The sequence below is a fragment of the Manis javanica genome, chromosome X (assembly GCF_040802235.1).
Source record: "Manis javanica isolate MJ-LG chromosome X, MJ_LKY, whole genome shotgun sequence".
Classification (NCBI taxonomy): Eukaryota; Metazoa; Chordata; class Mammalia; order Pholidota; family Manidae; genus Manis; species Manis javanica.
In genome coordinates this window covers 10,306,631-10,450,809 of record NC_133174.1, presented here as the reverse complement: position 1 = coordinate 10,450,809, position 144,179 = coordinate 10,306,631, and the positions used below count along the sequence as shown (strand labels likewise).

The following is a 144,179-nucleotide window of genomic DNA, read 5'->3' as shown; positions in this document are numbered from 1 at the left end:
AGGAAGCCATTGGTAACAAAATTACAATTAAACATGGCCACTGGTAGCAAAAGAAAAGTCATGGTCCATTACATGTCTTACTTTTTTTTGCATTTTTTTTGCTATTATTAATGTACAACAACATGAGCAATATTATGGTTACTAGACTCCCCCTATTATCAAGTCCCCACCACATACCCCAATACAGTCACTGTCCATCAGTGTAGTAAGATGCTACAGAATCACTACTTGTCTTCTCTCTGTATATAGTGCTTTCCCCGTATTCCCCTCCACTACATTATGTATGCTAATCGTAATACCCCTTTTTCCCCCTTATCCCTCCCTTCCCACCCAACTCAGATGCTTACTTTTGAAGCTTTTGTTTGGATGTGATTCATGTAATATCCACCCATATATTATTGGCCAATGCAACCACTATGACCTGTCTGAAGTTCACTGGAGTGGGGATGTATAATTCTGCCTACAAGGAAGGACACTGAATGGAGGAAAACCAGATATAGTCAACCACAGCTAGGGTTTCTCCTTAGTGTATATAACACTTTATGATGAATTGTAGTCATTCTGCTTCATAGATTCGGCACCCCCTCTCCCTGGCCAGTGAAAATACTGGCTATGAGAATCTAGCAATAATTGAAAAGCCACATTCCAGAAAAAAGAAAACCAAAATATACCACTTTAATCACCCATTCAACAGATATTTATTGATTTCCTTCTATATTCTAGACACTTTGTTAATTCTAAGAAATTTGTTTAATTACAGGAAGAGTCAGATAGATATCATATAGAATACAGTGTGAATAAGTGCTCTGTTAGTGGAATGCACAGGTGGAGAAGGGGACTCTAATTCGGACTACATGAATCAAGGAAATATTCCCAATTGATACATGAATCAGGGAAATATTCCCAACTGAGGTGACATCTAAATGGGTTTTTGAAGGATAAGTAAAGATTACATAGGGAAAAAAGGAGGAAAACAACAAGCAATACTTAATGGTAAGGCAGTAAAAGCTTTTTAATGTTAATTATTTCTCAATAAAACTGGAAGAAAGAAACCTTTTTCACTGTGATTGGAAAAAAAGACCAATATACCAAGACCAGTATGCTAGCTATCACCATTTCTACTCAACATTGTACAGTGCAATAAGGCAAAATAAGAAATAAAAGGTAGGAGGTCTTGAAAGGGAGAAACGAAACTGTTTTATAGATGGTACAACATTTATAAATGATACGATTATGTGTATAGAGAATCCAAAAGAATACACAAAGAAGTTATTAGAGAATTTAGCAGTATTTCTATATAAAAATTAACATATAAAAGATGTCAAATTTCTATGTATCAGAAACAACTCTTAGAGAATAAAATATTTTTTAAACAATGCCATTTATGATAAGATAAAAAAAAGTATGTGGGAATAAGTTTCACCAGAGATGTTTAACTCCATAGGAAAAAATACACGAAAACTTTATAGAGACATTAAAGAAGACTTAAATGGATAGATACATCTTGTTTAAGTATTGGAAGATTCAACATTATAATGTCATTTCTTCTCAAAAATGATATCGAGATTCAATATAATCCCCATAAAAGTCCCAACTATTTCTTTTTTTTCTGAGAACTTGCCAAAATAATTATAAATTTATGTGAAAATCTAGAAGATCAAGAATGGCCAAGCACTCTTGAAGGAGATCAAAGTGGGATAAAGTTTTCCTACCTAGCCAGTGGTTATTGGTGCCAGACACAACCATGAACACAAGTGAGGTGATCTATGCCCATGGGACATGGCACTAGTAAGGCCGTCAGTGGTCACAGTGCGAGTACTTCATTGGTTTGGACATAAAAAAGAAGGTTGAGAAGTAAAGGAGTGATTTCAAGGTGGAGACAAGGAACACACTTTTAAGAAGTATAGCTCTTAAAGGAAGGAAAGACATTGGGGAGGATGGATTGAAGTTTTTGTTTATTGTAGGAGGGGGTCATTTAAACACATATTCTTAATAAAAAAGCAATTGTGTAGAGGAAACCGTTGTTGGGAACAGAGAAAGAGGCAAATATTGGCAATATAAGTATTAATTATGTATATAATTAAGAAATTGATCATAGGATGCTTATTAATTAATGGTTCCCAGTTGGTAGGTGCTCAGGCACATTAAAATCACCCAGAGAACTTCAAAATGCAGCCCCAGGCCCAGAAATTGTGAATTTCAAGTAGGGCCCAGAAAATCATTTTCTTTTGAAGGTGTCCCCTGCTGTGATCACTGCTCACAGCGAAGTTTGGGAGTCGCTGCAGAGTATGAGATGTGAGAGTTCTACCCCATTCACATGGGTATGTTTATGTGTGTGTGTGTGGCAGCAAGACTATAAAACCGTGTTATTGTAACTTTCTTCCAGAGAGAGAGAGAAACAAAAACATAAAGTGAAGGAAACATCATTCTCTGGGGATTTTTGGCAGGATTTTAAAAACATTTCTCTGTTAGAAACAAGGATGATATGATGCTGCACATAGTATCTTGGAAGCCAATATTACATTTGATTTATGTTTAGAAACAATTTGAATGGATAGAATATTTTGCTCAATTCTCACTTGGGGCTAATGTATACATTCTTTTTCTCACATAAAGACAGTTTTAAACTCTTGCTCTGTGTTGAGTAAAAATAACCTAAGCTTGGATTTATTTCAAAACAACAGGCATATTTCTGTGCCTTGGTACAATAGTTTGACTTTGCTGGGTTCATTAAAAAATCAAGTGAGATAATGGATATGATTATGATTTGAAATGTGAGAAATGCTATACAAACGTTAGGTTTTGGTTGCAATCCCTCTGCCTCTCCCAGTCCTTCCTCTTTACCCTAACTCTCTACACAACCTTGCTGTTCACCAGGGGTCTTCTTGACTCTCAGTCAGATCATATATCCTCCTTCCCTATCTTGATGTTTTTCTTTTGATCAGCTCTATACCTGGACTCTATGTCCAATATTGCACTTCATAATCTTGTTGTTGTAAGTTATTTGTGTATATGGAGGCTTCCTCTATTAGATTTTGAGCTCTTTGAGGCAAGTGATGATTTTTTAATTCATATTTGAATATCTAGTGCTGGAGTTTCATTTCCCATGTGTTGGCATAAATTCTGAACAGACCTACTCTCCTGTGGATAACAGCTATAAATTCTGGACAGACTACAAAAAACAACTACATGAAAGCTCCAGAGAATAAACTAACATAGGCAGCTTTTGCAGGGGAGTTTCAAATTTGGAGCAACAACTGTTGTGTTGCAAGCTCATGGTTTTTGTAGCTTTGGCCCAATGGCCAGCTGTGATCACAGAGTGGTGCTGTCTTTACCTGTTTTCCTTCTGGCCTAAGAAACCAAAGGACAGAACTCAGGGAAGCCATGGCCAATGGAAAGTGCAGGGAGGCCAAGAAAGGAGAGAGCCAGAGCAGGTAAACCTCAAATTCTACCTTTAAACCCTGCTTGCATTCTGACTCCATCCGTTACAAGCAAGGTGAAGACTCAAAGAAGCTTGCAGTTGAGGCTAAAGACACGGAACTGAGGTAGGAGCTGCTACCTGCCACAGGCAGAACAGAATCTTTGATTAAATGCCTGCTCAAATAAATCGTCCATGCTCTCTGGAGGAATTTAAAGGAATTCAGTCTCTACAACACAATTTTCAATTACAATCCAATGTCACTAGCGTACAAAATACCAGGACAACATGACCATTTATTAAGTGGAAAAGCAAGCAATATATCTAGTCTTATGATGACTGAGATGTTGAAATTATCAGATTGGAACTTTAATGCAGCTTTATAATCAACCCCAACAAGGTAAAGAAAAATGTAATCACAATAAATGAAAGCCTAGGAAATCTTAAGAGATATAGAAATGTCCTTTCAGTTCTTCATTGTATTTGTTAGGTATTCTCTACAGTTAGCCACCTATCCTAGCCTATGCTTCCTTGTCTTCCTACTAACTGCCTTGTACTTCTAATTATATTCCACAAAATGTATACATTTAACTCCCTAGTAGTAGAGTAATACCTTACAATGTATGACTGATCTTTCTTTCAGACCTACCTCCATTGAACGACTAGTTCACGCATGATGAAATGTCACGAGATGGTCTGGCTGTCAGGGAATCACTTAGCCAAATAGGCTTTGGGCTCTGCCCAGTCACCCTTATTCAATCTGGTTTGGACATTCTTGTCATAAAGTATATCATTTTTATGTAAACAAACTCCTGAAAAAGGATATGTTTCTCCTATACACTTATGCTAGTTATGCCCCAGATTGTAATATATTGGGAAATTAATTCATTTAATATCAGCTAATGTGAATGGTCTACTTAAAACCATTAAACACCCCCAAGCATTTTTTTTTTACTGTTCTTGCAATTTAGGAAACAAGTATAACTATTTATAAATGGTACTCCATCTCACTGACGATTTTTATGTTGATGTAAAATGAAGGTTGGTCAGGTGGCTTTATAACTTGGGTAGAAGTGGAGGCAGGAGCTGTTGGAATTCTTTCTATGACTGCAATCATGGCCAGCCTCAGGATGAAGTTGAATGGACCAAAAGAAGGACATTCAATCTCTACTGATATCATGGGGCCATGCACCTGACTCTGGACTGTGCAGTCATATGAGTCAATAAATTCACTTTGCTGTTTGAACCTGTTTGAGTTCACTTTTCTATTACAGTTTCAAGTAACCCAACTGATATAAAAAGGCTTGAGTTGTGGGTTAGTTATGAACTTTTTTCCATTGCACTTACACAGCGATATATCTTGCTTGTGTATGTGCCGCAAATGTCATAAAAATAATTTAATACTGGAATTTTAAAATCTCATTACATTTTGAAAACAGTGTTTCTTGGAACATGTTTTTTTTTTTTTGCAATTTCTTGTCACCATCTATCAATGAATTGCAATTAATGCAAAACCAGAATTTCTCTCTATCATTATTCAGTGACACACAATTTCTTTCAACATTGCTGAATTATTCTCTTGATTTCAGGTCTCTACATATACTGCACCTTCTGCTTATAAATCTCTTCCCCCAACTTTTTACCTAGCTAAGAGATAATGATTCTGCTTAAGAGATGTATGCTGCTATAGGTTATATTCTCCCAAAATGCTCTGCCTTCTCCTTTCATAACTCTAATATTTTCCAGGAATAGGAATTTCTTCATATATTTCTTCCCCATTATGCTCCATGAGACAGTTTCCAAATGCCACATTGTATTATTGTTTCCAATTCTTTAGTAACTCATGGTAATGGAATTATACTTCTATGCCTTTGGCCTTGGGACTTTGCAGTAGCTCTCACTGGAGTAGATGGAGGATATATCCCTGCCTCCTGAACATGAGTTTGGCCATGTAATTTGATTTGAGCAATGAAATGGTGGTCAGAAATGACAGTGTACTAGTTCTGAACTGAAGCATTAAGAACATAGTATATCTGTTTGGATCCAACCAGGAAACAGAAACCACATAGTAATTTAGATAGGGAGAGTTTAACATAACGATTTATTAAACTGTGATAGGCATAGACACAGACATAAAGGGAACTCTAAAGGATACCCTAAGGATGAGAGCGTAGTCAGGAAGGGACAAGCATGGAGAGGGCTGCTTCCCAAGGAAGGGTGTAGGTCTCATTGGAGAGAGTATGGCTGCTGCCCGTTGGACTGTGGAGAAGTTTGCTGGGTTGCCATGGCCAGAGCTGGTCCAGCATCACCTGGTATCAGGAAACAACTCCAGGGTACAGGTGACTTGAGGCAGGAGGATGAGTAGGAGCTCAGAGGGAGTCAGGGCATCTGGAGCCCACTCAATGGCAAGATGACACACAGCCTGCAAGACATGGTATGTGTGTTGAGAAGGCTGTAAGAAACGGCCTCAGGGGACAAGCAAGCCAAGGCTCATGGGTGGTTATGCAGAGAGAGCTAGGGCACCACTGCCAGCATGAGGCCTAGAGGGCGCCAGTGTCCACATTAACAGGATCATGCACTGTAGGTCACTGGGCCTGGAGCAGGCTGTGAGGTCACCGAGTGACAGTGCCTTCTCAGCACGTAGCTGGTGATATTCTTACATGCATGAACCATGCCACAGAAGCAAGGAAAAGCAAAGCTCCGCATCCTGGAACCAGGAAAAGAAGCCCACCTCCCCCTGAAATGCCCTTCCACTGCCAAAGCTTACTGTACATGACAAATTATTAAAGAGTCCAGTCTACTATTGCAGAGCAAGTACTGAAGAGAGAAGTCGGAGTTCAGAGGCAATAAACTGGTAACTGGCAAGCATTGCAAGTTTCCACCTTTTGAGCTGCTACCCTCCAAGAGAACAGCGTGGCCCAGTCATTGCTTCTTCAGAACTGAGTCCCACAATGTGGAGGAGACATGAGGCCTATGTGGGTTTGGCCTACTCCAGCTGAGGTCATTGAAATAGTGGTGAACTTATAAATCCATGAGTATTAAGTGAATGCTAATTGTCCGACTTTTGAGATTATGTATATATCTTATATAGAAAAAAACCTGACGAATACATCCTGTTGTCCACCACATCCTGTGCTAGGGACTATATTTCAAGAGGAGCTCAATATCTATTTTTCAGTGAATTGTTATGCAAACTTTGGAGCCATTTTCTGGTTGCTCTGAATGTTTAGCCCAGATGTCTAATGAGCTAGAGATTGAGTCACCATTTCGGGTACCCAGTAGAAGGGGATCATGAAGAATCTTACTGGATTTCTACTCTGTTCTTTAGAAGGAAAAAAAAACCCAACCCTTAATGGAAAACCTAAACCCAGGAATTACTTTTTTAGCTTTTTGATTTATGTAGGTTATTCAGTGTGGAGCCTTTATACACTGCAGCTGGGCCATTAGGTCTGGCTTCATCTAAATTGGTACTTTTTTGATGTGGCTTTAGGGGAACAACGTAGAAACTAATCAGAAGAAGATTGCCTTGAATGCGAGCTGGCTATTTCTCAAAGGGTGAATTTATGGGTGAAGAGAGAAAACAGATAATCAAAACATAGCCTTTACTTGTAGGGCTGCAACTATCAAAAGTTAATTTTATGTTTCAATCTCTTTCTCCTGTATAGGGTCACAGAACACATCACACCCTCCTCTGTAACTGACTAATGGTGAAGAACTCTGTCCTTTCTGGCATTAATTATTATGTTGACACTACCACAAAGAACCATCCACAGGCACTAACACATTCTTCAGTCAATTGAAATTATTTTACAAATATTAGTTTATATTTACATTATTTCATACATATTTATTATTTCATAAATACTTTATCAATATGTTTAATATAAAAACATGCCTCCCTCATATGGATACCTGGTAGAAATTTTGGCATGGTATTGCAAACATGTTGGTTTGGCCACAACCGCTGGCCATTGCTATCACTGTACTGAAGAGTGTGGCTGTGCTTCTCATGGTCCGCATAGTCTGGTCCGTAATCTGCCACGGGAGCTGCGTTTGAAGAGCTCGTTGGCACCTCTGTGTCTGCCCTGAAACCCCACGCTCAAAATGAGTTTCTCTGTATCTGTTGTCGCCTTGGACCTTGTGCTGCTCCAGCGGCTCCTGCATCACCACTCTGCCCCCAGGGGTTGAGTTAGTCTTTCATTGGGGGTTTGGTTTTTTGTAGTAAACACGCTGTTAACTCTCCCTCTATCAGTGGTGTAGTTATTTATTTTCCTTTTGAGGAAGCTCATTAAAAAATGCTTTCAGCAATAAAATTGTACATTATGCTCATATTATTTTAGGTCCATAACCTCTTTTTTTAGATTTTTAAGGTTTCCCCTTTCTTTAGTACTCATCTAAAGAATCTAAAATTGGTTTCCATTTATTCATTTACTCTTTTTCTGAACTGGGGTAACTTTTCATAGGTGTCTCTGAACAAAGTTTTCAATGAGTAGAAATGATACAGTCTCTTCTAAATGAAGGCTACAAACGTAGATAGAACTTTAGAAATGATTTTCTCCAACTTTCCTTTTGCAGTTGAGTTTTAGAGAGGTGAAGTGACCTGTGCCAGGCTGCCTGACTAAGCAGTGGCCAATTCGCCACCAGGACTTGATGACCCTTTCTTCTCTCCCAGTTCTCCTTCCACTGTATCATGCCATCCAGTCCGAAAATGGGAGAGCAGGAAGGGGTGTTGGAGATCACTCTATCTAACTATATTATATTAAAGACAAGAAACCAACACAAGGAAAATTAGACATTTGGACTTCCAATGGAACACCGCAGAGGGCCTGCTTGTTCTTTTAAATTTCAAAGTGAGAAGTACTTGAGCAAATCTCCAGTCCAACAGACTGTCCTGGGTCAGACAACTCACTGAGGGCACGTGTAGCTTATAACCTCGTGGTCATTAGGAAGCTGAGCCATCCTCACGAGTAGGCAGGAGGAGGAAGCATGCTAGGAAATCTCTTCCAAAAGAAAATGTCACTTCAGACATATCCTTATTGGGAGATTAATTCCTCTGGGTACTGAAGGCTTCATTCTCTCTTTCAGAATTCCCTACTAAAATGCACATAATCCTAAATAATCATTTTGAGTCATTTCAGATGTTATTAGCTAATACTTCAGGGGTTTTCCCTGAGAGGAGGACTCCCTTGATGTGCTTTTGTAATAAAGGAGAAAAGAGATCTGCAATGAGATGCTTCTCTTCAAATCAAGCTCCCAAAATGACAGTTGGGACTGAGTTGGATTTAAAACCTGGCTGCTGTACAGAGGCGGCAGTTCTTAACAAACATAACCACACTGAATAGTTTTATCTAAATTATGCAAAATGTGGGTAAGATCCTTACATTTCTTCCTCGGTCTCATTTTGCAACTGCTAATGATCCCACATAGAGGGAAGGGGAAACATTGGAGCTGAAGTTTAAGTGAAATGATCTAAACACATTCTTGGTTTTATCTTCAATCTACATATTTCATCAATTCTAAGATGCATTTCTCCCTCCCCATTTTAATATTTCTGAAGTCAAGATGCTTGTAATGCTTGGTGGTGTCTTCCAATTATTGGCAGCTGGACGGTCATTGCCATGGGGTTATTGCATGAATGAACACCAGCTTGATCATTGTGTTTAAGTTGTTGTTATCTCAATTGACTTCAGTACACTGTTATTACCACACAGGTTACATTTAACCAGCGTTTAAAATATCTTCCACGATTTGGTATTGAAACATTAAGATCTGTGAATACAAACTGTCAGAGAGAGCATCAGGATGTAAATTTGATATTAGTGAAACAGATAGCTGTCACTGAAGGAATGATGACAATTTCACATTTTCAATGAGATGACCAAGTACTTCATGGAATCTAGGAAAGGAGGATAATCACAGGTAGATGAAACTTGATTACTTTTCTTATTCACATTTATGTGAAAATCTTGGCCTATATCTCACTAAGCAAGCCTGTACCAACATCAGCATCTGCAGAATGGGTGCTGGCAGCTTGGAAGAAAATCTTGAGAATAGTGGAGCACCATCTTAAGAATTGCAGTATTATCAAAGCTCTCAATGACACAGAGGACAAGATCATATGTATCCTATGGCATAACACAGATATAAAAACAGAACATGGACATGGGAATGAATTCAAAAGAGTTGGACAACGAATTTGAAAAATCCCTAAGAAGGATCAGTTTATTTCATTCATATTTCCCTTTTGATATAGGCATAATAGTGAAGCATCATTAAAATCTACTTTCAAAATCTGTCTAAAAATCTCTTTCAAAAATTATACAATAAAATTTCTAAGTAACTAGGAAGTTTTATGTCATAATTTAATTTGAACCATTTTTTCATTTCTTAGTGGTACATAAATAATGGTGCATTTTATAATTGATAACCTCTTAGATTCAGTGGCAAATCCTGGAAAAATCCAGGTCCTCTGTCAAATAGTTGGCATTATGACAGTGTTGGGGAAGAAAACTTTTCCTCTACCCTTCAAGGTTCTTCTACCTAGTCTAAGAATCAAACTGACATGGGGCATTAACAAGAGAAAAAAGCAAAGTTTAATTGCATGCCCATGGAGGCCCAGTAATGAAATTGAGACTCTAAGATAAAGACCAAGGCAGGCAGTTCTTATACATTTTAGACAAGGAGACAGAAATCTATGAGGAATTGACGGGACAAAGAAAACTTATATTCGGGAGCTTCAATTCTAAACAGCATTTGGGCTGTGTATTAAAAAAAAAGTGACAAGATTTGTTTCTGCAGCCTTCTTTTCTCTGAATTCCCTGTCTCTGGAGATAAGGATGTCTCTCTGCCTTCTGGTATAGGGACGGACCTTTCAATGGGAGATGGATTTCCTGGTGTTGTTGGGGACAGAGGAGGGTCAGAGCATTCCTCTTGCACCAGCTTTTTCTCAAATAGCTTTCATTCAAAGTAATCAATAGGCCAAAGTGGCACATTTTGGGGCAGCTTGCCCTGGCCTCTAAAATAACTATATCTATCAGAGAAGGATACTATTCCTCAGGTTTATTTTCAAGTTGCTTTGACATTTACCACTCAAAACTGATCACTTTTTACTTGGTATCTGAATTTCTGCTGAAAAATGATCAGAGGCATGAACTTGAATCATTTTGATTTGCTGTTTGGGTAATCACCTATGGTAACTTTTAATCATACCTGTGAAGACTCTACAGGAGTCCAAATATGGTAACAAAGTTAACCTTTTAATTAGTTTGGTTGTTATTCAGCAGCAGGTAACATTTGGGTCCTTTTGCATTACATCCTAGAGGTGCTAATGTGGCACCTATGTGATCATAAGTTGGGAAAATAATGTGCAGAGTTATAGCACATAGATGACCATACAGTTAAGACTTTTCACCATATTGACTATAGAGAAAATGGAAATTTTCGACCAGGATCCTCACCTGGCTTGAATATCACTCGTTGTATATGTAGAGGAACCTGCTTTGCATATCTATGGGCAGCAGAATGTTTACTGGAGACAGAACCACAGGTCAGTCATGGGAGTACTGTCCTAGGGGAGGGGTGAAGAGGAAACACACCAGCACCTGGATGTAATTGGTTCAGCATCTGCCAGTCACCATAGAGATCCACCCACAGAGTTCCTCCAGGTACGAGGGGCAGGAGAGCCGAGAAAGCGGTGGAGTGGAAGGGCAGGTGGGTGGAGAGAGGAAGCAGGAGAGAGAAGCCCTTGGAGCCCCAGTGCTAGGAGGGGAAAAGACAGCCTCATGCTGGGGAGCACAGGGAGCCGTGCCACAGCCAAAAGAGACTGCTGTCTGTGACCGCTGTGAGGGTGAACATGGCAGGAGCCCCTTCTAATCCCCAGCTTGCCCTTGTCTTTATTCCGTCTCATCGAATTCATAGTGAAATTTTCCACAGTGGGGAACCCCCTCCTTCCGGAGCAACAATGGCCTTTCTCCAGTGATACTACCATTCAGACACTTTCTTTTCTTTCTTCATTTTTCCAGACTGATGACCCTTTAAAAACTGAAACAATAAATAACCCGAAGTAAATTTTCAGCATTATAATTTCATACAAAAAATGCACTCATTATTTATTTGACACTTTAGTTTCTATAGTGAGAAACTGTCACTGAGAACAGATTTGAATTAAATCTTCATTTTATAATATTTTACTTACGAATTGCATATTTTTACTTTCAAATTGTTGTTTACTTTAAAAGTTGTCATTCAGTTGATATATCACTTCCATCTGTGAAATTGTGTTTGGGTATCTTGGATTGGGATGGAAGGCATTATGATTCTCATTAAAATTAACAGAAGTAAAAAAAATTTAATGGCTTTCACTTAGCAATGAGGATTTTCAGGAAATGAATAAATGAGGGAATGGATATACTTAAGACTCCTGTATTTAAGGAAGAAATAACTTTGTGAATGAGTATATGATCCAAGGAGGATGTTTCTAGGTTCTTACAAGTTTTGAAACTTCTTGAGATTCCATCAAGACAATCATGAAAGACCAGTTACCCAGGCTTGCTTGCAGCACCTAATACCAGTCTAGTCCATTTCTATAGGTTCAAGTGTAGAAAGAAGAGTCTGGCAAGTTCATTGGGATGCTTCTCTTTTTTTGAAAATTTTGTTATCATTAATCTACAATTACATGAAGAACATTATGTTTACTAGGCTCCCCACTTCACCAAGTCCCCCCTACAACCCCCATTACAGTCACTGTCCATCAGCGTAGTAAGATGCTGTAGAATCACTACTTGTCTTCGCTGTGTTGCACAGCCCTCCCCTTTCTCCCACACCCACATTATGCATGCTAATCGTAATGCCCCCTTTCTTTTTCCCCGCCCTTATCCCTCCCTTCCCAACCATCCTCCACAGTCCCTTTCCCTTTGGTAACTGTTAGTCCATTCTTGGGTTCTGTGATTCTGCTCCTGTTTTGTTCCTTCAGTTTTTCTTTGTTCTTATACTCCACATATGAGTGAAATCATTTGGTACTTGTCTTTCTCCGCCTGGCTTATTTCACTGAGCATAATACCCTCTAGCTCCATCCATGTTGTTGCAACTGGTAGGATTTGTTTCCTTCTTATGGCTGAATAATATTCCATTGTGTGTATGTACCACCTCTTCTTTACCCATTCATCTACTGATGGACACTTAGATTGCTTCCAATTCTTGGCTATTGCTGCAATAAACATAGGGGTGCATCTATCTTTTTCAAACTGGGCTGCTACATTCTTCGGGTGGAATTTCTGGGTCAAATGGTATTTCTATTTTGAGCTTTCTGAGGAACCTCCATACTGTTTTCCACAATGGTTGAACTAATTTACATTCCCACCAGCAGTGTAGGAGGGTTCCCCTTTCTCCACAACCTTGCCAACATTTGTTGTTGTTTGTCTTTTGGATGGTGGCAATCCTTACTGGTGTGAGGTGATATCTCATTGTGGTTTTAATTTGCATTTCTCTGATGACTAGCGGTGTGGAGCATCTTTTCATATATCTGTTGGCCATCTGAATTTCTTCTTTGGAGAACTGTCTGTTCAGCTCCTCTGACCATTTTTTAATTGGATTATTTGCTTTTTGTTTGTTGAGGTGCATGAGCTCTTTATATATTTTGGATGTCAACCCTTTATCAGATTTGTCATTTATGAATATGTTCTCCCATACTGTAGGGTACCTTTTTGTTCTATTGATGGTGTCCTTTGCTATACAAAAGCTTTTCAGCTTGATATAGTTCCATTTATTCATTTTTGCTTTTGTTTCCCTTGCCTGGGGAGATATGTTCATGAAGATGTCACTCATGTTTATGTCCAAGAGATTTTTGCCTATGTTTTTTTCTAAGAGTTTTATAGTTTCATGACTTACATTCAGGTCTTTGATCCATTTCGAATTTACTTTTGTGTGTAGGGTTAGACAGTGATCCAGTTTCATTCTCTTACATGTAGCTGTCCAGTTTTGTTGAAGAGACTGTCATTTCCCAATGTATGTCCATGGCTCCTTTATCGTATATTAATTGATCATATATGTTTGAGTTAATGTCTGGAGTCTCTATTCTGTTCCACTGGTCTATGGGGCTGTTCTTGTGCCAGTACCAAATTGTCTTGATTACTGTGGCTTTGTAGTAGAGCTTGAAGTTGGGGAGCAAGATCCATTGGGATGCTTTTGTAGTCCATTTATTTTCTCTTTTGCCACATTTACACCTAAATTGGTGGTTTGTCTTCTCATCTTTATATCCCCACTGCCTATCTCAAGATATTGCATAAAGTCCAAACTAGATTAATATTCACAGACTTAATTTTTAAGAAATCCAAGTTTTCCTTAAGTTTTAAATTATTTGTTTAGAGTAGTAACTTCACATTTTCCTGGAGAAGATGACTCTGCCTGCACTTGACATCAGGATATAAAATCTTCACTTTGACAAGTCATATTCCTATTGAAGGGGTTCAGAATTTGCCACCCCAAAATATGCCTCCTTATGTGAAAAGTATTTTGAGCTGTTTATTTTTAAGAAACAGCAGACACAGAAGAAGCTTTGAAAACAGTAAAAGTTAAGCTTTTGTAAGACACAGTCACAGATATAAGGGAAAATTCCATGTGTAAGTGTGTCTCTATGGATAAAATTGCAGTATTTCCAGAATCTCTCACCTGGCCTTAGTGCATCTCTGTATCAATAGGTGTTTCCAAGGGGTGGAGAGAAGTCGTCCATTTCCATACCAATAGGTGATTACAAGGGGGTGTGAGGAGAGGTGGATGGGGCCCCTTTTTTTTGCACCTGGGTTGAGAGAGACACGGTAGAGCAGAAGTGGAGAACTGCTTGTAAGCAATAAATAGGTATCTATACTTTATTTCTCCCATTGACAGATTTCACCTTCAAAGGTAATTTGCCCTGGGCTGGGAACATATCTTCCCCACTGGAATTACAGTGATACCATAAAAGAGTAATATCAACACATTTGAAATAAGAGAGCAAAGAGCTAAGAGCTATTTTTTTCTTGATGAGTTTTATTAATGTGAAGTTTTGAAACATTTTTAGGATGTCAGTTTGCTTTTTCTTTGGCCCCAAGAACTCTAGTTCAGTGGTTCTTAAGTAGGGGTGGTTTTGACCTTCAGGGGACACTTGCCAATGTGTGAAGGCATTTTTGGTTGTGTTAACAGTGAGGGTGAGGAGAGGGGTATTACTGGCATCTAGTGGGCAGAGGCCAGCGATGCTGCTGACATCCCACGTGCACAGGATGCCAACCACCACACCCCACCCACCAGAAAGAATGATGTGGCCTCACATGTCAATAGTGACAAGGTTGATCAGTCCTGTCTAGATGATGCTATAAGGGCCTGGCCGAGTTTTCATTAATAGCTGATTTAGTTAAGTATTTGAAATATGCATTGGGTTTCATAAATATTGATGCATTTAATCTTCATTACATCCCTATGAAGTGGGTATAATTATTATCATTTTATAGATGAGGACATTTAGGCATGGAGGTTTCAAATAATTTACCCTAGATCAAAGTTAGTAAAAGGGCAGTTGACAGCGGATTCCAAACTCAAATGACCAAGCTTTATGGAAGTTTTGACAGATGGCTAGGTTCATCTTACACAGTATGATCCAGAATTTCATCTAGAAAGACAAAAACTAATGTTCTGTGAAATTTTAATGAGATAGTTTATTTTTATTTTTGACTTTTTTATTAAGATATTAATATACACTCTTATGAAGGTTTCACATGAAAAAACAATGTGATTACTACATTTACCCATATTATCAAGTCCCCCCCACCCCAATGTAGTCACTGTCCATCAGTGTACTAAGATGCCACAGATTCACTATGTGCCTTCTCTGTGCTACACTCTTTTCCCCGTGACCCCCCACACCATGTGTACTAAACATAATACCCCTCAGTCCCCTTCTCCCTCCCTCCCTCCCCTCCCTCCCACACCCATCTCCTTTGGTAACCACTAGTTCCTTCTTGGAGTCTGTGAGTCTGCTGCCATTTCGTTCCTTCAGTTTTGCTTCATTGTTATGCTTCACAAATGAGGGAAATCATTTGGCACTTGGCTTTCTCCACCTGGCTTATTTCACTGAGCATAATATCCTCCAGCTCCATCCATGTTGTTGCAAACGGTAGGATTTGTTTCTTTCTTATGGCTAAATAAAAATAATATTCCATTGTGTATATGTACCACCTCTTCTTTATCCATTCATCTACTGATGGACACTTAGGTTGCTTCCGTATCATAGCTATTGTAAAAAGTGCTGTGATAAACATAAGGGTGCATATGTGTTTTTGTATTGGGGATCTTGTTTTCTTTGGGTAAATTCCCAGGAGTGAATTTCCTGGGTCAAATGGTATTTCTATTTTGAATTTTTTTTTTTGGGTGGTCCAAGTTGCTATTATTTATTATATTTAAATCAAACTCACTTAATTTGACTTATTTTTTCTAATTTTTTATTTTTGAGAGGGCATCTCTCATATTTATTGATCAAATGGTTGTTAACAACAATAAAATTCTGTATAGGGGACTCAATGCACAATCATTAATCAACCCCAAGCCTAATTCTCAACAGTCTCCAAACTTCTGAAGCATAACGAACAAGTTCTTACATGGTGAACAAATTCTTACATAGCGAATAAGTTCTTACATGGAGAACAGTGCAAGGGCAGTCATCACAGAAACTTTCGGTTTTGATCATGAATCATGAACTATAAACAATCAGGTCAAATATGAATATTCGTTTGATTTTTATACTTGATTTATATGTGAATCCCACATTTCTCCATTCTTATTCTTATTCTTATTCTTATTATTATGTTTAATAAAATGCTGAAGTGGTAGGTAGATGCAAGATAAAGGTAGAAAACATAGTTTAGTGCTATAAGAGGGCAAATGTAGATGATCAGATGTGTGCCTATGGACTAAGTATTAATCCAAGCTAGACAAGGGCAACAAAACATCCACGATGTAGAAGATTTCTCTCAAAACAGGGGGGGGGGTGAGGTTCTAAGCCTCACCTCTGTTGATCCCCAATGTCTCACCTGATGGCCCCCCTGCGACTGTGCCTGTCTTAGGTTGTTCCTCCCTTGAGGAATCTTACCCGTCTCTGGCTAACCAGTCATCTTCTGGGGCCATACAGGGAAATGTAAAGTTGGTAAGTGAGAGAGAAGCAATATTGTTTGAAAAGGTTAGCTTTTTACTTCTTTTCAGATTTATGCCCTGTGGCTTTTATGCCCAGCATTTGTCTTGAGGTATCTTTACCACTTGGAAGAATTATGATACTCGGTAATTTCGATATGAGGCATGAATTCTACTAAAGGGTTATAATTAGGAAGGAAGAAGAAAAGCTATAGAAGTAGCAGACAGAAGAAAACATGGGAAGATTGATTATTTCTTTGACAAATCTTCTTGTAGAGTAACATAAGCATGTATAGGTTTTAAACTACTAATTAAATTGTGCACACACATTAACATAATATGAATACAGCTACATAACCAAAGCAGACCTACAATTACCAGCCATCTCCAGTGAAACCGAGAAAACCAATTAGGCACCCTAGGCATTTGTGAAAACTTATCAGTGATATGATGGATATTGTCTAAATGAATTTGAATAGTTTGAGAAAAATCAGACAAATTAAAACAACCCATTCCTGGGAACTGTTCACATCCCATATGTTCTTTTAACAGTAGATAGTCCATAGTTGCAAGATTTTGGAGCGCTGCAACGTGCACTTCTCCTAATTCTTGGTTGAGTTCCAACAGTATAGATCCAGTCAAATTTGTTGTTTTACTGTATGCACAGGCTGGCTTAGATATCTCCTTCTTCATTCCAATGTCAAGTCCAGGAACCGGTGGGATGACTGCAGCTACAACTGCAACAGCGCCAGGATCTTTGTTGAAGTTTTTTGATGTTCATCTTCTGGAATGACTCTTCCAGAGGATGTTGATGTTGGAAGTTCTTCTTCATATTGTATCTTTATTCATTTTCTGTGTAGCCAAATTAGGCTTCGATCCTCTGTATAAACACAAACAAACCCTTTGCCCACCCTTTGATATGCCCTTTATATCATCATGAAGAACTTATTGGAGATCACCACACAGGAACTGCTTTTTTTTTCAAAAAAGAAAGGAATATTATTAGAAAAATGTACTTCCATAGCTGATATTCTGACACCCTTTAAATGATCAAAATTAAGGATATTTAAAGCATGCATTAATCATTGATTTACAGTTAGTTTTATCCTATCAGGGAGTAATCCCCCTTTTCTCTTTTTTTTTTCGTTATCCTTAATCTACAATTACATGAAGAATATTATGTTTACTAGGCTCTCCCCTATACCAGGTCCCCCCCACAAACCCCATTACAGTCACTGTCCATCAGCATAGCAAAATGTTGTAGAATTACTACTTGTCTTCTCTGTGTTGCACAGCCCTCCCCTTTCTCCCTCCCCCCCATTATGCATGCGAATCATAATACCCCCTTTTTTTCCCCCCCTTATCCTTCCCTACCCACCCATCCTCCCCAGTCCCATTCCCTTTGGTACCTGTTAGTCCATTCTTAGGTTCTGTGATTCTGCTGCTGTTTTCTTCCTTCAGTTTTTCCTTTGTTCTTATACTCCACAGATAAGTGAAATCATTTGGTATTTCTTTTTCTCTGCTTGGCTTATTTCACTGAGCATAATCCCCTCTAGCACCATCCATGTTGTTGCAACTGGTAGGATTTCTTTTCTTCTTATGGCTGAATAATATTCCATTGTGTATATGTACCACATCTTCTTTATCCATTCATCTACTGATGGGCACTTAGGTTGCTTCCAATTCTTGGCTCTTGTAAATAGTGCTGCGATAAACATAGGGGTGCATCTGTCTTTTTCAAACTTGAGTGCTGCGTTATTAGGGTAAATTCCTAGGAGTGGAATTCCTGGGTCAAATGGTAAGTCTATTTTGAGCATTCTGAGGAACCTCCATACTGCTTTCCACAATGGTTGAACTAGTTTACATTCCCACCAGCAGTGTAGGAGGGTTCCCCTTTCTCCACAACCTTTCCAACATTTGTTGTTGTTTGTCCTTTGGATGGTAGCCATCCTTACTGGTGTGAGGTGATACCTCATTGTGGTTTTAATTTGCATTTCTCTGATAATTAGTGATGTGGAGCATCTTTTCATGTGTCTGTTGGCCGTCTATATTTCTTTTTTGGAGAACTGTCTGTTCAGTTCCTCTGCCCGTTTTTTAATTGGATTATTTGTTTTTTGTTTGTTGAGGTGGGTGAGCTCTTTATATGTTTTGGATGTCAAGCCTTTACCGGATCTGTCATTTACAAATATATTCTTCCATACTGTAGGGTTCCTTTTTGTTCTATTGATGGTGTCTTTTGCTATACAGAAGCTTTTCAGCTTGACATATTCCCACTTGTTCATTTTTGCTGTTGTTTTCCTTGCCCGGGGAGATATGTTCAAGAAGAGGTCACTCATGTTTATGTCTAAGAGGTTTTTGCCTATGTTTTTTTCTAAGAGTTTTATGGTTTCATGACTTACATTCAGGTCTTTGATCCGTTTTGAATTTACTTATGTGTATAGGGTTAGACAAATGGTCCAGTTTCATTCTCCTACATGTGGCTGTACAGTTTTGCCAGCACCATCTGTTGAAGAGACTGTCATTTCTCCATTGTATGTCCATGGCTCCTTTATCAAATATTAATTGACCATATATGTTTGGGTTAATGTCTGGGGTCTCTAATCTGTTCCACTGGTCTGTGGCTCTGTTCTTGTGCCAGTACCAAATTGTCTTGATTACTATGGCTTTGTAGTAGAGCTTGAAGTTGGGGAGTGAGATCCCCCCTACTTTATTCTTCTTTCTCAGGATTGCTTTGGCTATTTGGGGTCTTTGGTGTTTCCATATGAATTTTTGAATTATTTGTTCCAGTTCATTGAAGAATGTTGCTGGTAATTTGATAGGGATTGCCTCAAATCTGTATATTGCTTTGGGCAGGATGGCCATTTTGATGATATTATTTCTTCCTAGCCAAGAGCATGAGATGAGTTTCCATTTGTTAGTGTCCCCTTTAATTTCTCTTAAGAGTGACTTGTAGTTTTCAGGGTATAGGTCTTTCACTTCTTTGGTTAGGTTTATTCCTAGGTATTTTATTCTTTTTGGTACAATTGTGAATGGAATTGTTTTTGTGATTTCTCTTTCTATTGGTTCATTGTTAGTGTATAGGAAAGCCACAGATTTCTGTGTGTTAATTTTGTATCCTGCAACTTTGCTGTATTCTGATATCAGTTCTAGTAGTTTTGGAGTGGAGTCTTTAGGGTTTTTTATGTACAATATCATGTCATCTGCAAATAGTGACAGTTTAACTTCTTTTTTACCAATCTGGATTCCTTGTTTTTCTTTGTGTTGTCTGATTGCCGTGGCTAGTACCTCCAGTACTATGTTAAATAACAGTGGGGAGAGTGGGCATCCCTGTCTTGTTCCCAATCTCAGAGGAAAAGCTTTCAGCTTCTCACTGTTCAGTATAATGTTGGCTGTGGGTTTATCATATATGGCCTTTATTGTGTTGAGGTACTTGCCCTCTATACCCATTTTGATGAGAGTTTTTATCATGAATGGATGTTGAATTTTATTGAATGCTTTTTCAGCATCTATGGAGATGATCATGTGGTTTTTGTCCTTCTTTTTGTTGATGTGGTGGATGATGTTGATGGATTTTCAAGTGTTGTACCATCTTTGCATCCCTGGGATGAATCCCACTTGGTCATGGTGTATGATCCTTTTGATGTATTTTTGAATTTGGTTTGCTAATATTTTGTTGAGTATATTTGCATGTACGTTCATCAGGGATATTGGTCTTTAATTTTCTTTTTTGGTGGGGTCTTTGCCTGGTTTTGGTATTAGGGTGATGTTGGCTTCATAGAATGAGTTTGGGAGTATTCCCTCTTCTTCTATTTTTGGGAAAACTTTAAGGAGAATGGGTATTACGTCTTCTCTGTGTGTCTGATAAAATTCTGAGGTAAATCCATCTCGCCCGGGGGTTTTGTTCTTGGGTAGTTTTTTGATTACTGTTTCAATTTCTTTGCTTGTAATTGGTTTGTTTAACTTTTGTGTTTCTTCCTTGGTCAATCTTGGAAGGATGTATTTTTCTAGGAAGTTGTCCATTTCTTCTAGGTTTTCCAGCTTGTTAGCATATAGGCTTTCATAGTAGTCTTTAATAATTCTTTGTATTTCTATGGGGTCTGTCATGATTTTTCCTTTCTCGTTTCTGATTCTGTGAATCAGAGCATAATCCCCTCTTTTTGATTCTCTTTTTCTCTTAATAAGTTTTGCTAGAGGCTTATCTATTTTGTTTATTTTCTCAAAGACCCAGCTCTTGGTTTCATTGATTTTTTCTATTGTTTTATTCTTCTCAATTTTGTTTATTTCTTCTCTGATCTTTATTATGTCCCTCCTTCTGCTGACTTTAGGCCTCATTTATTCTTCTTTTTCCAGTTTCGATAATGGTGATGTTAGACTATTCATTTGCGATTGTTCTTCCTTCTTCAAGTGTGCCTGGATCGCTATATACTTTCCTCTTAAGACTGCTTTCGCTGCATCCCACAGAAGTTGGGGCTTTGTGTTGTTGTTGTCATTTGTTTCCATATATTCCTTGATCTCTATTTTAATTTGTTCGTTGATTCATTGATTATTTAGGAGCATGTTGTTAAGCCTCCATATGTTTGTGAGCCTTTTTGTTTTCTTTGTAGAATTTATTTCTAGTTTTATACCTTTGTGGTCTGAAAAGTTGGTTGGTAGAATTTCAATATTTTGGAATTTACTGAGGCTCTTTTTGTGACCTAGTATGTGGTCTATTCTGGAGAATGTTCCATGTGCACTTGAGAAGAATGTATATCCTTTTGCTTTTGGATGTAGAGTTCTATAGATGTCTATTAGGTCCATCTGTTCTACTGTGTTTTTCAGTGCCTCTGTGTCCTTACTTATTTTCTGCCTGGTGGATCTGTCCTTTGGGGTGAGTGGTGTGTTGAATTCTCCTAAAATGACTGCATTGCAGTCTATTTCCCCCTTTAGTTCTGTTAGTATTTGTTTCACATATGCCGGTGTTCGTATGTTGGGTGCATATATATTTAGAATGGTTATATCCTCTTGTTGGACTGAGCCCTTTATCATTATGTAATGTCCTTCTTTATCTCTTGTTACTTTCTTTGTTTTGAAGTCTATTTTGTCTGATATTAGTACTGCGACCCCTGCTTTCTTCTCTCTGTTGTTTGCCTGAAATATGTTTTTCCATCCCTTGACTTTTAGTCTGTGCATGTCTTTGGGTTTGAGGTGAGTTTCTTGTAAGCAACATATAGACGGGTTTTTCCTTTTTTATCCATTCTATTACTCTGTGTCTTTTGATTGGTGCATTAAGTCCATTTATATTTAGGGTGACTATCGAAAGATATGTACTTATTGCCATTGCAGGCTTTAAATTCGTGGTTACCAAAGGTTCATGGTTAGCCTCTTTATTATCTTACTGCCTAACTTAGCTTGCTTATTGAGCTGTTATATACACTGTCTGGAGATTCTTTTCTTCTCTCCCTTCTTATTACTCCTCCTCCATTCTTCATATGTTGGGTGTTTTGTTCTGTGCTCTTTTTAGGAGTGCTCCCATCTAGAGCAGTCTCTGTAAGATTCCCTGTAGAGGTGGTTTGTGGGAGGCAAATTCCCTCAGCTTATTTTTGTCTGGGAATTGTTTAATCCCTCCATCATATTTAAATGATAATTGTGCTGGATATAGTATCCTTTGTTCAAGGCCCTTCTGTTTCATTGCATTAAATATATCATGCCATTCTCTTCTGGCCTGTAATGTTTCTGTTGAGAAGTCTGATGATAGCCTAATAGGGTTTCCTTTATAGGTGACCTTTTTCTCTCTAGCTGGCTTTAAAACTCTTTCCTTGTCCTTGAACTTTGCCATTTTAATTATTATGTGTCTTGGTGTTGTCCTCCTTGGGTCCTTTCTGTTGGGATTTCTGTGTATTTCTGAGGTCTGTTCAATTATTTCCTCCCCCAGTTTGGGGAAGTTTTTAGCAATTATTTCTTCAAAGGCACTTTCTATCCCTTTTTCTCTCTCTTCTCCTTGTGGTACCCCTATAATACAGATATTGTTTCTTTTTGATTGGTCACACAGTTCTCTTAATATTCTTTCATTCCTGGAGATCCTTTTATCTCTCTCTATGTCAGCTTCTATGCGTTCCTGTTCTCTGGTTTCTATTCCCTCAATGGCCTCTTGCATCTTATCCATTCTGCTTATAAATCCTTCCAGAGTTTGTTTCAGTTCTGTAATCTCCTTCCTGGCATCTGTGATCTCCCTCCAGACTTTATCCCTTAACTCTTGCATATTTCTCTGATCTCTGTCAGCATGTTTATGATTTTTATTTTGAATTCTTTTTCAGGAAGACTCGTTAGGTCTGTCTCCTTCTCTGGTGTTGTCTCTGTGATCTTGGTTTGCCTGTAATTTTGCCTTTTCATGGTGATAGAAATAGTTTGCAGAGCTGGCATGAGTGACGGCTGGAAGAACTTCCCTTCTTTTTGGTTTGTGGCCTTCCTCTCCTGGGAGAACAGCGACCTCTAGTGGCTTGTGCTGGGCAGCTGTGCACAGACAGGGCTTCTGATTCCTGCCCAGCTGCTATGGAGTTTATCTCCGCTGTTGCTGTGGGCATGGCCTGTCTCGAGCTGCTGCTCCAATATGGTGGAGCCGCGTTGGAAGGGGAGTGGCCAGGAGGCTATTTATCTCAGTGAGGGGCCTCTGTGCTCCCTGCTGCCCAGGGGGTTAGAGTGCCCAGAGATCCCCAGATTCCCTGCCTCTGGACTGAGTGTCCCACCCTGTCCCTTTAAGACTTCCAAAAAGCACTCACCAAAACAAAACAAAACAAAACAAAACAAATCCAAAAAATTAAATAAATAATTAAAAACAAAATAAAAAAGCTGCTCACTTTTCTTTGTCCTCAGGCGCCGGCCTCAGGGATCTGCTCACCGGTCTTGCTGCCCTGTTTCCCTAGTATTGGGGCCCCTATCCCTTTAAGACTTCCAAAAAGCACTTGCCAAAAAAAAAAAAAAAAAAAGAAACCACTCGCTTTTCTTTGTTCTCTGGCACCGGCCTCAGGGACCCGCTCACCGGTCTTGCTGCCCTGTTTCTCTAGTATCCAGGACCCCATGCATGCACTGTGTCTGTGCTCTGGTCCGGATGGCTGGGGCTGGGTGTTTAGCAGTCCTGGGCTCCCTCTCCCTCCCACTCAGACCTCTCTCCTACCGCCGGGAGCTGGGGGTAGGGGTGCTCGTGTCCCGCCGGGTTGGGGCTTGTATCTTACCCCCTTCGTGAGGTGCTGGGTTCTCGCAGGTGTGGATGTGGTCTAGATGTTGTCCTGTGTCCTCTGGTCTCTATTCTAGTAAGAGTTGTCTTTGTTATATTTTCATAAATAGATGTGGTTTTGGGAGGAGATTTCCACTGCTCTACTCACGCTGCCATCTTGGCTCCACCTCTCTATTTTGAGTTTTTTGAGGAGCCTCTGTATTGCTTTCCACAATGGTTGAACTAGCTTACATTCCCACCAGCAGTGTAGAAGGGTTCCCCTTTCTCCGCATCCTCGCCAGCATTTGTTGTTCTTAGTCTTTTCAATGCTGACCATCCTTACTGGTGTGAGGTGATATCTCATTGTGGTTTAAATTTGCATTTCCCTGATGATTAGTGATGTGGAGCATCTTTTCATGTGTCCTTTGGCCATGTGAATTTCTTCTTTGCAGAACTGTCTCTTCATATCCTCTGCCCATTTGTTAATCGGGTTATTTGATTTTTGTTTGTTGAGGTACGTGAGCTCTTTATATATTTTGGATGTTAACCCCTTGGATATGGCACTTACTAATATATTCTCCCATACCATAGGATGCCTTTTTGTTCTGTTGGTGGTGTCCTTTGTTAATGGGATAGTCTAGATTTCAGGAAAGCAACAGCAATCCAAGGAACCAGTGGTTATTTTGGTCCCATTTTACAGGTTTAGTGGGAAGAACCAGTAGCTCCTTGATGTCAGGGAATTTATCTTATTCACTGTTTGATCTCCTGGATCTTGAACATTGCCTGATATATAGCAGATGTGTAATAAATATTTGTTGAATAACTGAGGGAATAAATGAATGAGTACATGGATGAATCAAGAATGATACCATTATTCTCCCTGAGCAATTTTTTATTCCCTTAATTTCTACTGTGGTGTTGCTAGCCATCAAAGTCTTCAAAAGTGGAATCCAGGTCTTAGTTTTCCATAACTCTTTCTACTGCTCTCTTTCCCCATACACATACACACATGTTTTCAAGCACTGACAAAGAGCACAGATAATTCATTCCATTGGAGGGAAAAATCAACCAAGAGTGTTTGTTTTCACTGTGAACACACCACGAGCAATGCTGTTGCTGTACATTTATTGATGAAATGTTGAAGGGGCAGCTGCAGATAACCTGAGTTTGTGCTTCCAGATCACAGAAATATGCAATCACTTTAGAGACACCAACTCTATTTTGTTTCTGTTTGTTTTAATCTTGCACCTGAACTCTACTTGCTCCAATGTCACTGTAATATGGTTTTCTTGCCAAGGTGAGCAGTGAAAATCACTTGACGTTGGGATCAAAGATTAATCACAGGCATAGCTTTCACTGGGGGAAGGCAAGCATGGCTACTGTCCGCTCTGCAGGCATCTGCTACAGAGCAAAAGGCACTGATTGGGACATTGGGAGAGTACTATCTATTGCTACCTAAAAAATTATCCCTAAACTAGGCAGTTTAATAAAAATGAATTACCTCATAATTTCTGTGTGCCAGGAAAATGGACATGGTTTAGTTGGGTCTTCTGGTTCAGAATCTCTCACAGGGTCAAAAACAAAGTACTGGCTGAGGTGATAGTCATCTCAATGCTTGATGGCTTCTGAATTTGCTCACATGGTTATTTGTAGGAATTTGTTTTTCATGGATTGTTGAACGGAGGGCCTCAGTTCTTCCGTGGTTGTTGCCCAGAGGCAGCCCTGTTTCTTGCCATGTGGGCTTCTCCATAAGGAAGCTTACAACATGGCAACTGGCTTCATCAAGGTGAGCAAGCAAGATATTGGAAGTCACAGTCCTTTGCAACCTAATCACCGAAGTGCCATTGTATCACTTTTGTCATGTTCTGTTCATTAGGAGTAAGTCACTTGATCCAGCCCGCATTCAAGAAGAAGAGATCACACAAGGGCATGACTACCAGGAGGTGAGAATAACTGGGGGCCATTTTAGAAGCTGCCATCAAAGAAGACTTAGATTTCAGTGAAGTGACAATAATTAGCAGTGTGACTCTGGCTACATTATTTTGCCATTTGGCCCTCAGTTTTCTTATATGCAAAATGGTGGGGGTGGGGGGTATTGGTGTTCATGAGATAACACCACTCAGTATTATCAGTCTTATTAATTTGGTTTTTTTTTTCCTACAAAATCCTCCACCTTTGGACATTTTGGCAACAAATGTTTAGCCCAGCTGTTTAAAGTCAGCAGCCTATGAAGTCCATTTTTCTCTCTTGCTGAGAGGTTGCCTTGCTTTTGTGCATTACTTCAGCTGTAAGGGGGCTCACTTAGCATGTCATGACAGAGTCACCAGAACTGAGACCTCCTGTGCACAGCTCGCTATTATTTGGAAAGCCTAGCATATGAATGTGATTGCCATGGGAGACAATTCACTCTTCGATTTTTATGCCCCAGCCAATCATTCCAATACTGTGTTCTCCAGCTAGGCAGCCCAAGAGAAGGAGTGCTACAAGTCAGCTGTCAGAAGTCAAAGGAGAACATATTGCTCAAATAGAGGAAGATTTGTTCCTAGCCAATGACTAGTTAATCACTAGACCTTGTGGTTTATTGCACAAATACCTGGGCTTATCAATTATGTATCGAAAATGGTTTGCCTAGTATTAGATTTATTCCAAAGGAAGGATTTCTATGGTAAATGTGAGAGAACACTGTAATATGAGCAGAATTGTCTGCCTTAGTGACAAGGAAAATTTACTTTTAAAAAAAAGCTATTTTTAAATTTCATTATGCATGTGAAATTTATCTTGCCTTTAGCTTCTTCTCTATGGAAAAATGAAACTTATTCACAGTCTCATGTTGATACTATAGTTGAGTTTCGAAATATGAGTATTACTGTAATTTATAAGTCATAATCCTCTTGTTGGCATTTTAATCCCTCCAAAAGATTTCTTATTATGCCAATAAGATTTTGTTACTGCCTCTTTCCCTCTACCATCCCACTGCCAAATCAGTGTGTTTCTTTTGCATTAGTATTAATGTAATGTAAGGAAAAATGTAGGCAATGATATGCAAAAGAAATTAGAAAAGTTTTGAAGATTGTTTTTGCTCCTATTTGTACCTAAAACTAAAGTATTTTTTAAATTGTGGAACACTGATTATAAAAGGAAAACATACTGGCTCAGGCCAGACTACGGAAACACATACACCCACCCCACCCTCCCTACACACAGGTAAAACATAGTTTCTGGCCAGGATGCTTGAGTACATTGCTACTTGATCATGGGTTTTGCATCTCAATATTGTTGTTACAGCTCATAAGTATGGTTTATAAAGAAATTTCCCCCAAATTTATATTGGTGAAACCAAGTAACCAGAAAAATATCAGTCAATTTGGGGCGAGGGGTTATAATTTAATATTGGAACATTATGGCATTTAAGAGCTTCTAATCCTTCCAAATGAGGTCATGACATATCAGAGCTAATAGGCCATCTTGAAAAGATCCCAAGAACCAGATATCTGGACAATGGTTTACCAAGTAGATAGCATCCTTTAGGATATTTTCTATCTCAACTTAAGAAACAAATAATTGTTGTTTTGAGGGGAATAATACAACCATTCTAAGAGTTATATATTTTTGAGTCTTAATTCTTTACTACTTGTCTTTTAGTTCTCAAATATGTCTTTTGTAATTTTTCCAGTTTTTAAAATATCAAAGTATAGCATACATTCAATAAAGTGCACTAACCGTAAGAGGACAACTTGATGAATTTTATGACCCAGGTCAAGGTAATAGAACATTTCCAGCACCATGGATGGCTGCATTATGCCCCTTCCCGGTCAATATCCTCTCCCCAGACAGAGCCAGTCTTCTGACAGCGATCAGTAGCAATGAGCTTTGTCTGTGCATGATATTCATATAAAGGGAATTATACAGTGTGATACTGGAGTTCATTTTCTTTTTACTGTTGTGAAACGTTCTATTATGTGAATATACCACAATTTATTCATTTTTTTCCTATCGAGAGGCAATTGAATTGTTTCCAGTTTGGACTATTGTGAACAAGGTTACTATGAACAAGTTTGCACATGCCTTTGGAAGACATACGCATTTTTCTTGGTTCTATACTTAGGAGTTGAATTGCTGGCTCATACAGTAGATGCATGTTTAGCTTAAGTAGATGCTGTCAATGTTTGAATGTGGCTTTACCAATTTATGCTCCCACCGATAATGTATATAAAAGTTCAACTGTTCCATGGGCTTGGCACTACTTAGTATTATCAATCTTATTAATTATGGCCATGTGTATAGCAATATGTCATTGTGGTTTAACTTTGCTTTTTCCTGAGGATTAAAGAAATCCTGCACCTTTTCATGTGTTAATGGACCATTTGAATATTCTCTTTGTAAAATGCCTCTTCAAATCTTTTGCCCATTTCTAAATTTGGTCCTTCGTCTTTTTTGTATTGACTTGTGGTGTTCTTTGTAAACTCAGGGTAATTTTTTGTATATAGAAAATATTTCATCTCTCTGTGGCTTGCCTTTTCATTCTCTTAAATGTATCTTTTGGTAAAGAGAAGTTCTTAATCTTACTGAAGTTCAATTTATCAATCTTTTCTTTTATGGTTAGTGTTTTTTGCACTATTTAAAAAAATGTGTACCTTTTCTAGTTTCACTCACAAAATATAAGAATTAAAAAATATAAAAATGTAAGCAAAAAATATATAAGAACTTAATCCAGCATTCTTTTTCAATGTGGACAATCAGAAAATTTTAAGGTGCTATAAAACCCACTAAAATGGTGAAAATTTTAAAGATATAAAATGTCTTTGAACATAACATAACAACAGCATAAAACACTGGTGAGGACGTGGAGCAACTGGAAGCCTCATTACCGGTAGGAATGTAACATAGTGCAATCACTTTGGAAATCCACTTGCCAGTTTCTCATGAAGTTAAACATTCACCCTCCTCATGACCCCAAATTTCTATTTCTAGGTATTTACATAAGAGAAATGAAAACAAATGTCTGCAAAAAGCCCCATAGAAGAAAAATGTTTATGACAACTTTATTTATAACAGCTCCAATGTAGAAGTAACTGAAATACCCATCAACAGGCTGGAGAAGCAGATTGTGGTAAATTCCTACGACAGAATGCTACTTGGCATTAAAAGATGATAATAAACTACTGATACAAACAATAATATGAACGAGTCTCACAAACATTGTGATAAGGGAAAGATAACAGACACAAAGAGCACATACTGCATTGCAGCATTTCATGTATATAAAGTTGTAGAAGTTGAAAGTTAATATAGGGTAGTAGAAATCAGGACACACTGACAATTTGCAGTTCTAGCAAATATTTTTTCATGCAGGGAAGACACCACAGAGTACACGAACAGTGAGGGAAGAGAATTGTGCTGCCTGAAACCCAAACACAAATCCTACTGTCAGGCAGCTTCAGTTTCTACGTGAGTATATCAAGATGGCAACTATTAGTGCCCCAGAACACATAAACTGCACTTGTTTGTGTCAGATATTTTTGTCTCCTGCACAGAAGGGTATTTGGAAGCTTATGGTTCATAGGAAAGCAGTCAGTGTGGCTACTGGGGAGATAAAGTTATGGAGAAAAAGCGACAGTCAATCAAGAGGATAAAAGGACTGGAGAGGGGACAGAGCTTAAGACAAAAGGAAGTAGGGGGATGCCCTCTACTATCCAAGAGAGGGGCAAGTTATAAAGACTTCAAAGCCAGCATCCAGACTTGGCTAGCTGTCCTAAGCTGTCTTCTGTATTCTTTCTCACCAATCATCTACAATCAGTGCTACAACGCAGATGTATCTGTGCTTCCCTCATTGATCATTGTCACTGTGTGCCACTGTGTGTCACTGTGCCATTTGAACTGTTGCATTTCAGGTTTCAACTTACACCCATGCTTACTTCTCATTCCTTCCTCTACTTTAATTAGACCACAGGACTTGACACATAATCTTATGGTCTGTCCTGGGTACAGCTACAAATGGAATCATTTCCATGTTATGAGGAAATGGAAAACTAAAGAAAGGAAAATGTGACATCCGTGTTTTCCACTGCAATGTGGAAATATCTTCTGGAAGGCCTACAGCCCATGCTTGGCATCTTTGAGATATTTTGTCTTTCCCGAGGAGGTCTACATGCAAGAGAGGTAGGCGTGCAGACTTATTCACCTGAGAGGTGAAATGCAGAAATATCAGCATCAGGATAAGGAGACTGAGAAAGAATAAGGCACCCCTAGTGGCCAGAAGTTGGCCTGGAACTATCAGCTAATCCTTGATGTTGTTGGGAACCGGCCTGGTGCTCACAGATGGCCCTGTTGCTTTCTGTTGAATATTAGCCATCTCACAGAACACCAACATCAGACAAGCCCGCTCTGAGACCACAACAGAACAAGAAAAAAATAAGACCACCCTGTAATCATGTCTGAACACAGACAAAAACATGAACATTATGCAAACCACAAAAATGACCCAACATCAAAGCAAATAACCCAATTAACAAATGGGCAGAGGATATGAAGAGACACTTCTCCAAAGAAGAAATTCAGATGGCCAACAGACAAGTGAAAAGATGCTCCACATCACTAGTCATCAGGGAAATGCAAATTAAAACCACAATGAGATATCACCTCACACCAGTTAGGATGGCCACCATCCAAAAGACTAAGAACAACAAATGCTGGTGAGGATGCGGAGAAAGGGGAACCCTCCTACACTGCTGGTGGGAATGTAAGCTGGTTCAACCATTGTGGAAAGCAATACAGAGGTTCCTCAAAAAACTAAAAATAGAAATACCATTTGACCCTGGAATCCCACTCCTTGGAATTTACCGAAAGAATACAACCTCTCAGATTCAAAAAGACAGATGCACCCCTATGTTTATTGCAGCACTTTTTACAATAGCCAAGATATGGAAGCAACCTAAGTGTCCATCAGTAGATGAATGGATAAAGAAGATGTGGTACATATACACAGTGGAATACTATCTGGCAGTAAGAAAGAAACAGATTCTACCATTTGCAACAATATGGATGGAGCTGGAGGACATTATGGTCAGTGAAATGAGCCAGGCAGAGAAAGACAAATGCCAAATGATTTCCCTCATTTGTGGAGTATAACAATGAAGCAAAACTGAAGGAACAAAATAGCAGCAGACTCAGAGACTCCAAGAAGGGACTAGCGGTTACCAAAGAGGAGGGATGTGGGAGGGCGGATGGGGAGGGAGGGAGAAGGGGACTGAGGGGTATTATGTTTAGTACACATGGTGTGGGGGGATCACGGGGAGAACAGTGTAGCACAGAGAAGGCACATAGTGAATCTGTGGCATCTTGCTACACTGATGGACAGTGACTGCATTGGGGTGGGGACTTGATAATATGGGTAAATGCAGTAACCACATTGTTTTTCTTGTGAAACCTTCATAAGAGTGTATATCAATCATACCTTAATAAAAATAAGTAAAAAAAAGAAGATGACCCAACATCCCCTTATCTTAGCTTATCTATGTGACTGCTGATGCTTCATCCGTTGGAGCGTTAGCCTCATGGTAGTCATCTCTCCTTCAGATAAGATTTATTAAGACACCCAATAATAGAATTATCCCCATTTCCTGAGAGCATCTAATCCAGAATAAAGTCCTATTTCCTGAACTTTTCCCCAGATCGCCTGCTACAAGTCCAAATTCTGTAAGTCCTTTCTAACACCCCGTTAGTGTCCCATTGTGTACATTCACTTCCTTGTAATAAGTCAATAAAGGCAACTTTGTTTGACTCTAGGTGTGTTCCTGGTAGTCTTTAGCTGGAGTATTAGCAGAAGTATAAAGAAATTGAGTGGAATTGCTAAGAACACACGAATACCAAGAAAAATCACACCTTGTGTATAATCAGCAATAGGTCAGAAAAATCAGTTATGTGCCACATAATGAGACTTCTTGCATCTCAATCGTTTTTAATCTGATCTCCTTGCTACTAGAAGCAGAAACAAACAAATTAAAGTTGTTTACCTCCAGAGACCTTATGTAGACTATGTGTCTCTGAAGAGAAAGATGCCCAGGGGAGAAGTGTGAGGTGCCAATCTTTACTGTATCCGATACCACAGATATTCTGGTTAGAAGCTAAGGCTCACAGAAGCTGGAGAAGGACAAGCAGACCACCCCTGGGGTGATTGCCATAACAGGAAAAAGCGTAAGAGAAAAGCTGAGGGACAACTGAGTCCCGGGACCCCTCTCCAGCGTTACATCCAGAGAAAATGCTTCCAGTGCCTGGACCCTCACCCAGCCCAACAATACAAATCCCAGTTTCCTACAGAGACTTCCGATGAACAGCTACATTCCCAAGGCTCTGGGTAGTTTTGCTAAGACATTATCCTTTAGATAGGGTATTTACACTTAAAGCCACTATGTGGTCATTAAAAATCAGGTCCTGGGCTCAGAAATACCTGATTTAAAATCCTTGTTCCATCACAAGTTGATCTTGGGAAAATTCCTCAAAATTTCATGATTTAGTTTCTTCATCAGAGTAATGGAGATGATAACAACTGTACCTACTTCCTAGGGCTTTGTGGATTTAAAGGGCTTGTATAGTGCTTGGCACACACTAAGCTTTTAATAAATGGTAGTCATTGTTTATTTTATTAGTCTACATTTAGAAATGATGTTACCTATTCCTAATATCAGAATTTTGTTTTGGGAGTGTTTTGCATAGATGTCATATATACTGAGGCAGTTACCTATACACATACACACTCAAATACTTATGTGTCCACATCCATCTATCCCTAAACACTTGCGTACATGGGTTTTTTCCTAGATACAGGTACTCAGAGGGGTCGATTCTATCCCATCTAAATTATCAAAGGGCCCAGGTTAGTTCAGGAATGAATATAAACCTGCACAGCGCCAAAAGTGACTTTGTAAATTTCCGAATCATAGTGATGATCTATTTTACCTGGATTTTCCCAAGCCGTTTCCCTAAGCTTACGTAGTTCCTTAAAGAATTGGGCAGCCCCTCTTATCATTTTACATCTTCCCAGTCGTTCTTACACCAGCAGTAATCATGTCTATCAATACCACTCCTCCACACAGTGCTCCGGCCATAGGGGCACCAAAGAGCCATAATGAATAATTATTTAACTACTGTTAATTAGTGCCTCTTACAATGGAGACTGCTTTAAAGCAATCCCAATAGACCGTAACTCCAAAGTCCAAACAGTGATCATGCTTTTCATTAAAAATAGCTTAGCATGACAGTTGATTAATTTACTGAGCTTTTTCAAAGGGAAGGCTCAGAACCTAACACAAAGGGAAGTGTGATGGAGGAGGGCAGGGCAGAAAAGGCAGGGCCTTAACCAATTATGGTTAGAATAGCTTGCATTTGGGCATCTGACAAAGCTTTATGACCGTGTGAATGATTCGGAGGGCCCTTCCTGGGCCTTGGAAGGAGCCCTTGCAAGTGTGGGGCCCAGGGGCTCAAGCTTCTTTAGTGATACTGCCTCGCCTCCCAACCCCCAGGCGCTGAGGGGGTTGTAGGAGTAGCTGCCCCTGGTTAATCTAAAGGAATGGCTCTGACTGGTACAGTTGGGGGAACAAGATTAGGATTCCTTCCCAGATATTGGGCATGGTCTGCTTCTGTCTTAATAGCACTGAATTCCCAAGGCCAGTATGATGCCTTTCACAGAAGAGGTGCTCAGTGAACCTGTGCTACATAAAGAAGGAAACTATGAATTCCTCTCCCAGGTGACAGGGATGGTGAACTCCAATGACTTGTTGCATGAGGAATAAATGACACTGGAAATGTGCACAGCACTAACATTTACAAAGGCCTTTCTAGTATACGAGAGCTTGGCAAACCATAGCTTGGGCTGGCAGGTTAAATTTAGTCTGCTACTTGTTTTTGTAAATAGTTTCCTTGGAACACAGCCATGCTCATTGTTTACTTATTGTCTAGACTGTTTTCCTGCTGCAACAGCAGAGGTGAGTGGTTACAAGAGACGACATGGTCCATACATGGCCTAAGACATCTAGTATCTGGCCATTTGTAGGAAAAGTTTGTTGACTCCTGACATCTATTACCATATTTTGACTTTGAGTTTCATTTCATTCCTGTAAGTCAGGCACTACTATTTCCACTCGACAGATGAAAAAAACTGAGACTCAGAGAGGTTAAATGTCGGCCTGGTTGCTTGTCTAGCAAGTGAGAGCTGAAGCTGAAGCTGAAGGTGGGCGCTGGGACTGATCTGGGTGCACACAAGTGAGGGCGGCTAAGCTACGTGTACAGGAGCCCATGTCACAAAGCTTTCCACGTGGAAAGCTTTTCTCAGAAGAGCTCAGTAAATGAAGCAAATGCCTCAACGTCTCCACTGAGGCTTTGGGCAAGTGTTGTAGGAGCCCCATGCACCGTCAGGCCTTACTGCTTAGCTAGTCGAGTTACCTTCCACCTGCTGCTGTCTGCGTGGCTTTAAGTGGATGGCTACTCTGTGCCTTCAAAGCACAGGCTGGAATTTCCAGGCAGAAGCACCTGCCTGGAGCAACCAATGGCTGGCGAGAGTCAGTGTTAAGTGCCCCAGCTCCCGTGCTGCTTTGGTTAAATAACCAGAGGCGTGGGTTTTACCCTATTTCCCAGAGTTCCCTGGAGGAGTAACCTCTAGTTGCCCATGCTGGAAGCAGGCTTGAAAATGCCTGCTTTATTGGCGGCCTCTCCCCTTGCACATTTCCCCACTCTCCTACCGGTGTCATCTGCACCTCCCCAATAAACTAACTGCTCTCCTTTCCTTCTCTCAGACTGCTTCTGGGGAAACCCAGTGAAAGGCAGGTTTGGATAAATGGAAGCATTCTTGAGAAAAGCAAATATTTGGCCTCATGCTGATAGCTGCCCACGCTGTTTCAGCGGAGAAGATCCGTCATCCAGATGGGGTTAAGCTCTTGTGGCTCCTTCTATTAACCCGGCTACCGCCTTGCTGATGACGGCTCACTTTCCCTGCAGTCACTGGCCCTGGAGTAACCCCACCTGCAAGGGGGGGAGGGACGGCGCATCCGCCAAGATGCGGGCCATTTCCACTGAGGTGGAAAACAGTGCAGTATCATCCATCAGTGCCTCACACATGCTCTCAGCCCGAGGGCACTTAGTGTTAGGATGAAAACTAATATAAGGCTCGGGATGAATGGGTTATTGAAGAGGCGATCGAGTCAGCCTGGCAGTAAGAAGTGGCCAGAGGCCGTGGGAGAGCTCCTGGGCCTTGCGGGAAACCAGCTAGTGGGGAGCGGCCTTCTGCTGGGGCTCAGAGGGGTCATTTCACTGAGAGGAAGATTAGTCATTTTTACTACTTCCTCTCTTCTAGTTCTCCCCGCAACGCACTCAGCAAACAGGGTGCGTCCACGTGTGAGATGACTGTGGCCATGGCTTTTTGTTTTTTAAAGCAAGTAAAGTGAATCCCTTCAACATATGCACAATATTTTTCGCAAGCCTTCCCCCTTGGCGTCTGCCTCCGGCTTTCCCACGCGGACTGTATTCCACTCTTCCTCTTGCCTTTGGCTCGCTCCCCCCCCGCCCCCCCATCTCTCTGCCTTTGTCTGCTGCTCTCTCTACTCCCTTCCTGTCCTCCCACCCTAGCTCTTCTCCCTCGGTTTCTTGCTGCTTTTCTCTCTTACCCTCTCTAGATTACCCACTCGCAGGGCGCCCCCCCACCCCGCCTCCCCGCACATCCCCAGTTCCTATGCTCTGATCCTTTTCTTTTGCTCCTTGGGACATTTTCTCCTGTGCTGACATTCTTTAAAGAACGTTCCATTATTGAGTCCTTGATATATCGCCCAAAGAAAAGCGGTTATGGTTACAATCTGTCTATGTCATTGGCGGCCAAATAACCCAACATAAAATCAGTTAGAGATTCATTTTCAAGTAAGATTCCCTCTTGGGCTTTAAAAGCTTAACTCCTAAAGTTCCCCAGCTGGATAGACTGTCTGCTTCTCTGTCTTTGTTGAATCCCTGCTGTACATGGTAAACATTACACAGGCAGAGAGGTAGCCCAAAGGTCAGCCACCTTTTAGAAATAGGTGCCAAGTGCCATCTCCTCCTCTGTGTGCCTAGAGAGCCAGGAGAAAAAGTAGGAAAGGGCAAAGGGCAGCTGTAAAGATCTGCTGGTCACTGCCGCCGGGCACTGTGGTTTCTTGGCTGTGCTTCATAGGTGGGCCCTGAGGGGTGAGAGGACACAGGCAGCGCACGCAGCAGGACGGAGCCGAGATGTCCACAGGCCGGATCTGAGTTACCCTGACATCATCACAAGACCAAGACCGGAACCTCCAAATAACTCCTGCTGCCTCCGTACCATCAGCCCAAAGGCAGAAGTACTAAAAACCTCTGGGAAGCAGCCAGAGGAGAGAGGGAGAATTCCCTGTCCAAGTCTCAAAATGGTTTTGGCAATTAAAATTCCAAAGAAAACGAATAAAGCATATGCTAAGACAGGCAGCTGACAAAATCAGTAATCAAAACACGAATTCACTCAGGATGAATTTGAAATAATAGAACAGCTTATAAAAAACTTGCTCATAAGTATGCCTAAGATGATAGGTTAAACACATTTCATAAAGTGAACAGGAAATCAGAAAACAAAACAGACTTAAAAGAATACGAATAGGTAGATACTAAAGGAACCAAATGGAAAACAGAATGAAAAATATAATTACTTAAATTAAAGATAGGATAGGATAGACATTCAATAGACAAAATAAAATGAAATCTAGGCACATTGGAGTTGAGCATTTGTGAACTGGAAAACAGTCTTGAATAATTCATCCGGAATATAGCACATAGATACTGATACCAAATATAAAAGAACAATTTTAATGGAGAAAGATTGAGAACACATAGGCATACTGCAAGTGCCATGAGAAAAAAAGGGGGAAGTTGAAGAATCAGTATTTAAGGAAATAGTAATGAAAATTTTCCATACTTTAAGAAAACCTTGAGTCTGCAGAACAAAGTTCACTTTCAGACTGAGCAGGATAAATACAATTATACCCACCTTTAGGCACTTTGTAGTGTAAATGCAGAACAGCAGGGATAAAGAGAAAATATCTTAAAAGCTACCAAATAGAAAAGACAGTTATAACAGAGCAATTAGAAGGAGACTAGACTTCTCATTAACAATACTTGCAAGAATACAATGGAGTAATATATTCAAGCTAGACATTTCTGTGCATGTAAGTTCTTATTCAAGAGTGAGGGAAAAGAGAAACATTTTCAGATTTACAAAGGCTAAATTTATGATTCACAGACTCTTACTGAAAGACATATTAAAGTATATACTTTGACAAGAAGAGAATGCTTAAGATGTGTGAAACCACAATGAACAAACAAATTGATCAGATTTGTCAGGAAGTTTAATTAATGACTTCTACTTTGGTGACATATCTAAGAAACCATTATCTAATCCAAGGTCATAAAGATTTACTGCTATGTTTTTTTCTTATGCATTTCATACGTACACCTTTTATATTTTGGTCTCAGGTCCACTTTGAATTAATTTTTATTTACAGTATAAGTTAGGGATCCAAATTCATTCTTTTGCGTGTGGATATCCAGTTGACCCAGCATCATTTGTTGAATTGACTGTAAATGTAATGGTTAATTTCTCACATCTGTATATTGATTTATGTTTATCTATATGCAAGTATCACACCGTCTAGATTACTATAACTTTGTGGTAAGTTTTGAAATCAGGAAATGTGAATCCTCCAACTTTGTTCTTCCTTAAGATTGTTTTCGGCTGTTCTGGGTCCGATGCATTTCCATATGGATTTTCTTCAACAGAGGCAACTAGGAATTTCACAGGAGTGTGTTGGATCAATCTGGGGAGTGTTTTCATCTTAATGACATTAAGTCTTCCAATTCATGAACATGGTCTGTCTTTCCGTTTATTTAGGTCTTCTTTAAATTCTTTCAATGATGATTTGTAGTTTTCGGTGTGTAAGTCTTATATGTCTTTTGTTAAATTTATTCCTAAGTATTTTGTTCTTTTTGATGCTATTGGAAATGAAGTTTTTTCTTAATTTCATTTTTGGATTGTTCATTGCTAGCATATAGAAATACAGTTGACTTTTGTATATTGATCTTTGTATTCCGCAACCTTGCTGAACTCATTTCTTAGTTCTAATATTTTTTTGTGTGTGGATTCCTTAGGATTTTCTATGTACAGTATCATGTCATTGGCTAAGATCATTTTACTTCTCCCTTTCCAATTTGGATGCCTTTTATTTATGTTCCTTACTTAATTGCCCTGGCTAGGACCTCCAGCACAAAGCTGACTAGAAGTGCAAGAGCAGACATCCTTACACTGTTCCTGATCTTAAGGAGAAACTGTTCAGTTTTTCACCATTAAGTATGATTTAACTTTCATTGTTTTTGTAAAGGTCCTACATTAGCTTGAGGAAATTCTCTTTTATTCCTACTTTGTTGAGTGTTTTAATTTTAAAAGTGTTGGATTTTGTCAAATGCTTTATCTACATCTATTGAGATGATCATGTAGTTGCTGTCCTTCATTCTATTTATATAATTTATCAAATTGATTTTTACATGATAAACTAAACTTCCATTCCTCAGATAGATCACATTTGGTCACGGTATATCATTCTTTTTATACGGTGCTGATTTACTTTGTTAGCATTTTGTTGAGATTTTTGCATCTATGCTCATTTGGAATATTGGACTGCGGTTTTCTTTTTCTTTTATTCTTACGTCTTTGTCTGATTTTGGTATCAAGGCCTCATAGAATGAATTGTGAAGTGTTCCCTCTTCTATGTTTTAGAACAGTTGGTAAAGGAATGACATTAATTTTTCTTTAAATGTTTGATAATATTCATCAGTGAAGTGTCATCAGACATTTGAGCCTGAGCTTTCCTTTGTAATAAGTTTATGATTAAGATTTCAATTTATTTATTTATTAGAAGACTACTAAGATTTTCTGTTGCTTCTGGAGTCAGTTTTGGTAATTTCTGTCTATCTAGAATTTATCCATTTTATTTAAGCTATTTAATATTGTTATAAAATTCCGTTATGATTCTTTTTATTTCTGTAAAGTTGGTAATGAAGTCCTCTCTTTTCATTTCTGATTTTAGTTACTGGAGTGTTCTTTTTTTTTTTGGCCAATATAGCTAAAGATTTGTCGTTTTTGTCGATCTTTTCAAATAGTCAACATTTACTTTTGTCAATTTTCCTTATTGTTTTCCTATTCTGTGTTTCATTTATTGCTGCTCCGATCTTCATTATTTCCTTCCTTCTGCTTGCTTTGGGTTTAGTTTGCTCTTCTGTGGGTTTCTTAAGATGGAAGATTAAGTTATTAATTTGGGATCTTTCTTCTCTCCTACCCTCTGAGGGTTGTGTTAGGTATATCTCATTACTTTTGTTATGTTGTATTTTCATCTATTTTCTAATTTTCATTATGATTTTACTTTGACTTGTTGGTTATTTGGGAGTGTGTTGTTTAATTGCCACATATTTGTGAATTTAGTAAATTTCCTTCTGTTACTGATTCTAATTTCCTTCCATGGTGGTTGGAGAATATACTTTGCATGGCTTCAATTCTTTTAAATTTATTGAGATGTGATTTTTGCGGCCCAACATGTGGTCTACCCTAGAAAATGTTCCATGTGCACTTGCTGTGAATATGATATGTATTCTGCTCTTGTTGAGTGGAGTGTTCTACAGATATGTGTTAGGTCTAGTTGGTTTATAGTGTTGTTCAAGCCTTTTACGGAGGAGTGCATTTTCAGAGGTCCTTATGCCACCACTCTGGAAGTGATTTTCCACTACAGTTAATTTAATAGAAAATTAGCTTTAGGCTGATGCTCTTAAATAAAAAGTAAGAATTTTCTTTAGGTTGACAGCATCAGTATTAATAAAATAGCTTTCTTAGCTTGTACTTGTCAGTTCAGTAAGCACCTGCCTGGTGAGGCTGTAACCTTGTCTTTGGCTGCTTCTGTTAAGTGGTGTCATTTTAAGATACAAGTGAAAAGGTTTTTCTCGAGCAATCTCTCAAACTATACTGCTTTGAAGAAGCCAGAATATTCCCTGGCAGTATCTCATTCCAAAGACTAAGACTGAATCTTTGAGAAAATCGGATGATAAGAAAGTAATAGGAACACATAAGAGGTTGAATTTAATTGAGATTTTGCCCCCCAGAGGACATTTGGAAATGTCTGGAGACATTTTTCATTGTTTTCATTGGAGGACACTCCTGGTACCTAGTTGGTAGGGGCCAGAGATGCTGTGCAACTTCCTACAGTGGACAGGACCGGCCCCACAATAAAGATCTGGTCCAGCATGTCAACAGTGCCAAGGTTGAGAAACCTTGCTCTTATCTGTTGAGATCCAAATGGAGAAAATATTTACATTTTATTACTATAAACAACATGCATATTTTAAGTGCCTGGATTTTGTTTCATTGAGAAAAGGAACTTAGAAGCACAAGATGGAAGTACATTTTTTAAGTTAATAGGTGGCAAACTTGTAATTTAGGGTATATTACTGAAATCACCATAAGAGATTCATGTAAGATAAATAGCATTAATGGAAACAGGTCTTTGATAGGAAGTAATTATTTCACACAGAGATTAATCATAGAGAGGTGGCATTTCCTTAAGGACTGATAGGAATTAGAAAACTGATCAGATACTTTTTCTTTTCAGAGTAGTAAATACTTAGAATACCTTCATTAAACAAATTGTTTTAGGTTTCATAGACTTTGTAAAAGCATTTAGGTTTTTAACTTTTTTCTTTGTCTAATAGGTGGCTCTCATCCTCTAGAATCCATTGGTATACATGTCCCATGAGGCCAAGGCTTTTTGGTTTGGTTTGGTTTTACTTTGAGGGTTTTGTTTTCTAATGTCTCCCCATCATCTAAAATAGAAGGCAACCAGCTTTATCTATAAAGGGCCAGCTATTAAATATTTTCACCCTTGCTGTGCATACGGTTCATGCCACAACTGCTCAAGTAGGGTCTTCAGTATATCTTGTAATTCATTGTTGTTTATTTATATGAAAGCTTTTTTTTCCTGTATATTGATTTTATAATCAGAAAAGTACTAAAATTCTCTATCATTTAAAACAGTTTTTTAGTTCATTCTATTCAGTTTTCTATCAAAAACATCTTTTATTCATGAATAATAATGGTACCTTCCCCTTTCTAATTTTTATGTCTTTGACTTATTTCTCTAGTCTAACTATTTTCGCTAAAAATTCCAAAAAAAATTAAATTATAATGATAATAAAAACTATCTTTTTCTTGTCCTGCTTTCAATGGAAATGCTTCTAACATTGTCCCATAAATCATAACACTGACTTTTTGGTTATATTCTATCATGCTAAGGAAATAATCAATTCCTATTTTATTAATAGTTCATTTAAAAATCATGAATAGATATTGAATTTATCAAATGCCTTCTCTGATTCTGTAGAAGGTATTATATGTCCCTTTCTTCTGACTTGTTAAACTTTCAACCTCCAGCTTACTTAGTGTTCCAAACGTGTTTTTACAGCCCCACATTTATCAGGTAGAATCAAATGTCATGGTGTGGAAGGAATTAGCTTCCAGCCCCTACCGTTGCCCGGTTCTGAGCACAGCTTCAGCTGCCAGCAGGATGCGGTACTCCACAGATCACATCTTCTTGGAGACAATTCCCTGAGAAAGACTCCCTGTGTCATTTTATCTTTTTTTATCATCCTCTGGAATTCTATTCTCTAACATCCACATTGTAAGGCTACTGCCGGCCTCTCATTCTGTTATCCACTAATTTCATGATGGGAAAGCAAGGTGTTGTGATGCTTTTGTATTGTGTTTCTGTAATTCCTTTCCTTGTACGCTTCCAGGCTGGGGTTGGCCACAAGGAAGTTGCATGAGATTTGTAAGTTCAGAAGTTAAGCAGCAGTTCTATTCAGCAGCTCCATTACAGCTCTGCTGTGAGCGCCAGGCAGGTTGTCACGGATCGGCTGGCTCACCTTGTCAGCAGGGGGCAGTGCCTGGACACAGCTAATCCAGCTCCTGACAGGCTCCATCCTTAAAGGTCAGGGACAAGTGCGTGTGCATGGCCATGGAAAAGCCAGCTTCAGTGGAAGGTCCCCCATGGCATTGAGGCTGGAGGTGGTGGGAGACAGATGCAGATTGGAGCCTGTCTTTGTTCCACCTATGCCCAGCTCACCTCCAATTGCTGGGCTGGCTGAACCATAGTGACTTCTGCCTCAAAACAAAATGTAGAGCAAACAGCCTTATCTGAATTGCTCCACCCCCGCCCCCCACAATAAACCCTATGATAAACCCCCTACTGTGTATCATGCTTCGTGTTTCTGCTTCCCTGTTGAACCCTGATTGATTCAGATTTTCTCCTAGGAATTATTCACCCTTTCTCATTAATGACTTCAGGAAGCCTGCTGGTACAATATTATTTTGTACAGAATCACTAAAAATGTGCATTTTGTGCCATTATTTAAACATCAATATTAAAATATGATTGAATCATTTGGAGAAATCTCTCCTTGTTTCTCAAATGTTAGTGAACTATTTTTTTTTCTGAGGGAAAGTGATCTCCTGAATGGAAGTTACTGAAATGGTGGTGGTGTATATTGATTCAGTAACTCTAATAATCAGATTTCTGTAAGTTACTACATGGCTCTCCTGGGAGAACCTTAGTCAGAGTCCCTCTTGTGGGAGTTTAAATTGTCCTGAATTGCCCTGATTTGTCCTAAAACTCAATATACAATTATTGATTTTTCTGTTCTTGTGGGAAACAAATCGTACTGGAAATTGGGACATTTTACTCTTGAATTTTACTAAGTCGCACTGTGTGCATATCTCCAAAGGCAGCTTATATGTACTGCAATGAATGAAACATGTACTGCTTAAATATTCCTGTAAAAGGTTTTTTAGCCCAGAGATAGTGTCAGCTTGCAGTAATGATGTCATTTTTACATTAGAGAAGGTCCTAACACTCAGACCTTCCTCTCACGAGGCAGTAGAATTGTATTTGTTGGTAATGAAGCCCATATTTTCTGCCACTTATACTCTGAGATATTCATCCTTTACAGGCAAAACCCTCTGGGTTCATCAGTTCCCAGCATGTCTCAATCTGAGCACTATACATATTAGGGGCCAGATAATTCTTTGTCATAGGGGACTGCTGAGTAGCGTCCCAGGCCTGTACCTACTAGATCCCCGTAGCACCCCCAGCCTGAGTTGTGACTTTCAACTGTCCCCAGACATTGACAAGTGTGCCCTGGGGGGCAAAATTACCCCTGGTTGATAACCACGGAGCATTTCTATTCAGATACACTTGGACAGGGGTTGGGGGGAGAATAAATCTCCCAAGTGCGGGGCTTAAGCCATGGCAGGCACAGTCTGAATACTGCTTAATGTTGTCTGGGGAAGAAGACAACGAGGCGGCAGGGATTCTGTGGAGGGCCCTATGCCACTTCAGTGCTGTGATCTTCACTCCTCCCCTGTGAGATGGGCCAGGATGGAGCAGGATGCCATCTTTTCGTGAGTACTGACTCACTCTATTTCTCTGTCTCACATTAGCCAGGGGAAAGAATGAGTGTGGGCCTGAGGGCTGCTAATTATATTCATTGACTACATGATAGGTATGAAGATAGAAAAGTAATCAGTTGCAAAGTAATTATGCAAAAAAATATTGCCTCTGGACTTTGGTTTCCAGTAATAGGACAACAAAGTTTCCAGATTGGTCCTCCTGCTGAAAACAGTTTTCAATACCAGATTTAAAAATTATTAAAAGAGCTGATAGCTGGCAAGAAAGAGAAGACCACGTGGTAAGAGACTGAATACAGATGGAAACCCAGAGGGGTAAGTAGTACACTGAAGCAGTCTTTGACACTGAGAGTGCTGCCAAACTGATGTGAACTTGAACGTCAATGTCACACCGTTTCTTCAGGAGAAGAAACCAAGGGCCTGCTTAAGAAGAAGTGTCTAACAGAAGGCCCCAGCCACACCACTGGGAGCCCAGCCTCAAGGGACTGACATGAGAATTGCTCTCTGAATCTTTGCACTGAGAGGAAAGAGATGCCCTCAGGAAGATGTAATCACAAGCTGCCTATTTAAAGCCTAGCAGCCCGAATTCATATTTCCTGGATGTTCAACAAAACCTGAAGCCAATAATCTATTGGTTTTATACAGGTTTGGTAAGTGCCCACAGCTGGCAGATAGAAGCAAAAGCCAATTCTACTGTACTAGGAACTTCATTCTAAACCTCCAAGGATGCCAACAAATAAAGTGTTTAAGGAATACAACAAAAAAGAAAAAGAAAATCATGAAAAAATGCAAGAATGTATGGTACCATGAGCGAGAATCAGAAGAAAAAATAAGAACAAGGAGAAACAGACTTACAAAGATTTCACATATTAGTCACAGAATGTAAAATAGCTAGTGATAACCATACTTAAGGAAATTACGGCTGATGTGAAAACTACATGCAGGGGACAAGAAATTGTGAAAAATGGCCACACAGACTTGAAATAGAGCTTTTAGAACTTAAAAATAAATAACTCAAAAGTGGAGTTTAATAGAAATTAGACCCAGTCATAGAAAAAACTAATGAACTTGAAGATTTATCTGAATAAATAAGCCAGAATGCATCAAAGAAAGACAAACACAAGGAAAATGTAAAACAGAGGTCAGGAGACATGGAGAATAGCATGAGAAGACTAATATGCATCTAATTAGAATTATGGATGGCAAAGAGAGAACAAACGGGCACAGGTAATATTTGAGCATGCACTATAATAAAATATAATCACAGGACATAATTTAAACTTCATTCTACATGAATCATAGCTCATGTTCACAGAACATGTTCATTCCAGAAGTTAAATACAAAATGTTAAATAAAAAATGTCAACTTTAATCTAAGGACACAGATTTTGCTTTTAATTAAAGTATATCAGTGATATACAATCTTATGCTGGTTTCAAATACACAGCACAGTGGTTCAACACTTACCCACACTATCAAGTCCTCACCCCCTCCAGTGTGGTCACCATCCATCAAAGTAGCAAGATGTTATAGAGTCATTAACTGTATTCTCTATGCTGTACTGCCATTCTCATGACCTACCACTATTGTGATTGTTAATGATTGTGGCTCTTAATCCCCTTCTCCCTCCTGCCCTACACTCCCAAACCCTCCCCTTTGGTAACCACTAGTCCCTTCTCTGTGTCTATGAGTCTACTGCTATATTGTAAGGAACACGAGATTTTTTTAGTATTTAGAAATCAATTATTAACAGGAAAACATTAAAATATCAGGTTAACTCAGTAGAAGCATTTGAAAAAAACCCAGCATCACTTATAATGTAAAAAATTACTCCCCTATTTTTTAAAAAAACATAAGAGTATGAGGGAACTAACCTGATAAGAGTACCTATTAGGTTAAAGCATATGAAATTGCTCTTCTTTTTTAAGTAAAAAATGGTCAAATGTCATTAATTTTTATATCTTTCAACCTTACACAAAAAGCTACAGTAAGCATCATAGTCAATGGAGATATCCTGAACACATTTCCTCTGAATTCAGATACAAGGTGAAGGGCTCACCCACCACTTTCATTCAACATTGTGCTGATGTCCTCCTCAGCATAGTAGGGCAAGAAAAAGAAACATGCTGGGTGAAGCCAAGATGGCGGCATGAGTAGAGCAGCGGAAATCTCCTCCCAAAACCACATATATTTTTGAAAATACAACAAAGACAACTCTTCCAAAAAGAGAGACCTGAAGACACAGGACAACATCCAGACCACATCCACACCTGCGAGAACCCAGCGCCTTGTGAAGGGGGTAAGATACAAGCCCCAGCCCGGTGGGACCAGAGTGCCCCGCACCCCAGCTCTGGGCGGGAGGAAAGGAGTCGGAGAGGGGAGGGAGAGAGAGCCCAGGACTGCTAAATAGCCAGTTCTAGCCATCCACACCGGATTGCAGACACAGTGCATGTATGGGGTCCTGGATACTAGGGAAACAGGACAGTAAGACCTGTGAGTGGGTCCCTGCAGCTGGCGCCCCAGGGACAAAGAAAAGTGAGTGCTTTTTGGAAGTCTTAAAAGGACAGGGACCCCACAGCTGGACAGAAGCACCCTGGGACACTTAGTCCAACAGCAGGGAACTCTGGGCACCCTAAAGCCCTGGATAGCAGGGCAGCTCGGAGGCCCTCTCACAGAGATAAACAGCCTCTTGGCTGTACCCCTCCAACACGGCTCCACCATATCAGAGCAGCAGCCCGAGGCAGGCCACGCCCACAGCGACAGTGGAGATGAACTCCATAGCAGCAGGGCAAGAATCAGAAGCCCAGTCTGTGCACAGCTGACCAGCACAAGCCACTAGAGGTTGCTGTTCTCCCAGGAGAGCAAGGCCACAAACCAATAAGAAGGGAAGTTCTTCCAGCCGTCACTCATGCCAGCTCTGCAAACTATCTCTTTCGCCATGAAAAGGCAAAATTTGAGGCAGACAAAGATTACAGAGACAACACCAGAGAAGGAGACAGACCTAATGAGTCTTCCTGAAAAAGAATTCAAAATAAAAATCATAAACATGCTGACAGAGATGCAGAGAAATATGCAAGAGCTAAGGGATAAAGTCTGGAGGGAGATCACAGATGTCAGGAAGGAGATTACAGAACTGAAACAAACTCTGGAAGGATTTATAAGCAGAATGGATAAGATGCAAGAGGCCATTGAGGAAATAGAAACCAGAGAACAGGAACGCATAGAAGCTGACATAGAGAGAGATAAAAGGATCTCCAGGAATGAAAGAATATTAAGAGAACTGTGTGACCAATCCAAAAGGAACAATGTCTGCATTATAGGGGTACCAGAAGAAGAAGAGAGAGAAAAAGGGATAGAAAGTGTCTTTGAAGAAATAATTGCTGAAAACTTCCCCAAATTGGGGGTGGAAATAATAGAACAGACCACAGAAATACACGGAACTCCAACAGAAAGGACCCAAGGAGGACAACACCAAGACACATAATAATTAAAATGGCAAAGAAAAAGGATAAGGAAAGAGTTTTAAAGCCAGCTAGAGAGAAAAAGGTCACCTATAAAGGAAAACCCATCAGGCTATCATCAGACTTCTCAACAGAAAACTTACAGGCCAGAAGAGAATGGCATGATATATTTAATGCAATGAAACAGAAGGGCCTTGAACCAAGGATACTATATCCAGCATGATTATCATTTAAATACGATGGAGGGATTAAACAATTCCCAGACAAACAAAAGCTGAGGGAATTTGCCTCCCACAAACCACCTCTACAGGGTACTTTAGAGGGATTGTTCTAGACGGGAGCACTCCTAAGACTAAACAGATGTCAGCAGAGAAAATAAAATCACAGCAAAGAAAGCAGACCAATGAAATACTAACTAAAGGCAAAAAATAAAATCAACTACCCACTAAAAGCAGTTAAAGGAAACACAAAAGAGCACAGAATAAAACAACAAACATATAAAGAATGGAGGAGGAGGAATAAGAAGGGAGAGAAGAAAAGAATCTCCAGACAGTGTATACAACAGCTCAATAGGCAAGCTATGTTAGGCAGTAAGATACTAAAGAAGCTAACCTTGAACCTTTGGTAACCACGAATCCAAAGCCTGCAATGGTAATAAATACATATCTTTCAATAGTCACCCTAAATGTGAATGGACTGAATGCACCAATCAAAAGACACAGAGTAATAGAATAGATAAAAAAAGCAAGACCCATCCATATGCTGCTTACAAGAAACTCACCTCAAACCCAAAGACATGCACAGACTAAAAGTCAAGGGATGGAAAAACATATTTCAGGCAAACAACGGAGAGAAGAAGGCAGGTATTGCAGTACTAGTATCAGACAAAATAGACTTCAAAACAAAGAAAGTAACAAGAGATAAAGAAGGACATTACATAATGATAAAGGGCTCAGTCCAACAAGAGGATATAACCATTCTAAACATATATGCACCCAACACAGGAGCACCGGCATATGTGAAACAAATACTAATAAAGCTAAAGGGGGAAATAGAATGCAATGCATTCATTTTAGGTGACTTACTCACCCCGAAGGATAGATCCACTGGACAGAAAATAAGTTAGGACACGGAGGCACTGAACAACACACTAGAACAGATGGAACTAATAGACATCTATAGAACTCTACATCCAAAAGCAACAGGATATACATTCTTCTCAAGTGCACATGGAACATTCTCCAGAATAGACCACATACTAGGTCACAAAAAGAGCCTCAGTAAATTCCAAAATATTGAAATTCTACCAACCAACTTTTCAGACCACAAAGGTATAAAACTAGAAATAAATTCTACAAAGAAAACAAAAAGGCTCACTAACACATGGAGGCTTAACAACATGCTCCTAAATAATCAATGGATCAATAAACAAATTAAAATAGAGATCGAGGAATATATGGAAACAAATGACAACAACAACACAAAGCCCCAACTTCTGTGGGATGCAGTGAAAGCAGTCTCAAGAGGAAAGTATATAGCGATTCAGGCACACTTAAAGAAGGAAGAACAATCCGAAATGAATAGTCTAACATCACAATTATCGAAACTGGAAAAAGAAGAACAAATGAGGCCTAAGTCAGCAGAAGGAGGGACATAATAAAGATCAGAGAAGAAATAAACAAAATTGAGAAGAATAAAACAATAGCAAAAATCAATGAAACCAAGAGCTGGTTCTTTGAGAAAATAAACAAAATAGATAAGCCTCTGGCCAAACATATTAAAAGAAAAAGAGAATCAACACACATCAACAGAATCAGAAATGAGAATGGAAAAATCATGACAGACTCCACAGAAATACAAAGAATTATTAAAGACTACTATGAAAACCTATATTCTCACAAGCTGGAAAACCTAGAAGAAATGGACAACTTCCTAGAAAAATACATCCTTCCAAGATTGACCAAGGAAGAAACACAAAACTTAAACAAACCAATTACAACCAAAGAAATTGAAACAGTAATCAAAAAACTACCCAAGAACAAAACCCCCGGGTGAGACGGATTTACCTCGGAATTTTATCCAACATACAGAGAAGACATAATACCCATTCTCCTTAAAATTTTCCAAAAAATAGAAGAGGAGGGAATACTCCCAAACTCATTCTATGAAGCCAACATCTCCCTAATACCAAAACCAGGCAAAGACCCCACCAAAAAAGAAAAATACAGACCAATATCCCTAATGAATATAGATGCAAAAATACTCAATAAAATATTAGCAAACCGAATTCAAAAATATATCAAAAGGATCATACACCATGACCAAGTGGGATTCATCCCAGGGATGCAAGGATGGTACAACATTTGAAAATCCATCACCATCATCCAGCACATCAACAAAAAGAAAGACAAAAACCACATGATCATCTCCATAGATGCTGAAAAAGCATTTGACAAAATTCAACATCCATTCATGATAAAAACTCTCAACAAAATGGGTATAGAGGGCAAGTACCTCAACATAACAAAGGCCGTATATGATAAACCCACAGCCAACATCATACTGAACAGCGAGAAGCTGAAAGCTTTTCCTCTGAGATCGGGAACAAGACAGGGATGCCCACTCTCCTCACTGTTATTCAACAAAGTACTGGAGGTCCTAGCCATGGCAATCAGACAAAACAAAGAAACACAACCAATCCAGATTGGTAAAGAAGAAGTTAAACTGTCATTATTTGCAGATGACATGATATTGTACATAAAGACACCACTCCAAAACTACTAGAACTGATATCGGAATACAGCAAAGTTGCAGGATACAAAATTAACACACAGAAATCTGTGGCTTTCCTATACACTAACAATGAGCCAATAGAGAGAGAAATCAGGAAAACAATTCCATTCACAATTGCATCAAAAAGAATAAAACACCTAGAAATAAACCTAACCAAAGAAGTGAAAGACCTAACCCTGAAAACTACAAGACACTCTTAACAGAAATTAAAGGGGACACTAACAAATGGAAACTCATCCCATGCTCTTGGCTAGGAAGAATTAATATAGTCAAAATGGCCATCCTTCCCAAAGCAATATACAGATTTGTTCAATCCCTATCAAATTAGCAGCAACATTCTTCAATGAACTCGAACAAATAGTTCAAAAATTCATACAGAAACACCAAAGACCCCGAATAGGCAAAGCAATCCTGAGAAAGAAGAATAAAGTAGGGGGGATCTCACTCCCCAACTTCAAGCTCTTCTACAAAACCATTGTAATCAAGACAATTTGGTACTGGCACAAGAACAGAGCCACAGACCAGTGGAACAGACTAGAGAATCCAGACATTAACCCAAACATATATGGTCAATTAATATTTGATAAAGGAGCCATGGACATACAATGGAGAAATGACAGTCTCTTCAACAGATGGTGCTGGCAAAACTGCACAGCTACATGTAAGAGAATGAAACTGGACCATTGTCTAACCCCATACACAAAAGTAAATTCGAAATGGATCAAAGACCTGAATGTAAGTCATGAAACCATAAAATTCTTAGAAAAAAACATAGGTAAAAATCTCATGGACATAAACATGAGTGACCTCTTCTTGAACATATCTCCCCGGGCAAGGAAAACAAAAGTAAAAATGAACAAGTGGGACTATATTCAGCTGAAAAACTTCTGTACAGCAAAAGACACCATCAATAGAACAAAAAGGTACCCTACAGTATGGGAGAATATATTTGTAAATGACAGATCTGATAAAGGCTTGACATCCAAAATATATAAAGAGCTCACCCACCTCAACAAACAAAAAACAAATAATCCAATTAAAAATGGTTAGAGGAACTGAACAGACAGTTCTCCAGAGAAGAAATTCAGATGGCCAACAGACATATGAAAAGTTGCTCCACATCGCTAGTCATCAGACAAATGCAAATTAAAACCACAATGAGATATCCACTCACACCAGTAAGGACTGTCACCATCCAAAAGACAGACAATAACAAATGTTGGCGAGGTTATGGAGAAAGGGTAAACCTCGTACACTGCTGGTGGGAATATTAATTAGTTCACCATTGTGGAAAGCAGTATAGAGGTTCCTCAAAAAGCTCAAAATAGACTTACCATTTGGCCCAGGAATTCCACTCCTAGGAATTTACGCTAAGAATGCAGCACTCCAGTTTGAAAAAGACAGATGCACCCCCTATGTTTATTGCAGCACTATTTACAATAGCCAAGAATTGGAAGCAACCTAAGTGTCCATCAGTAGATGAATGGATAAAGAAGATGTGGTACATATACACAATGGAATATTATTCAGCCATAAGAAGAAAACAAATCCTACCATTTGCAACAACATGGATGGAGGTAGAGGGTATTATGCTCAGTGAAATAAGCCAAGCAGAGAAAGACAAATACCAAATGATTTCACTCATCTGTGGAGTATAAGAACAAAGGAAAAACTGAAGGAACAAAACAGTAGCAGAATCACAGAACCCAAGAATGGACTAACAGGTACCAAAGGGAAAGGGACTGGGGAGGATGGGTGGGTAGGGAGTGATAAGGGGGGAAGAAGAAAGGGGGTATTATGATTAGCATGCATAATGTGGGGGTGGGAGAAAGGGGAGGGCTGTGCAACACAGAGAAGACAAGTAGTGATTCTACAACATTTTGCTATGCTGATGGACAGTGACTTTAAGGGGTTTGTGGGGGGGACTTGGTGTAGGGGAGAGCCTAGTAAACATAATATTCTTCATGTAATTGTAGATTAATGATAACAAAAAAGTGAGAAAGTAAAGTGGGATTACTCCCTGATAGGATAAAACTAACTGCAAATCAATGATTAATGCATGCTTTACATATCCTTAATTTTGATCTTTTAAAGGGTGTCAGATGATCAGCTATGGAAGTACATTTTTCTGATAATATTCCTTTCTCTTAAGAAAAAAAGCTGTTCCTGTGTGGTGATCTCCAATAGGTTCTTCACAATGGTATAAAGGTTATATCAAAGTGTGGGCAAAAGATTTTTTTGTGTTTATAGAGAGGATCAGAGCCTAATTTGACTACCCAGAAAAAGAATTAAGATACGATATGAAGAAGAACTTCCGACATCAACATCCTCTGGAAGAGTCATTCCAGAAGATGATCATCAAAAAACTTCAACAAAGATCCTGGCGCAGCTGCAGTTGTAGCTGCATTCATCCCACCGGTTCCTGGACTTGCCATTGGAATGAAGAAGGAGATATCTAAGCTGGCCTGTGCATACAGTAAAACAACAAATTTGACTGGATCTATACTGTTGGAACTCAACCAAGAATTAGGAGAAGTGCAAGTTGCAGTGCTCCAAAATCATGTGACTATAGACTATCTACTGTTAAAAGAAGATATGGGATGTGAACAGTTCCCAGGATTGTGTTGTTTTAGTTTGTCTGATTTTTCTCAAACTATTCAAATTCAGTTAGACAATATCCATCATATCATTGAAAAGTTTTCACAAATGCCTAGGGTACCTAACTGGTTTTCTTGGTTTCACTGGATATGGCTGGTAATTGTAGGTCTGCTTTTGTTATGTAGCTGTATTCCTATTCTGTAAATGTGTGTACGAAATTTAATTAGTAGTTTATTAAAACCTATACATGCTTATGTTACTCTACAAGAAGATATGTTAAAGAAATAATCAATCTTCCCATGTTTTCTTCCGTCTGCTACTTCTGTAGCTTTTCTTCTTTCTTCCTAATTACAACCCTTTAGTAGAATTCGTGCCTCATATCGAAAATTACCGAGTATCATAATTCTTCCAAGTGGTAAAGATACCGCAAGACAAATGCTGGGCATAAAAGCCACAGGGCATAAATCTGCAAAGAAGTAAAAAGCTAACCTTTTCAAACAATATTGCTTCTCTCTCACTTACCAACTTTACATTTCCCTGTATGGCCCCGGAAGATGACTGGTTAGCCAGAAATGGGTAAGATTCCTCAAGGGAGGAACAACCTAAGACAGGCACAGTCGCAGGGGGGCCACCAGGTGAGAAATTGGGGATCAACAGAGGTGAGGCTTAGAACCTCACCCCCTTGTTTTGAGAGAAATCTTCTGCATCCGTGGATGTTTTGTTGCCCTTGTCCAGCTTGGATTAATACTTAGTCTATAGGCACACACCTGATCATCTACATTTGCCCTCCTACAGCACTAAATTATGTTTTCTACCTTTATCTTGTATCTACCTACCATTTCAGCATTTTATTAAAAAAATAATGATAATAATAATGGAGAAATGTGGGATTCACATATAAATCAAGTACAAAAATCAAACGAATATTCATATTTGACCTGATTGTTTATAGGTCATAATGCGTGATCAAAACCGAAAGTTTCTGTGATGACTGCCCTTGCACTGTTCACCATGTAAGAACTTATTCACTATGTAAGAACTTGTTCACCACGTAAAAACTTGTTCATTATGCTTCAGAAGATTGGAGACTGTTGAGAATTAGGCTTGGGGTTGATTAATGATTGAGCATTGATTCCCCTATACAGAATTTTATTGTTGTTAACAACCATTTGATCAATAAATATGAGAGATGCCCTCTCATAAAAAAAAAGAAACATAAAGAAGAGTTGAAAGGAAGGAAGCAAAAGATCACTATTCACAAGGGATGTGATTATGTTTATAGAAAAGCTTAAACCATGTACATATAAATGAAAATCAATAAGAGAGTTTAATAAGATTTCTCAATTATATATATTGTTATTTTATGTACATAATATATATAACATATATAAACATATATGTACTTTTCCTTTTATCAATTAAAAACATTGGGAGGGAATGCAATTCTTATGTATAATAGCATCAAAAATATAAAATCAAAATCAAATTAAATCAACAAACAATATGGAGGAAATTATAAAACTTCAGTGAAAATTATTTAAGAAGACTTAAATCATTAGAGATATACCACATTCATGGATTGGAAGACTTAGTATTGTCAGGGTATGTAGTCTTCTCAAGTTAATTTATAGTTTAATTCATAGCAATCAGAACTTCACCAATTTTGGAAATTGACAAGGTGATTCTAAAATTCACATGGAAGGATATAAAAGTCCAAAAAGAGAAAAGAAACTTTTGAAGAAGAGTGAGATGGAGGGATTTACCCTCCCAGATAGGTTAACTCTATACTGATTAAGATAAAGTAGTGTCAGTTCAGGGATAGACAAATAAACCAATGAAACGACACAGAGCCATGAAACACACTCATGTATGGACGCTTAGTACAAGACAGGAGGCATGGTGGATCACTGGGGAGATGATGAATTTTTCAGTAACTGGCACTGACTTTGGATAAAAGAGAAATGTTGTATATTTCTCACAACTTTTACCCAATGATTCATGCCAGTTAAATTAAGGAAAGTATGTGAAAGGCAAAATAACAAAGCCTTAGAAGATAATATTTTATCATCTCAAAGTAGGGTCAAGATTTCTTACACAAGAAATAAAAACAACAAAACTTTAATGAAGGCATTGATAAATTTGAGAGAAATCCTTAAAATTGAAGACTTCTTTAAAACTCACCATAGAAATGATGAAAAAACAAGACAGATAGTGTAAGATATTTATCAAACATATGAACTGTATGTGGATTACATCCAGAATACATAAAGAACTAATTTAAAAATCAATAATGAAACAACCTAACAGAAAAATAAGTGCAGACTCAAAATAAAGATCTCATGAAAGAGGAGATCCAAATGGCCAAGGAACATATGGAAAAGCCACCAACCTCATTAGTAACTGGAAATGCAAACTAAAACCACAATGAGACATCACTACTTATCAAATAGACAGATACTAAAAAGTGGAAAAGTACCAAATGGTGGTGAAAGATATAGATCAACATATTAGTGCCACCACTTTGGTAAGAACTATCACCTAGTGAAGTTGAACATGTGCATGACCTGCAACCCAGTAATTCCCCTACTAGATATGAAACTTAGAAGACCTCTCACACAAGTGAACCAGGCTATATATACAAAAATTTCATTGCAGTATTAAACAGCTCAAATATTAAGCAAAGTAAAGTGGATAAATACAATGTGGCCTGTTTATACATTGCAATATGTAGTGTAAGCTCTGAGAGCTGGCTTTTCTTTTTGTAATGCATGTGCGTGAAGCTTTGATTGCCATGTCTCTACTTCGAAGAGCACTATCTCAGATAAACATATCCCCAGCCACAGGACTAGATATGAAAAGCTAGGCTGCCCCCACCCCCAGGCTTTTTTGTTTAGAAATCTTGGTTGATTTAGATAACTGACCATTTGGACCGCAGGGTATTTTTTTCTCTTCCCATGCTTTAAATTCCTGCTCCTATGCTTTAAATTCACCAATAAAGAGTGAGCCCTCGAAGCCCTAGGCCTCCACCCTTGACCCAGGCCTGAGCATGCTCTGCTCTCCCCCAGGTCCTCCCAGCAACCTCGCTGAGTGGCCCAGGTGTGTGCTGTGTAATTTCCAGATCCTGTAAGTAGCAGTTTCCTGATGGTTATTGCTGAAGGGCATCTTGTAATCATAATAAGAAGCACAAGGGCCACTCCAGCATTGCTTATTTATAGGCAGAGGTGGGCACAAAACAGAATGCTACACAGGAATGAGGGCAAACAAACTGGAACCGCATGCTGTGCCATGGGTGCAGACATAACAGAGAGCAAAGGAAACAAGTCACAGATGATTACCTCGTTGTAGTTCCATTTATGTAAACTTCAAAAGCAGATAAAATCGGACAAAGGATTAGATTAAGAACACATTCAAAGTTGGGAGAAAAGTAAGAAAGCAGGTGACAAAAAATTCAGAATAGTGCTTACCCCTGGGCGGTTACAACAAATTACTGTACACTGGGTCGCTTAAATAATAAACCTTGTTCCCTTTCTTTTTTCTTCACAGGTATGGAGGCTGGGAGGTTCAAAATCAAGGTGTCAGCAGATTTGGCTCTTGGTGACAGCCCTTTTGGTGACTTGTTGACAGCTGTCTTTTTGTTCTCACAAGGTGGAGAGAGGGGGTTAGCTCTTCTGTTCTTATTAAGGATGCTAATCACATCATGAGGGTTCCCCTCATGACATAATTACCTCCCCAAAGGCCCCACCTCCAAATACCATTAGGGCTTCAACATATGAATTTATGGGAGACACAATCATTCAGTCCATAGCAGGCAGGAAGGTGCACCCACTGGGGTGTTACTGAGGTATTGGCAATGCTCTGTTGAGGTGTGAATGGAAGTGCTCCCAGGGCAGGAGGAGGGTGGTGATGTAGGAGAGGAGCTTGGGAAGTAGGGAGTTGACATGCAGGACAAAAAAGTCCCTAAGAGTCTGTTAGGGACTTTTGCAAGAGCTTTAGCAAAACGAAGTGCCTATCTTATCTAGGGCAGTGATACTGGCTGGGCAGATTCAAGGGGGAGGGTCAAAATGATAACAACTTGGGTATGACTTGGGTACCAAGCCATCGGTATGGTCTCTGTTACCCACTCCTGGAGGCTCCTGCCTGAGGGCTCTCTTCTTTAGTTTCTGCTTCCCAGAGAAAGATGGGGTCTGGAGAAGAGGCTGGGCTGCAGGGAGGTGCCCAAGCCCACAGCTCTTTACCCCTGGATGAGAAAGTAATTTTCAGTGTATGAATACAGACTTGGGAAGATGGATTATTAAACCTGGGATGTTTTGGAGGGACCTTTATAGTTGTTGGGGGCTAGCTAGATATAGGTGATTGTAACTCCAGGGGGAAAATAAGTTTGCAGCCCAGGACAAATTATCTTTGAAGCCGAAATCAGTTAAAAGGAGAAATAAAGTATAGAAAACCATCTGCTGCTTATGCTCAGTGGGCCACTTCTGTTTGCTCATGTCTCTCATGACCCAGCTGAAACCCCACCAAACCTCTCTGGCTGGGTGCATGCTTGCTCTCCACCCACTTTGTAATCACCTACTGATATAGAGTTGGACTACTTCTCTTCATCCCTTGGAAACACCTATTGATATGGAAATGCCAGGCAAGAGATTCTGGAAATACTGCAGTTTTATCCACAGCTGACCCCTCCAGAAATTTGGCCTACAATCTACTTGCTCCCCATCTTCCACAATGGGCCCTATGCAAGAAAACGAGCACTGCAACCAGACTCATGGCATACGGTAAAAACAGCAATGAAATCATGATAATCCTCAAGCTGGCAGATTCAGCTAGTTTCAAAGTCCTATGCAGATTAAGTCCATAGCTCACCCATTCCACAGGCACCAGGAGCTGAAAGGGTAGGGAGTTCAGAGCAATCATCACGTGGCATCTGAGCCAGGGAGCAGATCCAAGCTACAGGGACTGTAGAAGAAAATAACCTTAAGGGCAATAAGATACATGTTTTAATGACACCAGGAAAGGCAAATCTTGTCCATAAGATAGGATGCATGCAAGAGAGTGGTCCTGTGACAGGACAGTGTCAGGAATGGGATCTCGTCCTGGTCTAGTATACCAGACCTTCATCCTTCTCCCTGTGGGAGTTACAGATGATGGGTCAATATATAGGGCTACGGGAGTACATGCACTGGCCATCAAGATAAAACAAAACTTCCCCATAAGATGCTCTTACCTCCCAGACGTTTTGGATACACTCCCGTGATCTTTGGGGGCCATTCTGCTATTACTCCAGGAACACACAGGAGGCCAGCTTTCAGGCCTTTTCCCCAAGGTGCCAGAAGGGCCAGCCTTCCCTGGTCCATGTGTCAGACTGTCCAGGGTGATATCCACTCAACAGAGTCTCCAGGATTTAATGCAGTTGTGGCTAGCAACAGGATGTTGCTCTGCTGGCCATATCCTGGCTTCAATAACTCCTCTTTGGTTTGCACATACAGCTGTACAGGAGAGGCAGCAATGTGTGTTAGCATGTCTGCAAAGCTCAAGGCTTCTTTTTGGGGCTTCTCATTCAAATGCCGCAGCACTGTCCATAAGAAAACTGACCAGCCCCATAGACTATTGGTGTCTGACTTCAGTCCAGATTTCAACAAAGCATTGTACCTCTCTATCATGCCTGCCCCTGTTGGGTTATATGATATATGAAACTTCTACTTTATTCCTAATTGCTGCACCCATTTTCGTAATGCCTGTCCAGTAATGTGGGTGCCTTAATTGCTCTCAGTCACCTGCAGCTGGCCATAGGCTGCAAAGAGATACTCTAGGCCCCTTTTGGTTGGTTGTTGATCTGCACAAAGTACAGGAAAACCAACCAACAGGCCAGTAGCTGTGTCCACACAAGTCATGGCATACCAATATCCTTCTGATATGGGAAAAAGCCCAATACAGTCTATCTGCCACCTGACAAGGGGTATCAGCCCATTTGCTATTGTCCCATGTTGCTGTGGGACTCAGTGTAAGTCCCTCTTAGAGCACACAAGGCACTCCTTCCAGGCTCTGCCGACTTCTTCAAAGGTCAACAGCAAGTCCCACCAATGGGCTATGGCCCACATTGTCTTTTGCTCTGGATGCAACAAACGCTGATGTAGCCATTGGCCTACATCAGAAGCAGGCTTTCCTTCTAGCCAGCACACCTGGGCCAGTATGTCTGCTTCATCATTCCCTGGCGATGCCAAAGGCAAATGGCCAGTCACATGATATACGGTAACTGTCTTAGTCTGACCAGAGGGCATAGGTCTTGCCACAACTCATGCCCCCAAAGGGGCTAGTGACCAACTATCCAGTTGGCATGGTACCATGTCAGTAGCCACAGGGTCAAGCTCCTATAGATTGCCCAGATGTCAGTGTAGACAACTATAGGGGAGGGCTCCTGGCTGATCACGAGCCATACTACCCACAACTCAGCCCATTGGCTGCTCTTCCCCTCTCCATCCTCCTTCCATATTGTCTCAGTCTTAGGATGGAAAGCCACAGCCCTCCACTTTAGGGGCTGCCCACGACTAGAGCCGTCTGTGTACCAAGCATCTTCAGGTATAGGGGCTTTTCCCTCCTGATAAGGAGTCTCGGCGACTAAGGGCTGAAAAGCAAGTTCTTCCTGCTCTCCACTGGTATGGGTCACTGGCTCCGATAAGTGTTGGAGTTCTCCATTTAAGGGGCCAGTAGAGAGGGCACTATGCTGCTGTAAATATGTACCCCATTTGGCCAGTGTAGGCGTCTGTGTCATGCCACTCCATGGCCTTTGGGTCCAGTCTTGCACCCACCCCTTGATGGGATAGGTGGTTATTACCTTGGTCAGAGCTGTCCCAGTGCTGGACTTCTTAGCCAGCAAGACATGGTATACAGCAGCCAGTTGCTTCTCTAACAAGGTGTACCAAACCTCTGCTCCTTTCCATAGTTGTGACCAGAATCCAATAGATTGGCATGTCCATTCAAGCTGCTGCCAAAGACCCCATCCATAACCATCTTAGGTTACTTGAACGTCTAGCTCACAGGGCCTTGATGAGTTCATTACTTGACTGCCCACTTAGCAGCAGTAAAAGCAGCTGCACATGTCTCATCCCAGTCCCACCTGATGCCCTTTCATACCAACCGGTATAAGGGCTTCAGAACTTGTGCCAAGTGTGGGATAAACACTCTTCAGTAGCACAAAAGACCCAAAAACTCTTGTAAGACTGCCACAGTGGTAGGGGTGGGGAAAGCCTAGACCTTGTCTATGACTGCTTCTGGGATAACTTTTGTTTTATCCGACCAGACAACCCCCAAGAACTTTATAGACAAACCAGGTCCCTGAACCTTGGTGCTATTCACAGCCCATCCTTTCTCCTGTAGATGTTGCAGCAGTCTAGGAACTGCCCCTTCTAAATCTGCAAGAGAATGAGACGTGAGCATAATATCATCAATGTAGTGATACAACTGCAGTGTTTGCAGTTTCTTCCATGTGGGCAAGTCCTGGGCTACAAGCCCATGACAGATGGTGGGACTGTGGAGGTATCCCTGTGGAAGGACAGTGAATGTCCACTGCCGGCCTTCCCACATGAAGGCAAACTGTTCCTGACTTTCCTGTGCTATGCCAATAGCAAAGAAAGCATTAGCAAGGTCCACAACATAATGATACATCCCTAGTTCATGACTGAGGGTGTCTGTAAGGGCTGCTATTGAGGGGACAGCAGTATGCTAAGGGGGTGGGACTTTATTCAATTCCCTGTAATCCATGGTCATACTCCAGGAGCTGTCTTGCTTTCTCACTGGGCATACTGGGAAATTAAAAGGACTATGAGTGGGCTTTATGATGACCACATTCTCCAACTCCTGTAGAGTTTCTCCAATTTCCTTGTGTCCCCCAGACAATTTATACTGCTTAGTATTTGTTACCTGCAGAGGTACAGGCAGAACTACTGGTGGGTGCTTAGCATGTCCCCTCAGAACTGCCTTTACCGCTCATACCCTCAGTCTGAACTCACCTGCAGTGGTCTGTAACCACAGACCCTGCAGGATATATTCATGGATGGGAGAAATATACACAGTGTACTCCTTTGGGGGTAAACACCCTATCCCCAATGGGATTTGGGCTTTCTTCACTCTAATTGACTTACCCCCATTGCCATCTATCACAACAGGAGTCCCAGGAAAATGCTCAGTATTGCCATAAATCAGAGAACTTTTACCTCCTGTGTCTACCATTGTGGGGACACATTGTACATTAATGGGGAACCAACGAATTGCTAATTCTACATTTGGCCTGGTCCTTCCACATCCCTCAAGGTGGGACCTTTGACATCCACTTCAGTCAATCGTCCTCCTTTGGGTGTGAGGGCCCAGGTGGAGCCTGAGTGCTGTCCTCCAGGAAGTCTTGCAGGGACACAGGTAGGACATGGGGCTTTGCCTCTGGCTTTCGTGTCCTGGACCTCAGTGGCTGGAACTGCTGCTCTGGCTTTAATTGGTGCCACAGTTCTAACAAGATCCCACTGGGCTTCCCATCAAGTTTTTCTTTCACTACCCTGCCTTTATCAAATAAACCACATCTGGGTCCTCAAGACCTGCACAGGGCCCTTTGCGCCTCTCCTTTCAGTCACAGCCCTACTTCCTTCTGTGCTCTTATTGTTTCAATTTCCCCCAAATCTGCTAAAGTATAAGTAGCCTCACTTATGGGTTGCCCTATATGGGGGGCAAGAGTAGTCACTAGGGACTCAAAGAGAGATGGGGTAGCTCTATGGAGGACCAGATTTCTCATTCCTATGGTCCATATTATATTCCTATGGCCCTGGGGGTCCATATTATAGATGATATTTTTCATGCCCAGCTCCTGTAACACCTGCTGGAGCTCTGCATATGTTTTCCAGCTAGTGTGTAAGCATGGTAAATCACCCTGATCAGGCCAAACTGCCCTGATGGCAGTGGTCAGCCAATCCAGAAGTGCATGCTTCCTTGAGGTTTGATGGGCACTTTGCAACCGCTGCTGGAGGGAAGGGTGAGTCGTCAGGGAAGCCAGGCTACCCATTTCAGAACCCGACATAACAATGTTTTCCACTTGCATATCCCAAAGACGCAAAAGCTATGTAGGCAGAGGTTCCTATGGCTTCTGCCAAAACCAGATGCTCATGTCCACAAGCTCATCCTGGGTATAGGGGCAGAGCATGGAGTGCTCCACAGCCTGGGTTAGGGGTTGTTCCTCCCCCTGAGGAGCCTACAGTTGTTGCGGTTTCATTTTCTAAATTACAACAGGGTAGGCCTTTAATACAGAAGAGGCTGGTGCCTCGGGTGGTGGCCTTGGCAACAGGTCAGACCTTAGCCCCACCCCTCATCCTCCCCTGACATGTTCTCTACTATCGCCAGGGCTGAAGGCACTGCTCTTTCCTCCCGCTTTCCCATGGCCTCCTGCAATGTGGATTCTCCTGCTGCCTCCTCCCTAGCTGCTAATGTGTCTTCAAGGAGCATGACCTGTCTTCTCAATAACTTTCTCTTTTTTAAGGACAACCCATAGTTCATAACCCAGCTCCTCCAAGCAATGCTGCAGTGTGTCTCTCTCCTGCCAAAGTGTCTCTCTCCTCGGTAACATTTTCCACTATAAACATCCCACAATCCTGGCTGCTACACGGTCACTCAGGGCCTCTAAGCAGTCTTCTATCTCACAGAGGGTTAATTCTACAGCTTCCAGTGTCACCACCCTTCCCCAATTCTGAGGAAAGCTCACCTGTCTAGGAGGTGCTTTACCCTAGACCAATTCCCCACTAGGGGCTTCCCAATTGGAAGCCCCACAGATAGGGGACTCCTGGGTGAAGCCACACCCTCCACGACTGCAGCTACTGGGGCCTCCCCACCATCCACAGGGGGGTTCCAGGTATCTCCCCACCATCTCTAGGGGCATCCCACCCAAGGGTCACACCCATGAAGACAGATTTTGAATTAAGAGATCCTGCCGACTACTGCCAGACGTAACTCTGGGGGGAAAATAAGTTTGCAGCCCGGGGCAAATTACCTTTGAAGCCGAAATCAGAGGGAGAAATAAAGTTTATGAAACCCATTCATTGTCTATGAGCAGTCGTTCACTTTTGCTTGCCCATGTGTCTTGTGTCCCAGCTGTAAAAAGGACCCCACCAAACCTCTCCAGCTTGATCTACACCCACTTTGTAATCACCTATTGATATGGAGATGGACTACTTCTCTCCACCCCTTGGAAACACCTATTCATACTGAAGATGCAATAAGGCCAGCTGAGAGATTTTGGAAATATTATAGTTTTACCCACAGTGATCCAGATGGAACCAGAAATGATAGTGAGGTTTTGAATTTAGACAATGGGGGATTTTGACAGCCATTAGAAGGCACAGGGAACACAAAATGAGGTGAAGGATATTGAGAGAGTGAGTTTGGTTTGGAATATAAATGACCATTTAATGTCAAAGTGTGACTGGCCTTTATCATTGGGCACCCACATAATTTGAAGTGACCCCTTTTCTATGTTCTCCTCAAATGGGCAGCAATATGGAAATGTCAAGACCGCATGAGAGTGAGAGACCAGGAAGGGCTTGCTGCCCTTTTGTTCCCTTCACAATATTCAGATAGGATGCATCTGGTTTTAGCCACTGGTTTGTGAGATGTTTCCCTTTTTTATTTGTCCAAGCCAAACTGCACCCTCCTACTTTAAAGGAACAGCAAAGAAGGTTTTGCTGCGGTCAGGATTCTGCTTTTGAGGGCAAGTACACTGGACCTTTTAACAACCTCATCTGGCTTTGATAAGATTGGAATGACACCATCTAATCAGAAGCCCAATACCTTCTTTAAGGTGGATTTAATGGGCAGAAAGCTCTCAGTTCTTTGAAAGAAACATTAAGCAACAAGCAAATACAATTTCTGTTTTGGACCAAGGTTTCTTATGGGAACCTGGGAAGCATGACATATCCCGTTAGCTGCTATCAGGTAAAATTAGTCTTTCTGGTCATGGCATGACTCGAGTACAACAGATGACAGCCCCTGTTGGCTGACCTCATTTGGACACCACAAGGGAGCAATGTTAGATGACTCTAGGCTGATAAGGATGAGCAGTCCTATAAGGCTGATGTCCTAAACTCATATACTCCTAGTCCTTTGAAAGCAGGGATAGGTTAAGATACATCAAGAAAGGGATTCCAAGGTTTCCAGAAGGGATTCCAAGAGATTCCACAACCCGGAAGGTTTGGGGAAACGTGTAGACACCACCAGATGGCCCAGTGAAACTATCAAGCCCAATATGGATTTGTTCACAGTAGATGATGGCCTCTCAGTGGGCACAAATATCAGATGTGTAGGATTCACTCAGAGATATGTTAAAATTCTGATGTAGTAGGTCTGGGGAAGGGCACAGAGTGCATTTTTAACCAGTTACCAGGTGATGGCAACACTGTTGGTCCACAGACCATATGTGAAGTAACACTATCTTGCAAAACTCCCAGGAATGGACACGCCAACATAGACTGTTCTAGCAAACAGCACACTGGTGACTCCGAGCCAGTCCCATCTCCCTAAGAGGCACTGAGGAGCACTGGGCTGTCATGGAAGGTGGGAAGGGACACTGGAAAACACACAAGAGGGATGTCAAAGTTGTCCAGTGATTTGGAGCAAAGTGTTCATCTCCCTGATCTCAGCTCTGGGAAGGGAAGTATGCTTTCAGGAATGCATTTTTATAATACAGAACACAGTTCAGTCCATATTCTAGGCACAGGACTCTTGCTTTGTGTTGTTTTCTTGACAAGATGTTATCCCATCTCTCTTGTATCAGATGCCATTGTTTATCAGTGTTGAGCCCAGCGAACAGGAAGGCTGTCTGCCTCATGTGTGTTACAAGATTGCCCTGTGTAGATTCACCTTCCCTCTAGCAGAGGGCCTGCTGGGCCTCTCCTCATCCACATCAGCTTCAAGCCAACTAGTTCTCACTTTCCCAAAGTCTGATGACCATGTGGAAACACAAATCATGACACTTTTCTTTAACTTTCTCATTTGGCAGATGTGGGGCTATGTCTGGGTATTCTCAGGGGCATCTTCCAACTCCAATAATCCATGACTCTAAGAGAATATGAAATTGTCCATATTATAATCTATGCATGAATAAAGCTTTCTTTTCTGACATGGCAGGCAGCATGCTCACAAAGAGATAGTTCAGTTTCCAATAGGAAAGCTCACCTAGGATTTGACTGGTATTCTAGCAATTAACAGGGTCCAACCTTAAATGTCAATCTGGAATTTTATACTCTGGGTGTCTTAAAGATTTTAGTCTGCCCACCTTCCCATCTAATCCAGGAAAGCTAGAGATACAGGATCTACTTCAGGCCCAATTATGAATCATTACTTTTAACTACTAAAAATGACACTTTATGAGAGCATTTCCAGATTAACCATGGGCTGTACATGTCACACACCATAGGGGTGGGATACATGGCAGGGGAAGGTGTGAGCTCTCTGGGAAGCAGAAAGCCTTCTCCCGAGATGACTCCAAGGTGGTGGTTAATGGACTCCCCTTGGCATGGCTGGCAGTGTGCCCCTCAAGGAACTGGTTGACTGCATCTGATGGGTATACCCAGATACCTCTTCTCACCTAGCGTGCAGGGAGTTTGGACAGCCCCCATTTGCAACCAATTGTTGTGCCATTTCTTTACTGCTGTCCTGATCTCTGATGGCTAGGATTATCCCAGAAAGCAGAGGTTCTCAATCTTTGGTATTCATTCAATTTGGAATAACTGTCCCAGTTCTAAATATATAATGGTCTTTGTTTCTGCGATGCCACATTTAGGATTTTTTCCTACAGCAACACTTGCTGAGCCATGAAATTATATATGTTATTCATTGCAACACGGTTCATAATAGTAAAATACTGGAAACAGTTTAAATGTCCATCAGTGGGGGACTGGGTAAATAAATTTGGAGGTACCATGCAGGTGTAAGAAAGAACAAGGAAGAACTCTGTATAATAATATGGAAAGATCTTCAGCGTAATGGTTTGTAGTGAAGCATACAAGGGCCAAAACAATGCATATAATCTGCCAACATTTCTGCAAAACAGTGGTGGTGTGCGGGAAAACACATATTTGTATTTATTATCTATATACATAAGAAATGTCCAGTAGTACACATGTACAAGAAACTAATAACAATGGTCACCCATTGGAGTGGGGTGGGGATGAATGTTGAGAACTCTGAGGACAGGGGACAGTGGAAGCCTAGTGACTTTTCACTGAATACATTCCATGCTTTTGATTTTGAGCCATGAGAATGGCTTACTTATTCAAAAGTTAAATACATAGTTTAAAGGTTTAATAAAACAAAACCCTCACGTTCTAAGGAATCACCTGGGGTGCTTGCTTTATTAAAATGCAGATTTTTAGGCCACACCTCCAATGTTTAAAGTCAATAGGGAATTGGGGGATGCGCACTGTGCAACAAGCAGCCTGAGTGATTCTGATGTAGATGGTTCTGGAGCCAAGGAAGTGTGGGGCATATGGCCACAGACAACATTCATGCATAAGCCACATTTTTATTGAACTTTGAATACATGCATCTGTCCATTTCCTAAATTATGTTTTATTATATTAAGAAATAAAACACATTTCTTATCTTTTATAACTTAAATATTCACCTTACTCCACTGGATTTGACTTAATGTCATACAGATCAGGTACAATGTAGTAGAAGCGTTGGAAACACTTCTTGAAAAATGAGTACAATCAAAGAGTATATTTCGTGGATAGAATTTTGCATGGTCACACAGTTACATTTGCACATTTAAAAGGATCTGAATCATTCATGTTAATATTGTGAATTTCTTATAAATAATTCATTACTCTAAAGAGTCTAGGCAAAGCTAAGCCATGACATTATTTATACTACGTACCACAGCTGGAACTTGTTCTGAGTTATTTAACACAGAGTACTTTTTTAATGCAATAAATATTTACAGTTAATAGCAACAAGTACAATTATAATTTACAAATTATGAGTCTCATATTTAAAAAACAGAAAGTGACATTAGGGAAGTTTGTGCCATGTATTTTTACAACTCACTGAACTGACTGTTTCAATTAATTTTATTACCCAAAACCCTGCCGACTTGGATGCAAAAAGGTCATGTTTGAATCACTTAGGTCAGATTACAGGAAAAAAAAATTCTTTTTTAAAATCAGTTTTGCTTTATGTTGTACATTATTAATATCAATATATCAATATGAATAGCTAATACTGAAGCAGAGCGATGAAAAAATTTGGATTCCCAGGAGGCCCAAATAATATAAACTACCTTGAACACTGATATCCTGAGTTATACCAAAATTTTCAAGCTTATCTGGGAATTAATGAGGTGCTGAATGTGTGAGATTTTACTGTCTATTAAAATGATCCTTTTAAAAGACCATAAAATTATGTGAGTCCTTCCATGTCATTATGGCTCTGGGAATGAGTTTTAAATTTGGGGAAGAAAAGAAAAAAAAATGTGATCTTCTAGAAAGCAAGCTCAGAGTAGGCTGAGAGATTGTGTCTGGGTTAATAACAGGGCACTCCGAGCTAGGCACTCAGGTACCTAAGCCTGTCCCTGAGCTCGTGACTAGGTGCCTTAGTGCAGGAGAGAATGTTCTCTTAGTGGCCGTTCCATCCACTCTCATATCTTTCTACTTTTCTGGGGGGAAAGTAGGGAAGTAGGTGGTTCCACCTTTTCCTGACACCTTTTCTCCAACTAATCCTGATTCAAAGAAAGATGCCTGGACTGACTCTTCTCATTTGGGTCTTCCCTATTTACGTGGCCCTTCATCAAGGTTTTCTGCTCATGGGTTAATCACAGAAATGAGTGGGAAGCCTTCCAAGGCCTTGCTGTTGCAACTGAATTGTGTCTCTGCAGGTAAAGGAGCTACAGGGCTTTCTTGCCCCCCTGCTTCGTGCTGCATTTCAGCCACTGCCTGCAGTAAGTCCTCAGCTTAAGTGCTTAGAAACATTTTCAATGTGCTTTGTGCATATTCTTTGGCTCTATCACTAGCTCTGGCCTTTGGACAAAATCTGGAGTAGGGAACAGGAATGTCTATTAGTGCTGTAAGTTAATTTCTCACATGGGCTGGACTTGGGAAGCAGTGCTGAGCAGTGGAATGGCCATGGGCCTAAGAGAGATCCAGGTCCACATACTCTGCCATTCAACTGTGCTGGGATCGTAATGTCATCTCTCTGAGCCTCAGCTTCAGCACCTGAATACTTTTCAAGGTGCCTGGGAGGATGGCGACAAATGTGCTTAGCACTGCATTTGGCACATCATCAGTACCTACTGAAGCTAAGCCACTTCCTTTCCAGCACGTCCAGAGCCACAGAAGTCCATTCAGCTTTCAGACAAACACCATGTGTTTTGTGGCTTGTGGTTTTGCTCCCAAAGAGCCCACCCTTCTTAGCTCAGTGTTCCACTCCACTGTGACGGGCAGTGCCATCCCGCTAACACGCTTCTCTGGGGCAAGCAACAGCGACACCATTCACTCCAGTGGGTCAAGTCAAACAGACTCACTTTGAGGGGGGCAACAGCCTGTCCTATAAACTGGGGAAGCATTGATCGGCACTGTTCTTCAATATCACAGAACGAGCCATGAGAATGAATGAAATCAGATTATGCTGAACCATATGAAATCACTTTTTTTGTAGGTCAGCTATGGCCCAATATCCATAGCGTCATGTTTCAGCCCCATAGTTCCATAGGCCTTTTAACCTAATAGAAGGTGGTCACTAGTAAATGTCATTTACAAATTTCCATTGGAAAGGATGGCAAGCAGCTCTCTGGCCAGCAGGGAAAGCCTGGATTCAATGAGACAATGAGTATAACGGTGCTTTATAGACCATGAGCACTATGTAAATGCAGGGTACTTTTTGAAATAATCGTGAGCACGTAATATTTTAATCCAGGGGCTCTTAAACTTTTAAAAAATTTAGAAATAGTCCATTGAAAGCATTGCAGTTTCACAGGAGAAAAGTCTGTTCTCAGTGTGCAATCTGTTGATTGCTCGGGATATATTCAGCTGGATGTAATGCTCAGCTCCCACCTATAAAAGGGTCTCTTTGAAGGCCAAAGTTAGGGTAAGAGAGCACTTGATTTTCCAGTTGTGTTTGTGTTGGGTGTTGTCGGGGAGGCCACTGTCGAGGTGGGCGCTGAGAGGAATGACCATCTGGATAGGAACAGAGTAGAGCTTGGCAGGAATTGGTTTCATTGAACAGCTCGCATGAAGCCTGGTCCCAGGAGAGTAAATAATTCCTTTGTTTTCAACCGTTAATCCAGTTTATGAAACTCTGGCCCCAAATTAGACAAATGTGCAAATGTGCTCCTTTCCTCCCAGCAGCCAGCGTTAATTTTGAGCCACTTGGTGGGGGAGTAGGGCAGCCAGAGGAGCAGGTTCAGCCACCCATACTTACCGGGAATCGTCACATCACCAGCAGAGGATGGTCCTCTGTGCAGGCCGGCCCCTAACAGCTGCTGTGCCTTCCCTGCCCGCAGCCACGGTGCAGGGCTGGGGGGAAGACGACCTTGTTTATTGCTTAATCTGTCACTGCTGAGCGGCCTGCCTCAGGGAGGCTCAATTTAAGGTAGATTGAAAGGTAGTGTCTGTCAATTGAATAAACACAGATGGTTTTCCACAGCAAAAATTGATTTTTTTTTTCCTTGCCAAAGACGTAAGTGCTAAACGTGATTATCTTTGGAAGCCAGGCGTGAAATGTCTTAGCTCCGGCTCCTGCCACAGTCTGCCCTAACAGAGAGGTGATACCACATGGGGGCCTGGGTCTCCCTGCTGTGATTTCAGGTCCTTAAGGGGGAATAAAAGTTTTACTTCCCTAGACAAGGGCCAAGCTTAGTCCATCCCAATAAGAAGGTTTGAGCCAATCCTTGATTCACAGAATAGTTTCTAACCCTTTCATTTAAGAGTCTCAAAGAGGTGGTAAGATTGGCCTAAGGACACATAGCTAGACCTAGACTCCAATCTCCTGGCTGTTTTTCCAGGTGCTGGGAGGTGACCAGACCCAGTCTATGCCATGATGTTAACCTTAGGGAGACACTGAGTCCTACCCCCAAAATGTCTTTGGAAGCACATGGGTGAGAGATGCTTGAAAAAGTCATGCTGGGTACCCAGAATGCTGTATGCCCTGGAGCCTACCTAGGTATGGAGTCACTTATACCCAAGGGTTTTGAAGAAAGCCAAGGGTAAAATTGTGGAGCAGTAAGTAGTTGAGGATAACAGAAGCATGGGGTTGAAGAAGGGTGAGAGGGGCGAGGAGCCTTTGTAAATGAGGAGGTGGAGCAATCTGTTTTCTTACGTCTCTTTCAGCTTCAATTTCAAAACAAAACAAGCCAATGGACATCATTCACACACTTATTCCAAGGAGCTCCAGAGGGGATAGAAAGTTCCACGTCCTTCCGTTCCACTAATGTGAACACGAGTGTGGAACGGTGGCTGAAGGACTTCCCAAGAGGAACTGTTCAAAGGTAGCAGAAGTGGGGCAACTGCGAGCAGATGGGCTGCAAACATGCTGGAGAGACAGAGCTGCAAACAGTGCTGAGACGTGAGCAGTTTAGCAATAGAAGGACCTTGGTGCCTCTTCTCATTCTAGCGATGAAAAAAAGGAGTCTAGAGAAGGGATGTTGATAGCCAGGGTCACATGGCTAGAGATGGACTCAGGATGTCGGGCTGGAAACCCTGGTTCTTTCAGTTGCTTCTCAGCCTGTCCGGTATAATTACAGACCACCAGGAAAGCAGCGGTGTACAGTGCGGGAGTGCATGTAGCAGACAGAAGTGAAGAGGTTTCATTCCAGCTCACACAACTACAAACACAGATCTTTACAACTGCCTTGGTCTTAACTCCTAGAGCTCTGCCAACAGTGAATACCTCCTCATATCAAGAGACAAAAATCTTTTTCTGTGTGCATGTGGAAAAGAGAGCTGACTATTCTTTCTCACCTGGACAGAATCAAAACTAAAATTGCCATAGGATGTAAGGGACATACATTAGAGCACATTACCAGGATTGGGATTTATCTGAAAACGGGTGAACAGGTTTGCAGTCTCTCAGAGCTGGTCTGTCCTTGAGTCAAGAAAAACTTGATGCAGGATTTCTAAAGTAAGATAGTCAAATCCTTTCACTCACTTAGAAAAAGAAAAAGATTTCCGTCCAGTATTTTTCTGCACATGGGCTGTTTCAGAAGTACTCCTCTGAAGTAGAATCAGTATATGTGTAGCTGTTTTACAATCAGTTCTTAAAGCTAAGCTCCCTGCAATTTATACATATTCAAACAGAAATGCATGTTACTGAAGTCTTATTCATTTCCTCCCACAGACTTGAGGTGAAGCTAGTGATAAATGTAAATATGTTGCTATTTCCACCGAGGTGGGATCCCTTTTTTCTCCCATGAAATTACTGCTTCAGTGTATCAGACAAGGACCAGCCTGATCTAAGCAAATACATCTGGGTGAAAACTTGTACACCAAAAATAAATACTATGCTTTATGCCCTTATAAATGTTTGCTGGATTGATGACATGATCAATTTTCTGCTAAAAGGATTCTCTTCCATAGGAGAGCTGTGCCACAGACAGTTAAAACTGGATGACGGCAAAAAGGACCTCCATCGAGTGAGAATTCAGTGTGAGATATCACCCCATTGCTGCACAAGGGTCTTTCTATGTGTCTGTGGGTTTGGTCGTGTTTTTGCCTTAAAGTGATGGGTCAAGTGTTTCTCCAATATCTTCAGTAAAGTTTTTCAAAAACAAGCAACACTCAGGGATTTGTTTTAAACTGGCCTCCCATGTTATCCATTTGGGACCGTCCTGCATACACAGGGTTGACTTTTCGGGTTACCTGTGTAAAAAACAGTTCCTTGGTTTGGGGTTATAAATATTTCTGAAAAATGACTCAAATGGTATTTCTTAAGCACTAGCCACTGCTTAAATAACAACAAGATGAAGTCTTTCACAAAGTAGATGTTCAAGTTATAACTTCTTTGCTATATAAATCTGATTGTCCATATAGTTTCTATGACTTAATTGGCCACATCTCTGTATTAGGACTTGATGCTTAAAATAATAATTTATTTGTTCCCTTTTCTAAAAAAGGGAAAGTTTCCCATACATCAGAAGAAACACTCACAAGTTGAAATGGAAAATATAAGCCTCGAAGGGCCCTTCAGACACACTAGGGATCCATCTGGGTCTCTGCCCACCATGTCTACACTCCTCTCAAGCCTTCCAAATGGTCTTTGGAGGGTACAGAGGCAACAGCAGATGTGACGGTTCCTTACTAGCCACAAGGCAAAACCAGGGGCCTCTAGGGGGGCAGGGTCAAGGGTCAGCCTAGACATATCCCTCATGACAAACATTTCCATTGATGAGGCTGAAGGTGGCCACAGAGGGGCTGGTAGTCTTGAAGGAGGTCATGCAGGTGGTACTTCTCCCAGTGCCGTGAGACCGGGTCATCAGGCCGGGCCGGCAGCAGAGCAGCTGAGTGTGGAACTGTTTCCTGAAAGTCTTGCTCAGCAGGTAGAGGGCAAAAGGGTTCACACAGGAGTTGGTGAAGGCCAGGAGGCGGGCACAGATGCTGGTGATGAAGTGGAGCATGGAGGTGTCCACCTTGGAGTAGTGGTAGGAGCGGTACAGGTAGATGACGTGGTTGGGGAGCCAGCAGAAGGCGAAGAGGCCCACGAACACCAGCACTGTCTTGGCAAGGCGCTTCCGGGATTCGATCTGAGGAGAGAGTCACAGACAGACAGAGGCACCAGGAGCAGTGTGGGAGCAATGCAGAGACAAAGATGTGGACAGGGAAAAAGGGAAAAAGAATTGGGGAAACAGCTGAGCTCAGCCAGTCACAGAAAAGGGCTCAGTAGGAGATCGAGGACAAGAAAGAACCAGGTAAAATGGGAGAAAATCCACAGAAACAGACAGGAAAAGGGAAAAACAGCCAGAAACAGAGCGACGGAAGAGCCAGGAGGCAGACATCCCCGAGGCAGAGCACAGGAAGGGGGGCTGAGAACAGATCTTTAAACAAAGTTGATTACATGCTTGAATGGCCTGCACAATGAAATTCTAATAAGTGCCCTCTTTTTCCTCAGGAGGGCATTGGTGCAGTTTATCAGCCATACGACTTCATGTCTTTCCTCATTCACGGTTAATGATTTCTTATTCCCTCTGATGCTCAGAAAAGCAGCCAGCTCTGTTCTTCCTCACTGGCAAACCGAGAGAGCCCTGATACTGTTCTTTCTATTCTCAGGTTGTTTCTGTTCTATACTATACAGGAAGGTTCTCAGGGGAAGTGGCTGAGCATCTATCTCCTTTCGCTCCCAACTCCCTCTGCTACTGCAAGGGGAAACACCCTTCTCATTACAGAATTTGGGCTACAAAGGAGGTTCATAGTGAGAGATCTCTCCAGAGGGGAGAGAGTTTCACTGAGAACTGCCTCTCTCCTCCCATAATTGAGGCCAAAAAACCCCCAAAACTTTAAAGGGTGAAGTCATTAACTATGTCAGCCATACATTTAAGTGGATAGGGAGTCTGTCTGCCTTTCCATATGCTCTCCCCTCTAGCCCTCCAACAGGCCTTGCAATATAGGGGTTATTACCCTGCATCATGGATAAGAGAACTGAGGCTCAGACAGGATAGGTGAGTAAGTCATGAAGACTTGATTTGAACCCAAATCAATGTAAGCATATCTTAATCAAATACTTTGTCTTCAACCAGCTTCACTTTCCTGCTCTTTGCTTTGTCCCCTTGGCTAGGAAGGTGATCCTCTTCCTAGCCAAGCAATGTGATTGGAATTTAAAGAAGTCATATCACAACAAGCCTCAACATTTTATTTTTTAAACAACAGAACACTTTTCCAGATATTTCTCAGATAAAGATCCTATCCTCTAAATCTTCCAGGTTCTCAATACCTCCCTAGCTTAGGTCTTTAATAAGAGAACAAGATGATAAAGAAAGCCCAATTTCCTGGTTTTCTGTGGCGAAGAGTTTCCATTGAGCATCTGGCCTCAGATCACCTCTAATAGCAGAATCAGTAAATACTGTACTTCTCTGTACAGTCCAAAAGACATGCAAAGATCAGATCCCCGAAGAGGAAATGAATCAATCCCGAGCACTCACCTGCTTCTTGACGTGTGTATTCCCTTCCACAGGAAGATTGTAAGCACTCTGGATCAAATTTTTGGCAATGAAGTAGTAGTAGACAGAGATGATTGACAGTGGGATGATGTAGAAGACGAGGAAGGAAGCCATGGAGTGGATTTTGGGGTGCAGCTCATTCGAGTGGGGATATGGAGCACAGCTAATGAAGGTCTGGTTGGTACTTTCCTCATGGAAGGGATGCAGATCAGAAAACACAGCCTCTGGAATGGCCAGAAGCATGGAGATGACCCAGATCAATGCGGCTTTGAGGCAGATCTTCAACAGGGTGTGAGAAGCCTGTATATCCATCGGCCGGACAATGGCTTTGTACCTGCGGCAGGAAAGGGGGAACATTCTGCATAAGTTGCCACAAATTATTATGGCTTCCAGGGCCTGGCCAAGGGTGGAGCAAGCAAGGCACCTGGGGTGCAATATTTAAGGAGGTGCTCACTGTCATGTTCATGCAGGTGCCAACTCTGAATTCTCCTTAAGTGTTGCACCCGAGCACCTGGCTCATCTTATCCTAGTCCCAGTCCCGAAGGCTACTCCCCTTTCTCTAGCAGTACCATCTTGCCCACATTTTTCTTTATTTTAAGAATAGTTCAGGGTTAAGAGGGGAAGATGGTGGCATGAGGAGGGCAGTGGAAATCTCCTCCCAAAACCATATATATTTTTTAAAATACAACAAATAAAACTACGCTTAACAGAGAGACCAGAGGATACAGTACAACAGCTAGGCTACATCCACACCTGCGAGAACTCAGCATCTCACAAAGGGGGTAAGATACAAGCCATGGACCAGCAGGACCTGAGCATTCCCCCCACCACAGCTCCCCAGCAGGAGGAGAGGAGTCAGAGCGGGGAGGGAGTGGAAGCCCAGGACTACTGAATAACCAGCCCTAGTAATCCACAGTGGGAGTGCAGACACACATTGCATGGTGTGCTGGATATTAGGGCAACAGAAAAGTAAAATCTGCAAGTGGGTCCCCGCAGCTGGCTCCCGCAGGACAAAAGAAAAGCGAGTGCTTTTTGAAAGTCTTAAAGGGCCAGAGGCTTCACAGCTGGACAGAACAGTCCCAGCATAAGCAGCTAAGCAGCGGGGAATCCCGGGGAACTTCAGGCCCCCTAACCCCCTGGGTGGCAACACACTTTTGAAGCCCCTCACGGCAATAAACAGCCTGCCATTCATTCCCCCTAGTGCGCAGCCCTGGAAGACCAGCCTGGGAGTGGCCATGCCCACAGCAGCTGTCCAGAGCCTATTCCCAGTGTGCAGCCACCTGCACCAGATCCAAAAGCCACTGCCGGTGCGCAGCTGCCTGGCGCAGGCAGAGGAAGCCGGGGCAAGGCGTGGAGGGGCACTATTCTCACAGGAGAGCACACCTGGTGAACCTGCATCTCCCCGCAGGGCTCTGGACTTCCCTGCCTGCCATGGCACAGGAAAATAACCCAGAGCCTGCTCCCAGTGTGCCGGTAACCAGCACAGGCAATGGAGAAGGGCAAGGTGACCAGCAAGCAGGAAAGGACTTTGTTCTCCCAGCTAACAGACATGCTACCTGCCTACGACTACCTCTATTGCCATGAAAAGGCAGGAGAATTTGGTCCAGTCCAGAATCACCCAGACAACCCCTGACAGAGGACCGGGGGAGATAAATTTAACCAACCTTCCTGAAAAAGAATTGAAAATAAAAGGTCATTACCATGCTGATGGACATGCAGAGAAATATGCAAGAGCTGAAGGATCAAGTTGGGAGGGAGAATACAGAAATAAAACAATCTCTGGAAGGACTTAAGAGCAGACTGGATGAGGTGCAAGAGGCCATTAATGGAATAGAAATCAGAAAACAGGAACACAGAGAAGCTGAGGCACAGAGAGATAAAAGGATCTCCAGGAATGAAAGAATATTAAAAGAACTGTGTGACCAATCCAAATGCAACAATATTCGCATTATAGGGGTACCAGAAGAAGAAGAGAGAGAAAAGGGGATAGAAAGGGTCTTTGAAGAAATAAGTGCTGAAAACTACCCCAAACTGGGGGAGGAAATAGTCTCTCAGACCATGGAGGCCCACAGATCTCCCAACACAAGGGACCCAAGGAGGACAACAGCAAGACATACAATAATTAAAATGACAAAAATCAAAGACAAAGACAGAGTATTAAAGGCACCAGAGAGAGAAAAAAGGTCACCTACAAAGGAAAACCCATCAGGATATCATCAGATTTCTCAACAGAAACCTTACAGGCCAGAAGAGAATGGCATGACGTATTTAATGTAATGAAACAGAAGGGCCTTGAACCAAGAATACTGTATCCAGCATGATTATCATTTAAATATGAAGGACAGATTAAACAATTCCCAGACAAGCAAAAGTTGAGGGAATTTCTCTCACACAAACCACCTCTACAGGATATTTTAAAGGGACTGGTCAAGATGGAAGCACTCGTAAGGCTAAATAGATGTCACCAGAGAAAATAAAATCACAGCAAAGAAAGCTTTCAATAATCACCCTAAATGTAAATGGACTGAATGCATCAATCAAAAGACACAGAGTAATAGAATGGATAAAAATGCAAGACCTATATGCTGCTTACAAGAGACTCACCTCAAACCCAAAGACACACACAGACTAAAAGTCAAGGGATGGAAAAAGATATTTCATGCAAACAACAGGGAGAAAAAAGCAGGTGTTGCAGTACTTGTATCAGTCAAAATAGACTTTAAAACAAAGAAAATACCAAGAGATAAAGAAGGACATTATATAGTGATAAAGGGGTCAGTCCAACAAGAGGATACAACCATTATAAATATATATGCACCCAATACAGGAGCACCAACAAATGTGAAACAAATACTAACAGAATTAAAGGAGGAAATAGAATGCAATGCATTCATTTTAGGAGACTTCAACACACCTCTCACCCCAAAGGACAGATCCACCAAACAGAAAATAAGTAAGGACACAGAGGCACTGAACAACACACTAGGACAGGTGGACTTAACAGACATCTACAGAATTCTAAACCCAAAAGCAGCAGGATGCACATTCTTCTCAAGTGCACATGGAACATTTTCCAGAATAGACCACATACTAGGCCACAAAAAGAGCCTCAGTAAATTCAAAAAGAGTGAAATTCTACCAACCAACTTCTCAGACCACAAAGGTATAAAACTAGAAATGAATTGTACAAAGAAAACAAAAAGGCTCACAAACACATGGAGGCTTAACAACATGCTCCTAAATAATCAATGGATCAATGACCAAATCAAAATAGAGATCAAGCAAAATATCGAGACAGATGACAACAACAGCACAAAGCCCCAACTTCTGTGGGATGTAGCAAAGGCAGTTCTAAGAGGAAAGTATATAGCAATCCAGGTCTATTTAAAGAAGGAAGAACAATCCCAAATGAATAGACTAAAGTCACAATTATTGAAACTGGAAAAAGAACAAATGAGGTCCAAAGTCAGCAGAAGGAGGGACATAATAAAAATCAGAGAAGAAATAAATAAAATTGAGAAGAATAAAACAGTAGAAAAAAATTCAATGAAACCAAGAGCTGGTGGCTCTTTGAGTAAATAAACAAAATAGATAAGCCCCTAGCCAGACTTATCAAGAGAAAAGAGAATCTACACACATCAACAGAATCAAAAATGAGAAAGGAAGAATCACTACTGATCCCACAGAAATACAAAGAATTATTAGAGAATACTATGAAAATCTATACACTAAAAGCTGGAAAACCTAGAAGAAATGGACAACTTTCTGGAAAAATACAACCTTCCAAGACTGACCAAGAAGAAACAGAAAATCTACACAGATCAATTATCAGCAACGATATTGAATCGGTAATCAAAAAACTACCCAAAAACAAAACCCCTGGGCCAGATGGATTTACCTCGGAATTTTATCAGACATATAGAGAAGACATAATACCCATTCTCCTTAAAGTTTTCCAAAAAATAGAAGAGGAAGGAATACTTCCAAACTCATTCTATGAAGCCAGCATCACTCTAATACCAAAACCATGCAAAGACCCCACCAAAAAAGAAAATTACAGACCAATATCCCTGATGAACATAGACGCAAAAATCGTCAACAAAATATTAGTAAACTGAATTAAAAAACACATCAAGAAGATCATACACCATGATCAGGTGGGATTCATCTCAAGGATGCAAGGATGGTACAACATTCGAAAATCCATCAACATCATCCACCACATCAACAAAAAGAAGGACAAAAACCACATGATCATCTTCATAGATGCTGAAAAAGCATTTGACAAAATTCAACATCCATTCATGATAAAAATTCTCAACAAAATGGGTATAGAGGGCAAGTACCTCAACATAATAAAGGCCATATATGACAAACCCACAGCCAACATCATACTTAACAGTGAGAAGCTGAAAGCCTTTCCTCTAAGATTGGGAACAAGACAGGGATGCCCAGTCTCCCCACTGTTATTTAACATAGTACTGGAGGTCCTAGCCATGGCAATCAGACAAAACAAAGAAATAAAAGGCATCCAGATTGGTAAAGAAGAAGTCAAACTGTCACTATTTGCAGATGACATAATATTGTACATAAAAAACCCTAAAGACTCCACTCCAAAAGTACTAGAACAAATATCTGATTTCAGCAAAGTTTCAGGATACAAAATTAACACACAGAAATCTGTTGCTTTCCTATATACTAACAATGAACTAGCAGAAAGAGAAATCGGAAAAACAATTCCATTCACAATTGCATCAAAAAGAATACAATATCTAGGAAAAAACTTAACCAAGGAAGTGAAAGACCTATAGTCTGAAAACTATAAGACACTCTTGAGAGAAATTAAAGAGGACACTAACAAATGGAAATTCATCCTATGATCTTGGCTAGGAAGAATTAATGTTGTCAAAATGGCCATCCTGCCTAAAGCAATCTACAGATTAAATGCAATCCCTATCAAAATACCAACAGCATTCTTCAACAAAAACTGGAACAAATAGTTTTAAAATTCATATGGAACCACCAAAGACCCCGAATAGCCAAAGCAATCCTGAGAAGGAAGAATAAAGCTGGGGGGATCTCATTTCCCAACTTCAAACTCTACTACAAAGCCACAATAATCAAGACAATTTGGTACTGGCACAAGAACAGACCCACAGACCATTGGAACAGGATAGAGAGTCCAGATATTAACCCAAACATATATGGTCAATTAATATACAATAAAGAAGTCATGTGCATACAATGGGGAAAATGACAGCCTCTTCAACAGGTGGTGTTGGCAAAACTGGATAGCTACATGTAAGAGAATGAAACTGGATCACTGTTTAACCCCATACACAAAAGTATATTCAAAATGGATCAAAGTCCTGAACGTAAGCCATGAAACCATTAAACTCTTAGAAAAAAACATAGGCAAAAATCTCTTGGACATAAGCATGAACAACTTCTTCATGAACATATCTCTCCAGGCAAGGGAAATAAAAGCAAAAATGAACAAGTGGGACTATATCAAGCTGAAAAGCTTCTGTACAGCAAAGAACACCACCAATAGAACAAAAAGGCATCCTGCAATATGGGAGAATATATTCATAAATGACAGAACCAATAAAGGGTTGACATCCAAAATATATAAAGAGCTCATGCACCTCAACAAACAAAAAGCAAATAATCTAATAAAGAAATGGTCAGAGGAGCTGTACAGACACTTCTCCAAAGAAGAAATTCAGATGGCCAACAGACACATGAAAAGGTGCTCCACATCACTAGTCATCAGAGAAATGCAAATTAAAACCACAATGAGATATCACTGCACACCAGTTAGGATGGCCAATATCCAAAAGACAAACAACAACAAATGTTGGCGAGGATGTGGAGAAAGGGGAACCCTCCTACACTGCTGGTAGGAATGTAAATTAGTTCAACCATTGTGGAAAGCAGTATGGATATTCATCAAAAAGCTCAAAATAGACATACCATTTGACCCAGGAATTCCACTCCTAGGAATTTACCCTAAGAATGCAGCAGCCCAGTTTGAAAAAGACATATGCACCCCTATGTTTATCGCAGTACTATTTACAATAGCCAAGAAATGGAAGCAACCTAAGCGTCCATCAGTAGATGAATGGATAAAGAAGATGTGGTACATATACACAATGGATTATTACTCAGCCATAAGAAGAAAACAAATCCTACCATTTGCAACAACATGGATGGAGGTAGAGGGGATTATGCTCAGTGAAATAAGCCAGGCGGAGAAAGATGAGTATCAAATGATTTCACTCATCTGTGGAGTATAAGAACAAAGAAAAAACTGAAGGAGCAAAACAGCAGGAGACTCACAGATCTCCAGAAAGGACTAACAGTTACCAAAGGGAAAGGAACTGGGGAGGATGGGTGGGAAGGGAGGGATAAAGGTGGGGAAAAAAGAAAGGGGGCATTATGATTAGCATGTATAATGAGGGGGGCACGGGGAGGGCTGTACAACACATGACAAGTAGTGACTCTACAGCATCTTACTACGCTGATGCACAGAGACTTTAAGGGGGTATGTGGGGGGGGGACGTGCTGATGGGGGGAATCTTGTAAACATAATGTTCCTCATGTAATTGTAGATTAATGACATCAAAATAAAAAAATTTAAAAAAAAGAATAGTTCAGGAAAGTTGAAGCTTCTTTCATTTTGCATCTTAAATCATAGAAATTAATAATAAAGCATGATTAAAGGACACAGGGAGAAGCACTGAGGCTTTTTTGGGAAAACCTTCATTTTGAGTATTCAGATGCAGGTTAGAGAACCTTAAGCCACTGAGTATTTACATATGCCTCTTTTTCCCCCCCAAAAGGGATTGAGAAGGAATAGTCTCCTGAACAAGTTATAGATAAGATCACCCCTGTGATGATCCAGTTCATCTCTCCCCTGCCCTCCTACTCTCTTTCAGCCCCATCCTCTCTTGCCATATTTAGGTGCTTCCTGGTTTTTCTGCTGTATGTGCCCCTGTCTTGGGTCAAGTGCTCTGGGAAGCAGACACTGAGATGAAGTCAGGAGGACAAAAAGTTTATTGGGGAGCAATACCTTGGAAGGCAAAAGAGGAGGAAGCAGGACTGCATAGAGGGAATGTTAGACTCTGATGCCAAGCCAACAAGGTCTATACCAGTGAAGGTGACCAACCATTCTAGTTTGCTTGGGAATATCTCAGTTTTTGTACTGACAGAAAACTGACTTCCTGGGAAATCGCTCAGCAAACCAGGACAGCTGGTCACCCAACACCAGCCCAATGGGAAGCTTGGAAGCAAAGAGTGCCTAGTGGAGGAGTCCTATCTTGGGTGGAAATGGCCAGTCCCTTGTATCACCACATTGCTTAGTTACTGACTGGGACCACCCAAAAAGAGTGTGAACTCAGTTACTATCTGGTTCAGTGTGCAGTAACTGCCCAAGGAGAGCATGACCATAGCTTGAAAGCTGAGGTGGACTCAAAGGAGCTGACAGCTGTCCCTGCAGCTAGCCACAGTCCCTGAAGCTAGACAGTGAGGCTTTTCTTCAAGAGAGGGCCAAATAGAGCATCTCCATGCCTGCCACAATTCTCCATCCGATGCCTAGCACTGTGAGCCCACACCTGTTTTTTGTACACTTGACTGGAATCCACCAGCGGATGAGTCCCTGGTGGGCAAAGTGTGTCTTTTTCCATCTTGGTAACTGCCAGCACTGTGATCTGCTCACATTCCACAAACACTTGTTTAATTGAACATGAGGTGCGATACTGTGGAAGTCGATTATGACTTGGTTCCAACTAAATATGAGGGTGTTCATTGCTGAAAACGCTGTTTTAAAACTGAGTTCTACCTATGATACTCTCTCTCATGGACTTTAGTGATGGGCGACGGCACATGTCTGCTTGTTTATTAAACCTCTGTTGACTTACTCTTGGCTGTACCTTGACTCCTCACCCGCTTTCTGCCTTCCTCCAAGAAGGGAGAGTGAGTTATTAAGTGGTGAGTTTAGCAAAAAGAACCTGGCATGTGCGTTGGGCTGTCTAACTGTCCCTGACTATGGGAAGGGCACATCTAATATAGTAGATCTGAGTGTCTGCAAGTTCATTATTGCTGTGGACCTAAGTCACATTCTCCAGACAGCTTTATCAGACATAGAAGCAATTATTTTTATCATCATCTGTCTGATTTCTTTAGCTTAGCTGCCTGTTCTCAGCTCAGCTAGGGAAGAGAGGGCTATTACTTATTGGACATTCCCAGCATGCCAAAGGAACACTATAGTCCTGCTTCAGTTTATCTGGGTTTGCTTTTCCACCCATAATTTTGTATTAGTTCATTTTAAACAATTGTAAAAAAAATATAAATATCAAAGGAAGATTAATTTTCTTCTGGCACTTTCTCTAGTCACTAGTCATTTCAAACCTTTTTATTCCTAGTTTAGAATGTAGGCAAGGAATTGATATCTTTAAGTGAATGTGAACATCTTCAGTCAAAGATGTGTATGACTAAAGATATCTCACATAATTGATTCAAGATGAAGTGGTAATTCTGACTTCTATCTGCATGTTCTGGCAGAGGACTATCGTAAGTACCATTAACTCTCCCAGTGAAGGTGATTCATTCATGCATGAGGCAGAAATCAGAGTGAATGGATTTCCTCCTCTCCTGGGATTCTTGTATTCCTAAGTGCAAAATGCCATGGGAACTATTGTGCAGCTGTTTCAAATTCATTACTTTTAAAACATAAAAGAGTATAAAAATTTTCTTTTACGGTTTTACCAGAAAAAAAAACCTTTGAATCAAAATCTAAATAAGTCTCTAGATCTATGTACCAGTTTTCAGGAGATGTGGGGATAGAAGAACCTGCTAAATGATGCCATGAAGATACAATCAGTCAAATCCCAAACTGGAAAATTCTATGAGAATAAAGGCCCCGTAAAACAAATCTATGGCATAGAAAAGCAGGCAAAATGGTTACAGACCAACTGAGATGTGCAAGACGTATCAATCAAGTGCAGCGTGTAGACCCCTTTGGATTTTGTGTCAAACCAAGCAACCATAAAAAGATATTTTTGAGACCGTTGAGGAAAATCAAACATAGATTTAGTACTGGTGATATCAAGGAATTATTTTCTAACGTATTGGGTATAATAATGGTATTGCAGTACTGTGCTTTTAAAAGGACTTTATTTATTACAAACACACCCTAAAATACTTATCATGAAGTAAAAAAATATCTAGGATTTGCTTTAAAATATTCAGATATATTCACATATCATGTGAGAAATTAATACATAAGTAAAATGCATTGTAAACAATTTTCTATTATGGAATATTCACACAACATCAAAGAAATTAAAGAAATTCTATTACGAAGCTCTTGCCTTGTGCCAAGCAGAGAATAACATCTACATTATCTCATTTATGTTCTAGACAACTCCAACAGGTAGACACTATTATCTCCATCTACAGGTGACAAACTGAAGCTCAGATAGTTTCAGAGGTGGTGGAGTCAGTATTCAATTTAGGACCAAGTCTTTTCAGTATTCCACAGCTCTTTTGGAAAAAAGCCTTGGGGAAATCCTTTGTAGAGGCAGAGAAACAGACCAGGCATTTTCCAATTGTGTATGGAATATATCAAATGTTCCCGGGAAGTCTAATGGTTCTATAGAGCATGGAACATATTCGTCTATTTCTTCTTCTCGTTGGCTATTCTGCCTAGAGCTTCTAGTGCAGGGAGTTGGATGGACACAGTCTCAACCAGCCAGTGAACTTGAGGCAGGTGATAGCGGGATGCAGGCAGATAGAGTTCAGGGCCCCTGTAAGTTTCAAGGCCCTTGTAAGTTTCTAAATCTCCACTCAACTCAGCTACTCAAAAGTACACTTAGATAGACCTCAGCTCTGATTGGTTACACCCTATGCAAATGAAGCATTGTATTTTCAGCCAGTCAGGAGTAAGTTGTGATGTCATTAGTTCAGTTGTCTGTTAGGTCCATGTGGCGAGACTTCCTCCTTTCAAGAAGCCATAAAAACCCCTAGACACTGCTGCCTTAATAGCATCCTCCCTTAGAGACCCCCCTGACTGGCAGGAGTCATTTTCTTTTCACTTCTCATGAAAATCTTTGCTGGTTGCTCTGTAGTCTTGTTTGCTGCCTTCATTCCTCATTGCCTCTGAAACATGATAGTGGGAAAAACAGCATCTCAGCCAGTAACAAACTGTCTGTCCAGCTACTAAAGAGTCTTTCTTTCTCTTAAGCATTTAAACTGAGAAATTGAGAGGATGCAGTCAATGATAGATACTGGAAATAAAAGATTTTGATGTCAAGGAAGGGATCAGGACAGCCATATTTTAACCACGTGCAAGACCAATAAGCAGAGTATACGTAGATTGAGAGAAAAAGAAGGAAATGAGGCAGACATTAAAAGAAGCTGAGATGATGTGGCCCTAAATCATACAAAAGTTCTTATCCATCAAGACAAGCTCCTGCTTCTGGTCCATGTAGTTCGTGCTCCTGGTCCATGAACTACTTTTGAATGCACAAGAGGTCTCCTACTGCAATCTTACAACTCTCCTGTTTCCTTTTCACTTGAGTTAGCTTGAGTGGTTTCTGTTCTTTGTCAACAAAAGAACCTTATCTAAAACATTAGACATGATGGTCATTTAAAGTTGTCATCAGATTTATTTTTAGGATTGTTTTGTGTAGATCATCCCCTACCTGCTGTCCTCTGAAAGAATGAGCAACTTCCAATTGTACTCAAGAGACAGATGAGGCTATGTCCTATTGCTAAATTCTCCATCACTTTCCTGCCTCCCTCCTTTCTTCAAGCCTAATCCCAGAGTATCCATTCATCTGAATTCTATCTTGCCAAATTTCAGCTTATAAGTACATCTTGAAGCTTTTTATGACCAATATAGGCCTTGATAATTCCCATGCTTTCTCCTAACTTGTCTAATTTTATGACATGATTATCAACTCTTCTCATTTTATGCTTACTAGGCACCATCTCAAATTGTTTGCTAGCTTCCCATGGGTATGGCTTTCCTACCTGATTTCTCCTAAGTTTCCTGAGGTCAGAAGTGTACATCTCCTCTTCCCTTCTTTCTATATCACTAAAAATGCTCCAGGTCCCTTATTCTGCACACCACTTATTTCAAAGTAGAGGCTCAGGAAATAGTTGCTAATTAATTGATTAATAATGTGTGACTTGCAGATGTGTCTCTTATTTCCCACTTCTCACAAAAAAGACTAGATTCACTTTTACACAGTTAGTAAGAATCATTCTTCCATGGACTGACAAATTCCCTCTTCTGATAATATGGAGCTCAAGACAATTGCTTCCCACTTCTGATAACACCTGCACTTCATTTTTCTTATGCAAATATTAAAAAGGTCAAAAATAGTCTCTGTAACAAGACTAATGTGTCAAAGAGAGTTTTGGCAAGTAGAAGTAGCTCCCATACCCAGGGTTAGAAACCTTTGCCCACACAGAAAGGTATGTCTTTTATTCAAATATGGGCAGTTTGTTTTTAAGGATCTGGCACTTAAGCAATTATTTGTAAGTAATTACCTAGTGAAGCCCATAGGAAGTGTTGAGAACAGTATTTTACACCTCCACCACAATCGTGATGCCCACTACCTGGAGGGGACTGAGGTGGAGAGAAAGCTAAATGAACCAAATGGTCTGCAGGGTAATTGACACATTGTCAGCATTGAAATTAGAATCCTAATACCTAATCAGTTTTGACAAGACTATTAAACATTGGCTTTGTTCTCCCCAGAGAATAACACTAAGAACTTTTCTGAAGAAATGAGAGGTAATTATTAGCTGACTTGTAAAATGATTACAATACAGAGCAGTGGAATCTTATCTCCTCTGAGCTATTACTCTGCAAGTGGAGCACTTGCTGGTCCTTGGTGCCCATCCAACCTTTGTCTTCAAATATGCAACAGATTATAGTCATCCTTTTCTGCTCTTCTCTCCAGGCCAAATAACTCCAACGCTCTTTTTCACTCCTTCTCAATATACTCCAGTTTCCTCTGGGCTCTAATGTGGACTTGGCAGCAGAGAAATCTGGTTCCTAACGGTAATTCTACTAACTAGCTTTATGGTCTTGGACAAATCACCAACTCTTTGCACCTTGGTATCTTCATCTCGGAACAGGAGGTAATTCCTGCAACTTTCAACGCAATAACTGACTCAGGCAAAAACATAAAAAATAAAATTACTGAGGGAGAGGTTTTAGGGGAACAGGATATTCACAGAGTCTCCTCACAGATTACAATCTAATTGCAAAGGGGGTAATGTACCCTTATGATGGGGAGATCCAGAGGTCACACTTTTAATCAAATGGTCAAACCTAGGGTGAACTTCTTCATTAGTCAGGGTAGGCATGAGGTCTAGTGCCTGTGACACCTTTCAGGACTCAGGAAAATGTTTTCTTTTCTTTTACAGTCAGAAGGAAAAAATGAGTATAATCCATCTTGGATTATGTTTGTCTTTATGCCAATACAATTATAAAATATAAATCTTAATATTTTTTATGGAAAAAGAGTCCCATGAAGGTAAAAGGGCTGAGGGCCCATGGAATTCATAGTGTGGCCCTGATTGCCAATAGTAGGACAATCTGAAATCATATATATATATATATATATAATATATCTTGAAGTTATATAATGTTATGTATCAATTATATCAATAAAACTGGGAAAAAAGAAATATAAAACAACCAAATGCAATGCATACACCTTGATTTGATCCTGGATTTTTAAAAAAGTTGTAAAAGACATTTTGGGGGAAATGAGGAAATTTGATTATGGACTACATATTTGATGATATTAAGGAATTGTTGTTAATTTCATTAGGTGTGAATAACAGCACTGGGGTTATGTAGAAGTGACCTTGTTCTTAGGAAATACACACAGAAATACTTAGGAATGAAAGGTCAAGATGTTTGTACCTTCCTTTCCAGAGTTCATCAAAATAAAACAAAACAAACAAACATATATATTATATATATATACAGTAATGGACTCCAAAGTGGTGTGGTTCACACCCTCCAGGAGAGTGCAACCTGATCTAACAGGTAAGGGAGGAAAATATCAAGGCTTCTATTTATATGGATTTTTATTTAAAAATATGACCATTCTGTACCTGGGTTTCAATTAGATCGATTCTGTGAATAACAACAAGACCTAAAACTTGTTGGAGGCTTACCATGGATCAGGTAAGTGTGCTATGAGCTTTGTTTAAATTACCACTTCTTATCCGCACAGTTCTATATGGCAGGAACTAAGTTACTGCTCTTTCACAGAAGAGGAAACTGAAGCAAATAACTTTTCCAAGGCCATCAGTGCTGAGCATTGGAGACAAGACCGAAGCCCATGAAGGCTGCCCCCTAAGCATACCACCAGGCCCTACTGCTTCCTATCGTGCGGGTCCTGTGGTTGAGCAGGCAACCTGGGCTTTCTAGTGTCAGGGAGGAAAAAGAATTTCCCTCTACCATCTTAGGTTCTTGGAAGACCCCCCTGTAATAAAAGACAGATCAGCAGGGAAAAAAATCAACAGAAGTTTAATAACACGTGTACCCCACGTGTACATGGGAGAGACCCAAGCAAACTGAGTAACTGTCTGAAATGGCCTAAGCCACCACCTTAAAGACCATCTCCAACTCAAGCCAAATATGTTGGCGGTGGGGAGTGGCAGTTGTGGGGGGTTACCAGGCAACCTACTGTAAACAAGGGTTTGGCTGTTATGCAGATTTAAATCTAAGCCCTCCCCATTGATAAGAGTTTCTAGAGATGTACAGTAATCCTCCCCTTCCTGGCCCAGAGAAGGAGGCACCCTTGCACAGGGAGATGTCCCTTACCCATGTGAAAGTCTCTTACAAAGGGCAACTTCAGCTCAGTTTTCACAGCTTCTCCTGTGTCTGCTGTTTATTGAAAATAACGAGCCCCAGATCATCGTTATGCCAAAAGGCATACTTTGAGGTGGTAAACTCTGCTCCCCTTCACTGGTATTGGAATTAAGAAAGCCAAAGAAGTGATCAGCAGGCCTGTTCCGCACCTGCTCCAGCCGTGGGGAAAGCAGTGTTTCTAGGCAGAGACAACATTCCTTTTCTTCCTTGCATCTGTTATGCAGAATCTCCTGCCCCTTTCGCCCCCATATTCACACCCTGAACTTCCCTGTGGTCTGAAGCCTAGCGTGAGGGCTGGGCTTTCTCATTTGTTCGGAGGCCTCAGGGCCTTAAGAGGCCATCCCAGTGAGCCGCTGGAGTCCCTGGAGCTGAGGTGGAAGGGGTGGAAGGGCTTCAGGGAAGGACAGAAAGCTAGAGGCTAGCTCGAGGCTGGAGAGAAAGCCAGTGACCTGAGGAAGGTTTCAGAAGATAGGATACTGGTTCTGGAAGATGGGGGATGTCGACACTGAGGTCTGAAATGGGAAGAGAGATGCAAACAATGGCTGGGCATCTTACCACACTTCGGCAGTTGGGCAGCCACTGACCTGCGGGCCCAGAGCGGGTCTCTGCAGGATGATCTAACTCCCAAGCTCAGTGCTAATCCTTCAAGTGAGCCTGTCAGAAGGGGCATAAGCAGGATGAAAGATTACAGTTGCCAGGGTGTATGTTTAAAATGGCAAAGGCAGGCAGTAACCCAGTTATGTTTCAGTAGGTGTACAAACATCCTGGTACAAATTGTTCCTAGGCCATTCTTCAAAAATGTTATGGAGGGAAGACCGTATATTTATAACTTGCTATACTTTCTCAGCAATTTATGAGCCAAAAAGTTGGGAGGATGTTTATAAACCCCATTTGCAAGTTGTAGTTAGACACGGCCTGCACTTACTCCACTGAGTAATACAAAAGAAACACGGAGAAAGGGGGAAAGTCCCAAATACAGAGAAAAGTCACCCCTGCTCTAGAGTGGGAGCGATAATAGACCCTGGGCCCTAAGTTACCTTCATAAGTTATCATTCACCCCCAAACAGACCCTGAGGCAAGAATTTAGGAGCAAGTAGTTTGTTTGCAAGGGGATCCCAGGAAGCCCAGAGGTGAGAAGGGAGGTGGGACAGGGAGGCGACAGAAGCCAAGCAAGGGTACCACTCTGGGAAACTGGAGCACAGGCCTGCCAGGGCCCTCCTGAGACTGTGGGGAGCACACTGCAGAACTGTGCTGTCAAGAGGTGAGGAGGCTGAGGTGTCCACCAGCTCCCATCCCTCTTTGGTTGAGGACTGTCCTGTGGTGTTAATTCTCAGGCACTCTTTCTGGCCCCCACACCTTCCCATGGCCGGACACTCACCCTTGATCAGAGACACGCAGGATGCCCAGGTTGGTAGGTGGCCTCCATTGTATGCAAGGAGAATGGGCAGGCCACCAACAGCATCCGCTATGAAAACTCTTCTCCTAGTCCAGTTAACTTGATAAACATATATATCAGAGACAACTTTGGTTTTTAACTATATTTCAAATTATTGGGAATAAAAAATAAAATTTCTAAATCATCTCAATAAAATGATTCTTCAAAATAAGAATTATTAAACTCAAAAATACCATCATGGCATATGAGTCATTGTGTCTAATTAGAAAAAGTTAACAGTGCTATATTTAAATCACCTTTTGTGAGAGGCTTTACATCTAGTGAAATGGTGACCCAACTTTGTAGCTTATTGGGTACCCTAGCCCAGGAGGTTGATCCTGGCAGTGTCAGGGAGGTACCACCATGTGGTAAAGGGGCCCAAGATGGGGAGACAAGGGAACTGGGTGGAGACTGGAGCCTTGAATTCTCCTCCTACTTCTATAAATTGGCTATTTTTGCATAAATGTGTTGTCTCAGTTTCTTTTTATTTATTTTTCTATTTAACAAAAGCTTATGTAGCACTTACTCTGTGCCTGCACTTATTTATTTTATTTATTATATTTCCCGAAAAGGAATGACTGTCCACTAGAACGTCAACTGGTTGGGATTTCGCCAGTGCGGGCTTGGCTCCCTTACCAACATAAATAACAATCATGCTAATGGTACACTCACACTTTTGACTAGGAATTCTGACACTTCATAAAGAAGTCAATACATGATTTTGTTTCATTTCATTGTTATATGAATTACAACAGTACTATGATACATTAAAAGTAAATGCCCTTAACCTCATTTTACAGATCAGAAAACTGAGGCCTGTAGAGTGACTTGCCCAGTCACAGTTGACAATCAGAAGAACCAGGACTCAAACTCAGACGTCTCTTCAAATTCAATGCTTTTGAATTTGTCCTCACTCTGAATAGTGCTCTATTGAATGTGACCTCCACAAATTAATACTAAGAGAAAGAAGGAAAGAGAAAAAAATAAAACAAAAGAAAGAAAGGAGAGTTATTGTTCAGTGGGTACAGAGTTTCAGATTGGGAATATGACAAAATTCTGGAGATAGATGGTGGTGAAGACTGCAAACACTGTAAATGCACTTAATGTCCCTGAACTGTACACCTCAAAATGATTAAAGTGGAAAATGATATGCATATTTTACGATAATGAAAGAAAGAGAGAGAGAGAGAGAGAGCAAAGAGGGAAGGGAGGAAGGAAGGTGGAGAGGAGGGAAGAAGAGTTTCTAAGTTGGTCACTATGCAGCTTTGGGGGTATCTTAAGAACCAATTGGAAAATTTTGCTTTGAGTCAGCAAAGACATCATGAAGGAAGGTGGTCAAATGGCAGTTAGTTCATTTGAATGGTTTTTTTCAGTTAAAAATTGTAGCATGAAAGTGCTAACGGCCTTTTCCCAAGAGATCTCCTATGGCCCAGATATTTCCTATTTCTCTAACCAAGTCAAGCCCAGAAGAATCCCCAGTGTTCCTGAGGAAATCATGCTCCCTGAGCACAGTTCCCCTTTCTCACAACTTTAAGGTGACTTACTTCCATGACCTGACCTTGGAGGAGGCAGCACCGCATCTATGGGGAAACGGGAGGAGGAGGTCATGAGAAGTGCTGTGTCTGTTCCCATCTTATCTTCCCTGGGGAGCAACCACAAGGCTCGACACCATGTGCACCATGCCTGGGAGCTGGAATCTGGCTAAGTCTTAATTTAAATCTCTTTCATTTTCTTCATTTAAACACTTTTAGTGTCACTGAGGACCCAGGGCGTGCTGGAAAAGACACACGGCCTAAAGACATTGGCTTAACCTCAATTTTTGATGATCCAAAAGCTAATGTGCTTGATAGGACAGTGCTTGATGCCCTAAAGCATGACACAGCTGTAGGATTTGTGCTGTACTGCATTTCTTATGTCCCCTAGGAAGTCTGTCCTGGCTAACTGTACGGTGGTCATGGATTCCCTTAGGTCACCTCCACTTCAGTAGGTAACTCTCACTGCTAAATGACCACCTCAGCAAGTGGGCACCCACCTCTATGCCAGGGACAGCAAATAAAGGTCCCACTGGCCAAACCTGGCTCTTGGCCTGCTGTCATATGGCCCACAAGCTGAGAATAGTTTTTACATTCTAAATGGTTGGGAAAAAAATTTAAAAAAAGACGACTATTTTGTGACATGTCAAAATTCCATGAAATTCTAATTTCAGTGCCCATAAATAAGGTTTTACTGGAACAGAGCCACACGCATTTGCTTATATAATGTCTATGGCTGCTTTTGCACTGTAATGTCAGAGTTGAGTGGTTGCTATAGAGACCTTATGGCCCAGAAGGCCAAAAATATTTACTATATGGCCCTTTACAGAAAAAGTTTACCAGCCCCTGGCCTGTGTGCAGTGAATGTATGAATGTGGCTAACATTTCTGTTGTTCTCTGCCTGTCCACACTAAAGCTGTTGGTTCCTTCTGTAAATGGAGGAAAGCCCATCTTCCATTTCACAGTGCCCTGTTAGGCTTATGGATTTGTGATAATGGAGACAATAGTCCACTGGCCTCTGCCATTGGTCTTTCAGTACTAAACACTCACTGCTCAGTCAATTTCTCGGCACACTTAAGTACTAGCTTAGTATCTCAGGCTGTGCTTGGCACTAGGGATATAAAAGTCCCTGACCACTAAGGATTTACAATCTGGGTGGTGGACTGAGATACACCCAGGTAAAGCCCTTCAAGAAAATAGACCAATGCCTAGTATGTTCCCCTCTGTGAAGCACTCTTAGAATAGATGATCAGTATATGATGCTAAGTCAGTATATGAAGTGCTGTTATCATGGTACAAACATATGAGTACATATTTAATTACAAATCAGTTTTATATACAACTATGGAACATGAAATTTAGAAGTCATGAAGTTCCATTCCCTTAACTTAAAGAAGAGGAACTGGTGCCCACAGAGGTCCGCCAACTGGTTAGCCGAGAACTGAGACTAGAGCCTAGGTCCTGGCTCTCCAAGTCAGTTATATTTGACTGTAGCACCTCAGATTCTCAGGTCTTTTTAAAGCACAAATAAAGAATGCTTAAAATGAGATATTTACTACAGCTATCTTCATCCCATAGTACATGTATTCTGTAGGCCATCATTTTAACCTTCAATTTCACCTCTGTTGACAATCTAAGAAAGAAAAGATGCCAGGTTCTGATTGTTCAGCTCTCCTGTGATGTCCCCAATCATTTAAGTGGAAGGGGAAAAGAAAATAACTAAATTCTTAAAAATCACTTTTGATCACCATTTATTTAAAAAGAACTAAGCATTTCCCATATGTTCTTATGGAGAAACTACAGTAAGTTGGTTTTTGCATAATTTTATATTGTTTTTAAATTGTATTTAATGTATTTCTCATAACAGGCCTGACCCTGGTATGAAATTGCCTGACAATAAAAACAACCACCACCAAAGGGAAAAAAGAAACCCTGAAAGGCTGAAAGTTGACCTGTAGTTCTTGTCGTTATATGTAGGCAGCATAAAGAAATACATGAGTCACATGGACATATTATTGTCATAGTCAATTCTTCTCACACTGGAAATTAATTTCCTTACATGCTGTAGTTTGCATTTCCCCCCCTTTTCTTTCCTATGCAACCTTCAGCTATCACCACTGGCCAGCTGCTCTGAGTACAATACAAAAAAAGAAAAAGTAATAAAGAAGTGAAGTTTAAGGAAATATACCTTAGGAACATTTGGGCTCTTTCCTGCCCATGAAATTTCAGCTGTTTGTCAGTTACTGCATAACTGAATGTCAGCTCTAGCTTCTGCTTGTTGGGGCGTAGAGTCCGGGCCTAGCTGAAACACCCCAGAGGCTTTGATGTGCCTATGAGACTGGGCAGTGTCCACTGCTGCAGGCCTCAGCCGGGATTCCTGACTTACTCACTTGGAGGTTAGCCAGAGCTCACTTCTCTGAATCTTAGTTGCTGAGATAATTTGAGGCTGTGTGTGCTGATCCCATGGGTCTGACCAGGTGGCTCTGCAGTCCCCTTTGCAGGAACCGGGATGTGGACAGTTTTGAGGGCAGCATGTCAGATCTTTATGAGAGGTGGTAGTATAGGATTTTCCACTTTGGGTAACAATGAACTAGCTTGTTGCTGACCATCTCTTTCTGAAATGAAGTTAAAAAATCTCTTTGAAAACATCAGAGGAATACCAAGGCAGGAAGGATTTGAGGCTCCCCAAATCCTGGAGAGAAAGGAAGTGTAAAGAGATGAAACTGTTACTCAGCATCATTTTCCCCTTAAGGCACTTACCAAATTTCAAGCAGCAGCACAGAAACTGAAAGCTGAGCAGAGTTCTAGCAGTTTTAGGATAAAGGGGAAAAATAAGCAGAGTTCAGGGTCCACCAAAGAGAGAAGACCAGGTAAACACCCCAGAGTTTCAGCTGAGATGCTAAAGGGATGCACCCTAGTAGTAGGGGTGAACAGGAAATCAATGAATTCTCACAAAGACCAAAGCCCAGCCTCCAATCTGCTCAACACCAGATTAGCAAAAGCTAATCTTTTCTGGAAGACAATACCATCCAGAGTCACAGATTATTTACAGTTCTCCATATACAAAATCAGGCAGTCAAACAAAAATTGCCTCGGATATTGGGTGTCAAAACAAAATGGCCAAAAAATAAGAGAAGAGGAACCATAATATACCCCAAATAGCCAAAGCAATCCTGAGAAGGAAGAATAAAACTGGTGGGATTATGCTCCCTAACTTAAAGCTCTACTACAAAGCCACAGTAATCAAGACAATTTGGTACTGGCATAAGAAAAGACCTACAGACCAATGGAACAGACTATAGAGCTCAGATATAAATCCAAGCATATATGGTCAATTAATATACGATAAAGGAGCCATGAATATACAATGGGGAAATGAAAGCCTCTTCAACAGCTGGTGTTGACAAAACTGGACAGCTAGCTATATGGAAGAGAAGGAAACTGGATTATTTTCTAACCCCATACACAAAAGTAAACTCAAAATGGATCAAAGACCTGAATGTAAGTCATGAAACCATAAAACTCTTAGAAAAAAACATAGACAAAAATCTCTTGGACATAAACACAAGCAACTTATTCATGAACATATCTCCCCAGGCAAGGGAAACAAAAGCAAAAATGAACAAGTGGAACTACATCAAACTAAAAAACTTCTGTATAGCAAAGGACACCATCAGTAGAACAAAAAGACATCCTATAGTATGGGAGAATATATTCATAAATGACATAACTGATAAGGGGTTGACATCCAAATTATATAAAGAGCTCACGCATCTCAACAAACAAAAAGCAAATAAGCCAATTAAAAAAATGGGCAAAGTTGCTGAACAGACAGTTCTCCAAAGAAGAAATTCAGATGGCCAACAGGTACATGAAGAGATGCCCTACATCCTTAATGATCAGAGAAATGCAAATTAAAACCACAATGAGATGTCACCTCATATTACTTAGGATGGCCAACATCCAAAAGACAAACAACAACAAATGTTGGCGAGGATGTGGAGAAAGGGGAACCCTCCTACCCTGCTGGTGGGAATGTAAATTAGTTCAACCATTGTGGAAAGTAGTATGGAGGTTCCTCAAAAAGCTCAAAATAGAAATACCATTTGACCCAGGAATTCCACTCCTAGGAATTTACCCTAAGAGTGCAGGAGCCCAGTTTGAAAAAGGGATATGCACCTCTATGTTTATCACAGCACTATTTACAATAGCCAAGAAATGGAAACAACTTAAGTGTCCATCAGTAGATAAATGAATAAAGAAGAGGTGGTACATATACACAATGGAATATTATTCAGCCATAAGAAGAAAACAAATCCTACCATTTGCAACAACATGGATGGAGCTAGAGGGGATTATGCTCAGTGAAATAAGCCAGGTGGAGAAAGACAAGTATCAAATGATTTCACTCATATGTGGAGTATAAGAACAAAGCAAAAACTGAAGGAACAAAACAGCAGCAGAATCACCGAGCCCAAGAATGGACTAACAGTTACCAAAGGGAAAGAGATTGGGAAGGATGGGTGGGAAGGGAGGGATAAGGGGGAAAAGGGGCATCATGATAGCACGCATAATGTGTGTGGGGGGGGCACGGGGAAGGCAGTATAACACAGAGAAGACAAGTAGTGATTCTATAGCATCTTATTACTCTGATGGACAGTGACTGTAATGGGGTATGTCGTGGGGACTTGATAATAGAGGGAGTCTAGTAACCATAATGTTGTTCATGTACTTGTACATTAATGATAGCAAAATAAACATAATAAAATAAAATAAAATAAACAAGAGGAGAAAATGTATAATAGAAACAGACTTACAGAAGTTCCACATGTTAGAGCTACCAAACAGGGATTTTTAAATATATTGGGATTAATTCAAGAAATTAATGACAAGATGGAATCAAATGTAAGGTATTATAACTGAAATTAAGAATTACATGAGCTTCAGAAGCAGGCTTGATGTGGCTGAAGAGAGGATTGGTGAGCTGAGAATGGCCAGAGTGAATTACAGTGAGAAAAAGGGATGGAAAATGCAGAAAGGGAGTGGGAAATCTAAGGGACATGGTGAAATGCAATTGTGTTAAAAATACTGCTCCATAAGAGGCCTGACCCTGGTATGAAATTTCCTGTCTCAATAAAAGCAAAAACAACCAAAGGAGGAAAAAACTTAAAAGCATAAAGTTAACCTACAGTTCTTCTCTTTTTATGTAGATAGCATAAAGGAGAGGGAGAAGACAATGGAAGAAAAGCAATATTTGAAATTGTGATGGTTGAGAACTTTCTAAAAACTGGCTAAAACCTTCAAGCCACAGATTTAAGAAAAGCTGTGACTCTCAAGCAGGAAAAACACAAAGCAAACCATACGTAAATGCAACAGAGCAATGCACTGAAAACCAAAGATAAAGAGAAAAATCTTAAAATCTGTCAAAGAGAAAAAATAATAATAATTTTAAAGGAGTAACAATAAAACTGACATCTGACTTTGCAAGAGGAAGTCAGTGGACAATGAATGGTAACTTCAAAGTGTAAAAGATAAGAACTGCCAGCCTAGAATTCTATGCCCAGTGAACATATCCCCCCCAAATTACATCAAATAAACACATCTTTAGATGCCCAAGAACAGAAAGTGTATTCCCATTAGACTTATACTAAATAAAATACTGAAGGGCATTCTGGGTAGAAGTAAAATGATCTCAGATGACATCACAGAGATGCAGGAAGGGATGGATAGCCACAGGAAAGGAAAACATGGGAATAAATCTAAATCTAAAGGTAAATATGTGAGTAAATGTATGTAAAACAATAAATAATGTCGTGTGAGTTTTAAAATACAGAGAATGAAAATACTGAATAACAATAACAAAAGGCCAAGAGGGAATGAAAATGAAGTTAAAGTATCCTACTATCCTTGCAGTGTCTGGGACATAGGGAAGTACTAACTTATAGCGGATACATGCTCTAGGGTAGCCCTTAGAAGAACATAAAAAGAGCTTGTATAATTAACAAATTCATGGAGGGGTATAGAATAATTAAAATATTTAATTAATATATAAGAAGGCAAGAAGGGAGGGAAAAAGGATAATGAAACAGACGAGACCAACCAAGAAAAAAACGAATGATAAGATAATAGATTTAAATCCAAATATACAGTAAAATCAAGTTTACCAGAGTGTCTATGTTTATAGGGCAGAAATCCATGGCCAACTTACAATTAGCAAATACGCTTGTGTAAAGTCACTTGTGTTATGCATACCCGCAAAATACCAGCATTGATGAAGATAACTCTGACTCGTGATTCAAGCACATCCCTGACAAACAGGTTAACGTGTCTTCGATTAAATGAGTATTTAAGATTACTCAAGGCACATGAAAACTTGAAATGCTGTGACATTTTACAGCCCATACAGGAAAGAAACTTCATAGTGGCTTTCACAAATAGTACTAAACATTTTATAATAAACCTACACATTTATATGGCAGAACCAAAAAAAGAGTTTTGAAGCTGAAACTTTTCTACCTTCTTGTTATTAGTAAGCCGATTCTAATTTCTCTATAGAAAAGGATATCACCAAAAAATTGTCATTTTAAGAGGAGACAAGTGAGGATGAAGACAAAATATTTAAGAAAACACAAGTGACAGACATGTGTTAGGCAGGTAATAGATATTATGCTATTTTTCTGGATGTGGGGATGTTTGTGGAATTTATCAACTTATTTAAGTTTGTAACTTACTATGATTTCCAAACCTAATATGTGATTTCTAAATATTTTTAAATGCTCACTTCTCTACCTAACTTTGTATTCATAATTTTATTTGTTTGTTCTTAAAAAGCACCTTCCAAACAGTCCCCCTAAAACCTGGATAAGGTTCATGATCCGGGGCTGGAGCCATTGTTCTACAGTGGTCACTCTGTAAACCATCAAAGGGGATGAACATGATTTACAGACCATAATCCAGTACTTCAGGTTCACTCAGTAGGACCGACCAGAATTCATTCATTCCTTTATTCCTTCCTTCACATATCCACCCATTCATTTAGTCAACAAACTTAGCAAGCACCCCTACAGGTTAGGGGCAATGTTAGTGTCAGAGGCTGTGGTAATGAATGAGATAGCCTCTTGTTTTCTGGAGCTTAGATTCTAGTGCTAGAAGACAGTACATAAGTAAACAAAAACTGAACAAAATAATTCTCAAGAAAATCATACTGGATGGCATTTACCTAAGAGAAATGAAAACACACATCCACACAAAAACTGTACATGAATGTTTATGAAAGCTTTATTCATAATCACCCAAAACTGAAAACAACCTAATGCCCACTAACTGAAGAAGGGGTACACTAACTGTACAGCCATGCAATGGCATGCTACTCAGCAATGAAAAGGAATGGGCTACTGATAACGTGCAGCAGCATGTGTGGAGAGAAGGCAGACCCAAAGGACTATATGCTCTATGATGTCATTCATATGACATTTTGGAAAAAGATCAGTGGTTGCCAGGAGCTGGGGGTGGAGGAAGGGGATATAGTTTACAAAGGTACATGAGGGAATTTGGGGAGCAACAGAAACATTCTGTAACTTGATTGTGGTGGTGGTCATTATATGACTGTAAAGTTTGCCAAAATTCATAGAAATGTACTCTTAGAAGTTTCTCGTGTGTAAGCTACATCTCAGTCAACCTGAGAAAAGAAACTGGATGATGGAATAGTGTTGTAATTCCTCTAGACAGAGTAGCCAGTGCAGACCTGCTACAGAAAGTGATTTTTAATGTGTAAAATGAATCAGCAGCCACTTAGGGGTTCCTAGGCAAATTGAATGATTTCAAGTAGCAGCAAATATCAGATACTAATCACCAGAATTTCAAAGATGACTGTAATAAGCAAAATCCCTTGTTCTATTACTGGGAAGTAGAAAAAAGAATGGAGATTTTTTTTCTTTTATTCAGCAAAGCATGTGTTTTGATTAAGAGGGAATTTATGCAAACCCCACACACTTGGAGGACTTGAGTGCAAAAAGACAAATTTAGTCTATTTTCAAAGGATATTATTGATGAGCAAATTCAGAAAACGTCAGCAGGCAATGCTTTCAGGCTGTGCTCTGTTTCATGACCAAGTTTGTGCCTTTTTGCCTCTATGCATATTAAGTTGCCAGAAACGATCCTTCGTTAATCACTTTAAAAGATAACGGGTGAGAAGCAAGGTCAATGTTCTTTGCTGTCCTTCTTTCCGCAGCGCTCCGATTGAAAGGCCTCCCTGGGAAAGCCCAGTTCCAGGGCACCTGCCGCCTGAGCCCTCCCTGAGCCTGCCTGCAGCTGTGGCAGAGCCATCGCTGTGGGGAGAGTTTCCTTCCTGACAGGCAGCACACGCCTCCGAAAAAATCATACTATAAAGAAGCTATGGCCTGGTGGCTCCTGTAAACTCCAACAGAGGGACTCTCTGGGAAAGATGCTTTACAAGAACGGAAGTTGTCTTCTCTTGTGAGAAAGGGCCACTCTCCTCAGAATCCATGAAGCTGGGCCTCTAGGGCAACAGGGGAGCCTTTGGAAGGCTCCGTCCCTCAGAAGGGCAGCACCCTGGAGTCACTTGGGGTCTCTTCCCTCAAAACAGCAGGGTCTGGGGTCAGTAGCTCCCACTGTCCAGAGAAGGGAAAAGGAACCAGACTGTGTTTTGATGGTTTCTGAGGAACAGTTTCCTGTTCCCCCGGAGGAATCGGGAATTGGAATGAGGAAAGCAGGGTTCAAGTCTGACTCTACTCTGAATTTGTTGTGACAAGGCCCAGTTCCATCCACCACCTCTTCTGGTCTCTGTGTCAAAGAAGGGTTTGAATTTTAAGATGACTTCTACTTGTAGCTGCTGGACTTTATCATTTTGTTGCTGCTCAAACATCAAGCAAGCTGTAGTTATTGTCCTCAAACTAGATGTAAGGTGGGCCTGGATGTTGTAGAAGGCACAGACCCCATGGAGTTTCCCATATGGTTAACGAAGTAGAAAACACACCTGTAAAAAAGGGCCTAGTAATGCAATGTAGGATGGATTTGGTATTTAATGAACACTACAGGTAAACACATCTTGGGAAAGGGAAGAAAAAAATCAGTGAAAGCAGAAGATCAGAGAATGCTCCATAGGGGAGAAGGGACTTGAACTGTACCTTGAAGAACTGGTGGGTGTTGGGTAGATGGAGGGACTAGAGCCCAGCCCCTCGGGAGGAGAAATGAAGTCAGAGAGGGGAGAAGTGAGGTGGCACATGTGGAAGGCAGTGAGAAGAGCGTAGCTAGAGCAGTGTTTGTTTCAGCAAGTATAGGAAGATAGAAAGGACAGACTGGCCGAGGGAAGAGGGCCTGGCGAAAGAGAATGGAGGGATCAGACAGAAGTTCATAATGCAGACCCAGAGAGTGACCCACATGTATTCTTCAGAAAGTTTCAAAATCTCATCAATGGGAGGCCTAACATGCTCACTGATGACTGGTGATTGTATTGGGCTGCCTGGTTTCCTCCCTCTTCACTTTTGGGTATCTTCCAGTAGAAGATAACTTACAGATCGGAAGGGCCCATGCAGGTGGGAGTCATTTGATATTTACCGATCAGAGGAATTCCCGATACCCTCAATGAGAGAGTAGCTAACATGGATCTCGGGGAGGAGATTTGGACCCCAAGACACAGAGCACTCTCTTCTTCACTGTGCAATAAAAATTTCCTCAATGATGGAAATGTTCTGTGTCTGCACCGTCCAGTAGAGTCACGTGTGGCTACTGAGTACTCGACATGTGGCTGGTGTGACTAGACAGCTGAATTTTTAGTTTTATTTATATTAAACTTAAATTTAAATAACCACATGTGGTTAGTGGCCACCATGTAAGACCATGCAGCTCTAGAGGTCAGGAAAGGCTGAAAACTACATTATCTCATAAATTCCTTGCAATGAATTCAAAGAATCTGTACTTCAAGAAGTTTGCATAAATACAGCACTTTTCCTGTTTCTTTACACATTCCAAATCACAAGGGAAGGGAAAACTTATGAATAGTCTTTTCCATGAAATCAAAGGAGGATCACATTACAGGGGAACTGCTCTATATGTCCTTAGAATTCATTCTGCCAGCTCCATTCTAGCAGAAATAACACTGAATAATAATGAAGCAGGCCCAATATAACTTATATATGTATATATATATATATATATATATATATATATAGGCTATCAATATTAAATCCAGTCTTAAACTTTACACCTACTGGAAAAGAAAACACAAACTCTCCTTACCCTTTTCCTGTTAAGGGTCCAATTCAGGTCTTAAATTCCATTTATATAATACTGAGGCACTTAATATAGTGATGGGCATCTAGTAGGAAAGACAAGTATGCAAAAAATATGTCCACTCATCCAACTATCCACCTATTTATCCAACCATCTGTCTGTCCATCTGTCCATCCACTCTTCCATCCATCCACCCATCCACGCATCCATCTTCCCATCCATCCATCTTTCCATCTATCCTATCATCCACCCATCTATTTATCCCCCTAATCTACTTTCTGATTCACAAAGAGCTTTTCTCTCATTTACCCAAATAATGAGAGCTTAATAGAGAGAAACAGAGAAGCAGGTGCCTACATGATACATTTTTACAAGTATGTTTTCAGATTAATTCCAAAAAAGGGAAAAAACAATAAGAATAAGAAGAAAAATATGCATAAATTAATCATAATTTTAATGAATTAATAATTATTGATCACCCATTGGGTACAAGGAACCATGTGAGGTACTGTAGAAGATATGAAATATATGAGAAAACTGTTGAATCATGATATACAATATAATATTGTATATCGACTATACATCAATGAAATAAATAAAGATTAAAACATAAAAAAAAATATATGAGAAATCTCTGCCCTCAACATTTTTAATAATCTACTTGGAAAGTTAAAGCAATGAATATATGAGAGGCTAAAAAAAGACAAATCAGTGAAATACTTCAAAACAGCAAGATGAAAGATGTCACAAGATAATTCATGTCTCAGATAATAAGCCTCAGGTTTAGAAAAGGGTCAGGAAATCTGGGCTAGAATGGTCCAATTTAGGGCTTTAAGGAGGAGGCTTGAGCCAGATTCCAAATGATAGGCAAGATGACAAATAAAAATTGTAAGATTTTAAAATTTGGAGGGATCTGAGAAATAATCTAGTTCAACTCTATTATTTTGGAGATGATTCAACTAAAGTCAGGGAGTTAGGCGCCTTGGTCCAGCTCCCTTACACGGGTAGCAATGGCAGAAAACGCCTGACCTGCAGGGCTGCTGATGTGCAGTGCAAGCCCAGATCTCACATGGAATGGGAAGTGGAGTCTTCTGTTCAGGGAAGGAGAAGGCATTCTGGAGAGCGGGTGGGACACAGCGTAACCAAGGAAGCAGAAGCAGGGGCTCACCAGCGTAATCCCCGGGGGTGAGGACACCAGTGTGTCAAAGGGGAGGAAAGCACAGAAGGTGGGTGGGGGACATGAGGAGGACCAATAGTAAAGATGCTTGGATGCAAGTCAGCAATTGGTCAGCTGGGCAAAACTGAGAATGTGGGTTTCTGGGACTGCCTTAAAGTCTGCCTTTGACACAGTGCCAACAGTATCAACTTTTCTAGAAAAGTGTTATTCTCTTCATATTAACAAAGACTCAAGTTCACCTGGGGAGGGAGAGGACTGCCGAAGGGAGGCTAGGATGAGCACCAGCATCGCTGGGCAGCCTAGAGCAGCAGGCGTGGATGAATATGGCTACGCCTCTTCAGACCTCAGAAACCCTGATTCAGTAGATTTAGGATGGGGGCTAAAAATCTACATATTTTTAAGCTCTCCAATGGCTGTGATGATCGTCCAATGTGAAGGGTATTCGGATTCACCCTTTACCCATCTCTCATACACAGACTACCAGCTTGGAAAACTCTGACAATATTTTCTAATATATAAGGCCAGTATGGTCTAGCAATTCCAGCCCCAGGCATATACCTAAGGGAAATAAACACTTCTCTTCCCCAAAAGGCATGAATAACAATATCCAGAGCAGGTTATTACCAACCCCAAACTTGGAACAACCCAATGTCCATCAGTGTTAGAACGGATAAATAAGCTGAGGTATATTCATACAATGGAGTACTACACAAAAATTAAAAGAAAAAACCATTGCTGTGGCCACTGACAGAGATGACTATCACAGATATAATGACAAGCAGAAGTAGTGTGATTCCATTTATATGAGATAAAAAGAATCTATGATAAATGAACTCAGGATAGTGATTGCCTCTCGATGGGGTTGGGTACTAACTGGAAAGGCACACAAAAGAAACTCCTGGGATGCTGGAACTATTCTATATCTCCATCTGGGTGGTGGTTATGTGGTTATGTAGACATACATAAAAATATATTGAGCTGTACACTTGTTCATTACTGTGTGTATAGAGCATACCTTAAAGAGAAGAAAAAAATACAGGTGTGTGTGTGTGTATTTGCTCTGTGAACCTCATGTGGTTGTTACAAGACTCCAATAGCCTTTAAAAATGAGATAAATAGGTAAGTAGCATCTTACATTACTTAAGTAGCTAAGTACCTACTCTTGTTGAAATTGGCTAGACATACTATCTGCGATTCAGGTGATCCATTAGCCTTAACAAAAAACAAAAAGTTAGTTATATGGATGCTTATAGTAATTTCTGAACCTGGGAAAGACAAGCAGTAACTATAGAACACACTAGAACTGCCAAGGGGCACAACCCAGTGTGGAAAAGAGCCTTCCTGCTCATGGGGGACTTGGTCAGCTTTGAAACTCAGGAGAAGAGTCCCCGGCAGCTGCCTCTTCACATCGCACACCTCACCTTCCTCTCTGTCCCTGCCACCCACCTCCCCAAGAAGACAGTAAACACCATCCATACCACTGCACTCACCAACCCGGACACCCAAACCGCACCTTCCCATGGGGAATATTACCCTCATCCTGAGGTGCCCACGGCCATTGGTAACCAGCCACAGACCTGCCCACTCCCAAGTTTGCCTGCTCTGAATCAACACGTGAAACTGCCTGCAGCCATTATGCCGGGTGGGCAAATGCTCAGGGTTAGAGTGAGCTGGACTAGCAGGGGTAATGAGAAAGCCGGTCCAGTCAGTATGATGGACAAGCCTTGTTTCTGGGTTACTATTTTTCAATCTTTGGAAATGTTGTGTGTGCTGAGCAGTGTACTCCAGGCAGCTAAGTGTAAGCACGTGTCTACAAACAGTGATAACACTATCTTTATTTGTCCATTACTCTGCAAGGCCAGATCACCTGGGGACAGTTTGTTCCTCTACAAAATGAGAATCCAGCACCATATGTACTAAAATGTGGAGCAATTTCTTTGGAGTTATAAACTTTCAAGAGCCGCTTCTATGCCTTTCCCAGTACATCTCAAATCCTTATGTATCTTTAACACTATAACATACAGTTGATTTTAAAATAAAAATTTATAGTCTCTAGTTCTTTGTAGCAGTTTTTCTTAATCTGACCATATGGTCCATGGTGAATCTGGACTCTTTTCATTACTGTGTCCAATTTCTAGAGCTCAGAAGTATATAAGATACTTACTTTCAGCAATTTGTGTGAGCAACCTGCAGGTATTTCCTGACGGGCTAATTCAAGTAAGTGTTTTGACATGATAAACAGTTGATAAATGTTCAAAGAATGAATATGAATTTTTAAGAATGAATAAATGTGAATTTTGAAGCAGCATGGTCACACAAGAAATGCAGTTCACAAATATGTGTACTTCCACAATAAAGCTGGATAATAAAATTGTACTGGATTTCTCCCCTAGCCACCCCCACCCCAAAAAACTGAAGACACTGTATACAGAAATACATCAATAAAGATAGTAAAATTCAAACTCGACCTTGAATGGAGCTTTCCTCAAGGGAAAAAAAAATCCAAATAATGTCTGATTTCACTTAGGAGACTTGAAAAATCAGCACATGAACTGTTCAGTTATAGGGAGCTAAACACAAAATCAGCTGTGAGAAAAGTTCAACCGTCTAAGAACAAAGAATTTCAAGGAGCTGCTGCTTATTGTCGGAAAGAATATTTTGAAGAAGAAATGCAGTGGCACTTTTTTGTTCTCTGAATATTTTGAATCGTTTCTAGGAAACATTTGCCTGAGGTTTAAACAACTCTGTTAGGTGTGACATTTTTTTTCTTACCAATTAGTTTTGCAAGGAGAGAGAAGTTAGGAATAAGCAATGCTAAACTGATTGTCTCCAGAAAATGCACCTTAATGCTCAGAGGTGCCAGAGACTTTTTTCTTGTTTGTCCCCTTTTGTCCCCACCACCCACTCACTTTTTTTTCTTAAATCAATATGTCAAACTCAAGAAGTAATCCCCACAACAAAAACGTGCCTGGGAGGGAATCTGAGTTGGAGTGAAACTGCCCTTTGTGCAAACAGCTCCGTCTGCCCCAACGTGGAAGCTCATTTGCCAGGGCATCTACCACAGGCAGAGAGAAAGCAACTTCTCTCCAGGACTTACCTGTCTGCTGAGAGGGCTGTGAGCGTGAAGACAGACACCCCCACCGAGGTCAGCTGGATAAAGGGGATCAGCTTGCAGCCAACCCTGCCAAACAGCCATCTGTCGGCCAGGTACCTGCTGGCGTCCACGGGGGCACAGGTTACCAGGAGGAGCAGGTCTCCCAAAGCCAGGCTGGAAATGAAGAGGTTGGGCACATTCCGCATGGACTTCACGGTACAGAAGATCTTAATCAGGGTGATGTTGCCCACGAGCCCTATCAGAATGATGACCCCATAAATTGCAGGGATGACATACAGGATTCCCGGGTGGAACCAGTCGTCGTTCATGGGGAGATCCACACTGTGATTGGAGATGTTGCAGTGTACGAAATGTTCCACTTCCAAGTTCAGAAGAAAACAATCATTCAGAGCCATCCTCTAGAATTTTCCCCCTAAAAAGTGCCCTTAGATGCTGTTTCTCAACTTTTGCTTTTGCAAGTGAAATTGAAATATTTCAATTGGAAATGAGGATAAAATCTATGCTGGGCACTTCATCTTCTTGAATAAAAATACTCTTGAGTACACATATACTCTGGCATTCAGAACTGTCTGTCACTGTTTTGATGCTGGTGCTGCTCTGGCTGTCACATGACCAAGGCAGACCATCTCTAAATGCAGCAAATTGGCAATAAAACAAGAAAAACTGAGCCCCCAGATAGGCTTAGAATTAAATCCATCCACCATCAACTCTTTCTACCTCCATGCTAGCCTGAGTCTCCCTGGCTGCAGTGTCCTAACAACTTTTGGCCTGCTATTTTCACACGGCATTTCCTGTCTTCCTTGATATTTAGAACCTGAAGGTTTAAAGTGGTAGGAAAAAACCTGCACTGAGAAAGCCTCAAATCCTATAGGCAGGATGCTTTGCGCGTCACCAGCTTCACCAGCAAACGGCAGCTCTGCTGAGCCGAGGCTCTGAAGAGAACGAGGGCTACTTCACAGACAGAGAATGCCAGCCCCCTGCTGGACACTTCAATCACTACCCGGCCGCCTGCTCTCCCCAGATGAGGACCGACCGGCAGACTTTAACAGATACCTTTGGCCTCTCTCCTCTGCGACACAGCACCTGTGGCAGGTATTTAACAAGTGTTGCTGGCCCTCTGCAGAGGCCCTGGAAGCCTTTCTAATACTGTGGCCATGAATCCAGGTGGAACTCATATCGCATTTTCTCATCTTTTCCAACCTGTTAGAATGACATGTTACAGTTGCTCTAAAACCACACCTGGCTCTGAATTAAAAACAGAGGATTCTCCGTGTGATGTGAGCGGGTGCACTCAGCCTTCGCACTGCCTCTTTGAACGGGGACTGCTCCTGAGGAAAAACAGGCCCATGACTCGGCACTGAAACCGGCAGCACCTGCCGTCAGGGAAAACCAGCTGCTGAACACACACGTGCTCCCCCCTGCAGATGGCCAGGCCATTCTTGTTGCCTTCACCAAGGAGAATAAAATCAGGAGCCAGCTGTGTTCTTAACTCTCAAAGATCAGGAGTCTTTTCCAGAAAATGGGTCTTTTCTCACTGGATTTCAAAATTATATGAATTGGCACTTGGATGCTGTTATTTGTAATTTTTTATTGAACGCTTGCACGTTTTATAGCAAATTTCCTCATAAGCCCTGGTCAGGAAATGAACATAAAGGAATTATAGATAGAATATTGAGTAATTGGGGAATGGAAATAAATAACTTAGAGTTGAGAGGGTGCTGGGAAAGGCTTTATTGAGGAGGTATGATTAGATTTTAGCTTAGACCCTTAGCCAACTTATAGATGCATTACAGGGTCTATCATCAAGCTTGCGGGGAGCCGCTCTTCGAGGCACTGCAGGAAGCTAGTAACAGGTGATGCCATTGCAGGCTTGGGTTTTAAGAATCTGTGAGGAATAAAGAAGCTTGCACTCAATACTATGCCATGGCCCACCCAGAAAGCCCCTAAGAGTGTTGTCATGGAAATTTCCAGTGGCAGGTCACAACACCACAGCGCTACTTCCACAAACCAAAGGGCCTGTGCTCCTTTCACCAGCAGGAGAGTCTGATGCCGCGGGGCTGGAGGGGGAAGAGCTTGTCGATGGAGATCAGCATCACCAGTAATGAGTCTCTAACCAGAAGCCTAGTGGTGCCGATTAGAGGCTAGGAGTATAGCTTAGTACATATTTGGGCTCTGAGCTTAAATCCTAGCTCCCTCATTTACTACCTTGGCAAGTTACTTGGTATCTTAAGTTTCAAGCTCCTTATCTGTAAACGGGGGATAATTTGTGAAGCTAAATGCAATTATCCATGCTACAATGTCCCAGTATGTGGCACATAGTAAGTGCTCAATTCATATTAGCTGCTATTACTGTGGCTATTATTATTATTGTGATTGAGAGAGATTATTGTGATTTTACTTTGGAAAAGCCCAAAAAGGTCAGAAGAGTGATTGACCTCAGATCAATAGACAAAAGGTCCTACTCATGCAGGTGAATGAACAGCAACTCTTCCAGTCACTTAAAACATGTTCATTGAACATCTACCAGTTTCCAGGCAAGAGCCTGAGAAAAATAACATGGAGATATACGTTATTTGGTATAAGACCTGCCATGGTCCCAGCTACTCAAGCTCATGTTGGAGCACCTGGTTTCAAAAAATCACTCACAGAGGGTTTTTGTGTAGATTCTGCAAACATTTCTGTTCCTTCTATACTGGATCTATATATAACTTGGCTTCTTGAAATTGCTGTGGCTGCTTTCTTCTGTGATCATTTACCTTTCTCCCTCCCTCATGACAATGACTGCTTGTGGCATTGTGTTTGTCATCATTCCTGGAGGTATAGCCTTGTAGATTTATGTCAAAATTCAGAGGAATTAACCACCCTTGAACTAGAAGAATTAGCAAGACATGGAACTGCCTGTGGTTGTCCTGAGGATTTTGAAACAGAGGAAGCAACAGCCAACAGCTGGTTAGAAAATTATATTAAACCCAGATGTCCCTGGGCCTTCAACCTTCTGAAAGTTCCTTGAGTATTGTTGAAATAGAAGTAAACTCTTGCTTCTTAAAAACACCAAAAAAGTTGTGATTTAGACTCCATCCCCTCCTTAGAATGAAGCAACTGCCTTTTCTCCAAAGAAGGCAACATTTGGTCTTAAACGTTAAGTGTTTGGCAGGACCTTTTGAGCAGAGAAAATGGTACATGCCTAGCATAGAGGTAGAAAGGAAAGAACACAACATTGAGCAGGGGACAGCTACAAGTCCAGAAAGGCCATCTAGATTGGAAGAGAGAGCGAGGGGAAAGAGCAGTGTGAAATGCAGCTAGAGGCTGGTTTGGGTGAGATGGTGATGGATCTTGTATTCTTGTTAAGAAGGTTGGCCCATGGGGGCATATTTTTGGTTCACAAAGAGGACTCCTGGGTGTTGCTTCCCTTTGTTTCTTTAGACACCCCTGTGGGATGAGTTACCCTCACTTCTTAAATTCAACTGGGCACTTAGTGTTTCTTCCCATGTAAGTCAAGCTGATGCTGATAGATAGTGACGTCTCAAGGCTGGCATTAGCGTTACATGTGTCACAGCCCTATAGACTGTTCTTATGATAGTTTAGGAGTGAGGATATATTCAGTTTCAACACAGTATTTTGTGGGAGCTAGGATGTTTTAAAAAGCTAATTAGAGAATTTTGATGTCATCTCAACTAATTAGCTATAATGACCCTTTCTATCCCTACCATTATGTGTCATCTTCCGGCAGATCAGCAAACATACTCAGACATTTGCTTAGCTTTTTATTTAATGGTGAGCACGAGATGCCTAAGGCTTATGAACAAAGAAAACAGAACAAATAAAATGCAAAGTCCCTGTCCTCAAGTACTCCAGTTTCTGAATAGAATTAGAGTGTGACTCAGTATCCTTTCTTATGTGTAGGGGCAGGGGTGTCACTTCTATTTTAGTCAAGAGAGCCACATTTTCCGTTCTTCCAGAAAAGTGGATTTTCCATAGAGTTTGAATATGGGCTGGGGCTGGGGGTGCTGGGGAAGGGAATGACTTGGTAGAATCTGTGAGGATGGGAGGACTTGACAGGACCAAAGGGAGTGGAGACAAAGTCTTTTCTCACCAGTTGTGTGTATGGCACTGGGTCTTCAGTAGCTAGCAGCTATGTGGAGAAACAATAAACATACACAGACAAGATAAATTAATTATAGAGTGGGTAGAATTTGTAAGTGGAACTAGAGTAAAGAGAGGGAGATGCTTTGGGTCTGCTTGAGAGACAGCGCACATGGGACAAAGGTTTGAAGAGGAGTAACACATGAGAAGTAAGGGAGAATGGGTCTGCTGGGGAAGACTTTACAGTTAAAGGTTTAGGTTGAGCTTTAGCTTATAAGACACTGGCTCTTAAAAAAGTCATCAAGATTGCCTGGGGTGCTTCTTTTTTTTTTCATTACAATAATATATTTCAGAAAATGTATGAAGAAGATACACTGTAAAATGCAGAGAAGTTATCACATGGAGATGCCTGAGTACATTTTTTTTATCATTATACTTCTAACTTTTGCCTTTTTTTTTTTATTTTGGTATCATTAATATACAATCACATGAGCAACATTGTGGTTACTAGATTCCCCCATTATCAAGTCCCCACCACATACCCCATTACAGTCACTGTCCATCAGCGTAGTAAGATGCTATAGAATCACTACTTGTCTTCTCTGCGCTATACTGCTTTCCCCGTGCCCCACACCCACATTATGTGTGCTAATCGTAATGCCCTTTAGTCCCCTTCTCCCCCCCCACCCCAGTCCCTTTCCCTCTGGCAACTGTTAGTCCATTCTTGGGTTCTGTGAGTCTGCTTCTGTTTTGTTCCTTCAGTTTTTGCTTTGTTCTTATGCTCCACAGATGAGTGAAATCATTTGGTACTCGTCTTTCTCCACCTGGCTTATTTCACTGAGCATAATACCCTCTAGCTCCATCCATGTTGTTGCAAATGGTAGGATTTGTTTTCTTCTTACGGCTGAATAGTATTCCATTGTGTATATGTACCACATCTTCTTTACCCATTCATCTACTGATGGACACTTAGGTTGCTTCCATAACTTGGCTATTGTAAACAGTGCTGCAATAAATATAGGGTTGCATATGTCTTTTTCAAACTGGGCTGCTGCATTCTTAGGGTAAATTCCTAGGAGTGGAATTCCTGGGTCAAATGGTATTTCTATTTTGAGTTTTTTGAGGAACCTCCATACTGCTTTCCACAGTGGTTGAACTAGTTTACATTCCCACCAGCAGTGTAGGAGGGTTTGCCTGGGGTGCTTCTTAAAAACACAGATTCTGAGGCCCTCCCCCAAACTTTCTGAGTCAGCATCTCTGAGGATGGAACCCAAGAATCAGTATTTCCCACAAGGTCCCCAGGGATCACAACACTCTGCTGTCCTGCGGACCAATGAAGCAGGCAGTGTGCAATCCAGAGATCATGCCAGCATGGAAATATTGTACCTTGTCTTCTGTGGAGGGAGAGGGTAAGAAAGGAAGCACATTTAGGAGATTGTTGCTATGGGCCCTTACTACCCAAATTGTGGTCCTTGAGCCAGAGACATGGGTATTATCCAAGAGCTTGTTAGAAAAACAAAATCTCAGGCCCCACCCGAGACCTCCTGGATCATAATCTTCATTTTAACAAGGTACCCAGGGATTTATGTGCACATTAAAGTCTGAGAAGTTCTGATCTAGGCATTACGGAGATCTGTCAGGAAAGGTTAAGAAACCAGGGCAGGAACTGGGAACAGTTAGGGAACTGGCATCTCAAGTTCAGGATGGAACTAGCAAGTGGACCAACTTGAAGCTGAATGAAGGCCCACTGAAGTGGGGCTTTTTGATTTCCCTGATAATGGCTGGGAATTGTCCCAGACTCATGGTAGTTAAGCTGTTTGCTACAATACAGGGGCAAACATCCCATCACAAATGGAAGGAATACAGACTTGGAAACTTAGAGAGAGATGAGCGGGGAGTTCTCTGAAAGAGTCAGGCTTTATCTGGAGTCACTCGAAGCTGCAGAAGGAAATGTAGATGCCCAGAGAGAGCCTAGTGTGAAAGACCAAACTCTCAGTGGGAGCCAAGCTGAGAGAAGACCTAGTATGGGGGTTTTAAAATATATCCACCAGTTCTTGGGACTTTTTCCTTCCAGAGTTGGAGATTAATTTCCCTCCCTTTGGGTTTGAGCTGTATTTAGTGACTGACTTCTAACAGAATGAGGCTGCAGTGATAGTATGTAACTTCCAAGATTAGATGACAAAGGACATTGCAACTTCCTCCATGCACTCTCTCTTAAATTGCTTACTCTGAAGGAAGTCAGCCATCGCATCATGAGGACACTCAAGTGGCCCTATGGATAGGTCCACACATCAAGGAACTGAGGCCTCCTTCCAATAGCCATGCAGGTGTGCCATCTTGGAAGTGGATCCTCCAGCCCCAGTCCAGCCTTCAAATGACTACGGCCCTGGCCAATAGCTTGACTATAACCAGAGACAGTCTGAGCCAGAACCACCCAGGCAAGCCATTCCCAAATTCCTGACCCACAGAGACTATGAGTTAATTGAATGCTTTTTGTTTTAATCTACTGTTTCATGGTTATTTGTTATGCAGCAGTAGATAACACCTGTTAAATAGAATGAATGGAGAGGAGAAGAGAAAAGCACCAAAAAGACAAAATAAAACAGAAAAGAAATGCCAGAAAAAGCAAGTGCTATTAACCTGAGTTGAACCTTGAGTGGTCAGGTGGTGTGAAAGAAAGGAAAATATGGTCAAATCAGAAAAGTTGTAGAGACTGAAGTCCATTTGTTATTCAGTGACACCAATGTATCTTTTCTGGATAAAATATATGTATTTTTAAAATATAAATGAGCTGAACTCTCTTTGTTTTTAAATTGAAATATAGTTGATATACAACATTATATTGGCTTCAGGTATACAACATAGTGATTTGACAATTACATATATTACAAAATTCTCACCATGATAAATGTAGTTACCATCTGTGACCATACAAAGTTATTACAATATGATTGACTATATTCCCTATGCTGTACTTCTATCCCCATGACTAACTTATTTTATAATTTGAAGTTTGTACCTATTTATCCCCTTCACCTATTTCACCCATTTTCCCCACTCCCTTGAGCTGAACTTCCCTGCCCAGCCACCATATACCTGCAAATAAGACAATTTGTATTCCATTTCCCCAGTTGCTCAGTGAGCTTGAGCAAGTCAAATCAATTCAGTGAACATTATTTGCCACTGAACTATTCTATGCTGTGAATGCTCCCTTCGTGAAAAATACAAGGGCATTTTGCCTCACCTCTGCTCTGGACAGCTTGAGGCATTAGTATTACCCGGTGGCACCTAAGGCAATAGAGGGTGGCACCTCCCCTCTAACCTCAGTCATCTCTTGTTCCAGATCTTTCTTTATTTCTCCTGGGAGAATCTGATCACTGTGGCCCTAGACCCTCTGAAACCCACTGCTGTATTATTTCTACTTCTGATAACAGATCTGACAAGACACCTCATTGCTGGAATGGATTCCTTTTAAAATATTTTATTTCGATATCACTTTAGGCTTATAGAAAATGTGCAACAACAGTACAAAGAGTTCCCATATATGCTCCACCCAGTTTCCTCTATTGTTAACATCTATTAAACTAAGAGATTAGCATGGGTACAATATTATTATCTAAACTACAGACTTTTTTCAGATTTCACCAGTTTTTCTACAACTGTCATTTTCTGTTCTGGGATTCAGTCCAAGATACCACGCTGCATTCAGTCATCACGGTTCTTTAATTTCCTCTCATCTGTGACTTTCCTCAGACTTTCCTTTTTGTCACAGCCTTGACACTTTTGAAGAGTACCAGTTAGGTCATTTGTAGAACATCTTTCCATTTGGGTTTGCCTGATATCTTTTCATTATGAGACTGAGGATACCAATTTTGGAGAGAAAAATCATACACATGAAATGCTCTTCTTAGCACATCATATCAGGGGGTATGTATTAGCTGCTGCCAGAATAAATTACCATTAATTTAGTGGCTTAAAACAACAGAAATTTATTCTCTTAAAATTCTGACTGCCAGAAGTTGGAAATGAGTCTTATAGGGCTACAATCAAGGTGCTGGCAGGCCTGATTCCTTCTGGAGGCTCCAAGAAGAAGTGCTCCTTGTTTCTTCCAGCTTCTGGAGGTTTCCAGCATTCCTTGGCTGCTGGCCACATCACTTCAACCTGCTTCTGTCATCACACACCGCCTTTTCTTCTTCCATGGTCAAATCTCTCTCTGCCTCCTTCTTACAAGGACTTATGTGATTATACTGGGACCACCCAGAGAATCCAGGATAATCTCCCCATCTTAGTTGCATCGGCAAAGTCCCTTTTGCCACATAAGGTTTGCTATATAACATAGTCACAGGTTCCAAGGATCAGGACCTGGATATCAGCCTGGGGGCTGTTATTCAGCCTACTGCAGGCTAACGTGATACCTCCATGATTTATCAGTGGTGATGTTAACCTTGATCACTTGGTTAAGGTGGTGTCTGCCTGGATTCTTCACTGGAAAGTTATTATACAGGGGCATAGTTTCCTTTTCATTATCAGACCTGGCCCCGGAAATACAAAGATTAACAAGCAGTGGTCCCTAACCTCAAGGAGCTAATTGCCTAACTAGGACAACATTTTCAATTTCTTTAAAGAAAGTCAACCAGCTTTCCTTTTAAACAATCTGAATGCTGTTTTGGTGATGACCTTTAATTTTATAGAGTTTCAGGTCATGTGAAAATAGAAACTAATTTTCTTATAGTTTCCAAAATACGATCAGATTTTCTGTGACTATTTCCCACTATTAAAAGCTCTCATGGATTCTCTTTCCAAAGGTGTAGTATCTTATGGGCAAACCAATATAAATGTCATCAGGTTTCTCATGAGAAAGCCTGGGTTTTATTTTGTTTCCAGCCTTAAAGCTCTATGGGACCAAAAAAGCTGGTTTGCACCCCTAGACTCTGGATGCTTGTGTAACTAAAGTGAATCTCCACACCTCCCATTTCATCCTTTTTCTTTGACCCATGAAATAATCCATCCTGGTCTTCTCTAAGGAAAATGCTAGCAAACAGGATTACTGCAAGATTTGTCTCCAGATGCCATTCTAGCACTTCAAACTCTAGAGTGGTTCCATGGGCTCTCTCACTCAATATAAAAATTCTGTTATTTTTACTACTTGGAGGAGGCTCACCTTAAATTAACTCCAAGTCATGTCTAAAATATAGATCCCAAAGGCTCTTGAAATGGAGCAACTGAGAAACACACAGGGAATTTATCATTCATGCACTGCAGAATCCCACTTCCGCTTGCCCTCCCACAGTAAGTCAGAGGCAATCTTATTCACATTGTTTATTAGCTGCCTGCCTTTGATGAATTCGCTTTTAAATCCTCTATGCTCACATTTTTCTTTACATATAAAAGGGATTTAAATGACATTAAAGTTTTCCATTTTCATCTCACACACTTGTAAGATTCAAAGGAGATAACAAATATGAAGGCATATTTATAAAGGTAGAAAGTCCTAAAAACTTTTAAGTTACTGTATAGTAAGTTATTATTAATTTTTGAGGTATGAGAATAGTATTGTGGTTCTATTTTTTAAAGTCTTTATTTTTTAGAGCAGGGTCAAAGAACATTTTCTTAAAGGGCCAAATAGCAAATATTTAGGCTTTATGAACCATAAAATACCTGGGAAAGCAGGCAATGGCAATCTGATTTCAGATTGGCCATCGGACTGTTAGCCTAGGAAAATGCTTCTTAGATGCAGTGGGGGAAATGAACTGATTTGCTTTTTTACTACTGTGTCTCTCAACCTTTCTCATTCCTACCCACAGTCATATTAGTATATTTTAAATTCTGCCTGTGGCCTACAGAAGCCAGAAATCAATCAATTTTTTAGTCCATATCCCTTTTTAAGACTATGAGTGCTAATCAGGGCTATCACAGGTACCAGAAAAACTAGGAATGGCTTGGCCTGGATTACCTCTTTTCCTATATGAATTACAGAAGCTCAAATGATTGTTCTAGATCCTTATGCAAAAATTCTAGAAATTTTTCCATGGACTTGAAACTACTACCAGCATTCACCTTTCTGTTTCTCTTCCAGTTTCTGCTTCCTTTTCCTTTAAATTGCTAGAAAATGAGTAGTATAGGATCTGAGAAGTGGTGAGGGCAGAAGATAGAATAATAGAAAGAGCCAACATTGATTCTAGATGCATTATACATGCTCTCGCATGGAGTCCTTACATCCATCCTGTGATACAGGACTTGTTACACCCCTTTTACAGATGAGGAAATGAGGTAGAGGGAGGGGAAGCAATTTGCCTGCGTTTACATGATTAATAAGTGTGTGCAGGTAACTGGGTGGGTAACCACTAGACCACACCCCTCTCAGGGGACAAAGGGGAGAACTAGAGAGATCTCGGAGTTCTCCTGGGAGGTGAAACGTACAAATAAGAAAGAGGAAAGAAGTGTGGTAACCACAGGAAGAAAATTGGGATAATCAGGGAGCTGAAAAATTGGGGAAAAAACACAGAGTCCAGCAGCTATGATTTCTGTTTCTCCCTCAGCAATGGTGTCCTGTGTTTTTCGTTTTTCTGTTCGGGGCGGGTTTTTTGCCTCTAGGGAAATAAACAGGATGCTCAGTTCCTGTCTCATGTCTACAATCGCATTTCTTTAATATCCAAGTAATTTAAAGTGTAGAGCAGAGAGAAGAAGAAACTCATTGGTTCTCAAAGGTGACAGGACCTCAACTGTGCTGCTTCTTTTGATAAACAAGACAAAACATCCTCATGGAAACATTATGTACCGTTTTTGCTGAAAACCCTCCTAGGCTTCAGGGTGACTCCTGACACCCAGGAGCACGCCCCCACCGTTGATCTGGCAAAGACGCTGCTCAGAGGATCAGAGCAAGGCTTGTCGCGTTGTCTTCCATCGCCCCCACCCCCCGCCACTCGCACTACTCCCTGTCCCAGATTCCCGTCCGCATCCCTTCGCCAGTGGGGAGGATGCCCCCCTTTCAAAGCGAACAGCTCCGCTGCTCTGCTGGGATTGGAAGAGCCCACCCCGTCATTAAAATTCCTGTTCCTTCACTTGCAAACGCTCCTTCTGATGACTGACAATAGTCTTGCTCTTTGGGTTTTGTACCGTTGGAATCAATTTCCGAAGCACATTGTCTTTCTTTAATCAAAGGTCTGAAAATATGGGAACCCTGCCTTTGAGAAGAAATTGGGCAGAAGCACCCCCCGCCCCCCGCCCAGGTTGTGAAGCTGACTTACGGGTGACGCCTCATTGTGGTTAAAGCAAAGAAATCCTGGCTGTCAAATACCCCAAAAAATAAAAGAATACAAAGTTAATAACTGAGCAGGTTGCATCAGGCAATGATGTTTATGGGCTTCTGAAGCATTTTGTTTGAGATTCATTGACTTTAAATGGTCAGGGGAACAGATCTCAATTAACAATTTTTAAAAACATTCAATTAAAAAATCATTGAGGTGAAAACAATCAGATCAGAAAAAGAATGAGAAGAGGCTTTTCTTACTGGGTAATCCAGAAGCAATGCAGACTGTACTCTGGGAAAAAAAAAATGCTTTTTACCCTTTCTCAGAAATGAGGCTATACAAAAAGCAGGGCTAAACTGTTTCTTAGACTTGGCTGCTGTGAGACCTAACCTGGACCCATTCGCCCCTTAAATTCTTAGTAAGCTCCGAGTCCTTTCAAGACTATTTGTATGTGGGACCATAATGAGCATTTCCTGAGTATTCACTATGTGTCAGACATTATTCTAAATGCTTTCTTCTCTTTCGATTTTCAACCCTTTAGGTAGGCATTATTATTAAAGATATTACCGAGGAAACCAAGGTCCAGAGATAATTCACCCAAAGTCACACAATTAGTTAGTGCTAAAGCCACACTTCAAATTCAGGCAGAATCCATCCCCTGAGTGCCATTCTAATCCCATGGGATTTCTAAATAAGAATTTTTGCTATCCAGAATAAAATATTTTGCTTAGATTGCAAATGGAGCACACCCCCCCCACCCCATGCTACCTTCTTAGGTGAGGACACTGAGGCCCAGAGAGGTTAGGACATTGTCACCATAACAACTAACATTGCGTGGGGGGCAGAACCCAGGTGTCCTTGTGAGCAAGCCTACTTCCCTTCTTCCACCTCCCATTCATGGCGTTCTCTTAGAAGACACTTCTTCGGAGGGGCCATGGTGCCCGGGGAGACGCACTTGTCCCATCTTCCTTCAGGATAAAACACGTTGCTCAGCTGCAAGGGGCAGGGCTGGCTGAGAGCCTCCAGCTACTGAGCGCCTTCAAGAGCCACCTTAACTTTTGTGCTGAGGCCACGCTCTTCCTCGGCAGTTCCAAGCCAAAGAAGCAGCATGGCAGGAGCATCGGGACCTGGTCACTTTTGCCCACTGGGGCCTCTTCTAATGGGCAGTCTTTGCCCCAGAGCACCACCCCACCACGTCCCGAGTGGCGGGGGACTATGGGGCTGCATCACGGTCTGAGGCTCTCCCTAGCTGGCCCTGCTTCCTTCCCCTTTCCTCTTTCATGAGTATTAGCTCCCCTCTGTGTCTCTTGCTCACTGAATTCTGTTTCATTGTCTGCTTTCCAGGGAGGACCTACCTGGGACAGGAGCCAAATCTACTGGTTTGACACTTCCAACACCGAGAGTGAGCAGAAATAGTTACATCCAGAGGTCCATGCTTCCAACGTGGTCTTGGCTTCTCTCTCTTGTCTTTCTTCTAAGTGAGGTCTCTTGGTACTAAGATACAACTTGGTGTTTTCAGCAGTCTCTTCGATGAAGCTGATTCTCAAAGTAACCCCCCATCCCCTTAAGAAATCCCTAAAACAATTAAGAATGCAATGAATTTAGCCACAGAGAAGTGCTTGTTCTTCTCTAGGTAGGCTACTTTGCTGACCTGTAATTTTTCAAACATACTGCTTGAAATGCCCTAAATAGCCTTTACTCTCTCCTCCAGCCAGCAAACTCCTCATTGTTTCATGCCAAGCTCAAATGTCATTCCTATAATGCCCTCCTGGAGTCCTCTAGGCAGAACTGTCCCATAGCATCATCACCACTACCACCACCACCACCACGATCATCACTATTGACATGTATTTGAACATTAGTCAATGCCAGAGCTCCATCTGAATTGTCTATTTGATCCTTACAACCACACAATGAAGTAGGTAGGTAATGTTGTTGCACCCCTTTCACAGATGGGGAGCCAGGCACAAAGAGGTTAAAGTTATGTATCTAGAAAGGAATGGGGCTATGATTCAAATTATAGAGTCCATTTAATAAGGACTATGCTAGGAAATAGCAGTTCCTATTTTTTTTCTTAGACACCTCTTCTTAAGAAGTGAATGACTTGGAATTAAGTCTGGTCAATACTCAACAGGCCTGGGAGGAGAAAGAGTGAGAGGAAAGACCCTTTGCCACTGACACAGGGTTAATTCTGCACGTTTCCCACAGCCTAGTTGTCTTCCACTCTCTTTATTTTCCTCTCTCTTCAGTCTCCTCTCCTTTCTACTCCTTGATTCACTGGATTGTAGAGTGCGAAACTGAAATTGTTATGGCTCCTGGGTTCAAGTTCTTGATGTTATTAGGGTCTGCAGATTGGGGAGTGGAGGACAAGCCTATGCCAAGCTTTGTCTGTTTGAGGCACTGGGGATAGGAACAGCATGATTTCTTCTTAGTTCTCACTGCTGGGTGTCCATGTACGCATCCCAACATGGTGAAGAGTGAGGAGCATGGGTCTGAGCCATGTTCAAGGGGGAATAAGAATGCAACGCTCAATACTGTTTCTCCCATACATGAGACGTGTAGCCTTGGGTGAGATTCACAACCTCTCGTATTTCTGTTTCATCATTTATAAAATAGGAAAAATCATCTCTAATTCCCAAGGTAATTGTGAGAACTAAATGACACTGAGTGATCCTTAATAAACAGTATACTCTTTGCTTTCCCAAGATCACTGTTAAATTTTGTGCTTGGTAATTACAGTCAGTTCCATTATGGTCTCTTGAACTGTATTTATATAAAATTAGCTAATTCCCATCTTTTATGGGAAGACTTGATTTTCTGTATAAGCACAGTGCCTGTATGTGACTATATAATTAAAAATATATTTTATATAATAAAAATTATGTCATGATTACTATACTTATTATTTTGGACAGACAAATCAAATGATTTTATAGAAAAGCTGATGTGTAAATCTGACTGGGAGAAGTAAATTTTGTTCTAATGTGTGATATGAAGAGAAGGGATGTTAGAGTTGTAATAAGGCATGAAATGATAAAAGGATTGCTAGCTGAATGTAACCCCTGGGTAATTAATGATTATGAGGGATTAAAATACTAGGAAAAATTGGTTTTTAAAATGCTGTAACATTTACTCACATATTCACGTACTTTTTTATCTACCCATACATACATCTATGATTCACCTATCCTCCATCCATGCCCCATCTCCCTGCCCATCCATTAATTTATTATCCAGCAAGTTATCTCCCCATGCATCCATCCTTCCAGTCACCCCTCTTCCACTGACCAACTCAAGGTAGTAACATCATAGTGCATATAGACACATATAAGAAGTAGTCCTTACTCTATGTTAACTGGGAAAAGGAAAATAAGAAGAGATGAGATAAATGCTCCCAAAAGATATATAGCATATCCACAGATTTCCAAAGCATGAGAAATCACATCTGACAGAAGAGAAAAATAAATTTCTTCATTGGAACAGATAATAAAATGGAAGACTTTTTTTTGGATTTTGAAGATTCTTAAGGAACTGGTAGGATATCATAAATGGGCAAGACAGTACATTTGGGGCAAAGAAGGTGGCAGAGAGGGCAAGTTGTAACTCTGGGGACAGTAGATTAAACCTAAGCGGTATGTTGAGGGAGGGGGATTATGGAAGGTCTGCAGTAGTAGTCTAGGGGATTTGGTGTTTTCTTGGTGGGCCCGTGAAGACACTAAGATGGTTAAGCAGTGCACAGGTACAGTCAAAGCTGCATATGCCAAATATTTTTAATTAATTTCAATTTTCAATTAAATATTTAATAGCCAAAATGTAATAAACCATAGGTTCCAAAACTTTCTCAGTTCACAGCACTCTGTGTTTCTAGATTTTTTCATGGGATCCTAGGTCAAAAGAAATACCTAACAATTCCATTTAAGTTGTTAAGTCCATCTAACTTTTTAAACATTTGTATCCTAACCAGTTCGCAGTCAGTTGGAAAAAATAATGCATAAATTAAAATACATTTTTACAAATTTCATTCTTAATTAAATACAATGACTTCCCAGTGGGATGTGTGCATGTGCCGGGCACTGTACAACTTCTCAAACCTTGGAATCAGACTGGCCACCACCACCCTCACATCCTGGTGTACACAAAGTTTTACTTCATATTTGCTTTTTACCACAGCAACTGCTGAGCCCCCTGCTTTGCAAAGACATTATGTTATTAAAAGTTGTGTCACCAGATCTAACTTTGAAACTGAGAACTACATCAAGCTAGTAGCTTGCATAGTGTCCAAACATTGTTTAGCCCTGTGTTGTTTAGCCCTCAAAAATTTACAATATCCTGCTGATCCCATTCCTGGGTATATATCCAAAGGAAAGGAAATCAGCATCTCAAAGACATATCTGTGCTCCCATGCTCACTGCAGCATCATTCACATTGACTAAGCTATGGGAACAACCTACATGTCCTTTGATGGATTAATGGGTAAACAAATGTGGTGTATATATATATATACAATGAAATAGCATTCAGCCATAGAACAGAAGAAAATCCTATGTGTGACAATATGGATGAACCTAGGGGGTGTTATGATAAATAAATAAGCCTGATAGAGAAAGACAAATAATGTATGGTACCACTATATGTGGAATCTAATAATAATAGGCTGGTTTCATAGAAACTGATTATAGAATGGTGGCTGCCAGGGCTGAGGTGAAGAGGAAATGGGGAGATGTTGGGTCAAAGAGTACAAACTTCCAGTTATAAGAGAACTTTCTGAGTGACTATAGTTAATAGTACATAATGCAGACTTCAAAAGTGTGGAGAGTAGGTGTTAAGTGTTCTCACCACACACACAAACATACACAGAAGAGTTAACTATGTGCTAATTATCTTGGTCTTGGTAATCATTCCACAATATACATTTATATCAAATCATCCCATTGTACGCTTCAAATATGTATAATTATATTTGTCGATTATTCCTCAGTAAAGTTGGAGATAGGTAGGTAGATACACAAGGGCTGTGCCCTTGTGAATTCACTACAGTGCCCCAGAATACCCAGTGCAGGACTTGGGAATTCAGTATTAAGCCATTACCATTTGCCGGGTACTGCCCTAGGCATTTTATATGTATTGTTTCATTTAATCCTTACAATGGGGGAATTACTACTACTATCCCCATTTTCCAGATGATGAAGCTGCAGCCACAGAACTGGGAAGTGATGAAACTGGCCATGAGCACTATGCAGCACCTCTCTGTTAACACCTGTCAGAGGACACTGTGCGTACACGTCGCAGCCCATATTTCTCCACTCAACTGAAAGGACCCAGGCGTAGGGACCATATATCACATACCTTTGTGTTCCCAGTGTCCAGAGTATCCTACTTGATATTGTTATCAGGATGTGATATCGTTCTTGATCTAATCTAATTAGTTTAGTTTCCCCAGAAGCAGAACCTGAGACATGAATTTTAGTGCAAATAATTAATTTGTGAGACAATTCGGGAAGTTGTGGCAGGTGAGTGGGGAAGTGTGTCAGGGAAGGGAAGGAGGAAAGAAAGGCTGCATTGCCAAGCAACTTCCCACAGTGGGCAACCGGAATCAACGGGGAGGTCTGGGAGCCAGTGCAGAATACAAGGCTCAGAGTTGTCTTTCTGGAGGGGCAGGGAGCTGGGGTATTTACACGCCAATGCCCATCTGACATTGTTTGAGGGCTGCTGGAGGCGGGGAGGGTGGTGAATTTCTTAGCTTGCCTTATGAAGGGACAGAGAGGACTTTAGTGGCCAGAGAAAATCCTCAGTAAAAGAGATGAGGTTTTGGCAGCTAGAAATCAGATCTACCCACTAAAATGGTCAGGCCCAACTAGACAGGGGTGAGGCATAGACAGAAACTGCTTCACTGGTAGCGTCTAGGATGGCACTTGTCAATATACTGGGGCAGGGCAGTGCTTTCCTACAAGGGCCAATCAGAGCATCTGGGAGGCATGCAGAGTTCATAAAACCATACTTACTAGAATGTAATTTTATATTTAGAAAATAAAAATACGTTTTGTTTTTATCTCTTTGGTTGGTGAATATATAGAGAAGATAGTAATTTTCAAAAGAGTTCAGCATCAAAGTGCAGCATAGGGATGGGTGAGTTTCAGAAGCTTCTTTTGGCTTCAAAAGTTTGAGAAGGGCTAAGCCAGATTACCTCAGGGTGAAGTGGTGCTTGAGGAGGAAAGCATTTGCTGATGTGGACTTTCCATTTTGATTTTCTAGCCAAAGGGAAGCAAAGTACAGATCTCTCAACTGAAAAGGAAAGCTGAAATTGAAACTCGCATTTCATCTGCATCTCTAGGGCCATGTTGAGAGTTTATCTCAGCAGAGGAAAAATGACCTTTGGGAATATGCACAAGCATTAAGCAGAAAGACTGTTGCTAAATGCATTCTCAGCAAAATTAAATGGGTTTGCCATGTTCTATCAAACCTAGTTGTGCCCCATGACAGTGAGATGTTTCCTGTAAGTTACGTTTTAGAAACCATTAAAGGACATCAAGTAATAATTTCTAAGGGGAAAAAATAAGAGAACTGCAAAGCAAGTCACTAAAACCAGCTATTCATCATTAATTTCCCTTTCCTAATGGAAATGACTGACTCGCACCTTTGCTGAATTTCATTTTTGGCAACAGTATTTTTTATGCTAATATGAGAGTTCATCCTTTCAACAAAATACAGGGAGATGGTCTTAGTTTAGGCCTTACCTGTGACTCAAATATGCCTAGGGAATTTACATCTATAAAGTGATTCGCATAAACATCCTTGGCTGAAGTAAGAGGAAGTTTCTCTATCACTTAGGGAAGAGTCAAAAATGGCCTTTGAATATGGGACCCTGGCCTGGCCCTATGTACTCATGTCTTAACTCTGTGGAGAGATGGGGATAACAAGAAACACTTAGGAACCCATTTTCACCAGAAATTCTGAATATGCAGGTCCAGGCTGCAGTCACATCAGTTTTTCACAAGGGTAACACTTCCCTCTCTCTCTCTTTCTTTCTCTCTCCCCTTGTACCCCTAAAACCTCTGCTCCCCAAGAAGATGCCAAACAGGGATTGCGGTAATGGCTTCCGTCAGTGGAGGTTCCCTAATCTCTAGGAATTGTTTTATTTGTCTCCTCCCAACATGTCACATGGCTCCCTCCCCATGTGCAAGAGAAAAAATCATGATATATATAAATATATGTGTTACTCTCTATATAATATACATTTTATATATTGTCATTTATTAAGTCATAGTTTCTAAAATAAGTTTAAGAATACAGGCTTATATATTCATCAACTAGAGGCACTTTCAATGCAGAGAAACATTTACATTTTTCCTCTTTTGAAGAACCATTACTCATGTCCAGACACTCAGGAGACCTGGTGTAATCTGACTTTCCCATTGCTGCAGTGGCTCTGAACATTGCCCAGAAACCAGTTCAGTCCCTCATGGTTTGTTCAAGGAAGATTAGAGTTCAGGCTGGTCTTCTTTATCTCCTTAATTGTTGGAGAGCCCAAAGAGTCTCGAGGCTGTGCCCAGGTCTAGCAGCCCGCTTAACAATCACTTCCTCCTTGGCTTCTAAGCACTTCTGAGAGAGGAGGAGATAAGTCTCTGACAGAAGCAGCTAGTGCATTGCAGATATATTACCTTAGCCCCTTCTAAGTCCTCAAATAAACCCTGGATGCAAAGACTTATCAAGGGTTACCGAGGAAGCTCTATAAGCTTTAAGTTGTCGATAAAACTCCATTGAATTATCTTTCTCATTCTTCTGCTTGTCTTTAAAATCCCAACTGATTTTTTTTTCAGAATTTGCAGTGTCCCCCAGCTCAGGCTGTTTGCAGTTGATGGCAGGGAGTTCTCAATGAAATAGCATTGATTTGGTGCTACTTTTGCAAATTCAGCAGGTGTAGCACACAAAGGGGAAATCCCTCCCCACCACAGCTCTTCTGGGGAGAGGTGTGTGTATGTGTGTGTGCGTGTTGTCTTGGCTGAATTCATTTCTACCGCTCACTCCCTTTTGGTTCTGCATCTGCAATTTGATCATGTACTGTAATAACTCAATTTTGCCTAATCTGATTATACTTGACTGAAAATGAAAAGCAGTGTTTATATGATATATTGAAGCCTTTGAAAGGGGAAACCTGAAAACTTTAGCAGACTGCAGTAGCTTAAATGCAGGGTTTCTTTGCCTTATCACTGCTGACAATTTGGACTGAATTAATTCTTTGTTGTGGGAGAACATCCTGTGTATCATAGGATATGAGCAGCACCCCGGCTTCTACTCACTAGATGCCAGTAGCACTCCTCTTCTCCATCTGAGACGACCAAAAATGTGTCTAGACATTGCCAAACGTCCCTGGGGACAAGGGGAAGCTGAGAACCACTAGTTCAAACTGTAAATTCATTTTGAGAAGATACTTGGGGCAGCTGGAGAGAGAATGTGCTGATAACATATATTGGAACTCCTGAAGATCCTGCTTTCTGGTATTCACACCTGTATGGAGTCTTCCCCACACTGACCTGGGTAACCAGTAAGATATTGTGGAACTGGCAGAGTGAGGCTTTTAAAGCTAGGTCATGACAGACATTGCTCTCTTAGATTACTTGCTCTGGGAAAACTAGGTGCTAGGCTACAAAGACACTCAGCCGCTCTCCAGAGAGGTCCAATGGCAAGAGCCTCATGATTAAGCCACCCTGGAAGTGAATCCCTCAGCCCCTGTCAAACTATGAGATGACTACATCCCAGGATAACATCTTGACTGCAACCTCAGAATCACCCAGCATGCCACTGCTGAATTCCTAATGTCCTGAAACAGCTCATTGTTTATTATTGTTTATTGTTGTTTTAAGCCTCTAAGTTTTGGGGTAATTTGTTACACTACAATAGATATCCAATTGAGAGAATTTAGAACAACTACCAATTTTAAGCAAAGAAAACATTTCTCTGTCCAGTAGTTTGGGGTGTTTTTAACCAGAGAGGCTTTCTTTCATCTAGTTAAACAAAATTTTAAAGAATACAGTACTATTGATCATAGCATAACTAATAGAAAAGGGATAGAAGCAGATCAAAAGAAAAAAGCTAGAGTTTTTGTTAGGAAGAAAGAGAAAGCCTACTTTAACTGGCTAAATTTAGGGAGACGCTTAATTCTTGAAATAATGGGATTAAGCTAATAAAAAATGTAATGAAAGAAAACATGTCATTGTCAATGTTGGCTTTTTATTTATTAATAGATTGGGTTCCACAGAGAATGTCATTATAGGTCATTACAATGCTAATCTTTGCCAAAAAATTAAAAATAACCATAGTTTATATTGTGAAATTATACTGTCAGGGTTGTGTATCATTATTGTCATACTAACACTGCATAACAAGCCACTTCAAACCCCAGTGTTGTACAATAACAAATGTTTCTTACTCATGCATCCTGGGGTCAGCTAAAGTTTGGCTGATCCAGGTTGTGGTTTCAATTGACCTCTGCTCCACACATCTCTCATCCTCCTTAGACCAGTAGCTAACTTGAGGCATGCTCTTCTCATGGCTATGGCATAAATAGAGGAGTGTAGAGCAGAAACACCTGATATCTCTTAAGGCCTAGACTATGGCTGTCACTTCTGGCCATATCCCATTGGCCAAAGCAAGTCACATGGCCAAGCCTAACATTAATGGGGAAAGGAAATCTACTCCTCTCAGGGGTTTTAGGGAAATGGGGTGGGAAAGAATGAATGGATATATGCTGAACAGTGGTCTAATCGACAGTTTGTTTTTTCTGTTCTTTTTTCTGTTTCTATACATTTATCATTCATATACTGCTGTAAACAAATAGAAACCTATGTTTCACAATTTGCAAGCATGAGTTATGCTTCACAGTTTACAAAGTTGATTACATGTATAACAAAGCTTTGTTTTCTATCACCTTTCTGGCAGGTATGATATTTTTTCCTTTGGTTCATCAGGCTATCATATTAAAACATTGTGGGGGGGGTGTTGAGGCTTCTACCATGCAGTGGGTGTCACTTGGGAATGCATTCAACAGTAAATAATATGAGCGTCAACTTACAGTAGCTGAAACAAATATTATTTCCTCATGTGACAAGCAATTCAAAGGCAGGCAGTCTCGGGCAAATGATAACACCCAAGACCCTGCTCTTTATCTCTTTCTGTTCCATGGACATAAAAAGTTCATTGGCTTTTGACTTCATGGTTGTAAGATAGCTGTTGTGGCTCCACATGTGCAGTCTGCATTCCAGGGAGGGAAAGGGACCATGGCAGCTCACAGTCTCCTCTTGTGTTCATAAAAGCAAAAAATTTCCCAGAACCACCCTAGGTAGTGTCTACTTATATCTCAATAGAAAATAATGTTTTGAGCTTTTTAGCTTTTATAATAAAAGAAAGCAAGGGTGAAAGCTGTTGGAAAGGGGAGTTAAGACAATTTATGGTATCTACCATGAGGGGACACATGTGATCCCTGTACCCAACCACTCCTACCTTTAAGCAAGACTTACCTTCAGATGGTCACTTGTAACAAGTACAAACCACATCTCATTCATACCTCCTGACTAAACAATAACCTTGTTCCTGGGCCTCTGTTCCACTCAGGTATTTGTTCATATGCGCTTTTTATCAGGCCACAAAAAAATTGATCCTGAGTTTCCTAGATTGATTTAGAAGTTTTGATATTCTCAAGCAATGCTATAACTCCTACTGATTTGAAAAATACCAGGCAAAGCTACTATTTGAAAGTTGCATCCTTGGGCAAGTTACTTAATTAGTCTGAGTTTATTTATTTAAAAAAAAAACTATCTTGCAGGGTTGCTGTAAAGACAATAAATCAGGTTTGAAAAGAACTTCATACTTTGCCTGGCATTTAGAAGTTGAGTTTTGTTGCTAGCAGCCAAATGCATTCCAGATTGATATACTCACTATGCTTTCAGCCTCACCATCTATCACAATGTTTCTGTGTAATACTCTGATGAACCAAACGGGGGAAATATACTTGTCACAAAAAGAAACACTGTGGAGGGGTGGAGCCAAGATCGCGGCATGAGTAGAGCAGTGGAAATCTCCTCCCAAAACCATATAAATTTTTGAAAATACAACAAATTCAACTATTCCTAAAAGAGAGACCAGAAGACACAGGACAACAGCCATACTACATCCACACCTGCGAGAACCCAGCGCCTCACGAAGGGGGTAATATACAAGCCGCAGCCCGGCGGAACCTGAGCGCCCTTCACCCCAGCTCCCGGCGGGAGGAGAGGAGTCGGAGCAGGGAAGGAGAGAGAGCCCAGGACTGTTAAATAGCCAGCCCTAGCCATGTGCACCTGAGCACAGACACACAGTGTGTGGTGTGCTGGATGCTAGGGAAACAGGACAGTAAGACCTGTGAGCAGGTCCCTGCAGCTGGTGCCCCTGGGACAAAGAAAAGTGAGTACCCTTTGAAAATCTTAAAGGGACAGGGGCGTCACAGCTGGACAAAAGTGCCCCGGCACAATAAGCCCAGTAACTGGGAATCCTGGGGAACTCCGGGTGCCCCAAGCCCCTGGGCGGAACTGCAGCTTGGAGGCCCCTCACGGTGATAAACAGGCTCACACCCATACTCCCTCTGCTGTGACTCCGCCATAGAGGCAGTGGCCATGCCCACAGCAACCGGGTAAAGCTTCTTCCACAGTGGCCGGGCAAGAACCAGACACATGTCTGCATGCAGCTGCCCAGCACAAGCCGCTAGGGGGCGCTGTTCTCCCAGGAGAGGAAGGCCACAAACCAGCAAGAAGGGACGTTCTCCCAGCCGACACACACGCCAGCTCCCCACAACTATCTCTATTGGCATGAAAAGGCAGAAGAATTTGATACAGACCAGACTAACCCGGACATCCTCCCCTGAGAAGGAATCTGGGCAGATAGACCTGACCAATCTCCCTGAAAAAGAATTCAAAATAAAGGTCATAACAATGCTGATGGATCCTCAGAGAAATATGCAAGAGCTAAGGGATGAAGTCTGGAGGGAGATTACAGAAATGAAACAATCTCTGGAAGACTTAAGAACAGACTGGATGAGGTACAAGAGACCATTAATGGAATAGAAATCAGAGAACAGGAATGCAGAGAAGGGGACACACAGAGACATAAAAGGATCTCAAGGAATGAAAGAATATAAAAAGAACTGTGTGACCAATCCAACAGGAACAATATTCACATTATAGGGGTACCATAAGAAGAAGAGAGAGAAAAAGGGATAGAAAGTGTATTTGAAGAAATAATTGCTGAAAATTTCCCCAAAATGGGGGAAGAAATAATGGATAAGACCATGGAAGTGCACAGAACTCCCAAAAGAAGGCCTCCAAGAAGGACAACAGCAAGACACATAATAATTAAAATGGCAAAGATCAAGGACAAGGACAGACTTTTAAAGGCAGCTAGAGAGAGGAAAAAGGTCACCTACAAAAGAAAACCCATCAGGCTATCATCAGACTTCTCAACAGAAACCTTACAGGCCAGAAGAGAATGGCATGATATATTTAATGCAATGAAACAGAAGGGCCTTGAACCAAGGATACTGTATCCAGCACGATTATCATTTAAATATGAAGGAGGGATTAAACAATTCCCAGACAAGCAAAAGTTGTCATGGCTTCCCACAAACCACCTCTACAGGGTATTATAGAGGGAATGCTCTAGATGGGAGCACTCCTAAGACTAAATAGATGTCACCAGAGAAAATAAAATGACAGCAAAGAAAGCAGACCAACCAAATACTAACTAAAGGCAAAAAATAAAATCAACTACCCACTAAAGCAGTCAAAGGAAACACAAAAGAGCACAGAATAAAACAACCAACATATAAAGAATGGAGGAGGAGGAATAAGAAGGGAGAGAAATAAAGAATCACCAGACAGTGTTTATAATAGCCCAATAAGTGAGTTAAGTTAGACAGTAAGATATTAAAGAAGCTAACCTTGAACCTTTGGTAACCATGAACCTAAAGCCTGCAATGGCAATAAGTACATATCTTTCAATAATCACCCTAAATGTAAATGGACTGAATGGACCAATCAAAAGACACAGAGTAATAGAAAGGATAAAAAAGCAAGACCCATCTATATGCTGCTTACAAGAGACCCACCTCAAACCCAAAGACATGCACAGACTAAAAGTCAAGGGATGGAAAAAGATATTTCATGCAAACAACAGGGAGAAAAAAGCAGGTGTTGCAGTAACGTATCAGACAAAATAGACTTCAAAACAAAGAAAGTAACAAGAGATAAAGAAGGACATTACATAATGATAAAGGGGTCAGTTCAACAAGAGGATATAACCATTATAAATATATATGCACCCTATACAGGAGCACCAACATGTGTGAAACAAATACTAACAGAACTAAAGGAGGAAATAGAATGCAATGCATTCATTTTAGGAGACTTTAACACGCCACTCAATGCAAAGGATAGATCCACCAGACAGAAAATAAGTAAGGATACAGAGGCACTGAACAACACACTAGAACAGATGAACCTATTAGACATCTATAGAACTCTACATCCAAAAGTAACAGGATATACATTCTTCTCAAGTGCACATGGAACATTCTCCAAAATAGACCACATACTAGGCCACAAAAAGAGCCTCAGTAAATTCCAAGAGATTGAAATTCTACCAACCAACTTTTCAGACCACAAAGGTATAAAACTAGAAATAAATTGTACAAAGAAAACAAAAAGGCTCACAAACACATGGAGGCTTAACAACATGCTCCTAAATAATCAATGGATCAATGAACAAATTAAAATAGAGATCAAGGAATATATGGAAATAAATGACAAAAACAACACAAAGCCCCAACTTCTGTGGAATGCAGCAAAAGCAGTCTCAAGAGGAAAGTATATATAGTAATCCAGGCATACTTAAGAAGGAAGAACAATCCCAAATGAATAGTCTAATATCACAATTATCAAAATTGGAAAAAGAAGAACAAATGAGCCCTAAAGTCAGCAGAAGGAGGGACATAATAAAGATCAGAGAAGAAATAAATACAATTGAGAAGAATAAAACAATAGAAAAAAATCAATGAAACCAAGAGCTGGTTTTTTGAGAAAATAAACAAAATAGATAAACCTCTAGCCAAACTTATTAAGAGAAAAAGAGAATCAACACACATCAACAGAATCAGAAACGAGAAAGGAAAAATCACGACGGACCCCACAGAAATACAAAGAATTATTAGAGAATACTATGAAAACCGATATGCTAACAAGCTGAAAATCCTAGAAGAAATGGACAACTTCCTAGAAAAATACAACCTTCCAAGACTGACCAAGGAAGAAACACAAACTTTAAACAAACCAATTATGAGCAAAGAAATTGAAGTGGTAATAGAAAAAACTACCCAAGAACAAAACCCCCATGCCAGATGGATTTACCTCGGAATTTTATCAGACATACAGAGAAGACATAATACCCATTCTCCTTAAAGTTTTCCAAAATATAGAAGAGGAGGGAACACTCCAAAACTCATTCTATGAAGCCAACATCACCCTAATACCAAAACCAGGCAAAGACCCCACCAAGAAAGAAAACTACAGACCAATATCCCTAATGAATGTAGATGCAAAAATACACAAGAAAATGTTAGCAAACCAAATTCAAAAATATATCAAAAGGATCATACACCATGACCAAGTGGGATTCATCCCAGGGATGTAAGGATGGTACAACATTCGAAAATCCATCAACATCATCCACCACATCAACAAAAAGAAGGACAAAAACCACATGATCATCTCCATAGATGCTGAAAAAGCATTCGACAAAATTCAACATCCATTCATGATAAAAACTCTCAACAAAATGGGTATAGAGGGCAAGTACCTCAACATAATAAAGGCCATATATGATAAACCCACAGCTAACATCATACTGAACAGTGAGAAGCTGAAAGCTTTTCCTCTGAGATCGGGAACAAGAGAGGGATGCCCACTCTCCCCACTGTTATTTAACATAGTACTAGAGGTCCTAGCCACGGCAATAAGACAAAACAAAGAAATACAAGGAATCCAGATTGGTAAAGGAAGTTAAACTGTCACTATTTGCAGATGACATGATATTGTATATAAAAAACCCTAAAGACTCCACACCAAAACTACTAGAACTGATATCGGAATACAGCAAAGTTGCAGGATACAAAATTAACACACAGAAATCTGTGGCTTTCCTATACACTAACAACGAATCAATAGAAAGAGAAATCAGGAAAACAATTCCATTCATGATTGCATCAAAAAGAATAAAATACCTAGGAATAAACCTAATCAAAGAAGTGAAAGACATATACCCTGAAAACTATAAGACACTCTTAAGAGAAATTAAAGAGGACACCAACAAATGGAAACTCATCCCATTCTCTTGGCTAGGAAGAATTAATATCGTCAAATTGTCCATCCTGCCCAAAGCAATATACAGATTTGATGCATTCCCTATCAAATTACCAACAGCATTCTTCAATGAACTGGAACAAATAGTTCAAAAATTCACATGGAACCACCAAAGACCCCAAATAGCCAAATCAATCCTGAGAAGGAAGAATAAAGTATGGGGATCTCGCTCCCCAACTTCAAGCTCTACTACAAAGCCACAGTAATCAAGACAATTTCGTACTGGCACAAGAACAGAGCCACAGACCAGTGGAACAGAATAGAGACTCCAGACATTAACCCAAACATATATGGTCATTTAATGTATGATAAAGGAGCCATAGGCATACAATGGGGAAATGACAGTCTCTTCAACAGATGGTGCTGGCAAAACTGGACAGCTGCACCTAAGAGAATGAAACTAGATCACTGTCTAATCCCATACACAAAAGTAAATTCGAAATGGATCAAAGACCTGAATGTAAGTCATGAAACCATAAAACTCTTAGAAAAAAACATAGGCAAAAATTTCTTGGACATAAACATGAGCAACTTCTTCATGAAAATATCTCCCCGGCCAAGGGAAACAAATGCAAAAATGAACAAGTGGGACTACATCAAGATGAAAAGCTTCTCTACAGCAAGGGCACCATCAATAGAACAAAAAGCTACCCTACAGTATGGGAGAATATATTCATAAATGACAGATCCGATAAAGGCTTGACATTCAAAATACATAAAGAGCTCATGCACCTCAACGAACAAAAAGCAAATAATCCAATTAAAAAATGGGCAGAGGAGCTGAACAGACAGCTCTCCAAAGAGGAAATTCAGATGGCCAAGAGACACATGAAAAGATGCTCCACAGAACTAGTCATCAGAGAAATGGAAATTAAAACCACAATGAGATATCACCTCACACCAGTAAGGATTGCCACCATCCAAAAGACAAACAACAACAAATGTTGGCGAGGCTGTGAAGAAAGAGGAACCCTCCTACACTGCTGGTGGGAATGTAAATTAGTTCAACCATTCTGCAAAGAAGTATGGAGGTTCCTCAAAATGCTGAAAGTAGACATATCATTTGACCCAGGAATTCCACTTGTAGGAATTTACCCTAAGAATGCATCAGCCCAGTTTGAAAAAGACAGATGCACCCCTATTTTTATCGCAGCATTATTTACAATAGCCAAGAAATGGAAGCAACCTAAGTGTCCATCAGTAGATAAATGGATAAAGAAGATGTGGTACATATACACAGTTGAATATTATTCAGCCATAAGAAGAAAATAAATCCTACCATTTGCAACAACATGGATGGAGCTAGAGGGTATTATGCTCAGTGAAATAAGCCAGGTGGAGAAAGACAAATACCAAATTATTTCACTCACACATGGAGTATAAGAACAAAGAAAAACTGAAGGAACAAAACAGCAGCAGAATCAGAGAACCCAAGAATGGACTAAGAGTTACCAAAGGGAAAGAGACTGGGGAGAATGGGAGGGAAGGGAGGCATAAGGGGGTATTACGATTAGCATGTATAATGTCGGGGTGGGGGCATGGGGAGGGCTATGCAACACAGAGAAGGCAAGTAGTGATTCTACCACATTTTGCTGTGCTGATGGACAGTGACTGTAATGGGGTTTGTGGGGGGACTTAGTGAAGGGGGTCCCTAGTAAACTTAATATTCTTCATGTAATTGTAGATTAATGATAACAACAAGAACGGAAAAGAATACACTGTGAAGTCTTATAATCTGGAGCTGATATTATTACCATTATTATTCTAGGATTCATCAACTCATTCTGATTGGACAGTTTGTCTTCCTCTAGAGATGTGGTAGTTTTGCAAAGAGTTTCAGAGCATGATAAAGCTACCAATAAAATGTCCAGAACCTGTACCCAGTATTGCTTTCATTAGACTAATTCTGTGTCATCACTATGTACCAGGCTTCTAGAATGGCCATATGGTAAAAGGATGGGTTGTTGAGCTTTTTAAAATAAGAAGGGGAAATGCAGAGTAATAGAAAAATATGTTGCTGGAAACATAAGCCGGGTAGGAATTGTCTTCCTCCTTCTCTCCCTGTCCCCTCACTATGAAAACTCCTTGCTGCTCCTCCTTGGAGTGGAGGTAGGACATTGGAAAGGAGTGACAGGGTTTCTGCCTGTTCCACCTTTTTCTAGAGATAAAAGCATTTGGTTTTTTTTCTTTCCTTCTTATTCCCTAAATTCATTGGTTACAACAAATATATTTATGTTATTTTCTACTCACAGCTCTGATTGGGATTCAGATCCAACCACTCAACTAAAAACTGGATCAAGAATGGAATAGACTATTCAGTCATTAATTGCACATGACATTAACCCAGATGAATAGACACATGACCTGTTACAGACTCATTGGTAGGTTGAGTGTTCATGTTGAATTTTCATCAACTTCACACACTGAAAAGTATCATAGGTGCTTTCTCTCTAACTATTGAAGATTAACCCCAGTAATTTGGGGATGAGCAGGCAGCAACCATCAAAAATTTTAAAAGGAAGTCATTTTTTCCGATTGGTAATAATACCTAGTGATTACTTTGAATGCAAGAGGGTTTAACTTTAATAACAGTTCTCAAGTCAAAGGTGTCATTTAAAATCTTTCATTCCACACACACTTCCACATTTAGATTGAGTTTCATGATCCCAGTAAGTAGGAGTGTGGATAACTGTTGTGCTCTCTTGCCAACTGATAGGTATGAAGAAATGATGGTGGTGGTGGGAGGGCATCTTCTAAGTATCATTAGCACCTAAACAAGAGAGAGGATAATACTGATGCTTCAACAAGGTTTGCCCAGACCCAGGATTTGTTTAAATCACATAAAAAATGAGGGCTTGAAGGTACCTTAACAATGAAACCCCCACTATAGACAGTTTGGTGTTTGTGCATATGTACACCATACAACAGAGACGCCTACAATGTGTGCAACACCTACACCAATAGGTCCAGTGCAAATACAGAGATTTGCCTAAATCCGTCCTGAGAAGTTGGCATAGACATTGTGTCCCATTCCACAAGCAAGGATGTGTCGTATTGCCAATTACCCTGCAAAAGGTAAAATATTGCCTTAATGCCATGCTCATGTGTGAATATAAAATTCTCCCTTAAAAGCAATGCTGGGTGAAGAATGTGTTGGTTACATGGAGTGAATTGGGGAATGGAAAGAGGAAAGATGGGGCAAAGACAGGGGAGACTGGGGGAAGTTGAAGCCCAGGAAGCCATGTCCCCACTCTGCCTGTGTGATCTTGAACCCTAACGAAGCATACATGTCCTTGAGATAAAACCAGTGGTTCTCAACATGTGGCTTCCAGAGCAGCAGTATCAACACCACTGAAGAAGTTGTCTGGGCCCCACTTCAGACTTACTGAATCAGAGACAACCCCTGCAGCTGATGCTGATGTACACACAAGTCTGAGAACCACCAGGTGCTAAATGTCGTCAGTGACTTCCACCTGGGTGTAAACAATTCCCATCAGACCATGGATGTCTGAAGGGCAGGGACCAGGGATCACCAACACAGCTCTGGCATAGGAGCAGGCTGGCATGGAGCCACTTAGTGTATACTGCTTGAATCAATAAATTATTCTTGAGAACAGGTAAGTCTTTTTTATGACAGCAAAATTTAATAGAGTAATGCCAAATTGGAGAGAAACAAGTAGACATATTGCAAATGAAGTGTGTAAGAAGAATACTAATATCACAGTGTGAGCCAGCATTGTATCCTCCTGTTCAGAAAAAACATACTCAGAAATACCACTTTAGAAGTAGGTTCCAAGTATGACAGAAATAATTTTGATACCACCCTCTCTCCTTTGTGTTTCCCACTCAGGCAACAGGTTAAAATAGCAATCCATACAATTCGTAACCTGTCATGAAGTTGTGGGTCAACATTTCAGATTCAATACCCTTGCTGTAGGAGGCTATTCTGTTCACAGAAAATATTAACTAACTGCATATGGGAAACAATAATTCTGCCTGACAGCTTTTTGAATGATCATTTTCCTGTTAAAGTATTTGCTTTCTTGTTATAGTTTTCTTGAGATTGTCTTATTAAGAGTTTTAAAAAAAGAAACAGAAGTGTTCTTCATTAGTTATATTTTAGTTTTGTGGCAGAAATATTGTGGAAAAATACTGGTCAGAGTCAGGAGGCTCTGCTCCGTATATAGGGGAACCATGTTATTGATCATCTAAACTAGGGCACTCTGGAGATGGAAAGGGGATGCTACGAGTTGTTATTATCTACCTCTCTATCCCAAGATCTTGCCAAAGTGGGTGTTTAGTATATGTTTATGGAATGAATGGTGGATGGATGAACTGCAGAGGAATTCCATTTGTCTGCAGTATGAAAAGAATCAATGGCCCCATGTGGCACCCCATAACGGTTTTGGGACTAAAGAATACTTGAGCTGAAAGTTCCTTTCTCTCCTCCTCTCCCCTGTCCTTGCTTCCTTCATCAAATTGTCAGTCCTTGCACAAGCCATGTAGCATGTGTCTGAGGCAAAGAAATTGACTTGATGAAAGTCTACAGTCAACAGGAACCAAAGAAAGGAAATGTAAACAGAACCACCATATGATACAGAAATTCTACTTGTGGATATTTAGCTGAAGAAAACAAAAACCCTAACTTGAGAAGATATCTGCACCCCCATGTTCATTGCAGTGTTATTTACAATAGCCAAGACATGGAAGCAACTGAAGTGCTCATCAATGGATGAATGGAAAGAAATTGTGGTACACACACACATACACACACAATGGAATATTATTCAGCTGTAAAAATAAGAAGGAAATCTTGTAATTTGTGACAATAGGGCTTGACTTTGAGAACATTATGCTAAGTGAAATAAGTCAGACAAAGATAAATGCCATATGATCTCACTTATATGTGGAATCTAAACAAACAGACACACAAACAGACTCTCATGGAGTCAGAGAACAGATGGTGGTTGCCAGAGGCAGGGTGTGGAGGGTGAGCAAAATGGGTGAAGGGGGTCAAAAGGTACAAACTTCCAGTTATAAAATAAAGAAGTCATGGGGATGTAAAGTACAACATGCTAAGTATAGTTAGTAATACTGGACTGCAAATTTGGAAGTTGCTAAGAGACTAGATCTTAAAAGTTCTCATTACAAGAAAAAAAAGTATATATAGTGAGGATGCTAATTTAGACTTATTGTACTGACCATTTTGCAATATTTAAAAATATCAAATCATTATGTTGTATACCTTAAACTAATATGTTACATATCAATTATACATCAATTTCAAAAAAAAGGAAAAGAAAAGAAAGGAAATCCTGCAGTCCCCATCCAGGATTATAATGAGCTGATGTCCACAGAGGGTTCCTCAGCTCTAAAATATCATCATCAGAATAATTATTGTCATTAAAATTATCTCAACTTTTTGGCATCAAGCAACCCTTTTAGAGTGCTATTTTTGGAGCACAGGAAATAAGCTGGAATGCTGGAAAGTTCTGGGCACTGGTACTGATGGCACATGACATCTCTTCTGGGGCCCTGGGCTTTTTGGGCACAGTCTGCCATGCATTGTTTTCCTTGCATCTTCATTCCCCATATGCAGACCGAGGACTTTGTATTTATTCTGGGCACTTTCCTAAGTGCAAGGGATAAAAATTGACTAAGAGGTCAGGACCCCTACCCTTCAAAAGTCATAGTATTCAAAATTTAACTGCCATGTCACTTCAGAGAAGTTTGAAAACCCATGTAACCTCCTCACACGTTTTTAAGTTGACATCTCAGGTTTTTCATCACAAATGTAAATATTTATAAAGGTTAGCATTACTAATGCATTATAAATGCAGATATTTTAAAATAAAACAGATACATTGCTCATTTAAATGTATCCAACAGAATCTAAATACCACTTGGTATTTAGGATTACCAGAAAACAGCATGCATTGATCAATGATAAATCATATGTCATTTATTTTTTACCTATCATGATTCATTTTTTTAATACAGAAATTTTACAGTATTTCTTTTCTGCCTCAATCTCATATTTCCATTCTTCTTCTCCACAAATTTCTACCCCGATGAAACTTATTTTTATGTTTGAAAGACTCTGGTCATCCTATCACTCACACATACACACACACACACACACACACACACACACACACACGCACACGCACACACACACACACACACTTTTTTCTATGTGACCACCCAGTTCAACTTTCTTTCCAAAGTATAACTCAGCCATGGCACTGCTTCATTCAAATCCCAGCTCTACCATAATAGTTGTGTCTTTGGATAAGTTACTTAAGTTCTATAAACTTTGCTTTCCTCTTCCATAATATTGGGAAATTAATGTTGCCTATTTTGTAAGGTTGCCACAGGGATTAAATTAGTCAACATATGAAATACTTAGTCCAGTGCCCAGCATATAATAAACATTTAATAAATGATGGCAAATTATTCATCTACCATGCAGAATATCTCTTCACTCATAACAAAAGAGAGTCATGTTGCACATTTTCTCCCACATGTACTAGAGCCACAATACTTTGTCCAACCCTGAATTTTTTAATTGAAGAATAAGTGACATACAATTTTGTATAGTTTCAGGTGCACAACATAGTGATTTGATATTTATTTACAGTATGAAATGGTCACCACAGTAAGTCTAGTTACCATCTGTCACCATACAAAGTTGTTACAATATTATTGACTATATTCCCTTTGCTGTGCAGTTTATCCCCGTGTCATTTATTTTATAATTGGATATTGTACCTCTTGATCCCCTTTACCTATTTTGTCCATCTAACCCTGCTTTTCTATTCCCAGAGCCCCTACCACAAACCACAAGATTGCCCAAAGTACCTTAAAACTTGACAAATGAGAAATTATGGCTTTCCTCTTGACTGTCTGCCCATTGCCAGGAAAAACTGCCAAAGTTCTTAATGTAAAAACACCAGAAACTAAAGCTTTCTGGCCATTCTAAGGAGCTATGAGGAAATGAAAAATTATCATGCACATTTTTTCCCACAGCTATTTGTAAATCACACTGTAGCTCTAAGCTACTCTAAGCTAATTTTATATAGCTAATATACAAATAGCTAGTACTTAATCAAAAGTCACCTCCAATGGGATCAACACATGCTTTGATGCAATGCATGTTTTCTCGTAATCCTATTAGCTTAGGGCAACTTTTCAGGTGAACCTTTGTAGTAACAGTGTTCATTTCTTTGATTTCGTTCAGAACATACCCAAGGGAAATGAATGCACATGATGAAAAGAAAAACAGAAAGGCCAGGCTGTGGAGCAGGTGGACTCTCATATGTGGCTGGTGGGAGTGTAAAATGGTACCATTGCTTTGAAAGACTTCATGGCAGCACCCTGTAAAGTTAAAATCCAACCATCCTATGACCAAGTGATTCCACTCGTAGGTATTTACTCAAAAGGAGCAAAACCATATGCCCACTGAAAGATTTGTACAAGAATATCTATTCTGTTTTATTCATAAGGGTCAACAACTCAAAGGTCCATCAACCGGGGAATGGATAAACAAATTGTGGTATATGCTCACAATGGAATACAATTCAGCAGTAAAACAAGATGAACCACTGACATGTACAACACGGATAAATCTCAAACACACGTCAAGTGAAAGAAGCCAGTTATAAATGTATGCATACACAGAGTCCCATTCATATCAAATTTTAGAATCTGTGTCAACAAAAATCAGAGCAGTGATTACTTGCGGAGAGGGGACATTGATTGTAAAGGATTACAAAGAACTCTGTGGGGTGATGGAAATGTCTTAGGTTGAATGAGGAGGGAGTTACAGTGGTGTACATCTTTGTCAAAACTCTCCAAGCACTATACTTGGTGCCTGTATGTTTCAACAGAGGTGAATTATATTTTACTTTAAAAAAATAATATTGAGGAAAAGAAAAAAAATATAGCTGCATCCAAACTTACAATAGTAAGAGCCCTTGAAGATCTTTTCACCTTGATCGCCCCCATTTTGATGCTAGAAAGTTCTATCCAACAGCTCAAGTGGATGACCACTAAGCTTCAATTAGAGAACACACAAACTCACAGCCCAGTCTGACCCATCTTCAGGCATCCCCAACCGAATCACCTTGCTGGCTCATGTTGGACTTACGGTTAACTAAATTTTTACCCCCACCAGTTAGGACTTCTCATGTGAACTCTCCTCAACCCCAAATGCTCTCATCCAATTGTTCACCTTAGCGGAGTAGGTATTTATACTGAGCATCAGCATTTCCCCCAGCGTCTTTAGATTTCCTCCTCCATATGCCACCCATGGCTCCTAGAGTTGCCATTATAAGTAGATTGTCTTAGACAACTTTAGGAAATTTGGGGGGAAATCACCCAGAGACTCTAGAAAGATAAGTCTCATATACACACATTCTATGGACAAATCAGGGAAGAGCTGTATTACAACACAAGAAATGCACATGAGAATAAGAAAGCAGGGGAGGACCTTGGCTGCCTACACAGCGTGTGTAGGAAGACTTATAATTAGGCTGTCATATCTGATGAGACCAGGGTTGGGAACAGCTCAAACTGTGACTGGTGTTGATGCTTCTGGCCTCTCTCATGCGATGTTACAGTGGCAGGAAATGCCCTGACAGCCGCTATAGGAAGGAAGGGAGAGCAGTGACCTCCTCCCCATGACTGGACTGGAAGGTCCAGGAAAAGTCAAACAGTCCCATGAAGGAGACGGGGCAAGCACTGTTGTCCACAAGGAAAAAAAAATACAAATACATTCCTGGAAAAAAATGCACTTGAATCGCTCCTCTCCTTCAGAAATATGAGTTTAACTTTTCCAATGTTTATGTTTTATTTTGTTTTCAAATAAGCTAAGGCAAAAACTTTATTGGATGTGCAGAAATGAATAATAAGATCCCATTAATTTCTCACTACGGCCCTACTGGGTAAGGAAGAGAAGGAGGGATAAGGTTAAAGAGATACCCAAAATGTGAGCCATGTACAAATGGGAAATATTTGCACATTTACATGTTCCCCAGTTGAAAGATAATAATAGCACCCAGTTAGTGAATGCTTACTATTTGCCAGTCACTATGCCGAGGCTCTCAGAAGGACTCTGAGAAATCTTATTATTATCCCTGTTTTACAGTAAGGAAACTGCAGCTTAGAGCGGTCAAATAGTTGGAGTCTAGGGAATGGTAGGGCTAGGATTTGAACCTAGACACTGTGCCCTGTGAGCCTGAACTTTCCACCTCACATTTTAGTGGCTGCAGGCCCCAAACCCTGCATGTCTCCATCATGGGCAACACCGGTGTCTCTTTCAAAGGTTTGCAAGGAAAAATACAACTGAAAACTGTCAACTCTCTCAGATCATAAGAAAGCAGTATCACAGAGGAAATTTCTAACCTTTACAGATGCCCATGGATACACAGCAAACAATGTAGGAATCAAGAGGATTGTTGGAAATCACAAATTCTACTGAAAGTAGAATAAAAGAACCATAGCATTTTCATCTGAACCCATTTTTCTGGGTCTCTATTAGGTTAGAAGAATTGTCAAGTCATAGTTTATTTATTTATTTATTTATTTCAGTTTTCCCATTTTTTAAAAAATTGAGGTATCATTGATATACAATCTTATGACGGTTTCACATGAGCAACACTGTGGTTACTACATTCACCCATATTATCAAGTCCCCACCACACCCCAATACAGTCACTGTCCATCAGTGTAGTAGGTGCTATAGAGTCATTACTTGTCTTCTCTGGGCTATACTGCCTTTCCTGTGACCCCCCTACATTATGCGTTCTAATCATAATACCCTTTAGTCCCCTTCTCCTTCCAAATCACAGTTTATTTTAAATTCAGAACTGGCAAGGGCTTTAAAATTAAATGAACCAAACTAAAGAGAAAAAGAAAAGAGCCTGGCTGGTGAATCACTTGCTTCAGATCTTTATTCATTGTTTCATTCCGAGAACATGTTTCTGATGATCACATTCACACCGTTCAGAATAGCGTTATCCGGACTCCCTGTCTGTCCTTAGCAACCAAGGACTCCAGCTATTTACCTCTGATTTTTCCAAATTTTCTAAGAGAAGAAAGACTTTCACAGTGAGTTTTATTTTTTAAATTCTATCTTAAAGGCCTTAATACATTTCCATAAAGATTCTGACTTTCAGATCAGGGTTTATCAAAGTATAATATTTTAAATGTTAAATGTATGACTCACACAAGTATGAAGTGAGCACGTATCACAGACTTATTTACCTCATGAATCAAAGAATAACAAAGTAATAAAGCTGGTTCAGAGAAGTTGAGACAGTATTTACAGACAGTGAAAGAAAGAATGCAGGAATAAAATGGCTAAATTAGATACAAAAGTAGTTAATGTCCTACACAGCAACAAAAATGTCACTTTTGGGGGGCAATAGAATAGACTACTGGATAGAAATTTATATCTCAATCAGATAAACAAAAGATTCAAGTTATCATACAAACTCTGAGAGGCTGGACCCTAATCAAGAGCCACTAGTAAACGAAACAGAAGTATGTTTCCCTCTAGAATTAAATAATCCTTGGATGGGTCTACTAGAAAAATCTCCTGTATGTCACTGAAAGGACATGTGGTCATCCCTTTGCCTCATTTCCAAGTTTTAGATAATATTTCTGAACAAAGTTTTTATCTAAAAAGTGTTTGATTAGCAGTAAGCATGGAATTTCAGTTTCAGTCTTTAAAATCCCCATGAACAAAAGTATTCTTTGTAGAATCTACTTTGATTTATGTCTCTGGACTTCCAGCCTGAACCCTGGCAATCAATTTATTCTAGATGCTGTCAGGTAAATTCACTCCAGTCCGGTGACTCCATCATCAAATTCGGCATTATTAACCAAATACCAGTCTACTTTCAAGCTCCCTGCCTTCTCTTCCCTGGCACTGATTCCAAAACCTGAAGGACACGGTGAAAAACTACAGCCAAGTGTCTTCAGAGGGAGGATACAACCTACTTTTGAGTCACCCTGCCTTACATTCCTCTGTACTCACTGCTGATGTCTTCTCATCTGTACTTTCTTGAAGGACAACTGACCTTGGGGGCTCTGGAAGTTTGTACATTCAGTTCCTGATCACACAGTGCCTTCTTTTAATTCACCTTCACCCCAAAGCAAGCTGGTATGGCTCAGCAACACTTCATTGAGAATGCCATACTTGACCTGGCCCTTGGAGTCCGTGCAGGACTTGGAAGCATGGCAAAAAGAGTTGAGGGCACCCCACACAGGAATGATAAGGTGACCGAAGGCACAGAGTAAGAACAAGAAGGCAGTGACTGTTGCTGGACTAGAACCAAGGTTTGGGGATGTGAGAAATAAGTGACAGGCAAGCGTCTCAGTTGTATGATGTAAACAGAAGGTAGTATTTGTTGAGTATCCACTATATGTCATGCACTTTTTTTTTGGTATCATTAATCTACAATTACATGGAGAGCATCATGTTTACTAGGCTCCCCCCTTCACCAAGTCCCCCCCCCACAATCCCCATTACAGTAAGATGTTGTACAATCACTACTTGTCTTCTCTGTGTTGTACAGGGCTCCCCATGCTCCCCTCCCCCACATTACACATGCTAATCATAATGCCCCCTTTCTTTTTCCCTGCCCTTATCCCTCCCTTCCCACTCATCCTCCTCAGTCCCTTTCCCTTTTGTAACTGTTAGTCCATTCTTGGGTTGTGTGATTGTGCTGCTGTTTTGTTCCTTCAGTTTGTCTTTGCTCTTATACTCCACATATGAGTGAAATCATTTGGTACTTGTCTCTCTCCTCCTGGCTTATTTCACTGAGCATAATACCCTCTAGCTCCATCCATGTTGTTGCAAATGGTAGGATTTGTTTTCTTCTTATGTCTGAATAATATTCCATTGTGTATATATACCACATCTTCTTTATCCATTTATCTACTGGTGGACACTTAGGTTGCTTCCATTTCTTGGCTATTGTAAATAATGCTGAGATAAACATAGGGGTGCATCTGTCTTTTTCAAACTGGGCTGCTGCATTCTTAGGGTAAATTCTGAGAAGTGGAATTCCTGGGTCAAATGGTATTTCTATTTTGAGCATTTTGAGGAATCTCAGTACTGCTTTGCACAATGGTTGAACTAATTTATATTCCCACCAGCAGTGTAGGAGGGTTCCCCTTTCTCCACAACCTTGCCAACATTTGTTGTTGTTTGCCTTTTGAATGGTGGCGATCCTTACTGGTGTGAGGTGATAGCTCATTGTGGTTTTAATTTGCATTTCACTGATGACTAGCGATGTGGAGCATCTTTTCATTTGCCTGTTGGCCATCTGAATTTCTTCTTTAGAGAACTGTCTATTCAGCTCCTCTACCCATTTTTTAATTGGATTATTTGCTTTTTGTTTGTGGAGGTGTGTATACCCTTTATATATATTGGATGTCAGCCCTTTATTGGATCTGTCATTTGTGAATATATTCTCCCATACTGTAGGATACCTTTTTCTTCTATTGATGGTGTCCTTTGCTGTACAGAAGCTTTTCAGCTTGATATAGTCCCACTTGTTCGTTTTTTATTTTGTTTCCCGTGCCCAGGAAGATATGTTCATGAAGAAGTCACTCATGTTTATGTCTAAGAGATTTTTGCCTATGTTTTTTTCTAAGAGTTTTATGGTTT

The 144,179-nt window shown here is 40.6% G+C and overlaps 1 protein-coding gene across 1 annotated transcript; it reads right to left on the bottom strand.

Annotated features, from left to right (window-relative positions):
• Nucleotides 1–65,679: 65,679 nt before the first annotated feature.
• On the bottom strand, nucleotides 65,680–105,616 carry GRPR (gastrin releasing peptide receptor). The gene is made up of 3 exons (XM_017651905.3): nucleotides 104,710–105,616; nucleotides 73,294–73,645; nucleotides 65,680–71,901 (listed from the first exon to the last, which is right to left on the bottom strand). Exons 1-3 carry the CDS (start codon nucleotides 105,120–105,122, stop codon nucleotides 71,512–71,514), a joined length of 1,155 nt encoding a protein of 384 aa, XP_017507394.1. The 5' UTR covers nucleotides 105,123–105,616; the 3' UTR covers nucleotides 65,680–71,511.
• Between the last annotated feature and the right edge of the window lie 38,563 nt (nucleotides 105,617–144,179).

Bases quoted from the DNA above. Each gene is read 5' to 3' on its own strand.
- GRPR (XM_017651905.3), bottom strand. From the start codon at position 105,122: ATGGCTCTGAATGATTGTTTTCTTCTGAACTTGGAAGTGGAACATTTC. The intron at 73,646-104,709 runs GTAAGTCCTGGA...TTCCTGCCGCAG, and splicing joins ACAGCCCTCTCAGCAGACAG to GTACAAAGCCATTGTCCGGC. The intron at 71,902-73,293 runs GTGAGTGCTCGG...CTCTCTCCTCAG, and splicing joins ATACACACGTCAAGAAGCAG to ATCGAATCCCGGAAGCGCCT.